Consider the following 144179-nt stretch of genomic DNA (forward strand, 5'->3'; position numbering starts at 1 on the left):
ACAATTGAGATTATACAGATAAGTAAAACAGAAGTACACAGGGATGAGAGTTGAGGGTGCTGCTTTAAGGATGGTTGAAGTGACACACCTTGGTATCTAGGCTGAATATCCTTGTGAAGGAAGTGAAATCTAAACTGGCACCATCCAATATGGAGCCACTAGACATGTGCAGCAATTGAGCACTGAAAAAGTGGCTAGTGAGAATAGAAATGTGCTATAAGTATAAAATACACACAGGATTTTAAAGACTTTGTACCAAGTAAGTAAAATATTCCATTAGTAATTTTATATATTGATTAATGCTGAACTGATATTTTTAATATATTGGGTTAAGTAAAATATATAGCTACTAGGATATTTTAAATTACATATGTAGCTTGTAATATATTTCTATTTCTAGTGCTGGTCTAGAAAGTCATGATGGGGGAAAAGGGAGCATTTGATGAACCAGAGGTCTGAATTAAGTCAAAAAATACATATAGAGAGCCAGGGAGAAAGAAAGCTGGCAGGAGAGTAGGTGTGAAGAGAACGGGACCATAATGTCTAAGATGTCAGAAGAGGAGCAGTTCTTGGTGATGCCATAGTCCATAGTCCATAGAAACCAGTAGCTGAAGGACGAGGCAACGTTCATTGGAATGAGAGCTGAGGGAGTGACAGAGAAGTCCTTAGATGAAATTAACAAGAAGAGGAGGCAGTAATCTAGTTCAGGACTTCTCAACCTCAGCTCTTGTAATGCAGGGTCTCATCTCCTGCTCCCCACACAAGAAAGCAGGGTACTGTGAGGCCAAAAAGGAATACCCACGGAGCCATACATAGGGGAGTCATACCACTATATTCTCAATGGTGGTGATTGAGACACAAAAACAAACATCCACCAGTACCCCAACGAGGGGTCTTCCTGTACGTGACTAGCTGGCGGCCCGGAGAGACACAGGAAGTAGGATCTGCAATCCACCATCTGCTTGCTAAACCCACTTGCTAGCCGCAGTCCGCAGTCTGCTTCTCTGACAACCAACCAACCCCTTGCCAGCGTAGCCACGGCAGTTATATTAGTGGCTAATGGCTAATCGGTTACAGCTGATGGCCACCCAGCCACAGTGGATGGCCATCTGATTATAGCTGATGGCCGTCTAATAACCCAGCCAGCACCTTTTCATGTGAGGCAGAGTCTGTAAACTGCTGTCTGAGACTCTGTCCCCACAGCACTGTTGACAGTTTGGGCTGGGTAAGTTTTCGTTAGGGGAGCAGATTGGGAGTGGCATTGTCCTGTGCTTTACAGGTTCTTTAGTAACGTCTCTGGCCTATCCCTACCCCCTGCCCTCAGTCATGACAACTACATCTGCCTTTAGAAATTAGAAATGTCCCTGGGTGGGGGTGGGAATGGGGAGAGGTGGAGGCAATGCAAAATTGCCCCTGGATGATAACCACCCATCTAGTTGGATACTCTGAGCCTCAAAAGAAGATGGAAAAGTAAGTCTTTAGGTGATAACACAGTAAGCAATTGCAGGCATCACTTCTCAGCTTTGCAGTGTATGGGGTACAATGAGCAGGTAAAAACTGATTACAGAGCCAGATTTCTGTCCTGGTAAACAGTATAGCTACAACAAATACTTTCAAAATGTCAAACTAATAGTGTGATGCCCAAGGAACTTGGAATCTCAAAGTTAATTTTCCTGAGTTCCTAATGAGATAATAGGCTCCAATTCAAGGACTTGTTGATAGAGAAAAAAAAGATTGTCTTAATTTTGGGAGCTCCCTCTATGTATTAAGTGCGTTAGGTCTTAACAGTTTCACTGTAAGCCGTGTATATAGACATGAGGGACGCTATAAGGGCAGATTCAAGCAGGCACGAAACTGCTCTACTTCTGAAACTTTGATGAAAAGGAAGAGAATAAATCAGACCTGAGAACCCATTCCACTTAGCATCAGGTGGGGCAGCTTGAAATCTGGGAGCTGCAATTATCAGAGGTCAACTCAGGTCAGGTCTGCCACTGGGCTGGGAAGACTCAAACAGCTGGGGGCTGGAACAGCTGAGGTTCCTCATGCATGTCTCTGTGTGGTTAACTCCTCCGAAATGAAAACCCCATTGCACCGACCTCCTCATAGTGGTTGGAGTTATATCTTCTATTATTTTTTTTAGTGAGTATCCTTATGTTTAACTGTTGTAAAGTATAATTTACATATAATAAAAAATTCACCCATTTTAAGTGAACACTTCAATAACTTTTGGCAAATGTACAGCCCCATAACCACAATTAAGATATAGAACATTTCCATTACTCCAAAACGTCCCCTCCTCCACATGTGACCCCAGGTAGCTTGTGATCTACTTTGTCAATATAGTTTTACTTTTTCTAGAATTTCACGTAGATGGCATCAGTAATTTTTCCTCTGCCTTCTTTTAATGTTTTTGAGATTCACCATACCGTGTTTATCAGTAGTTTGTTCATTTTCCTTAATTTGTTTCCTTTTGCTTAATTTCCATTATGTGGACACAGCATATGATGTTTTTTCACTTATCAGTTTATGGAGTTTTGTGTTGTTTCCAGTTTGAGGCAAATATGCATAAGACTACTATGAACATCTTTATGTACAATCTTTGTTGGGGTATGTTTTCATTTCTCCTGATACTTAGGAATGGAATTGCTGGGTCTTGTCCTTGCTTTATATTTTAACTTTTTAAAACCCCAAGTACTGAATGAGGTTTAAATGAGATGAGAGTCCATGTTATTTCTGCATCCTGCTCCCAAACATGACAAGCTCATTAGCAAAATTAGCTTTAATTCTGTCTTCAAAACCTCTCCTGTTGAAATCATTGGAGTATTTTCATTTCATGTTTTGTAATCAAACTTTAATACCAGGGGTGCCAAATAATGTATACAAGTGGGCACTATGGTCAGCGTTGCTCAAGCAGCGGTTCGCCATAATCAGAAGTATCTGGACGCTGATGGTAACCACTTTGAGCACCTCTTGTAATTGCAGAAGTCAAACGTGACTTGTATTCATCTTTCGTTATTGGTATACATCGAGTATTACAATTTTAATAGTTTTTTCCTTTTTAAAAATGTGTATACTTTTTTTGGCACCCTCTGTATACCTTGGGCATACAGTTCCAGTTTCACAGTCCATTTCCTCACAGAATTTTGAAGATCTCAGGTAGGGTAACTGGTCTGGCTCCTCAATGTCTTACACAAGTCCTGCTGCCAAGTGTGGCTGAACTCTGTGCTCCACCCTACCCTTCAATGTTCAAGATTCCTTTAAAGAGTCTTGCTCTTTTCCTAAGGAAAAATGTACTTTACATTTCCTAATATACTTAAATTAACTATTTATTCTACCAGGTAATTATTTTTGCAAGTGACGTAGAGATTGGAATTTCTTGTTCTCAAAATGGAAGGCTGACTGACTCATAGCCATTCTTCTCTCTACTGTATTGAATTACAAAATGTACCCTTTACTAAATTCCCAAGTGTCTTAATTAATGTTCCATTGATCTATGTCAATGAAAAGTTCCTTGACTTAGTCAATTAGACAAAAAGCAAGATGCAGAACCATACATGAAGTATGGTGCCATTTATAGCCAACAAAGCAAAATAAAATCCACATACACACGTTTATGTGTGTATTTATGTCTGTGTATGTTACATATATAGAATAAAAATTTGGCAAGTTACCATACAAATGTTAGTTACATTTAAGAACTAAGGGTAGTTAAGAAGGGTAGTGGGATTAGAGCAGAGTGATTTTGCTTTATCTGTATTTGGATTGAACACAAGTGTATTTGGATACACAACTACCCAAATATAGGAAAACCCCAGGCAGGAATGTTTTTCCCTGGGTAGTTACTTCATTGTTCCGTTGACTGGTGACCTTTGCTATCCAACCTTCATACGGTCACCCAGTGCCTCATATTTATATATTTCAGGTCTAACTACATAGAAAAAATTAATTCAGTCCTGATTCCACACACCTATAGTAAAGAATCTGACAGTCCAGCTATTATGATCAGGTGTTCATTTTGGCCAATCAAAATGCAGATAACATGGTACAAAATGATCAGAGGGGATTATTGCCACTTTACCATTCACAAAGATGGGGTTCAACTAAGTAGACTCCATGGTCACATAACTTTTAAGGGAAAGTAGGAGCTGAGATTTTGAATAAAGGACTTCAAAGTTCATGCACCATATATCAATCCTTAGAGGTAGTTAGCTTGGAACAAACCTACGTCAAGACACCTAACTGAAAAGGCATTAGACCTATGTCTATAATTGTTAGCACTAGGACTATTTAGAGAGACAATTTTCCCTCAGTTAAGGGAGGGAAAAACACTCTAGAATTTGTCCAAATATAGAGCTTTATCTCAAGTTCTCTTTCACAGAGGTATTTAAAGCCATGCTGTATGACCAAATGAACCTTATGCTATAAATATTATAAAGCTCAGAAATATAGACCAGCATGAAGTTTATATCAAAGTGGCATATTTTGCGCCGCTCATACAAAATATGAAAAGAACTAAAAAATTGAGGCAAAAATTAGGGTAAAATTTTAGATAAGTACTAGATTGATAAATTTTCAAAAGTAAATAACCATTAAGCACACACTTACTTTAAGTGTTGAAAACCTCAAGTCAAATTCGAAGGCAAGATTCAAATTTATTCACTGTGGTTAAAGTGCATTTCATATTTGTTGAAATAAATGTCATTGAAACATCATGTAGACATTTTTATTGTATTCATAATAGGTATAGTTTAAAATCTAAAAATCCTATTCTCTAGAACACAAGAAGACAATAAATAGAAGACAAGTGCTATACAAATGGAATATATGAGCGTCAGTAGGACTATGTATGTGATTTTCAACCACATTCACATTACGCACAGTTTTAAAAGTAGCTAACCTTACAATGACTTACTTGAAACAGTAGAGCTGGTAGAGGATATATGCCATTTAAGTATAAGTTCAAAGGTAGATAAAGACAATTTTATTGGTGGTACTTATGTGTGTGGGGAGAAGAGAACTGTTTACAATATCTAACTATCATGTTTCAGGGGACATGATTTAACAGTGAAGTTTTTATATTACAAAACAAGTTTAAGTATTGGTTATTTTAGAAATATCACTGAAACTAGAATGGCATTTATTAACGATATTCAAGGAACATAGCAAACTAGTTGATAAAATTTACCTATCTTAGGAAACCTTAGATTATTTAGATAACATAAGATTTAGGTTTCAGACACACAGAAGGCAACACCTGCTATAATGTCAATGTTAGTAAAAGAGCTTACTGCCGTGAATACTTAGATACTTGGCCAACTGCTGACCTAAGAGACATACAAAGTCACAACAAACAAAACAGCCCAGGAATAATAAAAACCTCATTCCTTATCATAGCTTCATTTCTCTTCTTTTGTTTCAGGCTCCATATACATCCGGCACAGGGCTGCATTAGGGCGGCATATAAAAGCATCACTTTCGTCTCCCAACTCTGTTAACTGTTCCAATGAAGATACACAAGGATAATGATCTTTTAACATATCTGGCAATTTAGAAATGTTGTCTTGAAGACGTCGAGAACGTCTAACTGGTGTTAGAAACTTCAGCTCTTTAAATGTAGAATTTATTTCATCAACTTGCATCTTCTTCTTCACACTAAAAGAAAACCCCACAAAATTATTTCCAGAGTTGAAACAACCAAAATGTCCTTCGATAGATGAATGGATAAAGAAGTTGTGGTATATATACACAATGGAATACTATTCGGTGGTAAGAAAAGATGATAGAGGAACATTTGTGACAACATGGATGGATCTTGAGAGTATGATGCTAAGCGAAATAAGTCAGACAGAAAAAGCAGAGAACCCTATGATGTCACTGATATGTGGTATATGAACCAAAACAACAAAAGAACAAGACAAACAAATGAGAAACAAAAACTCATAGATACAGACAATAATTTAGTGGTTACCAGAGGGTAAGAGGGGTGGGGGGAGGGAGATGAGGGTAAGGGGGATCAAATATATGGTGATGGAAGGAGAACTGACTCTGGGTGGTGAACACACAATGGGATTTATAGATGATGTAATACAGAATTGTACACCTGAAATCTACGTAATTTTACTAACAAATGTCACAGCAATAAATTAAAAAAATAAAAAATAAAATAAATTATTTCCAGAGTTAAAAAACATGTTAACGTTTTTACTTTGTATTTTGATGCTATTTATCATACTATAACTTGTATTTTATAACCAGGTGATTTCTTGTCCTATAGAAAGAGAGGTACTGCAAGCTCCTTGAAATAAAACACTTAACTCTTTCTTCTATTTTGATTACAACTTATACACATTAGATACTTGAAAATCTGTAGAACTGGCTAACTGATGAATTCCAAAACCTACTGTTATCAATAACACACAATCAACGATTAAAGAAAGTGATGTTAAAGTTTTCTTTTTCAAAATGGCAATACTTAGAGGAAAGGAAAGCAGATGCAGTATTTAAAAGGTGAAATGTCCAAATGATATTCGATTTGTTCGAAACCTTTCTAATAATACTAGTTCTAATCCGAAGCTATCTTAAGTATTTAAAAGTACCATATTTATTATCCCTAAGCATAAAAACAAATCACAGCATATTACATTTTAAAAACTTACCTTTGTAAGTATGGTGTAGTAGACACATTATATTTAATTAAGCAACTCTCTCTTGTTTCTGTACTGGGAGTTTTAACATCATTGGCTGGATCTTTCGTTTTGTCATTTTGCTCTGGTTCACAGTCTTGAAATACCACATTTCTATGATGTTTAGTTTCCATTTCTGGTTTTCCTGACTCTAGTTTATCACTGGTATCTTCAATGTTGACTTCTTGGATTTGTTCCTTGGTTGCACAAGGCTCTTCAAAAATTTCTCCTATAGAAATATGTATATATATTGAGCTTTTGGTCAAATTGAAAGAACAAAATCAAGCTACATTAAAGTTATTCATAGTGGGCCAGATTTTCAAAATAAAAGTACCAAGCCATCTCCTAACCATTACTTTTCCTAAGCTAATACTGCTGACAACTGTTTAACAAATACTAACTCCTATGTGTCAGGGATTACAGATACAAATATAAGAATGTATCTTTGAAATGTTCACGTTCCATGGAAGAGACATGCTTGACAATAATTAATTATACAATGAGAAAAAGGCTATAATTGAGATAAGAATCCATAAAAAGGAATAACTGAATTTGCTTGTGAGACAGGGCGATGGCTAGGGAAGGCTTCATGAGTGACATTTACGCTGGCTTTTGAAAAATGAGTACTTGACAAGACCAAGGAAGGCAATCTTGGTATGAAGCTTAAAAGAAAATGACCTACTAAGACAACATTAAAGGGCCAGTGTGCTGAGGACATAGGGTGAGGAGCAGGGTCAGAATGTGGGGGAAGGTGATGAGTTCAGATATGTGGTGTGATAAAAGATTACGGTGAATGAATGCCATCCAATGGAAAGGCAGGGATCTGCTGCTGCTGAATGCCATCCAACGGAAAGGCAGGGATCTTCAAGACCGGAAGTGGCTCATCAAACCTTAGTAACAATGTATGACAAGTTTCAACTTATTCGGTGCAGTCATTTGGGTGTGAGCTACAGTTGAGAGAAAGTGTTTCAAAGTGTACCGTAAATCATTCATTATGACAATGTCCCGTTGTCATACATCTTTTCTGGTATGGAACTTTCTGTCAAATAAGAATATTACAGGGTATCCTCATCCACCGTATGCACTGGATCTGGCACCATGCGACTTCTGGCTCTTCCCCAAAGTCAAAATAATTCAGGACATCAAGGCAGCCTCGACAGCATGACTAAAGACACTCATAAAAGAGGACTTCCAGAACTGCTTCAGAAAGTGGCAAGAACGGTGGGATACGTGTGTTCGAAGCGAGAGGGAGTATTTTGAAGGAGATTAATAAAAATGTGTCTTTTACTGTAATAAATTTTTTTTATTTAATCATCCACCGTTTTTGTTTTTTTTTTTATCAGACCTCAAAAAGGTAGGAAGGGATTAGAGGGTAATTATCTTTATTTGCAAGAAGTTTGGTAAAAAAAAAAAATCTGTTGGAGAGACAGAGATACAAGTAGATTTGGACACTATAAAGGATGGTTTGGAATAGCAGGAATGAAAATTAATAATCTGTGATGGTAAGAAGACAAAGCTGTTGTAACAGTCTAAGCAAGGTGGCAGAGGTAGGTGGTGAGAAGGAAGAGCCTGATGTAAGAGTTACTTCTGAGTTCATAAATAAATGAATGCATGTGTATTTCTGAATGAGTGTATGTATTAGGGGCAACTCTAGAAAAATTTCTTGCTTAGGAGTCTTTAATCATAGAGGAGGATTTTTTTTTTCTTTCTTTTTCCTTTTATTTTTTGGAAGACATGGTATGGGGAAGCAGTGAGGGAAGAGTTCAAAATAAAACGTGAAATACTTGTGAGACATATGGTAAATCCACCAAGCTGATAAGACCTCTGGATTTGATTATTAGAAAATTATTAGAGATTTTTACTAAGAGATGTTTCAGTTACATGATAAAGTGAATGCGGTTCTTTTAGTGAGAAGTTAAAGTAGGAATATGGATTCTTTAATTCAACAAATATTTAACATATGCCTAATATATGCCAGTCATTGCATTAACACTGGGAAACAATGGTGAGATCAGATATTGTCCTTGTCAATCAAGTGTATAGTTTAAAAGACAAGACATACAATCAAGTGCACAGAGAGAAAAAACATGGAGCAAAACAGGTGCATCTAATCTGGTTGGGTGAAGGAGGAAAGGTGGCTTTCAGGGAAGTACCCCAAAAGAATGACGTCTAAATCCAGGTCTAAAGGATAGAGAGGAATTAGGTTAAAAGTAGAAGACTGGCTTGGACAGACCCAGAGGCAAGACAGTATAGCCCCTTCTAGGAAATAAAAAAAAAAGTAAAGAAAGTAATTCAGGGCTGTGAAGGAGTGGAAAAGTGAGGAGAGGAGGCTGGACTAAGGAACGTAAGCAGGTAAGTGATGGGGCATTTCGGTTGCAGTGTTGAGAATGGACTGGAGCTGGAATAGAGAAGCACGCGAGTTAGGAGACGAGTGTTGTAGTCCAGGCAAGGGCTGTAGGTGATCTTGATTACAGTAATGAGAGTAAGGATGAAGAGGAGTGGATGGGTTTTAAGAGATGCTTATGAAGTTACAATGAATTCGACTGGCTGAGAACAGGGTGATGTGGGAAAGAGGGAGTGAAACATAATCCCAAGATTTCTGGCTTGGAGAACTGGAGTGTCAGTTATTGAGATAGGTAACCAAAAGAAGGATAAGATTTAGGGGAAAATGATGTGTTTAAGTTTGGATATGTGGGATTGAGGTATCTGAAACACACACAAGTGTTGCTTGTCTCTCTTATTATTTGTCTTCTATTTCCCAATGTACCTACAAATAATCTTATTTTGAAAAATTGACTTTGTATCTATGACTTATAATTACATACTATAAGCCAAGTTTATTGATAGCATTTCTTTTTCCATCTAAAGACAAATATTCCACGTGCTAAAAAGATTCCACTAACTAGTATTACTCTATTAAGGAAAAATAAGATAGTAAACAGAACGAGAATTAAATACTGTTTTCTCTTTCCACATATCTCTCGAGCGAGTGAGAATTATGAAGAAGCCTTTTTAAATGAAATTCTTATTTCCACTTTACTGTGATTAGCATATAAGACACAAGATTGGGTTATTCTTCTTTTTAACTTTTAAAAATTCAGGTATAATTGATATATAACATTATATTAGTTTCAGGTGTAAAACATTGATTCGTGATTTTTGTATATTGTAAAATGATCACAATACATCTAGTTAATGTCTGACTCATGCATAATTACAAAATTATGTTTTTCTTGTAATGAAAACTTTTGAGATCTATTCTCTTAGCAACTTTCAAATATACAAATACAGTATTATTAACTATAGTCACCATGCTGTGTGTTACATCCCCATGGCTTATTTATTTTACAACCAGAAGCTTATACCTTTGGACCCCCTTCACCCATTTCACTGGGTTGGGTTATTTTTAAACTTTTTTCCTCCTTGTCTGTGGTATTCTACTCTTTCCTGATTTTTCCTCCTACTTCCCTGACCATTCCTACTAAAGCTCCTTCATTAAATATAACTAGTAAGATCAGATCATATACATCTTCTGTATTTTCTCTTGGGGGTATATTAACAGTGACCATATATTGAAATAGTCATTGTTGAACTAAACCAATAAAAGATGACCCCCCCATTGCACATAGATAAGCTTTTAGCATATTAACCTCATTGAACAGTTTTTATTTTTTGTAACATGTAACCAAAACGTGTATAATGCACTTAGAATTTCAGTATGATCTTTGATTTTATTTAAAGTTTAGCCCTTGACCTATATCTTTATATTTTAAATTTATTTTGTGTACTGAAAATAAGGATACTTAAAACTAATCTGGAAAGCAATTTAGCAGCACATATGAGCAGCCTTAAAAAGTTTAAGGTATTTGACTTTTTAAAATTAATCAAAAGGAAATAAACAGGTGGAATGAATGATGGTATATGATAGGTGCTCAAATATTTGTGACTGGGTGATTTAGTTCCACTAAAAAATTGGAAATAAATCTAAACAAAGAAACAAATTAGCTTACACTTATACTCGTGATTTCTCCTCTCATCTAAGCTAATTAATATTAATAGTGGCTAAAGATTAATAAACTTACTATGTGCCACAGAATTTGATACTTACATTATTTCATTCAATGGTTCCAACAATTTTGAGGAAGATATTAGCATTGTCTCATTTTATAAGTAAAGAAGGGGTTAAATTTCTTGCAAAAGTTCACAGTAATTGGTACAACCCAGATCTGAATCTAGAAAATGTTTACATTTTATATACCTGACAGTTAATGAATCTCTTATCTCCTCTCAATCTATTATTCCTAGCAAAGAAAATTCCTAAATGAGCGTCTCTACAGCATGGAACAGATGACAGAATCTCATATGTAAAAAGCCTATAAAGATCATCTAGTCAAACTGCCTCATCTTTAAGACAGGAAATAAAGGCCTAGATAGGTAACTTTCATAGATACTCAATGACAAATTTAGGTTTTGAACGAGACCTCCTAATTAAAAATTCTTCATATTACACAAAGCTACTGAATCTGAGAGGTACGTCAACAAAAGTATGAGGAAACATCAATCTACATATTTAAAAAATTAAAAGTGATGAAAGAAAAATAATTCAGCAAAGAATTTAATAAAATCACAATTCACTTGAAAGAAACAAAAGAAACTTACCAAAAGTAACTTTTTCTTGACTCTTCATTGTTAGAATATCTACAATTGCATGTCGCATCTCTTCGATAGGCTTGAATTTTTTAAATGAAGAAAGCAGACCTATATTACTATGATATCCTCAGACACTATGTTGTCCAAGTTGGAAATGTTAAAACCAGTGATTAAATTTCATATTTTGAAACAAGACAATGGCTCTTAGACACTTATTTGCCACTCAAATTGAAAAAAATGGCTTCCTTTTCCAAATTATAAAACAAAAATGAACTTAAGGGATAGCATTTCATCAGTTTAAAAATTTTCCCCATAATTTCTCTTAAGCCTTTGGTAACTATTATTGCTGGCCTACTTTGAACAAAATTAGTGAACAAGTAACAATTTAACATTATTAATATCTATCACAAGGCTGATTTTATTTAAATTTATTTTATATTAAGTTGACTCCTTTTCTCCTACATTCAAGCACATGGTTGTATTTTTGTTTCGCATGGTATTAAATACATCTTTGAACAGCTCAAGGTTCAAAAATTCAACAGTTCACTAAGTGTCCATTATGTGCTAGATATTATGAGCACTTCCTGGGTTCCTCTGAACTAACCATACCTGCTAATGCAACATATTCAAGACATTACATAAAAGGAATGCTCTGGTTCGTATTCTTCGTTCTTAGAACTTAGTCCTGAACTATTCACTCACCCATCCTGCTTTCAATTTTCTTGGCTAATTTTGATCCTTGTTTTCCAAATTCAGCTCTAGTGTCACGTCTTTCTCTTTACACTACTGCTTTCTGTGTGATGCATGCTACTTATACTGCCCTAAGCCGCCTTAAGTAATCCGCCTTCTGGTTTGGTTCAGTGTAGAAGGGACTTAATACTCCCTTTCAGGTGGGATTCTGTCAAATACAATTCTTCTTCAAAAAGTTTTATACATAATAGCCGTTGTGAGACTATCTACTGAATATTTGATTTGATACAGGTGAAAGGTCAAATAGCGTTTGTTGGTTTTGCTGAGACTATTGCAAGTAGACCTCTGATTAGCCTTTTCACTGCATTGATTTCAAGCTTGTTCTCCAAAATGTGTCTAAAATCCACAGACAATAATTATAGTATTTATATCTTTAAGTAAATACAGTTAAGGTAGTACATTTTATTAAAATAAATGATTCAAGTACAAAAATCTCCTATTGTTATTCATTCTTGAAAAACACAAAAATATAGAAAAATGTACATCTGCTTTCCTAAACTTCCTTTCTGGAAAACTAAGCTCATGGGGTAAAGTCGAGTGCTGCAGTCAGTGGCATGGTAATGCCTTGTTTTCCCGAAAAGACCTAGCCCAACAATCAGCTCTAATGCGTCTTTTGAAGCAAAAATTATATAAGACTGGTCTTATTTTACTATAAGACCGGGTCTGTAACGTAACGTAACGTAACGTAACGTAACGTAACGTAAATATATTATATAATAAATATAACAACATAACATAATATTAATTTTATAATATTTAAAAGAGGTGAGAGGTATGGTATCAAACCACTATGGTGTTAAAAATGTCCGAAAAACTAGTTTATTGCCATTTTCTATATGTGAGCAGGACCTAACATACAGCACATAAATGTGAGCACATTAAGATACATTCCTAAAGTGAAAGAGTTCTCTTACAAAGCCATCAGAGCTGCTAATATTTAAAAAGTTAATTTAATTCCATTTGCTTATATTCAATAAATAAATTTTAATATTAAAAATTCAATTTCCCAGTAGATTTCTCAACTAGGAAATGTGCAAAATGACATGTTGTGCTACTCTATTTCTCCCAGGAAGTTTCATTAAATGCACATTTCATCTTACAGTATATCCATTTTCTAACATCCGATTATCCCTAGTTTTAGGTTGAGAAACAGTCTTTATAATACGTAATCCTTGTCACCTTTAAACATTCATTATGACATATGTGTATATTTCCACAATTTTATTCAGTTATTTTGTGAATAATTCCAAATAATTCTGAATCATTTACACTGTAATTAATAAAAATCAGTAAGTTGTAATCTCACCTGAGCTCCTGCCAGAATCGCCTTCTCATAGATCGCGATAATATTTTCAATAGGACTTGTGAGTGGTTCAATTCGTGCAAGGCATATCCAATATTTAACAAGTTTTTTGGCATCTGGAATATTTTTAATCAGGTCATTCAGTGTGTCCAATATTTCTTCTTTTGGGCAGCCCTAAAATATCAAGAAATAAACTGATATCTTTTAGCCTAGAAAGTATGAATAATTAAGTAAGCTTACTATAATCAAGATCAGTGACAGAGAGGTGCAACCCGGTAGCTCAATTGGTTAGAGCGCAGTGCTCTTAACAACAAGGTTGCTGGTTCGATCCCCGCATGGGCCGCTATGAGCTGTGCCCTCCACAACTAGATTGAAACTATGTGACTTGGAGCTGATGGGTCCTGGAAAAGCACACTTAAATAAATAAAAGTATAAAAAGAAAAAAAAAGATCAGTGACAGAGAAAAAGTTAACAGAAAATTATGCAGAAACATATTCACTATTATCTTCCTTACTCTAAACTTATTCTGAATGGCTAGCAAGCAGCATACCAGCCGTAAGTACAAGGAACACACACACACACAAAATACTAGCTGAGAAAAATATTGGTAAAAACAAAAGACTCAGAGTAACACTCTACCTGGCTTTGATGTTTATCCTCTTACATATTGTGGGATTCCATTTGTTAATACTTTAATTAGAATTTTTGTAACTACCAAATATTTATTAATGAAAATAACTTGCAGGTTTGTTTAAATTGCTTTGTCAAGTTTTGATAGTAAGGGTAAAATGAATCTGTAATGGTTTGTATAAATAAGAGCTACACATAGTTAAGCAGTAGGGCAGAAAAATTCCATGGTATCAATAAAAAAAACCTCAGCTGAGCAGAAGTAAGAATCAGCATTCCCCTGACTGTAATTTCACTGGTCCTCAGAACTTCAAAGAGTTTAAAGATGCTCACGGGACTAGAGTAAGGTTTGAAATCATATTCTGTATTGCTCTGGATCTTCGACAGTAGGGTGAAACCAAAGCAAAATTGAATAATGAAGAAATAAAGAACATTCTGGATTTAATTATTATAGCCTGTTGGATTCTGCTCCAAATAGTAGAATATGTTAAAGACCATGATGATATTGTTGGAGATTAATGGGGTTTTTGTTTGCAAATATTTTAATTAACTTGAATTTAGTCTATGATAATAATGATTCACTAATTTGTATTGCTAGTCTTTGGTAAGTTATTAACATCTTAGAGGAATACAATATTTATAACTCAAGTAAAAATTCTATCTCTTTGATATATTTACATAAACTCAATGAAATACAGTCCATTAAAGGAAAGGCTACAGAGAAATAATCTCACCATTAACATTAAGTCTATGTAACACCACTGACACATTACTTGGTCAAAAAAGATTAGCAATGTAATTTAATTAGATATTTATGAAGGTGATTTGCAAACTATAATCTATTAAACAAATAGAAGATAAACACTCTACCTCATTGATTAGGTTAAGGCATTCAGAAACTGTCTTGTTTACTTTTTCAGTAAATAATCTTTGTTCATCTTCTTCTGCCATGGTAGTCCAAAAGGACCCAACTGGTTTTTCATTTTGTCCTTCAGGTTCAGGGTGGGTAACTACTGAGCTAGGAGGCCTTTTCAGCACTCTTCCTTTGCCAGCTTTCCACTCACTCAGACGAGCTCTACAGGTAGAAACAGTATATAAACATTACTGTGATATTGCTGATAGCATTGTCAAATGAGAGGAAAAGTTTTAAAATATCTCAGGTCTTTAAGTAGTTCCATGCTAGTGGCACATACACAGTTCACAAATTTGAAGAAAAAATATTAAACATATCAATCTTAATTTTATGCTTAAAGACCCAAGAGTGAATTTTTAAATAGAGAGGTTACAAAACATTTCCCAATTTTATTAAGCATTTTAACTTATATTACCTAAAACAAGCTAAATTAAAATGCACTCCAGCACAATAAGCTAGGTCATACTATTCCACCATATAAATGTGCATAAATTTGTGTGCATATGACAGAAGAGAATCCTCACAAAAAACTTCTAATATATTCAAGAAAATTATAAACCACGTTTACAAATGGTACGGTATCAAAAATTCAGGTAATTAGATTACATCTACTTACTTTCTCTCTTCTGCAGTTTCTTTGGGCTGAGCAGATCTGCTATTGATAGCTGCTTTTGCGATAGTATGTCTCCGCGGGTCAATGGGTTTTGACTTTTCTGTCAGTTTAGTATTAGAAGATGAAGCAGGCTTGGCTATAATTTCCGATGTGATGCTTCTTGATAGTGCCTTATTTCTTCTTACTTCCTGAGAAGAACTGGTTTTGACATTAGATGAAACTGAATTTAATTGCAGTAATTCTTTCTCAGGAGGCCCTTTCCGAATTGTAACGTTGGCAGAGGTTCTACTGATGCCTCGGTTCATGGAGTCCTGGGTATTATTGTAGTGACTCCTAATAGGAGGACGCAAAAGTTGTCTGTTCTGAGATGTAGTGCTCACAAATTTAGTGGTAGTCTTCATATTTGGTGCTCTCTCACTTTTCACTGTTATACTGCTGGTGTTTATAGGCTGAGGCTTTGTGGCTTTAGAGACAGTAGTTGAAAGTTTCTTCGTTGTTGCAGAATTCTCCTCTTTGACTTGTACAGGTTTCCTAAATGAATTAACCTTAGACTGAACAATTTGGCCACGGTAAGATCCAAGCACAGGTTTCTTGAGCATGTAAGCGTCTTGCTTTGGTTTTTCTGTAGTCATTTGTTTCTTTTTAATATTGTTTTTAATGTGAAATGCTTGGCTTAATGTCATACGTTGATTTGGGGGCTTATCTTTATTTGGTAACTGCAGCGTTTGATTATTAGTCTCCAAATTATGTGTGTCAATTGCTATAGTTGAATTGGTTAATTCATTAGAAGGTTTTAAAGGAATACAATTTTTTTCAATTGTTATATTATTTTTGCTCCTTGGAGGTCTACTGATATTTTCTTTATCAGCCTAAAAGAGTTAAGACAAATCAGTATTTCAGAAAGAGTTTAGGAAAGGGAAAAAAGGACAGTTTATAAGACCATGTCCATATCTTACCATTTTTGTCTTAAGTTTCAGAACTTTTGTTTCTTCTTGGACTTGACCCTCAGATGTCATCACTCTCTGGTCTCTACTACTTAAAAAAAAAAAAAAAAAAAAAATTAACCCCATGCCAGTTTCCTTTTGGCGGGAAGAGATAGAAGAATAATAAGTTACCTGACTTCATAATTTTAAATGGAGGCAATAACTTGAGAGATTTATTTGTCCTAACCAAAACTTCTCTTAATATAGGGTGATCAAATGTTATAAACAAGATGGCTGAGAAATTTAAATATATTTTCTTAAAAGTCTTAACACTCTACCCCCACAGAATATGTAAACTCTTGATAATCTCATTCTAAACCATTTTGTTCTAGTCATTCAAACAAGTCTTCAAAAACCTTTATTAAGCAACACTTTCTTTGGTTAGTTTTAGTTTTACTCAGTAACGGACTTACACTGAAAATAATTTTAAAATAGTCTTCTCAAAAGACTATTTTAAATCCAAAAATTTCCACACACACTTATAGCTTAATCTATTAATATGGACTTTAGTTTCTAGATGGCATTGCATTTAGAATATATATCCAAAGAAAATCCCTTCTCAAGAATTTGACTTAAACTCCTTTTCACAGACATAGACTGGTTAGTACAGGCTGTGAGAATCTCTCAGCAAGTGAAGAAAGGAAAACACAGGGTCAATTAGATGCCATTGATTCTAAGATAGATCCCTCGTTCAGAGATGTTCAAATGTGAAAAAAGTGTACATTTAGTCCACAAAATAATTTTGGTTATATTGCCTTTCACATCTACTCGCTCAGTCTGCTGGCAGAATGGACATAGCTTGTACCACACATTTTGATCAATGGCAGCAAAGGGTTAAAATGTGCCACTGAACAGGGTATCTTGGTAGCTATCTAATGAGTGTTGATGCTTCCTATTCCTCCCAGGCATGCCCATCACCCAGAGCATTGCAATGTCTCCCCAGTTTAAGCTTCTGCATTCACTACCTAACGGCAAATACTCCTCTTGTTATTCCCTGGCCTGATGTCTGGTGGGGTGGGAGGAGATGATGCTCAGGGTCAACCTGCCAGGTTGCTCCCAATGTGGTTCCTTCACAAATCAGGTCCCTTATTGATCTCAGCCTCTAATACTTCTGTGCTTACAGTACACTGTGATATTGTCTCACTGAGAAAATTAGAAGCAATCTTAACAAGAATTAGCTTATATTGCCTCCACCAAAGACTACCAGCCTATCTGCCTCTGCACCCATATACTCTGCCTTCCCTCCTGTCTAATGTATGAACTGACACATGCTGATCTAGGGTCAAACTCTCCATTCCCTCTTGCCTACTTAGGGGCTTTGCTCTTGTGATCATTTGCTCATTCTTCAGCATCATTAATTTGTCCCTCTACTAGGTCATTTCCATCAGCATATAAACACTACATATTATATCTCATCTTAAAGTCTTAAATCTCACATTCCCTTTCAGCTACTCATTTCTTTCCTTTATAGCAAAACTCCTCAAAAGGAGATATCTATATGCACTGCATATGTTATCACATTTTATCCTCTTCTCAGCCACGCCTATCAGAAATTTGTCTCCACCACTTTACTGAAATTCCTAATGTCATCTACTTCAACGGTTTCTACATTCAACTCATGGTCAATTCTGTCTTTGTCTTAATTTTTCAACAGCACATGATACAGATAGTCATTCTTTCTTTAAAACATTTTCTTCACTTAGCTACTGGATTTCAGTTCTTCTACTTTCCCTCCTACCTCAGTAGTCCACTTCTTTTTTATAAGTCTCTTTTCTTTCTAACCTCGCTGGGGCTCAAGGCCACATTCAAATTTTAAATTTTTCTTCTGCCTTTTCAGTTTTGTACTTCTGAGGGACTCCTCTTTTTCTGTCAGTGCTGACATAATTCTAGTGCTTAGTCTTGAAATTGCTGGCCTTCCTAACTGCTAGCTAAAAAATTCTCAGGATGAACAGAAACAGACTCTCAGATACAGAGAACAAACTGGTGGTTGCCAGAGGGGAGGAGCGTGGGGAGAAAGGCGAAATTGGTGAAGGGGATTAAGAGGCACAAACTTCAAGTCATAAAATAAGTCACAGGGATTTAATGTACATCATAGCTAGTATAATCAATAATATTGTAGTAACTTTGTATGGTGACAGATGATAACTAGACTTATTGCGGTGATCATTTCATAATGTATAAAAATATCATATCACTATGTTGTACAACTAAAACTAATATAATATTGTATGTCAACTATAACTCATTTTTTTTAAAAAAAGGAAAAAAATAAATGATTAAACTAAAAAAACAAACAAAAACAACAACAAAAAAACTAAGGATAATAAGGGAACCCACCTTATTCACCTGTCCAGTATGGAGACTTAAATTAAAATACATAATCCTATTCTATCTTGTTATGATAAAATTGCCCTAAGAAGAGTTATTTGAACAAAAGAGTCTTAAAATACCCACACTAAAGTTCGTAAAATAGAACTGTTTAATTTTGAAAAGGTGCAACTCTTATTGGTTGTCTATTTAATAATTTGTAGCTCAAGTAATAGTATTTAAATTGACATCTGTTTCCTGAAAGGAGTAAAAATAGCACTTGTGAGGTTTCTTGGTAAAGCCAAGTGTTTTAGAATTTTCCTTTCTTTCAATTGTGTATAAATTATATACCGCATGACCCCAATGGATTCCTTATTTAAGTAGTTGAGAGTCACTGTCTTATTTGAATTAATAGTCTCTACTTATTCTCTAATAATCTCATTTCACTCCTAGGTGTTAAATAAATATCATCCACACACTGACAATTCCCAAGTTTATATCTCCAGGGCCAATCCAAACCCTGAACTTCAGACACATAACTATTGGGCATCTCTACTTGGATGCTTTATTGATACCTCTGACTCAACATGGTCATGGTCAAAACAGAACTCCTAATTCCCCCACTCCTAGTTCAGTATTCCCCATCTTAATATACGGTATCACTAGCCATTCCGTTATTCAAATCAAAAGTCCAAGACCATTTTTTTGGTTTGTGTTAAGTGAATTAGTGTGGGATTTATGAAAATGTTTATTCCAAAGTAAAACAATTTATTCAAGCCAAAACTTAAAAAGGAAGTTTGTTTGGAAATAATGACAAACTTATAAAGTGGCAAAAGTATAAATAGTTCAAAGACTGTTCATGTACTCTTTACCCGAAGATTGTTAACATTTATCCTACTTGTACTATCATTTGCACTCTTTCTGAGCATGTGTATATGTGGAGTATATATAATTTTTTACCTGACATTTTTATGTTAAGTTATATACACGATGGCCTTTTATTCCTAAATACTTCAGTGTTTATTTCCTAAAAATAGGGAGGTTTTTTTCCTTACATAACCACAGTATCAAATTCACACATTTACCTTGATATACCACTTTAATCTACTGTTCATATTCTAGTTGAAAACTGACCCAATAATGTCCTTTACAGCATTTCCCCTTCCGCTACAGGGTCAGGTACTGAATTTAGTTGTCATATCTCTTTAGTCTCCTTTAATCTGGAACGTTAAGGATCATCTTTAACTCCACTCTTTTTTATTAGGTTGGTACAAAAGTAATTGCAGTTTTTGCAATTATTTTTAGCCTTTAAAACCACAATTACTTTTGCACCAACCTAATCTATCATACCATACCTAATCTATCACCAAGTCCTCCTAAATATAAGCAGAATCTGACCACTTTCCACAAGAAAGGGTATGAAGCATGCATACGGACAAAATACAATAGTAAGTAAAGTACCTAATGCAAAGAACTAAAAATTAAAATGAGACTTCTTTTTTTAAACTCATGAGGATGGCAATGACGTTGGGAGAAAATTAGGGAAACGAGGACAATAAAGTATTTCAAGAACCAATCCACTGTGTGTAAAGCCAGATCATGAAATTATCTATCACTTATTGGGCTCTCACTATATTCCAGGCATAGCACAAGGCATTCCCTATCTCATTTAATCTCCAAGAAAAACACCTATTACTACCCCATTTTCATTTAAGTAAATACATTCAGAGGCCGTGTAACTCTCCTGAATTTACACAGCTGTAGCGGCAGACTTACATATTCCAGCCCAGGTCTCTATTACTTTAAAGCCCAAGCTCTTAGATTGCACAGAAAGAGCCTGGAAGGATGTTAAGTAGCAGTTACTGTGAGAGAGTGAGGGGACCTTTTGATTTTCTGCTTTAATACTTTCATGGGTTTTTGTTTTAGTCACAACCATGTACTATTTTTAAATTTTTAACAAAACAATACAAATATATTCTTATGGAAGGTTGAGACTAACACAAACGATTTCCAAACATTTAGGAAGGTCACCTCCCAAAGAACAACTCCCCTCCAACACACACACACACACACACTCACTCACTCCGACTAAAACCTTGCAGAATTATAGAAAGACTGGCCTTTGTAGCACTGTATAAGCCATAAGTCAGTATTTTAGTAAATATACACAACTTTGGATTAAAATGAACTGTTTCCTCTTAAGAGTGTAAATTAATTTACATAGAAAATCATACAGCTATTGAGCACTTAAAATGTGGCTAGGTTCAAATTGAGATGTGCTGAAAATGTAAACTACACATCAGATTTTGAAAACTTAGTGCCAAAAAAGAATGTAAATAATTTTTTTAAGTATTACATGTTGAAATGATAATGGGATATGTTAAAAATTATGTTATTCAAATTCATTTCATCTTAAAAAAAACCTTTCTAAAATTGTAGCTACTAGAAAATTTTAAATTATACATGTAGCTCATAAGACATTTTTTATTGGACAGTTCTGATATAATTTTACAGATCTGAAATTTTAAAATAATTGACCTCACCTGGATAATATCTGATTTTCCTGTTTGTACGCAAAAATAGTTTTTCTTTTGAACAGATGTTCCTTGAGGTTTTGTTTTCTTTGTTCTAAATAACAAAAGAGCTACAAGTCAACATTAGTTACAACAATATCAAATATTGACTACATGAAGATTTTCCTTCAAAAAACGTTCTACTTATGATCACATCTTGTATATAACAAAAAATTTCCCAATTCAGTATCGCCTTTGAGAAATAATCCCATGTTTAAGAGACTGTTACCATAAAAGGCCCCCACAAAAACTTTGCACAAGAATCACATCATCTAAAGTGAAGCATGTTGAATCATTTTCAACATACAGTTACTGAAAGCCAAGCTTCAGGAAACCCAATCGATGGTCAAGATGAAAACTAGATTCCAAGTTGTCTAATTTACCAGAACCGGGGTTGGGTGAGAATTTCTTTGTTCTGTTTTCCCATATGAGGCCAAAGAAATAACAACGTTACTTCTGATCACCTAGCCAACCCTAGATTTCTATAACGTCCAGGGCGTTACACTGGGAGCATCAGCTGAGACAATACCTCCGCTCCAGAAATTCGCTCCCGACTCCGGAGGTGGGACTGCCCCGCGCAGGCGCAATCGGTTCTCAGCGTGGACGCAGCCCGGCCCCCGCGGGTCGGGTCCCGAGCCCCACACGCGGCCCCGGTGCTAAACGGAATCCCTGCAGGTAGGCCTGTCTCCATCACCCATGGGCCAAACCCGGCCAGTAACAACCGCACGCGAAGCGCTCCACCTGCACCCTACCACCGCGGATCGGGCACCACTCTATCAAGAAGGCAGCTAGGCAAAGCCAAGTGACTGGCGAAGGCTCTCCACCAACTGGTCAGCGTTGAAACTGGTCTGCAGACCCAAGGCGCTGACGGCTAAGCCGGAGTCACCCCTCCCGCCCCCCCAAGCCTCCCTCAGTCCCGGTGTCCCCAGGCAGACCAGCCACCCGCCGCCTCGCGCCGATCGAGCGATCCCGCCACCGCCGCCCTCACCTCTGAACGTGGGATGGGCCCTCTGACTCGGGGGAAGCAGCAGGTCTTGTGGCACGGCGTGGGCACAGCTCATTGCAGTGCGGGGTAAGGAGTTACGCCTCGGACTCAACCGCTCCGCAATCCCTCTGCGTCCCGCAGCGCCGCGCGGGCCGCCAGGGGCTCGGATTTTAGACCGCGCGGCTGCCGCCTCTGTCCATTGGCGCCGGCGTGAATTGAATGGGCCAATGGGCGCAGGGGGCGGAGCCTGAGCTACGGTTACCGGGGCGGGTGTTGCATCTGACGGTTTCAGCTGGTCTGGTCTGAGTCCTAGGGTTTCAAACCAAAACAAGGCTCTTCGCCCTGGACTTGTAAGTTGGTAGGAGATGGCCTGCAAAGTCGCTGCCCTGTAACAGATAGGACTTGACTTTAGACGCTCACACTCCATTGAGGAAGACAGACGGGAAAAGTGTTGTTTGGCTGCGCTTCTTATTAACCATGGGCGTGTTCACTGAGGAGGCGGTAGAAGCACTATCATACCGAGAGCATCAGTATTTCCCCTTCTTTGCCACATCAGAGCTCTGCAGTGAGACATTATCATCTCCTGTTTCACAGATAAAGGGACAGACTTAGAAGTTATTTGTCCACGTTTGCACAGCTTGCAAGAGGGAGCTGAAATTAGGGTATAATTTCTTTTGTACTGCACAATTACCAGATGCAAAAAACAGGAGAAAGGCATAAAATGAGGATAGACCTTTCTCTTATAGTCGTTCTGTGAAGATTAAAATAGCATTTGTTGTAGACATTTTGTGTGTTTGTGCGTTTCAAAGACAAAACAAAATAATTCAGAACTAGAAAGGGGTGGGAGTGGCAGGGAGCTAGGGAGAATTCTGGACTGTGTTTTTCTGGTTTTAAGCACTGGGCTCATAGCATTTCTCCACCTTGCTTCATCATTGCATTAAGACTGCTCTGGACTGTTGCAGCCAGGTATTATGCGTGGAGACAGAGATGGGAGAATGTAATTTCTACCTCCCCTGCCCAGGAGTGAGGGCCTCCACAGCTGACTCTCACACGTGGCTAGTTTTTCTTGTCTTTCTCTGCTTTTTTCTTTCTTTCTTTTAAAAAGATTTTTATGAAAGTATATCTAACATACAATATTATATTATCAGGTATACACAATAGTTATTCAACATTTATATATACTTTAGGAAGTGATCCCCGTAAGTCCAGCAATGATCCGACACTGTACCATGCTATCAAAATATTATTGACAGTATTCCCTATGCTGTACATTACATCCCCATGACTGGAAATTTGAAACTCTTCTTCACTTTCACCTTTAACCCCCTTTTCAAATGTTTCAATTACAGTTGTTATTCAATATTATTTTATATTAATTTCAGGTATACAGCATAGTGGTTATATAATTTAGAATATAATTTAAGAAGTGATCCCCCTAACTAGTCTAGTACCCACCTGGCACTATACATAGTTATTATCATATTATTGACGGTATTCCTTATGCTTTACTTTACATCCCCATGATTATTTTGTAACTACCAATTTGTACTTCTTAATGCCTTCACCTTTTGTATCCTGCCCCCCAATTCCCCTCCCATCTATCACCTCAATAAATCTAGTACCCCTCTGACTCTATACATAGTTATTACAATATTATTGACTATAGTCCTTATACTATAACCTACATCCACATGACTACTGTGTAACAATCAATTTTTACTTCTTAATCCCTTCCCATTTTACACCCACCCTCAATACCCCTCCCATCTGGCAACCATCAAATGTTCTCTGTATCTATGAGTTTGTTTCTGTTTTGTTTCTTTTGTTCTTTAGATCCACATATAAACGAAATCACATTGCATCTGTCTTTCTCTGTCTGACTTACTTCAGTCAGCACAATACCCTCCAGGTCCATCCATGCTGCCGTAGACGGTAAGAACCCATTCCCTTCCCTGGCCAAGCAATGTTCCTTTTTTATATGTACAACCTGCTCTTTATCCGCTCATCCCCTGAACACCAGGCTGCCACCACGTCTTGGCCATTATAAACAATGCTGCAAAGAACATATGGTTGCAAATGTCCCATAGAAGTAACATTTAGGGTTTCTTCAGATAAATACCCAGAAGTGGGATTACTGGGTTCTTGTCTTTTGTTATAGCCTTTGTTTTAAAGTTTATTTTGTCTGGTATAAATATTGCTACCCCAGATATTTTTGTTTGTTTCCATTTTCTTTTTCCCATCCCTTTACTTTCAGTCTGTTAGTGCCTTTTGATCTGAAGTGAGTTTCTTGTAGGCAGCATATGTAAGGATCTTGTTTTCTTATCCATTCAGCCACCCTATCTTTTGACTGGAGCATTCAATCCGTTTACATTTAAAGTAATTATTGATAGATATGTAGTTTTTGCCATTTTATTCATATTTTTATCTTTTTTTGTGACATTATGTGACAGAACAGTTTAACAAAATAGAACAGTTAAAAAGTGACTCAAGAACCTCCAAAGCATTATTCTATGTGAAAGAAGGCAGCCACAATAGTCACACATATGGTATGACTCCATTTATATCAAACATCCAGAATTGATATATCCACAGAGACTTAACAGATTGGTATTTGCCAGAGGCTGAGGTAGAGGGAAGTGGGGAGAGACCACTTAATAGGTAAGGGGTTTTATTTTGGAGTGATGGAAATGGTTTGGACCTAGGTAGAGGTGGTAGTTGTACAACATTGTGAATGTATTAATGCCACTGAGCTGTTCATTTTAAAATGGTTAATTTTATGTTATGTGAATTTCAGTATTTAAGTGGGCATAGTGACAGAAAGAAGTGACTGAAAGAAAACTGTGGAGATCTCAATAGGCTGAGATGGTGAGTAGGAAAACCTACAATACTGCTAGGTTTTCCAACATGGCAATTCTCCTCTAATCTCCAGGTTCACCCACTCCAAGAATGGTATCTTTTTAAGACACTCTTTAAATACCATTATCCCACACTTGTTGGAAAGAAGGGAGACCATTTTCCAAAAGGTCCAAAGAGAGGACTTCCTTCCAGAACAGCTCTTCACCAACACAGTTGACCAGGAAAATGCAGCCACCTGGAGTGTGGATGATCAGCTTCAGTTGTTCTTCCTGCGGTCATGTGAAACAGGTAAAGCACTTGTAAGAGAATAGGGTGGGGCAAAGGGACAGAAAGAAGACAAGGACCAGAAGAGGTCACAAATTCCAGGGAGGAGGGAGCCTCAAGAAAGAGGGAAAGGTCTAGTATTGAGCACTGAAGAGGTCAGATAGGTCAGGGACTGAAAGGAAACATTGGGTTCAGGGCTAGGAGGTTCTGGCAAAAAACATTCTGTGGCAAAGTACAAAATATTGCTGAGGGAAATAAAAGAAACCCCTTTATTTAGAGGGATAGAATATGCTTATGGATCAGAAGACCCTATATTAAGATGTTCATTCTCTCTAAGTTGATCGCAATCCCATCCAAAACAAAATCCTAGAAGGCTTATCTATTGAAATTGACAGTTGGATTCTAAAATTTAAATGGAAATGCAAAGGATCTAGAGAGACAAAACAATTTTGAAACAGAACAAAGTTGGAGGACTAATACTACCTGACTTCAAGATGTATTATAAAGCCACAGTAATAAAGGACAGTGTGGTATTGGTGTAAAGAAAGACAAATCGATGCAATAAAATGGAGATCCAGTGATATACTCAAGCCTATATGGCCAATAGATTTTCTACAAAGTTTCTAAGACAATCCAATGGAAGAGAAGGATAGTCTTTCCAAATAGTGGTGCTGGGACAACTGGCTATGCACATACAAAATATTAACTGTGACCCTTACCTCAACCCTTGTACAAACAAGGAAACAAACAAACAGTACCCTCTTTCCCCCCAAAAAACCACCTTAAAATGAATGTAGATGTAAATGTAAAAACCCAAACTATAAAACTTCTAGAAGAAAACATAGGAGAAAAATCTTAGTGACTTTGTGTTAGGCAAAATTTCTTATACAGGAAACAACCTGAACTATAAAGGAAAAAATACATTAGATTTCACCAAAATTAAAACCTTTTGCTTTTTGAAAGACACTTTAGAAAATGACAAGGCAAGCTACAAAGTAGGAGAAAATATTTGCAAAACATATTTGATAAATGACTTTAATCCAGAATATATAAGAACACTTACAACTCAGTTTTTAAAATGTGCAAAAAAATTGCACTTCCCCAAAGAAGATAGAGTAACTGAAAGTAAGCGTATAGAAAGATTTCTAACATCATTAGTCATTAGGTAAATGCAATTAAAATCACAGTGAAATACCACTCACTATGCACCCACTAAAATGGTTAATATTTGAAAGATAGACAATACCAAGGTTTGGTGGAGAGCTGGAATTCTCTTACACTGTTGGTAGTAATACAAATATATAGCTAATTAAGAAAACAGTTTGGCAGTTTCCTTAAAGTTAAACATGTACTTACCATGTGATCCAGCAATTATACTTTTAGGTATTTACCCAAGAGAAATGAAAATATATGTACATGAATGTTTATAGCAGTTTTATTTATAATAGCCTTAAGCAGAAAATAACAAAAACTCCATCACCTGATGAATGGATAAACAAATTGTGATAGAACCATGTAATTGACCACTATGAGCAATAAAAAGGGACAAAATACTGATAAATGCAAAAACATAGATAAGTCATAATAAGATGGCATTACATTTAAGAAGCCAGATACAAAGGACTATATAATACCTTATGATTCTATTTACATGAAATTCTGGGAAATGCAAAACTATAGTGATGGAAAACAAGACCAGTGGTTCTTAGAAGCTAGGAAGTTGGAAGAGGAATTGAATGCAGAGGAGCCTAAGGAAATTTTTAGGGTGATGAAAATATTCTATATATAATGACTGTGATTATGTGATTGTAGTCAAAACTCATCAAATTGCACATCAAAAAATTGGTAATTTTTATTGTATGTAACTTATACCTAAATAAATAAAGGAACTCAAAAGAGGGAAGAAAGGAAGGAAGAAAGAAAATTGCTATTTAGTGTCCAAAAGAGTTTTTGGACAAGTTTTCTTAATATGTCAAAGTATTCATCTATCCCTAAGAATTCGTTTTTTCAATTAGGGATTTTGAATTATGTCAAATGTCTTTTTACTATTCTTTGATGATCATTTTATTTTTTATTTTTTGAGCTATTAATTAATTTTTGATAACAGATTTCCTAATGTTGAATTGTATTTGCACTCCTTGAATAAACTCCACTTGGATTACCATTCTTTTAATAGTCTGTTTATTTATTTTTGCAAATATTTTATATAATATTTTACATTCGTATTTATGTGTGACCCTTTTCTACATACTCTGTTATAGTATTTTTGTTGGGTTTTTGGAATCAGTTTTTCTGGCTTCGTCAAAAGAATTTTGAAACTTTCTTTGTGCTCTGGAAAAGTTTTCGTGGTGAAATAATTATTTGTTCTCTCAAGGTTTAAAATAATTCACTTGTGAAATTGGTCCCGACATGGTTTTTTGTTAGTTTGTTTTGATTTTTTGTAACCCTTTGATAACATTCAATTTTAGATTTTAAAATATATTTTTTTAGGTTAATTTCATATTAACCTAAGTTAATATTCATATTCTCCAAACATCCATTTCAGTCAACTTTTCATATTCATTTGCACAGGGCTTTGCAAAATGTCTCTCATGGGAACCACAAACGGAACCCTACACCATTTTCCCCACATGTGGTGGGAAGCTCAGATCAGAGAGCCCACCCACTTACACTTTTATTATCTCTCTTCTCTTTAAGAATTTGACTGTGGTGCACAGTCTTAATCTTGATCACTGCGTCTTGAGGAAAGAGGGTCTTTTTCTTGTTTCTACTGGCTTCTCAGCGTCCCCTCTCCATTGCTCTCACCTGCAGACACTGCTCCCAAGTTAGGGATCTGAGGACTGACCCATGGGAATCCTGACAGCCCTGCCTATTGGATTTCAACATCTTCCTGCTTTCAATTAAATGCTATGATAGTTAATTTTCTGTCAACTTGGCTGGGCCACAGAGTACCCAAATAGTTGGTCAAATATTATTCTGGGATTAACACCCAAAATTGGTAGACTCATGATATAAATTGAAAAATTTGAAATACAGATGAGAAAAGTCAGAAATAGACCAGAATATGCACAGGATTTTGGAACATGATAAAGGTGGCAATTTAATTCACTGGACAAAAGATGGTTTCTGTTTATTGGAAAGAGTCTTGGCTTTCTCATAATGCCTGAGCTGCACACCACTGATTATATGACTGGGGGAGACAATGGAACCCTGGTGGCAGAGGGGGTGACTGCCCTCCACCCCTCTGCCCACATGGGCAGGCAGCTATGGGGACTCGAAAGCCTGGGACTAGGGTGAGGCAAGTGGCCTCCCTTGCACGGCTTGGCCTCACTCTCCTTGCCTTAATCCTGGCCTGGTGGGTCTCGCCTTTATTTAAAATGGATAATCTGTTGATCATGGATTTTTTAAATTAATATTTATTTTTTAAAAAATATTGCTTTAAAACAGGGGTGTCAAAACTACGGCCCGCAATCCATTGTTAATTGGCCCACAGCAAATTCCAAAAATATATTTAGTTTACTTAAATAAACGAGGTGAGGCAATACGTACTTCACCTCGAGTGAGTTTGTGTATTTATCTGTTTGTGTATTTTATCGCCTATGGCCCTTGGTAAAAAACGTTGAAAAAAGTTTGGACACCCCTGCTTTAAAATATCATTTATCATTATCACTGAGTCTTTTGGCACCCCTTTAAATTTTGCATCTGAGGGGGGTGCCTCACTCCCCTCACCCTAATCCCAGCCCTGCCCAACATGAGAGTAACCAGCTACTTGTCTTGCTAGCAGCATTGGAAAGAAGTTGAAATGCCTAGAACAGTGCCTGAAACACAATACGTGCTCAATAAATGTTTTCAAAATATTTGTTGAATGAGTGAGTAGGTTGAGGACTGAGAGGCCTGTCTTAAAGTGATTCAGAAGAGAAGTTCTCAACTTACTGACCTACCTGCCTCTGGTCCCCTGGGGAAAAAACCACCTGTCAGTCCATTCCATGTGAGACCCTAATAGGCTGCCCTGCATAGGTGTTGGGGAATCCCACGTACACTGATAAACACAAAAGTGATCATAAGCCACTTACAGGAATAGTAGTGTGTGGAAAGGGAAACATTCCCCCTTCTCCTGGTTCTTTTGGCCTGTTGAATGATCAAATCAACATAAGACACAATGACAAATGAAAATCTAACTTCATGCACAGGAATCCCACATACATGAGAGGTTCAGAGGCCGTAAGGGAAATTGAGGTATATACGACATTTTGAGCTACAGATGAGGTACGGCACGTTGGGTTTCAGCCATTGCAGGGACAACACATGTTCAGTAATTAGTGGTTTGCCCTAACATATAGGTAGGTCAAAAAGGTTATCTCTTATTATGCGCAAGGCTTCAAAATTCAAATTCCACTAGATAGTTAAGGGTGGGATGGCAAAAGTTTCTCTTGAGCCCACAAGTTTCTCTTGGACTGGATGCTTTTAGCCCCAAATAATCCATATACCATACCACAGAGGCACATCTTGGGGTGACTCATTGTGAACCCTATTAATCTAAAAACAAAAGGTCTTTCAAAGTGAAAGGCAACAAGCCTCTCTTTGAGATCACTAATATCTATCTGGTATGCACTGATTCAGGCAGAAGCCAAAATGGTATTCCGAGCAGGAGACAAAGACAACGAGTATGAGAAAGGGAAAAGGAACAATTATGTCAATAGAAGGAAGGCATTTCTATTGGTGCAGGTAACATAACATAGTGATGTTAATTCTAAATAATGCTTTTAATTTTTAGTCTGATAGTCATCAGTTCAGTAGTCATAATATCTGCTTTCTTGTTATCCTTGCAAACAGTGTTTTGGGACACAATGTATCTTTAGGCCTAGTCCAAAACTAATTTTGCCCTGTTTTAACATTCCAAAGATTTGAGGCTTAAGATGTCCAAGGCAATTCCTCTGGCATTGCAGCTCTGGCTCCATTTTAAAGTGGCTGTGTTTATATTATTTTTAACAACCCATACAATTGCTTAAAGGGGAAGGAACAGAGGAATTAGAATAGGAGGCTACTGCAGAATGCAGAACTCAGGGATGTAATAAAAGAAAACCTCATTAAAAATATATAATGATAACTCTCAGTAGATAGAATACTCACTCAAGTGTTTCTGGAACTTAATACTATTCTAGCACTTAAAAAAATTCCTAATTGAAAAATTCAGGAGGAGAATTGGAAAAGTTAATGGTCACTGGTTTTTGTTTTGTTTTGTTTTTTTCTTTCTTTCCTTCCCTGGGGCCCCAAGCGCAGACACCACTGAGCCTCCCTCCCTCCCAGCCGGCGGGACCCTTTCCCGGCTGGGGAACAGCAACCCAGCTGCAGCGGCAGGAAGCGAAGCCCTGGTTGCTGCTGTTCCACCGCGCGCCTCCCCGCCCTCCGGCGGCAGCCCCCGCTCGTCCCCGCTTTGGGGCGCCCCCTCCGCGCCTGCGCATTGCCCCGCGGGGGGCGGGGCTCAGATTTCTGTCCGCGGCGGCGGTGGTGGCGGTGACCGTCAGTTTTCGCTGAGAAGCACGGAACGGACCGGATGCGTCTCCCCACTCCCTTTCCCCGCCCTGAACCCCGCCCTGAACCCCCTCCTGGCTCTCCGCGATTTAGTCCCTGCGGAGTGTCCCCTTCACCCCGCCGCCGTGGAGGGGTTCCTCTCATTCATCTCAAGTCCGGAGGGGTTCGCCGGCCTTCATCTCATTGCTCAGCGCGGACCTAGACCTGGAGTCGCCCAAGTCCCTGTGCTCGCGAGGTGAGTCAGGCTGGGGGCTGGGGCGTGGGGGCGGGGGCGTGGGGGCGGGGAGGCAGGGCCCCGGCGAGTCGGAGGGTCCCCGTCGTGGGCGACTGCCGAGCCGGGGCCGGGATGGCGCGTCCTGGGCGTGGGGAGAGGCCGACGGGGGTGGGTGACGGTGGAGGGGCCGGGAGGAGTGGCGGCCCCTCCCGCGCGGAGCCCAAATGCCGTGGGCCTCCGGGTCTCTGCGGCCCGAGTCGCTCTCACTGTTCAACACACAAATTGAGCCCCCAAATATATACACATTTAAACCAGACACTAACCCGACACCAATCATGTTTCTTTTCCTTGGCTTTGTGCATCTAGGTGAACATACTTTTGAAATGCCTCTGTTTCAGACCCCTCCTTCAAAGGCATGACCACCCTCAAGAGAGCACCTGATTTTATTAATTATCCTATAATCACGTCACAGACATTTTACCGCCTTCTCTCAAGTTCGTATAAGCTTCCTTATGTTCCCTCCTTCGTTTCAAATGTGTAAATGACACTGTCACTCTGGGAAGCATTTTCCCCAGTCTGTTGAGGTCTTTCTTGCTTCCAGGTGTGTTCTCTGTTGGCCTCAAATAACCTCTTGTACTTTTTCCCTACAGGTTTGGATGTTCTTCTGTAGTCTTTCTACCAACAGACTTAGACCTCTCCTGTCCAATCAGAACTGCACGACTTAGATAACTCATTTACATAAATGGGACCTAATTGGGAACCTGGGCGGGAACTTTCACTATAATAGATGGCCTCCCCTTTGTCTCCGTGGAACACAATGTAAGTTGCTGCCTGAATCTGTGTCTCCTGAGAGCTGCCAATGCTTTTTATTCTTTATGACAGTCTAAAATTAGTTTTGTTTTACATTCCCTAGTGCCCTTATACTTTTTTTCTATCTCCCAGCCAGGCTTCCTCTTCTGAGAAAACTGAAACAATTCAGAGATTTTTTTGCAGATTTACGTTACAAAATCTAGCCACTTCTCAGGATCTGCACCCACCTGCTCAGGTCTCCTCTGATATTAGAAATAGCTCTGATCCTCTCTTGTGCCTTCTCTCTCACTTAAGGATATCACTCGAGCAAGTCTCTCTCCCATACCTTATCAACTATTTTTTTACCTTCAGTCACTGCTTTTCCTATTCAAATGTATTATTTCTTCCACCTTAAAAACATAAACAAACAAAAACAAACTAAACACCCTCTTAATCTCACTTCCCCTTCCTGTTAGCAACCCATTTCTTTGCAGCAAAACTCCTTCGAGTTGTCTATCTTTCCTGCCTACAGTTCATCTCGTTTTTCTTTTAAAACCGCTCCATTAAGACTCTTGCTTCCTCCATACCATTGGACCTACTCCTGTCAAGGGACCCACTCTTGTGAAGGTCGCCAATAACTCCACAGAGTAAAAGCAGTCATCAGTCCGCAGTCCCCATAGCACTTGGCCATCAGCAGAATTGTATACAGTCCACCTTTTCTTCTCCCTGATACGGTCTCCTCACTTCTGGGACATTACACTCTGCTGGTTGTCTTCCTATCTCACTAGCTTGTGAAAGATCAAAACCATAGGCCCCAAATGGCATCACTTGTGCTAAAAGCCCGTGATATCAAACCTAGATTTAATGCCTGATCTATTTGCAGTTTCAACCTCTCCCAGAAAAATAAGCAGTACGGAATTTTCTCTTCAAGCACCAGTAAGGTAATCCCTCACATAGGCGCTCTCCGTCCCCCATAGAAAGAAGAGGCAATCTACATAATAAAAACCCTTCAACCCTTCCCCCAAAGAAGTCGGAACCCCAAAATAATCTTCCCCCCTTTTTTTAACCTAATAGCTCCCTTACCTTACCCTTCTTCCTACAAAATCCTTCCATTTCATACAACCCCTTGCAGCACTCTCTTAGTTGCTAGATGGGATGCTGCCCGATTCATGAATTAATAAAGCCATTTCTATCTTTAAATTTACTCAGTTGAATTTTGTTTTTTAACAAGCTGCTTCCCCATCTGCTTTTCTGTGCCTCTTCTCCTGACCTGTGTTAATTTGGTCTAAATTAATATTCTTATGCTTTTAAGTGGAGACTGTTCAACTTCACAGTTAGCCATTCTGAAGGACAATTTTCTGTTGATTAAAAGGTATTGAGAAATAGCCTCATAAGCAAATGAAAAAAGAAAGAACACAAGAATAAAGTAACTATAAAATTGCAAAAACTAATAACTTGGTCTGGGAAAAGACCCATTTGCTGGTGACATTGCACTGGTTAAATAAGTCTTCAGTAGGTAGCAGGCACTCTAAAATGTGTTCAAACTCTTTAAAGCAGTAATTCTATTTTGGGAAGACACTCTAAAATAATCCTAGAGAAAAAAAATATCAGTTGTAGAAGTATAAACATAGGTGTTCCATTTATAATGCAAAATATATAAATAAAATGAAAGGGGCAGTGGAAGAGGCCCAGGCGGTGGGAGTAGCCGCTGTGGACCGGTTTGGGGGGACCAAGCCACAGGTAAATGTTGAAATGTTGTCTAGAGTAAACTCATGAGGTCTGTGTAAATATAGGAAATGCCTTCATGGGGAGGGAAAAAGGAGCACAAAATAGTACTTACGTACTGACTATTACTGGCCGGAAAGAGTTCCACCACCGCCCCTAGCAGAGCCAAACACTAAACCCTGAGAAGTGCAGTGGGGAAAAATTGGCTATTTTATTATGAATGGCGCCACCCAGGAGAACTGCAAGCTAATGCTTAAAGGCCCGGACTCCTGTGTGGTTTCCAGACGAGGGGTTTTACAGAGCAAAATCAAGTCCTCGTGAGGAAGGGTTTTGGGGTCATGGGTCTTGCCGATTGCTCAAGAGTGAGGTAAGAGCAGTAAGTCCTTTCCGGTGTTGAGGCCAACTTCAGGTGTCTCAGTCTGGCTTCATGAGGAGGTGGCCCCGGGGTCTTTCCATTTTAGGGCTCAAGAGCTGAAGCACGACTTAGGCCATGATGGTATCTTTAGCTTAACTGAAACCCATCCTTTGTGACCCTTAGTCAAGGCATGGCCATTTTTCCCGGCTGCTTCAGGGGGGGCTAATGGCTCCTAAAGCTCATAGAGCTGTTGTGAAGAAACTGAAGAGTGCTGGGGCTACATATTAAATAAAAATCCCACATTAAATCAGGACCCTCTGTTTCAACTGCAGCTGTGTAAAAACAATTCAGGCCATAAATATTCATTTGGAAAATATTTACAGCTTTTAATGAACATGGCAACATGTTGGGCACTGACAAGAAAACGGCACAGTCCGAACTGTGGCCTGGGCTCCATCCAAGTCCCTTGTAAGCCCTGGGTTTGTGCCCCCGTTGGGCAAAAGATGGGGTAGACGTCCTGTCTGGGGCCCGCCAGGGGGCGCTTCAAGCACGTCCTCCCGTCCCTGGGCTCCCGGGCGCCCTGCGCGCTCCCTGAGGAGCCCTCGGCCCTCTGTTCGCCGCTCCCTCCCCGCCCGCCGCCAGGGGGCGCCGCAGGCCGCTCGGCGCTCTGTCGCCGCCAAAGAGCACCGGCGCCGGCGAGCGGCTGGGGTCGGCTTGGCGGCGACCATGGACCGCTTCGTGTGGACCAGCGGCCTCCTGGAGATCAACGAGACCCTCGTGATCCAGCAGCGCGGGGTGCGCATCTACGACGGCGAGGAGAAGGTAGGGCGGTGGCGCGCAGCCCGGCCCCTCCTGGCTCTCCCGGCCCTCGGCGCGCAGTCGGGCCGGCCTTCCGGGCCTCCCCCGCGCCGTGGGCGCCCGCCCAGCGCTGCGCACCGGCTCCAACTTCGGACTGGTGCCCGGCGGGCGCGGACGGCGGCAGCTCCCCTCCGCCCCCCAAGCCCTCCTGAGGATGGAACGGCCGTGGGGGCCACGGCTGCACGCGTTCAGGGCGGCGATGACGACGGCCCCGCCCTGGGGGTGGTCTGCGAACCCCTCCGACGCGGGTCGGGCGGGACCCCGGCGCAGGCCAGCGCGCCGTTGTTGGGAGACTGGTGTCCCCTGGCCCGGGGCCCCGGGCCGCCGTCCTCGCGGGCGCCGCGGGGATTCTGCCCGTGGCCAGAGCGGCGGACAGATTGCTTTGGGAGGGTTTCTGAACAGAAGTGTCCGTGTCTCCGTGGGGACGGCTTTGCTAAAGGCTTTTACAAAATTCCTTTAGAAAGGAGTTCTCAGCATGTATTTTATAAAGGGAGGGATGTCATAGGCCGTGCCTTGTAATCCTCGCATACCCCTCAGGAGATGCGTTGTTTGCAAATTGAGAGGAAGCATATTACCTGTAAGCCTTCTGGGGAGACTTCCATCAAACTATTCAGCTAACATCCCGTGCTGGATGAAATGTATAAGCTGGAAATCGAAAACAAAAATTAAAAACCCATCGATCGTTTCCAGCAGCGTTACTTGCTATCTCTCCTTCCGCGTTCTGCCAATGAAACTTCCTTCTGTACCTTCGCGTACGTTGCTTGCCCCACGCGTAGCTTTTCCTGGTGGGTGCTTACTGAAGCCCGGGGCTTCCTTCCGCCCGGAGAAGGGGGGCCCGCTTCCAGGGGACCGCGAGGCGCCGCTGACCCAGGTGCTCCCCCTCCCGTTCGCGCAGTTCCCGTGTGCTGTGTTGTCTCCATTATTGAACCAAGGTCCTTTCTTAAATAATTTGCTTGGACTTCATGCCATTTTACTGCCTCAGCGCTTTAATTAACTTGATCTCAAATTGGGTTTGCATCTTTTGGTTGGAGTGACAGCTTCATGTTTTTGTGTTTTAAACCCAAGCTATACCTTTGGAACGGTTTTAAATGGGAAGCATGATCAACCCCACCCCACCCCCCCCCCACCCCCGCTTCGGCGGGTGTGGTGACGCCCCCACTCTCAGAACTGAATGCCGACAACGGTGGGTTGGTCTTCAGAGACGCCTCCAAAGCCACTCCCTTCTGAAAATCAGAGCACCGCACTCTTGTTCTATGCAATTCCAATATGCAAATTAGGAACACCGTGGCTGACACAAACTGTAATGTTACATATTTAAAACAGAAAAAATTAAAACCATTAGTATCTATATGAAAAACGACTAAACCAGCAAATTCTGTTGTTGTTTTTTTTAATTTTTTGCTTCTTGTTTTAGCAGACAAGTAGATACAGGTATCAGAAGATTAAGGAAAACTTAGTTGAGACCCTTTGATCTAGTCAAGAATTCTTAACTGTTCTAAACACTTGGAGTGGTGAAGGAGGGATGTAGGTATCTTGGAATTGAAACAGCTCTAAGATGGGCCTTTTCACCACTGGACCCTGGGCTGGATCTGCTCAGTCACTTGCTGAGCTGCTGTTCCTGGTGTGATTGAGGGTCAGACTGATTCCTGGGGGAAAGTCCTGTGTCCTGGCTTCCAGACCTTAACAAGGGCTGAAGACTCTAGGAAGCTGCACATCAGTCTCCAGATCTGATCAAGTTCCCTTTGGAAATCTCTCACTGACTCCCTTGATCTAGGCCCTGCAGCCCAGATGGCTTAGCCTTCCTAGCTTTGCACCCCAACTCATTCCCCAGGCAGGCGTGCACATGGCAGCCTAATAGGCCAGTTGGACACCTGGAGGGCAGGAAGTGTGCCTTATGCATCCGTGTATCTGCTGGCTCATTTTTGGTATAAAATACGTTTTAAAAAACCTGAATAATTAAGAGCACCTACTGTGTGCCAATAACTTTATATATAATCTCATTTACTCCTCGCCATGGGCCTGCAGTATTTTATGAATGAGAAAATAACTTTCAGGAGGTGACTTGCCAAAGATCACAGTTATCTGGAGAGACAGGAGTTAAATCTCTCTTGATGAGACTCCCAAAGCCTGTGCTTTGTTCACTGTAATGCCATGCTTCAAAAATACAGCAGTCACCAGTGCCAGACTCTTTGTGTAGTGTTTAATATGAGTAATTCTCCCCAAAATGAGGACACCAAAACCCTCAGCTGATAGTTGAGAAAACTGACCTGTCCAAGGTTACACAATTAATAATTGGTGGAACTGGAGTGGACTATGCTCTTCCCCCTGGCCAAGTGCCTCTTGGGAATAAACGCCAGCTTGCTTGTTTATACAGGCATGGTTTTCATGGGCCCATTATGACCGGATAATGTGTTGTTTTCATAAGCAGTATAGACAGGCCATTTGTTTTAATTTACCGAAGCGTCTATAGCCTCGGCTAATTTAAAAAATAATGTGAGAAGGTTAGTAGCATATAAAGTGGCAAGTTGGTAGCATATGGTAGAAGATTTGGGAAATACTTCTTTTCTTTCATCTAATCAGCATGAGGAATTGCTAATGACAGGCTGCTGAAGGAAAAAAGTAAGTTAGAGTACTATAAATATCATGACCTCATTTTATTTAAAGATCATACACACACACACTATATATATATATGTATATATATATACACATACACATGTATACTCACATATGTGTATATGTGTGTGTATACACACTGGTATGATTGAGAGATTTCATTTTCTTTTTTAGACTTTTAAAAAATATTTTCCAGATTTTCAACAATATGTTACTTTTTTAAATTAAATTTATTGGGGTGACAATGGTTAGTAAAATTACATAGATTTCCAGTGTACAATTATATAATCTGTCATCTATATATCACATTGTGTGTTCACTACCCAGAGTCAGTTCTCCTTCCATCACCATATATTTGACCCCTTTTACCCTCTTCTACCATCCCCCTCCCCTCTTATCCTCTGAATATATTACTTTTATAACAGAAAAAAATACTAAATGAAAAAGAAAACAGGATAAGAGCTTATTCATTGAATGCCTAAGTTAGATCAACTTTTAAGTAGTTAAAATTATTCTAGCTCTGAGTGGTAGAAGCAAACCAGCCTAAACTTGTCTGAGGTTTAGCTCATAATCCCTTGGAATTCCTGAAGGGAACTATTACACAATTTCTTGATTTAGAGCAGCAACATTTTACGTTTGCGTTGTTAATTGACATTGCAACAGAACATACTGCTGGCTTCAGCTTTAAATTCACATCCTTATGTGTGGATTTCAGAAAGATTAATTGCAGTTCCTTATTCAGAACTATTGTGTTCTATTGTAGCATCATGTACTCGCAAATTGATGAAATATTTGCTGTTGGAAAAGGGAAATCCTGTTGGCAAAAAAGATTTTTAAAATATCTTAAACTCAATTATTTGGTTTTACATACATGAAATTACTGAAACATTTGAAGCCAAACTGAATTAAGTGCCAGGAGTATGTATGTTTTACTTCTGATTCAGAGGAAAACATGGAATTCGTAAAGTCTTTTCTCTGAGGTGTTGAAAGTCTTTTCTCTGAGAAAAGAAAGTCTTTTCTCTGAGGTGTTGAGGTTATTCAACACCTCACAGAGTGTATTTAACCAGAGTGTATTTAATACACCCTCACAGAGTGTATTTAACCTAGATGGTTCAGTAGGTCTCTTACCATTAAAGTTTATTAACCATATTACTTAAAACTTACTAATATTGAGATATCTTACTCTTAGAAAATATGTGGGTTTTTTTTAAATTCATGTCAAACGTGTTGGTTTTTTACTAAAGGACTTTTTTGACAAAAGTGTTTCTGCATATGTTTAACAAAAATAATTTATATACATATCAGAGTTAACTGAAATTACATATGGCTGTAACAAATTTCTTTATCTTTTTTTGTTAGACAGGTAATAAAGTTGTTAAACATGGGTAGGCCAAAAGAAGAAACTTGAAATAATCAGTAATCCTACTAGCAATAAACCATTACTTTTGGCATACTCTGTGTGTGGTTGCACGCTTGTTATGTGCTGTGAGTGTGTAATCATACTATGTATACTATTTTGACACCTACTTTTTTCTACATAATATGAGTATCTTGTAATATATTGTGTCAACTACATACATCATTAAATCTATGGTTATTTTTACTTAAGGATGATATATAATAAAGTTATAATTGGTTATTTACTTGGCAAACATTTTAACCACATTATTTTAAACTCAGAAGGATTAATATTTGTAATAAAGTGGACACTCACTAAAATGCTTTGAGTTTGTGTTGTAAGACAACCTTATAAATTGGATCAACCTTGTAACTTTTGAAATAACAAATTATTCCTCAAAAGGATATAAGCAAGCCCCTACCTGAGGGCAATTTCTACTTTCTAGTAATTAGAGTTAATAGAAGCTTTCAATGTATGTCTTGCTTTTAACAGAAATGAAGTGGTTTGATTTGTTAATCTCTTGGGTTCCAACTCTAAAATTTGCTTATTTATATCATTTTCCATGCATAGTACCAAATGAGGACTAAAGGTTTGATCCTAAACACCCAGCTGGCTTTTTTTTTTTTTTTTGTATTACAGTTTTTAAAAAAAACCAGTTTTACATTTATATTTTCAGTAGGTGATATAATCCCATGATAAAAATTCAAAACCCACAAAAAGTTTAAAGTTAAAAGTCTCCCTCCTTCCATTTCTTCGTCACCCAGTTCCCCATTGGAGGCTACCAGTGCATCATTCTAGAGAACTGTGCATATGTAGATATTTGTATAAAATATATTTTTTTCCTTTGTAAAATATAAATTTGTAATGTACTTTGCATACAAAGCTCTTATTCTTGTTTTTTTCAATTAATGTGGAGAATTTATCATATTTCATCAATGTTAAATGCACATTTTCCCCCCACAGTTTAACAACTCTGAAATCAGGATGTATCTTAAAATCAATGGCACCTTAGATTTTATCAAATACAATAAGTACATAAAGGGTATCCTCATTCTTTTTAGTGACTGAGTAGTCCATTGTGTGGATGTACATTTCCCTTTTGGTGAGCATTTGAATTGTTTCCTGTTTTTTGCTTTTAACAAACAGCCGTGAATTACATAGTAGGATATCATTGTGCACACGTGTGAATTCATCTGTGGGTTAAATCCTTAGAAGTGCAATTATTGGATCAAAGGATATGTGTATTTGTATTTTGAGAGGTATTAATACACAACCCTCCATAGAAGTTGGCTCTCCAGCAATGTGTACAAATCTTATTTCCCCAACACTTCACTTGCATAAAGTTATCAAACTTTTGGACTGCTGCCAATCTCTTGGATGAAAGGGGTATCGTGATGGTCCCTTAATTTGCCTTTTTCTTATTATGGTATCCATGAGGGTGGTCATCTGTTAATATGTTTGAGTCACTTGTTCCTTTTCTGTGAACTTTCTAATTGTCTGCTATTTCTCTAATGGATTATAGGGTATTTTCTTATTGATTTGTAAGAGTATTTTATATATAAAGGAAATCAGCCCTTTGTGATATGAGTTACAGTTATTTTTCCCAGTCTGCTATCTTTGCCCTTGGTGGGTTTTGCCACAAAGAATTTGTGTGCAAGCATGTATGTGGAGTTGAATTTATTAATCCTTTTCTCTAATGCTAATTGATTTAACGTTTTTGTTAGAAAGAAATTATTTTTTAAATTCTCTCATTTTTTTCTAGTGCTTTTATAATTTTTTCCTTTTTTAAACTCAGATGTTTGATCCATCTAGAATTTATTTTGGTGCTATATGTTAGGTATAAATCCAACTTTATGTTTATTGTTTTTTCCTAGTGGGCAACCCATTTGTCACAGTGCCATCGGTTGAATCTCCATTCACACTTATTCTTGTATGTGTTTGTGTCTATTTATGAATTTGCTTACTATATAAAAATTATATGAGTGTTATACACGAATTCAGTCTCATGGTAAAAACATTCAATCAATAGTGAAGTTTTTAAAAAGGGTTCTTTGCTTCTCTTCTTCCTATTCCCTCACGCTTTTTGTGAGATAATCATTGTTAACAGATTATCAAGTATTCCATTTAGAACTCTTTCTATTACTACGTGTGTGTATGTGTGTGTATACGTATATATATCTCACGTGTAGTTTTGGGGATATGGAGATTCTATATCTATTTATCTGTCATGTGTAATATACTGTAAGTTGCTTTTTTCCCCCACTCTATGTCTTAGAATTCCATGATAGTCTGTGCAGCTGTACCTCATTATCCTTTTTACCCTCGATATGGATCCCATAGTATGAATGTATTGTACTTGATTTAACCACTATCTTATTGTTACACATCTAGGTTTGCAATTTCCCCTAATTTTAGCAAGGCTTTATATAAAACCTATGAAGTGTGCAGCATTGCTTCTCTTTAATTTGTGATAAGCCTAATTCTAAAATGTTTATTTATGATTAACTTAGTATTGTGTAATTTGTGAGGAAGAAAAACTGGACTACATTGAGTGGTATGTTATTAATATTTGTGATCTCTTTCTAGATAAAATTTGATGCTGGGACCCTCCTTCTTAGTACACATCGACTAATTTGGAGAGATCAGAAAAATCATGTAAGATACAGTTTTTTTATACCTGTTCTAAGTCTTAAATCACTGAAGTTTTTCTTTTTCCTTTCGGGCCAAGCTATAAATAGATGCCTCAAATTTTTGTTTTCAGAATGTCAGCAGAGTATGTCCCATATGATCTTTCTGAATGGAATACAGATAGAGGGGTTGGAGTGTTTTCCCTCATTCAGTTCCAGAAAAGTCTATAGTTTCTAAATAGAGAATCATGGTGACTCCTGTTTTTTAAACACCAGATTCTGCCCCATACCTGAATGTTCATGTGTAACAGGAATAATTCTCCCATCATGTGTAACAGGAATAATTCTCCCATCAGTAGTCAGCGGTCTTCAAAAAAAAACTCATACGTCCTCAAAACAACCCATTCTGCTGATTATTGTTCAGAATCAGGAGGATAGGTCTGCTTGGAAGTGCATGCTTTTACCTGCTAAGAAAGCACCTACGCCACTGAGCAGGAGGAGAAAAGTCCGTTTTTTTCATTTCTCGGAAGAGGAAACGAGTTGTTTATAGAGCTGTCTTTATTCCAAAGAGCTAACTTGAAAGTTTGTGTATATAACTTTTGGTAAAATAAACAATCTCTTCTACATTATTTTAGTAATTGTTGCCCCCCCTCCTTTAAATTTTAATTCCACAGATAAATAATATACTATACTGAGGCTCTTTGAAAGGCCACTAGACATTGTAAAATCTAAGACTTTTTTTTTGCTCCTCAAGAACCAATTTTTGCACCCTTAGTGGTGATATTGCCCTTATTGATAATGCATTGCCTTACAACTGTGAATGTTGTCCATTTTTTAAAAAAGAAATATACACTGAGGAAAGAAATTGTTTTTGGAGGGATTGCTGTCTTTAAACCATATGTTTATAAATTAATCTTAGTAGAATTTTTTTGATTATTATATAAAGAGGTTAATTTAGAAATCCTTAAGCCAGCTATTAAATGCCAGCCATTTATAATAATTTAAAAAATGAAATGTACTAATAAGAGGAAGCTACATTAGTATTTTCTGTTAAAAATTATTTGTGGGCGGGTGAGTGAAGTATAAAAAATTATAAAGAAGAAAAATCGGTAAAACACTCCATAAAGTTGTTTCGATTTACCTGTTCTATTTTTTTGTTTTCCATGTAAGAATATATTATGTATAAAAAATTTCATATAAATTTCATATGTTACTTTCTTTAATTTTTTTCATATATTACTTTTTAAAAGATGTACCTACTGTAAAAACGCAGGTAGTTATAGCTGCTTTTAAACCTCTTATGTTCTTCCATGCAGTAAAATGCATTATTATTTTTTATTAAGTGCCTTAAAGGTATTTGGCACTCTATTAAATGCTATAAAACAAAGATTTCTGACTAGTCTTATGAATCATGTTTTCTTTTGATTTCCTCCCAGGAATGCTGCATGGCCATTCCTCTTTCCCAAATTGTGTTCATTGAAGAACAGTCGGCTGGAATTGGGAAAAGGTAAGGTCTGTATATTACAGTCTTTATTCACTAAAACATTTTCATTCAAGCTATTATCATTAATTTAGTTGAGTTATTGCTGTGCCATGACTGCATATGTAGAAATGAATCTAATGATTCATAACAATAATTTTAAAAAATGCTTTTTTTTAAATTAAAGTTTGTTGGGGTGACATGCAAAGAAAAACTTTAAGCATGTTCTAGGTCATTTGAATTTTCCTGTGTTGTGTCTTCTAAGGAGATCTAAACTCTATAAAAAAAATACTTAAAATAGTTACCTTCACAATAGTGTCTTATTTTTAAACATCTCCAGTGAAGAGGAATTCAGTTATATGCCAGTTTAACTTTTCTCAGGTATTCTCTTTAGTTCCCAGTTCTTCCCCTCCACCCCCAACAATTACCATATCTCATTGATTCAAAGATATATATACATTTTCACCCTTAAACATCTCTGAACCCAAGATACTTTTTTTAAAAATTTTTATTGGGGAATATTGGGGAACAGTATGTTTTTCCAGGACTCATCAGCTCCAAGTTAAGTCGTTTTTTTCAAATCTAGTTGTGGAGGGCGCAGCTCAGCTCCAAGTTGAGTGGTTGTTTTCAATCTAGTTGTGGAGGGCGCAGCTCACTGGCCCATGTGGGAATCGAACTGCAACCTGGGTGTTATGAGCACTGCGCTCTAACCAACTGAGCCAACAGGTCGCCCCCAAGATACTTCTTTGATTTGATAGATTTTAAACTTGATGAAATACGGTATTGAATGATCCAAGAAATGAATATGTGAAAAGATTGGCATGGATCTTTTATGCTGACTTTGGGATTTTTAAACTTCATTTTGTGTCGTAATCTCTTAGCTTTTCATTGGGTTTCCTTTGACAAAAGCTGATAGCAAAGCTCAGGTTTTTCACTTTTAAAGATTTTTTAATGCTTACACCCATCCTATTTGTCATAGTTTCTTTGTTCTACTTGGCAGTTCATTTCAAACAGTTGATTCTTCTTGCACAGTTTATTTGCTCACCTCACCTAAAGATGTTTACCACAAAGGAATAGATGAAAAGTCCTTACAAATCTGTCCCCAGTTCACTAAACAAAACGTTTGTTACATTGAATAGGCCCCACACATGGTGTTTCAATTTGATGGTGATATTTAGGCAACCATATGGGCCTAAACAAAGTAAAATTGAGTAGTAGGTGAATCTGTAATGTGATCATAAAGAAAGCTTTAGGCTAGATATCCAAGATATTTTGGCGAAGATTTTTGGTTTTGCTGATCTTTATAGAAGATTGTTTATTGAGCAGGTTGGGGGGAATAAAGAGGAAAAGAGACATAAAACTGAACAATTATAGTGGTATTTTTGATAGCATAGAAGATAATGGTAGTCATAAAGATTATGGTAATTTGTGTTCCTAGAGCAGCAGCATTTTGAGAATTGTTTTTGCTATTGGATATCTTTCTAAATCATGCTGTTGATTGAGTGGCATTTTCCAAAAATGACATCGTAGCATGTTAGCTTTGGATGGAGTTTTAATAAAATGTCAGCTGGCCAGTTTTACACAGATAAGTTTTCACATTGTGTTTTCAAATGGGTAAGGTAGTGTGGCTTGGCAGAAATTATAAGCTCCTGGTAACCTCTGGGGATGACTCTGTAAATGGAAAACCCTCATCATAAATGAAAATCATAAACCATCCTAAATTTTACAAATTTATTTTGAACTTATTTTCTAAAACCACATTTTTATTTCGTCCATAGACCTAGTAACTCGAACTTTTTTGTTCATAGCTTGTAAGTTTTTGGTAGAGATATTTTTGAAAGGTTCATCAATACTGAATTAACACAGACTATCAAAGGATTCCTTTCAGGATGTTCTTTGTTTCTACATGAATTTTAAATAAGACCTGAAATATATTAAAAGCTATGAAAATAGAATTGATGATTTTAAAAGGCAATTTTATATGTTACGTTTGCTTTTTCTTTAGTGCCAAAATAGTGGTTCATCTTCACCCAGCTCCTCCTAACAAAGAGCTCGGTCCATTCCAGAGCTGTAAGAACTCCTACATCAAACTCTCCTTCAAAGAACATGGCCAGATTGAGGTAAGTTTCTGTAAGAATTAAATTGGACTAGAAAGCTGTGCTTTATTCTATATGAATAAAATTGGACTAGAAATTTTTGTTGTTTGTTAATATGATGGAAGGCAATATTGTTAATATGATAAAGGCAGCATGCCAGGTATCACCATATTTTTACAATAAAATTTTTGATATCTTAACCCTTATCAGTGGAGAATATGAAGTGTAGGTTTCAGTAGGAACAGGAAGCAGGAGGGTGTGGTCACAAGGAAAGTGCGGACGCTAGAAATATGCCACTAGGAAAGTTTTCAGTGGTATACGTAGTCTGGTTAAAGGGACAGAGTGTAATGCAGTGACATGTTAAACTACCTCAGTATCTGAAAGCTCACCAGCCTTAGATCAGCAGTGTATCTTTACCTTTATTAACTCCATACAAATATAATCACTTGCATACTTTTTTCATAATATAGTAGTTTAAATGTTCTGATGAATAAGTTGCTGTATATGTATTCTTTAAACATTTATAAGTCTGTGTGTTGATTGCCCCACTGGTGTCATAAATGACCTATGTTCTTTTTTTCTGCAGTACCTCACCCGGTGCTCTTCACACAGTAGGCACTAAGCAAATATTAGTCACTAACTGAAGTCACTCTCACTGTAGGTGAAAAATACAATTGATTTTTTGTGAACAGAGGCATGTTTTGGCCCTAATTTCTCAAATTAAGGCTCCCTACACATTTTAAGACAAATAATTCTCTGCTTCCTTCATGGATAATGGTTGCATATTTTTCTTGGCACTGTGTATAGATTGAAAACAATCCACATAGGCAGGATTGTTTAAAGTAAGTGTATTTATTTCATTGTCACTCATCTCTTTGTTGAGAATAGCTCACTTTATATAGAAGGTCAGTTCCTTCTTTTTTTTTCCTCTTTGTTCTTTCTGAAGTTGATCCAAGAAAAGAACTTCCTTTGATTTTCTTTGATGTCTCTGAGAATTCTAGGCTTGTTGCAAATGACTGAACAGACCTTTCAACTAAAGAAATGTTAAGTAATGATTTGTAGGAGGATGCCACAATTTGACTGACTCATTTCAAGTGTATCTGTGTGTATAACAGTTTTACAGGCGTTTATCAGAGGAAATGATACAGAGAAGATGGGAGAACATGCCAGTTTCCCAGTCATTTCAAACAAATAGAGGACCCCAGGTATTTTTAACACTGTTTCTTAATCCAGTGTTTTCAGCTCTGTACTTATCTTCATTAAGAAAAAATATTTCTGTGATTATAGAACTTTTCAGAAGTAAAATAATGATATTTTATTAAAAATTTATTCTCATAGAATCTCATTTAGTGCTCTAGAGACAGGAGCCACTTAGTAAAAATAAATGACTACAGAGTAATTCTTGGGATGGTGGAAGTTAGATTCCACTTGCTTCATTCTGTTCTTCATAATCAGTGTGACATCTGAGAGAACAGACAATACCACTGAGTAACATTTTCCAGGCCAGTTTTAAATTAACTACCAACTATGGACAGATACTCAAATGTGTAAAAGTAGTTTGTATAATAACTGTCAAGTACCAAAACTTTTAACGATAATTTTTTGCACATTTGAGACCCTATTAAAGATCAGATACATAACAGGTTGCCAAAGAACAAAAATGGATAGGAAATCTAATTTATAGGTAAAATGAAGAGTCAAATATGCTATTTATTGTATGTTGAATGCTTCTTTATGATGATTTGAAGATTGTTATGTATGCAAGAAACTGACAAATGTTTTGAAAGGAAACTAGATGTAATTGTGTGCTGTTTTCTTTGTTTTTTTGTGGGTCCTTTCCCACCATTGAAAACACAATATGGTGGGTTACAAAAGATTGTGTCCTTCCTATTTTGTATGTTTTATTTTCTACTTTTGTTTTTTCAGCCAGGAAGAATAAGGGCTGTAGGAATTGTAGGCATCGAAAGGAAACTGGAAGAAAAAAGAAAAGAAACTGACAAAAACATTTCTGAGGTAACTCTTACACAAGTTCCGGTCAGCTGTCTTTTTCAGCCATTTGTGTTTATTCTTTTGGATACAGTTATGACTAATTCCGTTCTGTATATTGGAACATACTTAGTTTGCGTGAAGCTATGCAGTATCTTATTCCATGTAACAGCCCTACTTCAGGTTTGCATGGTTTAGCCAAAATGTGTTTCAAAAAGTTTTTCCAAAAAGGAATAAAACAAGAATGCAAATTTGTTTTCTGTGATTTAGAAAATATCTTGATTGTTGTATATAAATTTAAAAATGTAGATGGAATTTTTTGGAGGATACTCCTAATGAATTCAAGGTCTTCTATATAATTGCTTTGGACATTTGGTTAATTTAGAAGAGGGAAAAATGCTATTCTGTGGCCCTTAACCCTGGTCAGACACCACACAATCTTATGCTGATGACCTCTCAGGGACCAGACACAGATACAATAAGAATGGCTCAAACTAACCCATCAGCTAGGAGAACAACCCTAAGCATGTACATTTCAGTGTTTTTGAAATTTCATCATATATGAGGAAATTCAAGCAAAGGGGAAAGAACTCTAGTTAAGAAAACCTGTTATGCATTAGATTCTGCAACTAGTTAATACATCTAAACATATCATTGGTTTTCCCACATTTATATAATAATGGCCATGGATTTTTATGAAATGATTCTATGAAGTAACTGTTTAGTTTTTATAATAATTTGTAAATAAAATTTCATTGAAGAGTGCTGTTCATAGAGTTTCAAAGATGTATATTAATCAAATAAAGTCTTAACTATAAATAGTTATTGAATACTTGTGTTAGTCAAGGTTCTTCAAAGAAACAGAACCAATAGGAGATATATAGATATTGACATATAGATATATTAATATCTATGTCTCTGTACATAGAGTTATAGATCTGTTTCTATCCATATCTTTTTATATATACACAGTGGGTTTATTATAAGGAATTGGCTCATGTGATAGTGAGGACTGAGAAGTCCCACAGCCTGAGAAGTCCCAAGCTGGTGACCCAGGAAAGCTGGTGATATAAATTCTAATCTGAATCCAAAGTGCTGATGGTGATAAGTTCCAGTCCAAGGGCAGGAGAAGACTGATGTCTTTGCTCAGCAGTGAGGCAGAGGAGTAAGTTCTCGCTTCCTCCAACTTTTTGTTCCTTCACACCCTCAGTGGACTGGATAATGCCTACCCACACTGAGGAGGGCAATCTGCGTTACTCAGTGTACCACTCAAATGCTAACCTCATGTGGCAACACCCTCACAGACATACACAGAATAATGTTCAATCAAATACCTGGGTATCCCATGATCTAGTCAAATGGACACATCAAATTAATCATATGATAGTACCTATTCTGGGCCTACTAATTAAAATACAGATCATTGTTGAGGAACCAGGGTATTTGTCCTATTAAGTGCCCGTGATACAGGTTTTGTTGATCGCATGTTAATGGTAAAGTTGTACCTGTTCCTCAGCCCTACGAGTTTCCCGCAAATTGGTAGCTAGATCCAGAGGCTTGATCAGACTCCTGTTTGATCCCTTTAGTAAGACTAGAAGTGTGTGCTTTCATCAAGAGGTACATCATGTCTCTTTTTATGACGTTAGTAGCTGTTAATGTTCAGTGCATAGGTCTGTTGATTCATTGTTGGTTGCAAATGATATTTTATGATTTATTTTTCACTTATTAGTTGGAATACTTTTTAAAGAGATGTTTGCCTTCATCTACTATTTGGCTACTCAGTGATAGGGAAGGTAGGAAAAGTACCTTTTCCTTTATCATCATGATAATAAATTGGTTGTTTACCTCCAAAGGTGACTAATTAGGTTTTTTTTAACATACTATTAATGAATTTATAAATTTTAACATTTTTGATGTTTCAATCATTTGCAATTATTATTCTATTTAAAGCTCAAATTGTCCCATCTTTGGCCAGTGTGAACCTCTTCTTAGCTTTTGATGTGACCTGGTGGATTTAAATAGCTTCCTTACAGTCTGGTGTGAAAAAATGTTGAGGACCGTTTTGTACATTTCCTGCCCCATTTTGTACATTTCCCGCCCCAGATCTGGAATCAACCATACCTGAGAAACGAGTTTCTTTTAGTGGGAAATAGTACTTCAAAACCACAGTCTCCCTCTCAGGAATATTCATCTCTATTGGATTGATCTTTATTTCTAGGCCTTTTCAGTGGAAAAAGCTACAATTTTTTTTTGTTTTGGAAAAAAGTGCCTCATGAGGTCATACTGATAACTTCCTATTCAAATTCAGGAGTATGCTAACAAATAATTACTAAACCAGTTAAAAAGAATTTTTTTGTGTGTGTTCTCCTTATTCCCGCATTTACTGTTTCCCCTCTAGCTCTCATTTAGTCTCAGTTTTATAAGTAACTATACGTGTAATACCACCAGTCCTTTTGTTGATCTTCCTTTATTCATTTTGGTTGTCTGAAGTTCATCCTCTAGTAGATTTTTCAGAAAGTATTCATGGGAACAATATCCCTTGAGTTCTGGCATACTTGTATTCCTTATATGTGAAAGTCAGTTTTGGTGGTTTTAAAATCCTTGGCTCACATTTCCTTTCCTTGAGTGCCTTCAATATGTTACTTTCAATTTTTTGTCTGGCATGAAGTGTTGCTGCCAAAGAGTGATGAGAATCCAAATTTTTTCTTCCTTTGAAAGCCACTTGCTGTTTTTCCTAGGTCCCCAAAGGATTTATTTATGTATGTATGTGTTTATTTATTTAAATAAAGTCCAGTAATTTTACCAGAACGTGTCTGTGTGTTTACTAGAATGTGTTAGTCATTCTGGGTTGTTAATATGCTTTCAGTGTATGGTTTCAGAAGGTTTTTCTTTTAATGTCGGGAAAGTTTTTCTATATTACAATTTTCAATAATTGTTTTGAGTTTTTTTATTCTGAGATGTCTGTGAGCTGTGTGTTGTAGCTTTACTGCCTGTCTTCACTATTTGTGACTTTCTTTCAAATCCTTTTGCTCTCTTTCTTTCTTTCTTTTTTATTGAGAAAATTTTCCTCTTTTCACCTGTTGTTTCTCTTAAGATATTAACTATTGTGTTTATTCAATCTTGTGTTCTGTCTAGTGTAGTCTTTATTTCAGAAATAATTTTTAAAAAATCCTTTCCTGAATGTTGTCACTTCAGTTCTGATTCATGTTGTCCTTTCTCAGCATGTATCATTTTTAAAACATATTTTAGCTCATTTTGAAGTATAAGGTTATATTTTGATCTGATCTATGAACATGTCTTTCTGGCATGCTTCATTGTGTGTAATGTTATTCTCATTTTTTAAAAAAAATTTTCTTGGAGAATGTTGGGGAACTATGTTTTTCGAGGGCCTATCAACTCCAAGTGTTTATCCTTCAATCTAGTTGTGGAGGGCGCAGCTCAGCTCCAAGTCCAGTTGCCATTTTCAATCTTTAGTTGCAGGGGTCACAGCCCACCATCCCACGCGGGAATTGAACCAGCAACCTTGTTGAGAGCCCACGCTCTAACCAACTGAGCCATCCGGCCGCCCCTCCAGAAGTTCAGTGGCTGCTCATTGTCTTCAATCCAGTTGTAGAGGGTGCAGTTCACTGGCCCATGTAGGAATCGAACTGGCAACCCTGTTGTTGAGAGCTTGCGCTTTAACCAGCTGAACCATCCGGCCGCCCCTCATTTTTTTCTTATAATAATTTTGAGTGGGATTTGACCTTGATACTTGCTGTTGCTAATTTTCATATGAAATTAGTTTTCCTGAACTTTTATAGGAAGATGTAGTTCAAGGTAACTTTTCTTACTGCACAGAGGTCTCTTCTGCTGTGTTCATACAGGGTTAAAAAGGTGGTGGCTTGCTTTCTGTGATTTCCTACCCGTTTCCATCCCATTTTTATCAGAACCTTTTTTTCTCTTCCTCTCTGTTATCTCTACCTTGCTCCGTTATTTATTCCTCTCTCAGTAGTTTCTCCCCAGTGTGGGATTCTGTCCTGGAAGAGAAGGCTAAAGGGCCAGTTTCATGAGTTCATAGACTACTACAGCCCTTCCTGAGGACCCTTTGTACCTACCCAGTATTGAAGTGGGCAAACCCTCCCAGTTTGAGTTACTGTCCTCAAGTTGGCCCATCTCACTTTTCCAGTAACTACCTATTGGGCTTTTGGGGGTTGTCTTATTCCAGACCTATAAGTTCCCCTGGTGCCTCCCTTTTCTTTCTCCTGCCTACATGCTGATATTATGCAGATCTTGTGGCTCTTGGGGTTTGTCCACACCTGCTTGTATCTTGGGGTTTTTGTGAATCTTGTCACTTAGTTTTGTAGTATAAGCTGTCTGTGGGTTTTGGTTTTGAGATCTAGTTGCCCTGTTTGTTTTTATGTTGGGAATTGGAGAGATTTAAAAACTGTGCTGCCATAGCCACCAACTTCCCAGAATCCTTTATTCCCATAAAATTCCAGCACTTTAGCATTAGAGACCCCTCTTACCATCCAGAGAAGTGATTGTCTCAGAGCTAGTGACTAGATTTGGAACCGGGATGATGAGAACTCAGGTCTCCTGATTTGCAGGCAAGTGTAGTCTAATATATCATGGCCATTCTTTTTGCCACCAAGAAGGTGCTATCACGGTCCTCTTTCAGTGACATTTGTTGTCTTCCTTTTTGTGTGACACTTTTGGAGATGGCATCAGACAGTGAACTAATTTTGCATTATTAGTGTTCCTTTTTCTGAATGCTGCCATACTAATTTAGTGTTCACAGTATTGTTTTTCTGACTTTATGGAATGTTATTCTGTTTCAGTTTAATTTCCCAGAGTTACATGCTCAAAGGGTGCTACACAAGCATTGTGCTCTCTTGTGCAGGTCACAGTCCTTGCTCTCTACTTTGTGGGAGCCCTGTATCATGTTTGAGATGTGGTGATATGCCAGGTAGGCAGGCACGCAGGCAGACAAATAGACTTTCTCTGCAGTGTGAGAAATTCCATGTTAGGAGAAAACAGTGGCAGCAACAGGAACAAGGCCTGTTACTTCAGTTGGGGCCAGGGAAGACTTGTTAGCAGATGGAATTCAAGGCCTGGAAGTTGAGCAGGCGCTAGCAGATGACCAGTAGGGATAAGAGGATCTATGTGGAGAGAATGCAATATGCAAAGGTATGGAATCAAGATTATTGAAACAGAAAATTCAAGAATGTATTAACAGTTACTGAAGCTAATAACCAAAGTAATGACTGAAAGTAAGAAATAATGCTACAGATCAGCTTAAGACAGTATTCCCTGGTTAATTTTAAGGCAGATGCCACTTTTTTCAAAATCGGAGTGGAAATTTATGGATATGGAAGAGAGAGAAGGTTCTGTAAACTGGCAGTTGAAATAATAGAATGGGCACGTGCATCAATTTTGCATTTGTACGTATGTTACTTCAATTTTACTGTAGATAGTTTCTCCACCCATTTTTTGGATAGTTGTCTAATTCCAAATTTTAGAATAATAGAAATAGAAGTGAGGAAGCTTTTGTTTGTGTTTTATAATTATTCAAAATATTTTATAGGAAATTCTTCTAAGGCACTAAAATATTTATATTCATTTTTATGAACCATAAGGAATAATGACTAATTTATGTGAACTGTTACTTTTAGCATATTTTTAATGAAAATATAATAGTGATTTACCATATAAAATTTAAAAGTATTGTCTTCCTAGTTTTCCTTAAACTTCTTTTTGTCTTTTCAAACTAAAAATCTAAGTGTATAAAGTGTTGTGTGTGTTTCATTTTTGAAAACTAGGTTGTTGGGTAATTTGCCCTCCATTTAAACGGTAGAATTGACTTTGTTTCAGAGCTAGTGCCCAGAGTTTCCCACAAAAGGTTTCCTGCATCTGCTGGCTGTTGCTGATAAGAATCCAGTGTTTAAGCCTTTTGTTTATCTGAGGAAATTCCTGTTAGGTGTGTGCACATTCCCCTTTGTTTTCAGTATTAGCCTTAGTGAGTCGGCCATAAGAATCCTACACAACACTCTATTCTTTAGCAAAGTCCATTTGCAGGTGGGGGGTACTTTCCTGCATGTAATTAAGATGGGCATGAGCTCATTAGAAGCTATTGATCACAATTCTATATGGACGAAAGATTTTCAATTAATGATAAATTGCTTAATCGGTTTAAAAAAATAACATCTGTGCACATCAATTACACAGCAGGTATTCTGCACAGGAAGTATATTTTTGGTAATTTGAAACAAATTTATATAAATTTGTCAGATTAAATTTGAAGAGGCCTTGGAAGTGGATGTTCATTATAGCAAATTAAACAGTTGATGGGTTTATTTAGATATGTTTTGGTGGTATTTGAATGTTTTCCTTTTGTCATAGTGACTGTATCCAAAGCCACAGGTGTAATCTGTTCAGTATTGAAGAGGCTGAGACATACTGGTTTCAGTTAAATTATACGTGGTATTGAAGCTAACATTGTCCTGCGCAAAGAAGTATTTCTGCAACTGCATGTTGCCATTTCCAACCAGGAAAGCTTTCCAATGCCTTTGATTCTTGACCTCCCGTCAGGAAATGATTTGGGGAAAAGCCAGTGACAAATTTTCTTACTTATGTCAAAGAACAGTGAATAATGTTTTCTGAACTATTACATATATCACTTTTTGTTTGTTAAATCAATAGTAATTATTTTCTATTTGAAAACTTGTTTTTTGCAGTTTGTTTTGGAAAATTTATGCTTTCTTAGCTAAATTCTTAGAATAAGAATTTAGTAATAGATTTATTACTTGTATAAATATTTGTATAAACTGACATCTGTAAGAAAATTTTGTAAATTTTTATCGTAGGGAAGAAAATAAGAGTGCTTCATTGTTGTAAAACATTTTAGTTCTTTAGACACATTCCAACAAAAACTCATTTCTCATTTCAGGCCTTCGAAGACCTCAGCAAGTTAATGGTCAAGGTATGTATCATTTACACCTCGTAATGCCATACCAGTTATGATACAGTTTTGAAAATACCTTGATAGCAGATACTTCGGGGACATTATTTTTTTTCAGTCTTTCACTATTGTGTTGACAGGCTAAGGAAATGGTGGAGTTATCAAAATCAATTGCTAATAAGATTAAAGACAAGCAAGGTGACATCACGGAAGATGAGGTAAATAGGTTGCTTTTTAAGGCATTAGAAACCACAGGTAATGCATTGATGTATGGGGGATTTACTCATTTGCTTTTTTAATGTAGTGTTTCTGTTAGGATTTGAGGATATATGAAAGTGCTAAAGAAAAAGTTAGCCATAAAAGCTTTGTTGATTCTAGTAGGATTAAAGGATATTTCACTAACTTTTCTTGGAATGTAGAAAACAGATATTGAAATATGTAAGGAGTGACTGTCTTATACATATCCCTGTTTGACATCTGTTTCATTAAATTTGTCTACAATCTTGTCACAACTATTTTTCTGAGTTTTTGGTTGTATCATTGGGTTGACATTAAATATAGCATAGTTGTTATCTAAATCTCACACCAAACTTGTGAGGTAAATGGAGTATGAGATACCAAGATAGAAGGAAGAATAATTAGATTTATGCATGGAACTACTAGAAAAAGAGTAGAATTGAATTTATAACGGAAGGATTTTAAATGTCAGGATGGAGGGACTAATTCTGAATTCTCTTTTTGTACATTTTCTCCTCATTATAGACCATCAGGTTTAAATCCTATTTGCTGAGCATGGGAATAGCTAACCCAGTTACCAGGGAAACCTATGGCTCAGGCACACAGTACCACATGCAGCTGGCCAAACAGCTGGCTGGAATACTGCAGGCACCTTTAGAGGTAAAAATAAGACTTAAATGGTCTTTTTAAATTGTCTTAAATTACTTCCATACCATCAGAAATCTTAATAAGAGCGTAACTCCTTTTGTGATGTGGTTACTATTCAAATGACATGTTATTTTTTCTTTCAGTAATATTAAATTAGTTCAGTGTACTTGTGAATAGAGTCTTTGTCAGTAATCTTCTAAATTGTTTTCAGTTTTCATTTTAGAAATCTGTAACTTTGTAAATCTAAGTGATATGTTTTTCTTATCTCTTATTTTCAAAAGGGAATATATGATCTCTATTTAGATATATTTCCATATAAGTCTTAAAATATGTACTATTAATAATTTCATAAGATTCATCTTCAATTCTAACCTTAGTTTGGCAATCAAAGCTTTCTTTATTAAAGCACTTGTATTAAGAAATATTTCAAACATGACGAAGTAGGATAGTGTAATGAATCCCTAAGTGCCCATCATCTAGCTTTTTCTACAGGCCAACCTCCACACAGAATTATTGTAAAGCAAATCCCAGATCACATCACTTTATCTGTAAATATTTCAGTATGTAATTATAATAATAAAGATATCTTTAAATGTAATTTATAATCCCATTCTACAACTAAAAAGTTAAAAATAATTTTTTAATATTATCAAATATCTAGTTAGTGTTTTCATTTTCTCTTACAGTTGGTATGTTCAAATCAAGATCCATTGCAATTCGTTGATTTGTCTCTCAAGTTCTTGGGGTGTTTTTTTTTTAATTCCATGGGTTTTTCCCTTCTCCCATCTTCCTCCCCACCACACACAATTTATTTATTGCAGAAACTAGTAGTTTATCTGATAGTGTCTCAGACTCTGGATTTTGTTGACTTGTACGTTAACATGCTTCCCTATCCTGTGTATTCCCTGCAAATGGGTAGTTATATCTAGAAAGTTCTTTTTTTCTTGACAATATTTGATAGAGGTCTTGTGTATTTTCATCAGGAGGTACATAATGTCTGATTGTGATGTTAGCAGCCATCGACAGTTGTTACCTAGATTATTAATTCATTAGGGTTTGAAAAATGGTGATATTCTTAATTGGTTGTATAATTTCATCTTAATTTCTTAGCTGGAATAACTTAAAACATTTAAATACACCTTTAAAACATGGTAGAGAGCCCCTCTTTTCATTTAGTGAATGTTAAAAAAGTGATAATGACTTTAAAGTTCAAATATTGAATTTGAAATACCTTATGATATCTGAGTTCTCCTGTGTAGTGTTTTTAAAAGTTTCTTAAGACATTTTATAATTTCTGATTTCACTGTGATTATGATTTCTAAGAAATGCTAACTGGTGCTGGTTATAACAACACTTCTAAAAATTTCATGTTTTAACAGGAACGAGGGGGGATTATGTCACTTACGGAGGTATACTGTTTAGTAAACCGAGCCCGAGGAATGGAAGTAAGCATAGAATATTTAGATATTATTTTTTTAAATTAAATATAGACTTTATACAAATTCCGCTACAGTGAATATAATGTGAGGAAGGGTTGTGAATATCAAAACTATTTTGAGAAGAATTACAGTGCAGGGAAGAGAACACTGCTCTGGGATCCATGAGGTGGGTTCTGATCCTGGCTTTGCCAAGTGACCTTGAATAGCTTACTTAACCTCTCAGACTCAGTTTTCCTACATTGAAAATCAGGGTTTAAACTGACTGATACCTTTCCGCTTGTACAGTCTGTTTGTATGGTGATTAATAAGATTGTACGTGATGCCCCGTCTCTGTGATAGTTAGTGTTTTGACTTAACTGGGTGGGATACAGAGTGCCTGCAGATAATACTGAGGGAAAGCTGCCCCGCTCCTTTGCTGTGACTCAGCGGCTGTCCTTCAACTCTCATTGCCGCTTCACGCCCAGATATCCTTAGCCTGCAAGGTTCTGTCCCTGAACTCTTTGTGCCCTCGGAGGCAAACACAGTTTTGTGGTGTCAGCAGTTACCTCCATGCAAATGACTCACACACCAGTGCTCACCCCAGTACCCCGAATTGAGCCTGTGCTTGGGGTTTTTATTTGTGTAGTCATCATAACTGCCATGGGTGGACACTTACTGTCCACCAGGCACTCTGCACGTATTACCTCATTTGTCCTGGTAACTCAGTGAGGCAGCTGCTGTTTTTACTCTCCCCATCTGGGGGGAATTGGGATGAGGAAATTGAGGCTTAGAAAGAGAAAATAATTTGACCTACTGTGTACCTGTAGACAATGGTTTGACAGGGACTTGGGCTTAAGCCGGGCTGGCTCCAGAACCATTTTATGTGACTGGAAGCTGTGCTCGTCATCCATCACACCGAATGGATCCTTTAAGGCTGCATGGTCCAGAAGGGGAGGCAGTAACTAGCTCATGTGACAGTTGTGAACTTGAAATGTAGTTGACCCAACTTGATACGTGTTGTAAATGGAAATTACACACCAGATTTAGAAGACTTAGTACAGAACAAAGAAATGTTAACTATCTCATTAATAGTTTTTCATATCAATACTATGTTGCATTTTTTGGGTGTGTGTGTCTGTGTGTGTATTTATATATATAAATTAATTTCACCTGTTTTAATTTTTTTTAATATGGCTACAAGAAAACTTTAAATTACATATATGACTTACATTCTGTTTCTATTGGCTAGCACTGCTTTAATGAATAGAGAAGTCTTTGCTTCTTTGTTAATCTTTCTGCCTTCTAGTGATTAAGCCACCTAAAATCCTTGATAAATGATAATTTTTTAATTTCCTCTTCTGTTTTAGTGATCATTATAATTACATAGCATCACTCTATTAATTTGCAGTGTAAACTGGATTTTTTTCCCCATTAGTTGCTCTCACCGGAAGATTTAGTGAATGCATGCAAGATGCTGGAAGCTCTGAAATTGCCTCTCAGGTAAAAGAACCTGTATAGGAAGTTTGCCATCTGTAACTACTGCACAGAGTGGACAGGAAAGCCCTGCCAGGTCTGCCATCCTGTGTGGCGAGCCTGCGTTTTGCCATTACATTATACGTGAACAGAATTCACGTGGCACCACAAGCACCTCTGTCATTCTGGCTTCCATGCTGTGTGTGGCCTGAGTGATTCGGCCTTGTTTGAGTGATTTGGGGCCGTGAGATAGGAATATGGGCTCCTCCGATGAAGTCCCTCTTCCCTGAGACTTTGTGTTTATCTCTGGGAACTCAGAAGTATAAATGTTCAGCTGTGAATTACATTTTCCTCATCCTCAGGTTAGAAACAGTAGCCATATTTTATTCAGCATGTGGATTATAGTTCATATTTTTTAAAACTATTTATTCATGAGCTTTTTAGTGATGCCATAGTTGCTTATAGTCTTTAGGTTTTAAATGTTGTTTTGTGTTAATATTGCCCTCATACCTGGGCATCAAAGAAAGTGAAAAATATTTGTGCCTTCTTAGTGGTTGAAGACCCTATATATTCATGGCATTATTCTCTCATCTACGTTTTTTTAGGCTCCGAGTTTTTGACAGTGGCGTCATGGTGATTGAGCTTCAGTCCCACAAGGAAGAGGAAATGGTGGCCTCAGCCTTGGAGACAGTATGTGAACTTGGTTTCCTCCAGTCATTAGGGCTTGCCGTGAGGACCTGAATGCCTAGCAACTTGAGAAACAGGATTTCCTTTTGAATTTAACTTTACTAAAAAGTAACGTTTGCAGACCAGTTAAAAAATGGTTTATCATTAACAATGAATAAGTCTTAATCAAAATTATACTTTGAAAGCTTTTGGAAGCTTGCTGACACTCAAACATCTTCATAAAGAATTAGAATTAGTGAGGTGCTCTCTTTTGGTTTGAAGCTTAGTCTTGAGAATGTTTTTAACTTTGTTAATCAGAATGTTACTGATGATTGAACTTTTCCTTTCAGCAACACTTACATAAAACAGCCTTACAAAACATCACAAGCTGTTTTATGAAATTTTTGCTTCAAAAAATAAGAAAAGTAACGGTAGTCTAGATGGATTTTTATGGCCAAACTGCTATTACTCATTAGGATACTTGAAGTATTACTGCTTTCATAGCTGCTACAATGAGCCTTACAATTTTGAATAACTCACATTTATACTTTTTATTTTCAACTAGATGAAAAACCCAAGACTATAGATATTTCAAACACACTTTTAAAACTTACCCTATTCATAACGGTCCTTCACTGGAGCATATAATGTGCAGTCAATTAGAATTTGTTATATGTTCCTTTTCAGAATATTGAAGTTTTTTTGTTTTTTAGGATTTAGTACAGTGCCTTTGTTACATTACAAAGTGTTTCATAGTATGTTTTCATCTACTTTATTTGGTCTGGGTCCTTCAGCTTTTATAGAATTAAACATTAGTGAAGAAGACTTACTTCTATAATGAATATTCTTTGTATTTAAGTAGAAAATTCAGTAAATTATTTCCCGAGTATACCGGTAGACATTCTCTCTAGGTACCTGAGTGGTGTAAATTGTGACATATTTTTCTGCTGTGTGTTTGTGTTAGGTTTCTGAAAAAGGATCCCTGACATCAGAAGAGTTTGCCAAGCTTGTGGGAATGTCTGTCCTCCTGGCTAAAGAAAGGTAAGTAAGGTCCTTGCTCTTCATTACAGCTTGTGATTCTGAATGGACAGATGATTGTGATTTTCTCCCCTTGATTCCTAGGTTGCTTCTTGCAGAGAAGATGGGCCATCTTTGCCGAGACGACTCAGTGGAAGGCTTGCGGTTTTACCCAAATTTATTTATGACACAGAGCTAAGGGTTTTGTATTTAAAATACTTTTTATCCATATACTTGTGTCATATGGAAGTTGTATGACATTGAGCAAAGACTAAACCCTGAGAATAAATTGAGAATTTACTGGAACTTCACAGTATAAACCCTTTTAATTTTTCCCTAAATATTATTGTCCAGGAATTTTACTGAGGATAAAATATTGGAAAATACAGAGAAATGAATACAAATGTGAATTTGAAATCTTGCTACAGTTATCTAGAACCCTCAGAGTTTAACTTGAAATATGGTGGATTTTTAACTTGATCTTTAAAACTAACCATTTTTTTGAAGAAAGGAATTTAGTTCCTGGGGGAAAAAAAGAGAAGTCGCGTGTTTTGACAGGTTAGGTCATTATTTTAATGTGACTAAAATTCACTGAATTACAAATAAGGAAAGTTTTTTTCTGTTTCTAATGTGCCCATTTTGGGGATTTTCATGAAGCAAGGTCATACATACAGTGTAGTTTAAGAACCTGACAACACTGGAACAAAGTATCAAACCGCGGAATGCTATGGGCAGCTCCTCTTAAGGGCTTTTCTTTAGAAGCAGTCATAAGCATTTCTTAAAGACCAAATAAAACATCTTACAAAAGGAGAGAATTTTATTTGACTTACATACATGTTATCTGACTAGTTTCTTTTTCTTTTTTTTTTTTAGTGATGATTTCATGGCTGGCATTTAAGGAATGCAATTATGTCATTTTGTTTAAAAAATGCTGTGGATTTTGAAACTAAATTAAAGAGCTGTATAGACATGCCCAGAGATACGATTACTAATTTGGGAAGTAGATGGCTCAGGAATTCCCTAGGATTGTGTGTGGGTGAGGGGCTGAGAGAACCTTTAACGAGCTTAGGGACCTTGGTGCTTTTTACCTCAAATCCACGGGAACATAGACATGAAAACGTAATACATCTCCTTTTTCTTCCCCCAAGGAGTTTGAACACTGAACTTTTAAAAATGTTTTCTGTCATATTTTAGCAATTTTTTCTTCTTTTCCCCACCCTTTGTAAGTTGTGTGGAGAGACTTTCCTGCTGAAAATTATTACTGAGGTCACAACAACCAGCTAATACTGAACTTAGATTGCTTGAATGTTAAAGTAGGCTCTCTGACTTCATGTGTTCCTGCTGTACAGCATACAGTATGTTGACATTACCTCAAACTCAGGGACCCCATAGGCACAGAGGAGACCCTTATTCTGAGACTGAATTAGAAGTGGAAGGTAGTGATGGGTTTTGGCCAAGCTTCCGTAAGTGGTAGTATCTGTATGGAGAGAACCGTTGCGATCAGGAGGCTGCCATGCCCAGGTTCACTCTCTAGGGTCCCTCAGGCATTCTCACCTAGAGGTGGAGTGCCATGCCGGAGGCTGCTACAGGTGCCCTTTGGGAAAGGTACAGGGATCCTCAGCTGCAGACCCAGGAATCTCTCCAAATGCAGCCAGAGTCAGTCCCTGAGCCCTGCCCGAAAAGTGGCTGGCACTGCTCTGCATCCTCCAGTGTCTGGAGAATGTCCCTGTGGCATTCTGCCTTAGTCTTCGTTTTCCAAACCTGTCACTGATCCCACGTTGTGATGACAGGTCCCCTAATTCCCTCATTGCTCAGCCCCAGGTTTGTTTGGGGGTAAGCTGAGTGTCTGGCTGCCCAAGTCTTTTGGGCCATTGTGTAACCTTGTTTATAACGTGTTTCCCTAGAAATAAGACCTAGCCAGACAATCAGCTAATGCGTCTTTTGGAGCAAAAATTAATATAACCCGGTATTATATTATATATTATACTATACTATACTGTATTATACTATACTATATTATATAAGACTTGGTCTTATAGTAAAATAAGACCGGGTCTTATATTAATTTCTGCTCCAAAAGACACATTACAGCTGATTGTCTGGCTAGGTCTTTTTTTCAGGGAAACACAGTATGTCACTGCTCTCTCTGGGCTGCACTCATTTTCTCATAGTGCTGTGGCAAACTTGTATATGCACGTGTGCACACATGTGTACTTACACAATATCTCATCTGCCTAAGGTTTTTAAAAATTACAAAAATAAATAATTTGTTTCACCAGTTGGAATGAATTGCAGCTAAGATGGTTTGAGATACTGGGATGTAGCTCTAATGTTTGGATTCATTACAGCAAACTCCCATAAATCAACGTATTTATTTATATTAATGTGACAACACATTAACAAAAAAGGAGCAATCTGAATTGTATAACGTGAACTAAAGAAGCAGTAAAGTGACATATGAATATATTTTGCAAACATCACATTCATTAAAAACAAGTATGATTGCTTTTATTGTTTTATTTTTAAAGTGGACGTTCTTCATTGTTTCCAGACCTCTGGATGTATATTTTTATCTTTCTTTTATTTTTTTCTTCTTTTTTTCAAATAAGGTGTTATTTTGGTCCTCTATTGGTAGAGGTTATGTTTAAATACAACCAACCAGGCCATAAGTGCAAAAAAGTTCTGTCTTGGTGCTTATCATTGGTATAATTATTATTTTTGCTTTCCTAACGTTGCTCTTAAGAGCATAAATCTGTTTGTAGCTTTATTAATGGAATATTTCTAGTCATATACTGTCAAAATTTTTTACATTGTACAAGTGAACATTGTTTTCAGGGTTAAATGCTCGGTATTAATGTACATAAAGTTATGGGAAAATTTAAAAATGATTTTTCTTAACTTGGTGTCCTTTTAAATACTCTGAAAAGTAATGAAAATGACAAACATTTAGACTAAGCCAGTATGTTACAATTTATTCTTTTAGATTTTATAATCAAGGTTTGATTATAAATATTTATGACCTCAAGCTCGTAATATGTTAGTTGTTTTTAAAAGAATGGCAAATGGCTCATGACCTGTTTTTTGTGTTTCTTTTTTAAATTTTTGATGTGAATTCCACTGTTGATTGACCATGAATATTCATGTGAATGTACTATCTCTTGTTCTCTGTTACCAGACTAATGTAACTAGATGTGGATTCATCATATCAAATACTTAAATGGTTCTCCTTTGCCCAACAATCTCAAAGTCTTCATTTTGATACAGTAGAGTCACAGCTTACAAGGTGGTTAGGTTTTAAAGACTGTGCCTAAGGTTGAAATGGAGCATGCTCAAAATGATGCTTGAAAATCTCTTAAATTGCCAATAAAGTTCTACATATAGTCTTTCAATTAGAATCCCTGTAGAGTGATACATGGGTGTGAATATTTTATGAATATAGTAAGTACAATGTATAATAAAAACTACATGTCAACAGTAGACTTTTATTGCACCAATAATTAAACTATTTAAATGTGTCTTTTTTTCCCCCCAACAGATATGGTTGAATTGAAGTAAATCTATTGCTAATCCCATCCCTTATGATAGATCTAGAGTGTAAGCTCTACAAGGGCAGAGATTTTTATCTGGTTTGTTCATGGATATGTCCTCAGAGCCTAGAACAGGGCCTGGCACATAGGAAGCACTCAATAAACATTTACTGAATAAATGAACTCTGATATATATACCTATTTATAATTTGGCTCAACTTTATCCTGCTTTATCTCACATTCACTTCAGTTTAAAAAAACATTTTTTTGAATACACACCAACTTAGTGTGAAGAACTTTTTGGGCAACTGGTGGGTGGGCATACCAAAGTGAGTAAGACATAGCCCTTGCCCTTAAGAAGGTGGCATAGTTGGGGAAATGGACATGTGAGCAACCTTAACTGAGGGTGGAATGAAGCGTTTGCCACGGAAGGGGTACAAGTACCATGCTGTGGAAGACAGGGAAGAGCCCTTAGTTCTGATGGAGGGATCTAGAAACGCTTGTGGGAGCTGAAGAGCTTAATAAACTAGGCTCACAAGGACCATGAGGTCAGCATACATGGCAGAAGGCGCTGGGGTCAAAGGAACTGCACAAGGTGTGCTTTCTGGGACACACTTCCCTTATCTGTCCTGACTTTTGTTACTTCCTCCCACTCATTTCCCACCTGCTCTAGAAAAATTTTGTTTCCAGTGCACAACTCGTCTCCGTAAGACGAGTTACTGAGAGTAACTCGTTACTCGTTAAGAGTTACTGTCTGCCCAATATACTTGACTATATTTTGTATTGTTCTCCAATTGGTGTCTTGATGCCTTAAGAAAGTGAATAAGTTATGTTTCTTTAAGTTTAAGGACTGTTCATATAACACTTCGTTTGAATTCCCACTGGCCTAGGTCAATGATTGCACATGGCAGATTCCTAGAAGTATTAACTGAATTGAGTGATTTTTGGATTACAATGTGTTGTGAGTTAACCTGCTAATCTAAATCGGTGTCCTTGACCCTCTTTCTAGGAAGCTTCTCAACCAGACTTGTCAGGGCTCAACCGGTCTGAGATACACTCTGTCTTATCCAAATTCCATGACATATCCATGATGTGGGAAGCACCCCAGGAAAGTCAGTTAACACACATGTAAGATCTTATTACAGTGTGAAAATTGGGTCATTCATGTTCTTCCTTGTGTTATGACAATCATGAGTCAGTTAAAACTTTTCTCTCTGAGTATTATTTAGGGAAATAAAAGATCTCACCATTTGTATAAAGGATGTTACTGAGACTGAATACATTTTACACAATTTGCGCAAGATCATTAGAGCAGCTGCTGACCCAGAAAGAATTGAAGATCTTAACAGCCAGTTTGTTTTAGTTCAATACTGACAAGACCATACTACTGTTCTTTTGAAAGCTTTTTTTTCTCTTCATGTCTGTTGCCTTGTTTTAGAAAAGCTTAAACTATTTTACCTGTATAACAAAGACTGTAATAATACAGTTTGGCAAAAATTGTAATTAAGGCAAAAATGACCAAGCACATTGATTCAACCATTTGTACCTAGATTTAGGTCTTTCTACAACCCCTCCCAAGAGTGGGTCTCAAAGGCAGCATGTGTGTCTGAAAGATTAATGCAGAGCGCGTCGTTTTCTATAAGTTTCACTCAGTCACCAAGAAACTTCAATATAATTAATACTATATGCCTTTTACAGTGGAAGAAAAGAGGGATTAAGTCATTTGCCCAAGGTTACAGAGACAGGACTGGAATTAATCTCAGCTTTATGTAACTAAAGCCCACAATTTACATTGAGCTTTTGCTTTCAGAACTGAAAATGCCAGGGACTGTGGCATGTATTTGAAAAGGAATCCCAATTTGAGTTGATGATTGGATGGATATTGGACTAGGTAATTCCACTGGCAGTGAAATTAGATGATGGCCTTAAAGCCTTTTTTGAAACTTTGGGTGGATTTAATTTGTACTGCCAGAATTACTTATTTGACAAGGTTTGGTACCTCTGACATCCTCTTGATAACTGATCATTGAATAATTGTGCTACCTTTTAAAAGATTAAGTGACTCAATATGCTATATTTTTTAAGGATTTTAAAAATTGAAGTAAAATTTACAAACAGCGAAATGCACAGATCTTAAATTGGATGAGTTTTGACAAATGCATAATCTGTGTAACTCACACCCCAACCAATAAAATTTACTTATCCCTCCAAGTTCCCGATGCTTCTTTCTAATCACCTGCTCCCCAGAGGCCATCACTGTGCTGTGATTTCTATTACCACACATTAGTTTTGTCTGGTAAATGGCATGTTTTGTGTACTCAAAGTACAGCTGTTAAACTAAGTGGAACTCTATCCTCTCTATTCTCATAAAAAGAACTTTGACACCTGCGGGTTATATTTTTTAAAATGTCACTTTAAAATTAATTAACCATTTTGGCTCCTGAGAAACACGAATACACTTTACCTGAACTGTTTTCTTTTGAAACTCTTCAATAACATTTGGGAAACCAAATTTGGGGGGAAACCATGTTTAACAGCCCACCAGTTATGTCACTTCAGTGACTTACTTTGTTTTCCCGCAGAAGAAAGTGACAAGAGGGAGAAGTGATCGTATTTGAAATGTCAGGAGATTGCTGGCTCTCCCTTAAAATCCGTGACCCGCCTGCCGGGTTTCCTGTCCCCAGCCGGGGAGCAGGAAGGGATGCGCTGCCCAGAGCGGGTGGGGGCGGGTGGGGGCGGCCCCGCCGGCTGACCCCGCCGGCTCGCGCAGGTCCCCCGCCCTCCGGGTGCCGCCTACCCCGCGCAGTCGGGGGCGGGCCCGGGTGGGGCTGCGGGAGCGGAGCGCTGCCGGCCGGGCGCTCTTCCCGGGACGCGGGATGCTCCGCGCGCTGCCTCGTAGGCCCTGAGGCCTCTCGCCCGCCGCCCTCCTCGCCACCACTCGCCCTGGTCCTGACCGTTGCTCCCGCCGGTCCCGAGAGGTAAGAGGAGCCTTCGTCACCCGATGGGCGCTCTTGTCCGCGGGGTCCTCGGTGGCTCCGCTGGGGTCGGGCAGTGCCTCCAAGACCCTGCCGTGCCCTCTCCCCGCAGCCTGAAAGCACAGGTGGACGGTGTCAGTGCCTCGACGCACCCAGTCCCCTTTCCTGGCTCCCCAGGCGACAAGCCCTGAACGCGGGCGTCTCCGCCTCTCCGAGTCCCGGTTTTCACCTGAACCCGGCTCTCCCCGGACGCAGGTGTTGCCAAGAGACCGAGGCTGACTGTGGACGGGTTTGTTAAGTCCAAATAGTTGAGACCCTCGAGGAACAGCGTCTTGGAATACTAAGCGTTCCGGAACAAATTTGCTTCTTTTCAAAAAGAAATCCTTTCTGGGATATAGAGTATGAGATAGAAGTATTTCAGAATGGGCCACATTTTAAGAGAGCTCTGCGTGATGACAGCGGCAGGGCTACATTTCCAAGCATGAGCTTGAGTTGGGAGCCTTTGGAGACTGAGCAGATTGGGCGTGCACACAGCTTTGCAGGGAAGCTGCACCCCACCCGTGGGACCAGGGCAGAGACCACTGGACTGCGTGTAAAAGGAAAGCCAGTTTACACGAGCTGCTTTGGAATTAGGGATTTCCTCCTAATAAATATTATTATTAGGTTTGTACACACACAAGCGTGTGCAGGTTTGTCAGAAGGGACAGATCACTTTGTGTTTCTTTTCCCTTTTATTTTTTAATATGCCATTGGTTTCATGGACTTGAGCGTAATGCATTGTCTTTTTCTGCAGCTATGAAGACACTGTAGGGGGTTATCTTAGCTGGTGTCACCAAAAACATGGGACCTGAGCTTGACATAATGCCATTATCTATTGAGAATATTCACAACTTCGGCCTACCCTTTAGCTGATACATTTAGAATTTGTAAACCGTTATGACTATGAATGCTATGTAGAAGTATTTTTAAATGTGTAGAAAATATACCTAGGGTCTTATTTTCTCAAAATGATTCTCAAGTCAAACATTTTAAGTAGCCAGTACTGTATTGTGAACAACACGCTGGGATAAATTAAGCAAGCAAGGTTACAGATGAAAGCATGCTGTCCTCTTCTTCTTCTTCTTTTTTTTTTAAATAGTGATTTTTACCCAGCATTCAGTTCCATTCTGGGATGCTCTGTTAAAGTCTTCAAGTTAATGCTTGAGCTAGTAAAAATTCAGTATTTATTTTCAAAGCTTGAGAACATTAAAAAAATCCATATGATGATGTCAGATATGCTGGTTTATTTTATAATTCCAGTCCCACTCAGTTCAAAATATAGATTATCACGTATTCTAGGTTTTACTGGTCATTTTCTTCAGAAGGAAAATGTGTTATCATCATAAAATCAGCTGCAATGAGGAGCTTCTTGGAAAAATGTTTATTGCAGGGAAGCAAGCAATTTGGGAGAAGCCAGTTAACCTTTTGGGAACTAGGGATGGCTAGTTCCTTCTTACTCTGGTTACTGAGTATCAGTGACTTAAAGGACGGGTTTTAATTGCCCTAAGCACCACGCTTGCCTGGGAGACACATGATGCGTACCTGCTGTTTTAGGCCAAGTTTCCCAGTCCATGTTCAAAGTTCAAAGAAAGGATTTAAGTCAAATCTGTGCCTAATTCCAGCAAAACTGAACTTTCTTTTTTTGTTGGGGAGGGAAGGGAGCCCTAATCATCTACATAATTACGCTTCAGATTTCTGCTTCCCTTGGAGGAAGTACAGTATTTCCTTTGTTCAACCAACTCCTACTGAAAGAAAGCTAATAGTTACACATCGTTTTTCTTTCCATTGAATTTTTTTATTGTTTCAGTCAGTCCTTTTAATTCCATTAACTTCTATCTTAATGGATATAAAAATACATATTTTTGGAATATAATATACTTATTAAAAATTATTAACTGGATAATGGGAATGTAAACATTAAGAAAATATACTTGGTGATGTTTAGTAGCCCACAGTTTACTAGACTCTAGTATGAAAAAAAAAGGGGCACTTAAATGCCCTCCATCTTATTCTGTGGTCTAACAGCTGTTTGTATCAAAGTGAGTGCCTCCTCCCACAAAGCATTCTGAAGCACAGGCCAACAAGCTCTTTCCTGCCCTCCCAGGTGGTCTGGGAAGATTGCTGCATGAAATCATCTATCTCCTGATGCATGCCAGCAGCAAGTATTAAAAGACTGACAGACGATGATAATTGTGATTTCTCTGTTTTCTCTTTAGAGTACCCTAAATAAGGAAAGTCAGGGCCACATGGTGTTCACATTTAACTGCAATACGCTGGGTATCTTTTTTAAAGGTTTGATAGTTGGGCTATAGCTCCTAGACATCAAGAAATGAAGCAATCCAGATAACACAACAACTGTGTACGAAAGATAGTAGGTCCCCTTGTGGAAGCAAGGCAAGGTCTACACAGCACAATGTGCGATGCAAGTTTGGCAAAAATTTAGTAAATTCACTGAAGTTTAGTAAATTAGTGTGAAATGCCAGGCAGATAAACATGTGAAGAGGTATTACCCAGATTGGCTATTCGTTTTGATGAATTTTGGCAAATAACAAACTCTCCACTTAAGGATGTGCTACAAAAATGAGCCTTGGTGTTCTGCAAAGATAATCTTGGTGTTGGGCATCCTGAATGTTCTTAACAGGTGAGCTCTAATGGAACAAAAGAGACGTGTACAATTACAGGTCGTTTCCCCAGTGAAAATTATTAGGTTGGTGCAAAAGTAATTGCAGTTTTTGCAATTGTTTTTAACCTTTTAAACCGCAATTACTTTTGCACCAACCTAACAGTGTCCTTTCTATTTTCCGTATCACCTAGGAAGTTTGACTTCTTACAATATGTTTTGTCATTTCACGATTACTATTTTAAGAATCACATGGAACAGAGCCATCATTTTTTTGAGGTTCTAATTTCAGGTGTTTTTGGGGAAAAAAATTCACAATTTGGATGTGAGAAAGGACATGAGGAGACCAAAGACTTGGGATTTTGCTGATCAGAATGAAACAAATGTTGAAAGACTTTTCAAATCTATTGTTGGTGGTGCTCTGTGACTATGGTGAGTATTGTAAGTATACTTAGTGCTATAGGGATCAATGAAGAAACGTAATTGTGAGGTTTATAAATGCATAAACGCTGGTGATCCTGTATGAAGGAGGCAGGGCAGGGTTTACAGCGCAGTCTCTTTTCAACTGTGATCCTTGCACCCTTCTGAACTATGGATTCAAATTTCACTTTAAATATATTTTTAAGTCTTTAAAAAGAAAAACAACAACTCACTTCAGTTTAATTGAAGATAATCATATATACACAAAACAATGTTTTACACATTGGGGTTTAGAGTAACATTTCTCTTGACAGGACAGTTTTGCTGTTAGAATATCTTTGGAACTAATCCAAATTTCAGTCCTTGCCAGTTGTGTGCCTTAGATAAATTTCTTAATCCCTTTCAACCTTGGCAATCAGATTGATTTCACAGGGTTGTTGGGATGCTAAAATAAAATCGAGAACATGAAACCTTGAATGTCTGAGCATACAATATGTGTTTAATCTTAGGTTTTTCATTCAGTTAGTTTCTAAAAATTGAGTTCATTTCTCAGGCGTGCAACTACTGAACCAATAGATTCAATAATTTAATACTAGTTTTGACGATTTCCAAATATTTCACAAACATCTAAGGCAGTTGATGGGTGTGATGGTGGAAACTGTTTTCATTTTGATGAAAAAGTTACAAACTTTGGCTCCTGTAATATTGGTGGCACAGTCAGTTAAATGGACCAGAGTATTCATTTGAGTCCTGTGAATGTCCTTTCTCAGCCATTTCTTTTTTAAGAAGCTTAAACAAGAGACACTCAGTTTACGGAAAACCAATCTGGGATTCATTTCTTTTAAAGTCATTTATCCCTACTTAAAAACCGATTACATGTAACAACCTCATACAAAAAATTATAAAAGTATCCTTGGTTTCATAGTGATAAAGACATCAAAATCTTACATTTAAACAAAGTCTGCAAGGATGTTTGTTGAGCACAAAATACCTTACTGGAATATAAAAATAAAAATTAAATGAGCTTAAAATAGAGGATAGAGCATAAAAGTTGAGTGCACAGGCTACTCATGGAAGTACTGTATAATTCTGGGTTGTTTTTTCCCCTACTCGTTTGATGTTGATCAAAATATACCATTACGATTTCATTTTTTTTTAAAAGCAGCATGCTTATATTGAGACAGCAGTTCCTTTAAATATGATAAAGTAATAGGGAGAGAGGAAACAAAAGAATAGAGAAAACTGTACTGTTGTAGTCAGGATGGCGTCCAACCAAATTGTAGTTTTCTAAATGAGATGGTGTTCTTGCCTGTAAAAACAAGAGTTGTAAAGTAGCAAGCTTTCTCTTTATTACACACATGCTGCTGCTGCTGCTGGAATCCATTGTATCTTTTTTCTCCATTTCCAGCTGGGCTTTGTGTCTCTTCATTGATTGGCTGTCCAAATCAGAATCTGATCTGTCTCATTGACAATTCCTGTCATTGACAATAGGCTTTCATTAGTTAACTAAGAGGCTTCTTAATCCAGTGAGCACTGGAGTCTCTTTAGCCACCTGTTCACAAAAAGGTACCAGGTCAGCTCTGAACCAGCACACAAGCTGTGCCAGAATCAGCCACCGTCTTCAACTTTGGAATGTCTCCATCCAAAAGGAAGTATCCCTCAACTTCTGTTTTGACTAAATAAATATATATAAAAAAGAACTTTATCTTATTAGGTTTTTCAAGCAAGTAGTGATCAAGCATTCAGGTCTATCCAAGTTTTATATCTTTGATTTCACCTCATCTTAAGTAAGAAATGGATGCTGAGCTAATTAAAAGAAAACCCCAGACTCTCTATGTGCCAATATATTCATTCATGTGCTGATTCTAATAATCATTGATTGAATACATGTAAGGGTCTGTTTAAAAGAGTACCAGCCCAAACGACACATTGAGGTCCTTTGGACATATATATGGTAAGATATGTACATGTCATATACATATGAGGTATATGCAATAAGAATAATAAATTCATACTTACACATGTTGTTTTTCAAACCAAAAGGGCATTGCAGTCTTTTAAATCTACAATTGTTTCTTATCCTATCTATGTGCCAGCTGATAGTTGCATTGCCAAATTCTGTCTCCTTTGATATGTATTTGGATAGGGTTCAAAATAGAAACAAGAATTCTGTGTGTCTGTTTTTTCCACTGTTTACTTCAGCTGCTCTGATGGGTCTCTTTTTCAAAAGATATGACTGATTCTAATGGAGTGATATTTGTGGGCTAGTAGTCATCTATCTGCCAGTAGCAGTTGCTGTGATATCATTAAAATTGCCAAGGACAAGCCAGCTATTTCATAAATGTTCACTCTATCTCTTGGATGATCCATGCAGAATAGTGTCAACATTTCTTATTCATATGAATATTTCTGCCTCATACAAACCAAGGGCAATGGTTTCTTTACAGTGAAAATGCCCAAGTACTTGTCTTGATTATCAGAAAAGTAATAATTTTGATGTATAGGGTCTTACATTTTCAGTAACCTAGAGCAGTTTGTTATTATGTCATTTAAACCAAGCTTTCTCTCACTTCACTGTAAATCCATTTCCCCCAAATACCTAAACACCAGAATATGGTTAAAATGAGAAAAGTGATGTATTGACTTTTTAATCTTAAGAACTCTCAATTTTTATTCTGGCTTTATAGATTTCCATTGCAGATATATTACATCGTTGAATGTTGTGAATTCAGAGTATTTATCACTAATTTGTTATTTTAAACGTAACCATAAAAGATGAAGAAAAAGGAACAAAGCCGCTGTAGGATGGAAACAGTGCGGCGCCCGGCCCCCAGAATCAGTCATTTTACATCATCCTTGGCTCAGTGCAGACTTCTCTTGTGACCGTCATGAGTTTTTTTCTTCGATGTCTCCAGTAGTGCTGCTCAAATTTACAACTTTTGTAAAACCCACTCTGATCATTTCATTTCAGTTCTTGGAGAAGCTGAGTATCTCCTCGTGAGAGAGCCAGGACATGTAGCACTAAGCAACACCACCGTGTCTGTGGATTTCCAGTATTTTGATGGTGCTAATGGGACGCTGAGGAATGTATCTGTGCTGTTGCTCGAGGCCAACACCAATCAGACCTTGACCACCAAATACCTCCTGACCAACGAGTCCCAGGGGACAGTCGAGTTTGAGTGCTTCTACTTCAAGGCGGCTGGTGACTACTGGTTCACAATGAGTCTGGAAGCCACAGACAGCAGCACTCCCGTCCCCTGGTGGGAAAAAGGTGCATTGCTGAAGGTGGAATGGCCCGTTTTTCATGTTGACCTGAATAGGACATCCGGGACAGCAGAAGGCACCTTCCAGGTGGGCCTCTTCACCAATCAGCCACTGTGTCTGTTCCCTGGGGACAAGCCCAGCGTCTTGGTGGATGTCATCTTCACCAAGAGTCTTCCTGATGCACGAACAAGGCAGGGACAGCCCCTGGAAATAAGAACTAGTAAGAAGACAGAACTCGCTCAAGGTCAGTGGGTTGAGTTTGGCTGTGCAACTGTGGGGCCAGAAGCTTATGTCACTGTGGTGCTGAAACTGCTGGGCCCAGACTCAGTCATTACCTCTACAGGACCCATTGACCTGGCCCAGAAATTTGGATACAAATTGGTGATGGTGCCAGAACTCACATGTGAGTCTGAGGTGGAGGTGAGGGTGCTGCCACCGCCATGCGTCTTTGTCCAAGGAGCGATTGCCGTCTTCAAGGAGGCCCCCAGACGCATCGGGGAAAGGACCATTCGGCTGGCTGAAAACAGCCTGACCTTGGGACAGAGGAGAACAGTGTTCAACTGCACTTTGTTTGACATGGGGAGGAATAAATACTGCTTTGACTTCGGCATTTCAAGCAAAAGCCAGTTTTCTGCAAAGGAGCAGGAATGCATGCTCATTCAGAGAAATATAGGTTGGTATTGAGATTTAATTTTTATCAAACTGATGCCTTTATGTCGTCAAAATCATTATTTTAAATTTAGATGAACTTGCTTTTCTGTGAAATATACTGTCATTTTTTATGGTTCACTCCTCACAATGTCTCAAATGGCATTATCCTCCTTATCTGAAAAATGAAGAATGCTGGTAAGCATCCATGGCTCACTGCTGACTTAACCTCTCTCAGTTTCAGTTTCTCCATCAGTAAAGTGAGGATAATAAGAGTATGTACCTCAGAGAGTTGTGAGAATTGAATGAAACAAACATGTACAATTCTTAGCATAGTGCCACGCGTATGGGAAGAACCAATAAACATTAGTCGTTACATCAGATGGCCCGTCCATGGCTGGTATGATCAGAATTTAAAGCTAAATCCCAAGCTGTATTCAGTAACTTCTGGATTGCTCTTGCTGAGCACGTCTCTTTCCTTTTACGTCCTTCATTATAAGAATGAAGCCTCTTTAGTGAGATTTCAAAGCAAGATTTCTAAAAACTTTCAAATTCTGAATTCTTTGCGACATGCCCTCTCTAATCACAAAGAACTGGGGTTATTATAATTCCATCCATACCCCATGCCCCTCTTTGCATTTCTTTCCCTTTTCTTGGGTGCGAGCCTGGTCTTGGCAAGAGCTTAACCTGGCAGTGATTGTGTGGTTCATCTAAATGCTTCTGTCTTCATCCCCACCCAGCCCCATGCCCCTTGACAGCCCAAACCGCCAACCATCTTTGTAACTCCAAGTGTTTCTTGCTCCAAATTCACGCTTCATCTCCTAGAGGAAGTCCGTTTCCTTTGACTGTCTCCCCTCTGCCCTGCTTGCACATGCCTCTCTCTGCAGCCTAGATTCCACAGGTCATCCCATCAGTCTCTCTCCTACCGACACCCTAAACTCTGCCCTGTTGTCCTTCTGATGCGCCGGCTGGGCCACACCCCTCTGCCTGGGTCCAGCCATGTGCTGGCCACCCACTCCACCCAAACTGCATGAGAAGGTAGCACCCAGCCAGACTGGGGCCTGTATGGCTAGGTGATGCCTCCACCCTCACCTGCGCCCACCACGCTACCCAGGGAGGCTCTCTGGCCGGCTCTGCTTTTGTTTTCCACAGCCACTTGTTTCACCTCCTTTGCTCGCTTCCCTCAAACCTCCCTTCTGCCCCCTGGTTAAGTCTCAGAGCTGACTTGCCCCCTGCCACACCAAGCAGCTCCCTCACGGTCCCACCAGAATCTCCAAGCCTACAGGCATTCGTCCCCTCCTCTTCACCTCCTTTGCTGTCAGGGCGGCGGGAAGAAGTGTCATTCCTCCAGGACAAAATGAACCCTCCGCTCCACTGCGGAGCCCAGCCTCTCTGCCCATTTCAGGAACCGTCTCATCCCCTCTCTCTTCTCTGTCTCTACCTGTCCCTTCTTCACTGGCTTATTCCCATCAGCTTTGAAATGTACTTAACTTGCTTATCTAAAAAGAAAACAGAATCAGCCCTCATTGCCTGCGTCTCCCTCAGAAATCACCCTCTTAATCTCTTCTTCCTTTTGTATAGCCCAGGTTCTTGAAAAAGTCTCCTATATTTTGGGGTTCATTTATTCCCCTCCCCTGAAAATGCTCTCCCTAAAGCAGCCCGTGGATGACTTTCAGGTCCCAAAATCCTGGGACGCTTTTCAGTTCGTATCTTCATTGATCTTGAGTCTGTGACGTCACTCCTTGTTTACCTCCAGCCACCGGCTGTTCCTTCGTGGTCTCCTTTGCATGCTGCTTCCACCGCCTGGCCTCATCCCCTTAAGTGCTGGACTTCTACATCTTGTCCTAGAGTCTGCATTTTTTACTCTTCACACACTATGCTACGTGCTCACTCTCCTGACTGGCATCTCTCCCCGACATCTAAGTGTTGTTGAATAGCTTGTCGGCCCTCAGGTGTCTTCCAGGCACCTTAAAAGCAGCATACCTGGAATTGCCTCATCATCCTGCCCTCTAAACCTACTCCTCAGTATAGGACTCCACCGTCTGTCCATTGTTCAAACCCAAAACCCAGGCGTCTTCCTCTTCTTCACCTCCTGTAAATAATTCACTAAGTCCTGTGGATTTTGTCTCCTCATAAACAAAATTTCTGAATGTCTGAATCCATGTCTACCTAGTTTCACTGACACCACTTGGTTCAAGCCTCCACCATCCCTTACTTGGACTCGTGCAACAGATTCCTAATTGGGCCCCTCCATTCACATCATTTGCTCTCTGTAGCCAGAAGGGTTGTTGAAAATTGAGGTCAGCTGAGGCTGTCCCCCTGCTTAAAGCCTGTCAGTCACCTCGCTTGACAGGAGGGTGAGAATCCACAGGGTGCTCCGTGGCCAGGCTGCCCACCCCACAGTCACTGTAGGGGAGAGCCTTGAACCCCCTCCCCCCACCTTCACTGGTTAGCATTAACCTGTCCCCCAAGTCTCCACTTGGGTTACTCTTCCTCAATCCAGACTAGTTAAGTTGCCTTGCTGTCAGCTGGCACATTTCCTCTTTCATGGCATTTATCACCAAGGGTCATTGCTTGTTCAGTGTCTTTCTTCCCCCACCACCACTCCCCCACCACCACCCCCAGATTGGAGAAGCTCGTTTGGTGGCGAAGCCAATCTGTGCTTCCAGAAGCTGTTCATGGTCTTCATTTGGCTCACCAGTATGCCTGGCACATTAACAGGTGTTCACTATGTGTTCCTTAAAGTGAAAACTGAACTCAGGTGTGGCTAATCTCAGCTAAGTACTGGTAGAAAAACAATTATATTAAACTAATCATTCAAGGTGTGCTTGCCTTTTCAAAAGGAGTTACTTTTGTTAAGAGAAAAAAATTCTAATTGACTGAATTTAATGAAACAAACCAGGGGGAGTAGAGACATTTGGACCATTTGATGAGAAGACATTGGAAACAGGAAGTCTACCTTGTTGATTGTCGGCTTTGCCCAGATACTTACTCAATGTCTAAAGACTGTGATTTTCCCCACAAACGTAGGGGGAAGACACTAGAGAGGGCCGGAACAGGGAGTGGTTCTCTGTGTCCAGTCTCCCTGTGGGGCTGCAGCAACCAGACAGCCCTAGCAGCAGGGCTGGAAGCAGTATCTGGAGGAACTCAATGCCCCTGGAGACCGCAGAGTCTCTGTGTGGCTGCCCAGCAATGGCCCTGACCCTGGCTGATCTGTGAAATGTATGCTGCTGATAGGAACCTTGGTGCCTTCCTGCGTTTTTAGTATAAAAAATTTTGACTGAATCAAGTTCTCTTCTTTTAATTTTCCAATTAAATTGACAGCTCTCCAGTAAAGTCCCTGAATGATGCCATTCACTGAACCCACCACGTCTTGTGTGAGCCACTGACTCCGCTAAATTTCTTACTAGTTCCTTTTGAAAATGGAATAATGTGTTTGATATGTTTGTCTCTCTTCCCAAATATGTCTTAGAACCACAAGATAGTATGTAAATAACAATTTACAGCAAACATATAATAGATGTTACCAAAAATGATTATTTATGATCTTCATTTATCCTACTTAGTCTGAATGTTTATATTTTTCTCTGCATAGATGTTAATGTGTGGGGAGTATTAGTAATATATGGCACAGGCACTGTAATAACTTACAAAAATTGAAATTGAGAAACCCTATATTCTGAACACACCTGCCCAAGGGTTTCATCCAGAGAGTGTGGTTTCTGTATGTATCTCAAGGCAAAATATATATTTATATATATTTTGAGGCTCAATTGAGAATTAATGATAGAGGGTATAAATTCATATTCATGTAGTTTTTTTTGGGGGGAAGTAAATAAAAATCATGTGCAGTTAACATACTTTTCTTGATAATTTAATTTTTTTGGTTATCTTGTTTTTCTGATGAGGTGGTCTTGCTTTTCCTTCATAATGACTGAACAAGAATACTTTTTACCAAGAATACTGTCACCTCTGTCATTTTGTTCTTATTTGCATGTGCTTGTAATAATTTTATTACATTTAATTCTTTGCCAGAATCTTCTTAAGCCACTTGTCTACCTTGTGAGTTAGTTTGCCTAAAACTAGAAAAATATTGTAAAAATTCATATGAACAAATCCTTGGATGCTTTAATCCTCCACAATTCTCTGAAAGTGAATGAACCAGTAAACCTTTCCACCTAGTGGAACTCCTGCTCCTCCTTAGGGATTCCTTTAGGACATGTGACGTACTGTATGCGACCATCTGACATAATAAAGCTCACATTTACATAGTGATTACTTTGCTCAGGCACTGTTGTAGGTGCTGTATGAATATTAACCTATTTAATTCAGATAACAATGCTATGAGTTAGGTTTATTATATTGTCTATTTTATGGGTGAAGAAATGGAAGCACAGAAAGGTTAGGTAATTTGCCTAAGGTCAGTGGTGGCTAAGTGGCTCAACCACCACTGGTGGTTAGACTGGCTTGAGACTTTGTTTTTATAATTACTATACTGCCTTCCATACGTCACCTGTCAATCCATGTATTGAACAATATAAGCTTTTAGATTTATTGTTAGAAAAAAAGTTCTGATATTTTCCTCCTCATCTCACTGGTTCAGCTTGTGCTGCCCACCTCTCTTAAAGGGCATGTAACTCACTTTGGAGTCCACTGGCCCAGGCATAAGCTGATGAGGCCAATACGAGTGAGCCTTGTTCTGTTTACAGAAAGTCTGAACTGCGTATCCAGGTGCCCTTTCTCCTACCGCTGCTTTTAGCTCTTCACTCACGTCTATAAAATTTTCTCATAGCATGCTTTGTTTAGTTACCTGAGTCTCTTAAGAAAAATGCCTTGCAGATGTGAATATTTCAGAGGCTGTATTCCTACAGATAGTTTGGGCAGTGGAAACATATCTCCCTTTCCCTATTCCAGACAAATTTTGCTCATTTAGAATTAATATCCTCTAGAATGGCTAGAAAGACATTTTTCCTGGCCAAACAGGTTTGTTATGTAGTGTGAGTGCATGTATGGACATCTAAACAGGGCAAAACAAAACAACCTTTCATTCAGGAAGTAAGACTATGGAATATTGGTCATCTTGCTTTTCATTTCTAATACATGAACTACAGTTATCTAATGAGTTCCCATTTTGCCAAGTAGTTTCCTTAAAGTTATTAGCAAAAATCTTTAGGGAATACCTTGTTTCCCTGAAAATAAGCCCTAGCCGGACCATCATCTCTAATGCATCTTTTGGAGCAAAAATTAATGTAAGACCCGGTCTGATATTATATAGGACCTGGTCTTACAGTAAAATAAGACCGGGTCTTACATTAATTTTTGCTCCAAGAGATGCATTAGAGCTGATGATCTGGCTAAATCTTACTTTGGGGGAAACACGGTAGGTAGAGTTACTTAAAGCATTTTTTAAAAATTTGCCTGATTAAATTTGTTCATTGCTTTATTTGAGTGATTTCCTGTTTCCTGTTTGATTAGTTTGGTTTAGAAATAGAAAGACATAAAACTTAGCTTAAATGTTTATTTTTTATTGTTGATTATCCTGCAAACCATGATTTTACTTTCAAGGGGAAAAGACAAAACGTTTCAAAATGAGATTTTTGACGTTAAGATTCATGCCTGTATCAAAACTTTGATTTTTTTCTCGCCCCCCATTAATAAAATTTTTGTTGTCAATTTGACAAATGACTATATATTTAAATAAATTATATTTATGTAAAGTAAAGAAGAGTTAAGAAAGAATAACAAAAGGATTCTTAGCTTTTGTATTTCTACCTCTTGTGGTCTCAAATATGAGCTCAAGAGAAGGATAAGCTATACATTGACTTAATTGTCAATTTACATTTCACAGTAATCGAATTCTCAACAGATTTTTCAAAAATAAATCACAACACATTAACTCAGAGAGACTTTAGTATCAGATTCCCAAAGCTTTGCAAGCGCTGGGGGCTTAGTGTCTGAACAACTCTGAAGCTTTAGGACAAAGCTGGCTCATTGTTCTGCCATTTGAAGAGCTGCACTGTGATCCTTTAGGCACAAAACCAATATTGTGTTCAGTTGAACCTCTGGATGGAACATAATTACCACACCTCAGTTGATGTTGGTCCAGGATACTGGTTTGTAATACTCCCACTCTTGTGTAAATCCCAGAGATTTTAATTGCTCTAAAGAACTCATATTCCATGACTCACTCCAAAGATTACACCACTTGGCTCACCTGAGAATGTATTTGCCTTACACGTTCTCCTTGTTTTTGTTGTGCTTTGTGTACCTTTGACTGCGTTGTGAGTTTTTGCTAGTAGAGGATGACCTTTATGCAGAAGATATTTTGATGCCTAGTATTGCCATGACTAGTTGGCTAGACCTAGTGTTGGGTCTTGGGGTTGGATGGGTGCTGATAGAGAAGGGGCTTAGGATAATTCTTTATAGGAGACTATTCACTTACTCTATCTGGCAGTGATTGCATATATGCTTGGAAGAGAAGTTTGCATTTTCAGTCACTAACTGCCCTAGGAGTGTTTTGTATGTATTTTGAAGCTCGGGTGTTAGGTACATCCCCATTTAGGGTTGTTAAGGCTCCTTGCTTGAGTTGACACTCTCTCTCTCTTTTTTTTTTTGTATATAATTATTTCCTAGAAGGTTGTTTTAACTGTGCCTTACATTCTTTTTTCAATTGCAATTGACATTAAATATTTGTTTCAGGTGTACAGCATAGTAGTTAGACATTTATATAACTTATGAAGTGATTCCCCCCGATAAGCCTAGTACACACCTGGCACTACACGTAGTTATACACAACGGAATACTATTCTGTCATAAGAAAAGATGAAATAGGACCATTTGTGACAACATGGATGGATCTTGAGATTATAATGCTAAGTGAAATAAGTCAGACAGAAAAAGTCGAGAACCATATGGTTTCACTGATATGTGGTATTTAAAACTGAAAACAAAAGAACAAGACAAACAAATGAAGTAACAAAAACTCATAGACATAGACAATAGTTTAGGGGTTACCAGAGGGTAAGGAGGGGCTCTAGTAGAGGGTAAACGGGGTCTAATATATGGTGATGGAAAGAGAACTGACTTTAGGTAGTGAACACAATGTGAGATATAGATAATGTATTACAGAATTGTACATCTGAAATCTATGTAACTTTACTAACAATTGTCACCCCAATAAACTTTAATTAAAAAAATACAAATTGGCAGTTACAAAATAGTCATGGGAATGTAAAGTACAGTATAGGGAATATAGTCATAATAACTGTATAGAGTTGACTCTTATCATTATATAATGTCCCTCTTTTTCACTGGTAATTTCCTTGCTCTGCAATCCACTTTGTCTGATATTAATATAGCCACTCCAGTCTTCTTTTGATTAATGTTTTCAAGGTATAACCTTCTTCCATCCTTTTACTTTTAACCTCTTTATGTATTTATAGTTAAAGTGAGTTTCTTTTAAACAGCATATAATTGGGTCCTGCTTTTTTATCCAATCTCACATTCTCTGTCTTTTAACTGGTATATTTTGATTATTTATATTTAGTGTAAACATTAAGTGGTTGGATTAAGATCTCCATCTTGCTAGTTTTATATTTGTTCCATCTTGGTTTTTTTCTTCTACTTTTTCTTCTTTTGGATTAATTGAATATGTTTTATGATTTACTTAAACTATTCTAATTTTTATTGTTTATGCATTAAGATTTTTTAGTGATTTTCCTAGAGTTTATAATACACATCAAATTACTCTCAGTCTATCTTCAAATAATATTATTTTGTTTCACGTGTAGTGTAAGGACCTTATAACAATACATTCCCAATTCATTCCTCCCATTCTTTGTGTGATTGTTGTCATACACTTTATATAAGCTATAAACACATAATACATTATTACAACTTTGCTGTAAACCATCAATTATATTTAGAGTATATAAAAATAAGAAAAAAATGAATCTTATCTTTACCTTTATAAATGTCATTTTCATCACACTTCATTTCTTTATATAGATGTGAGTTTTTGTCTGGTATTACATACCTTCTGCCAGAAGGATTTTCTTTTAGTATTTCTTGTAGTGAAGCTTTGCTGGTAACAAATTCTATTAGTTTTTGTTTGTCTGAAAAATTCTTTATTTCTCCTTTACTTTTGAAAGATATTTTCATTGGATATGGAATTCTGTGTTGGTCAGTTTTTCTTTTAGTACTTTAGAAATATCACTACATTACCTCTACCTTGCATAATGAGAAGTCTGCTGTAATTCTCAGCTTTATTCTTCTAATGTGTGATATATTGCTACCTTTTCCCCTCCCTCTTGTCACAAAGTTTTCTGTTTGTTTTTATTTTTCAGCAGTTTGAAATAGCAGTGTGCCTAAGTTTTTTGTTTATTTGCTCTTTTTAAAAAATCTGCTTGGTGTTTTCTGAGCATCTTGGATATAGTTTGGTGTCTTTAATGAATTTTTCAGAATTCTTGGACACTATTTTCTTTTTATCTTCTGGTATTCTAATTAGATGTGTAAGAGACTATTTGACATCGTCCCATAGCTCTTGAGTATTCTATTTTATTCACTCTGTTTTTCTCTTTGTGTTTCAGTTTGAGTGATTTCTATTGATCTATATTCAGTCATTGTTTCTTTCTTCAGCTGTGTTAAATCTACTGATGAGCATCTAGGATGCATTCTTCATCTATTACCAGGCTATTTATTTCTAGCACTCTATTTGACTCTTCAGTTTACAGCTCTCTGATGAAATTTTCCATCTGTTCATATATCTTGTTCACCTTTTCCACTGAAGTCTTTAACATATTAGAGTTATTTTAACTTCTCTCTCTCTCTGATAGTTCCAATATCTGGGTCACATCTGAGTTTGGTTCTCTTCATTACTTTGTCTCTTGTTACTTTGTTTTATCCTTCTCTGTGTGTTTCATAATTTTTGTTTGAAAGCTGGACATTTTATTTAGAACTGTAGACACCGATAAATAGTATTTACCTGGAAATGGGCATACCTTGTTTTTGCAAGTCTTTAACATAGTAAGGGATTGAACTGTGTTTGGGTTTTTGTTGTTGCCATGGCTACCTTCAATGCATAACAGAGTTCAGAATTTTCTAATGTTGCTTTTATTTAGGGTAGGATTTGGGTTGCCAGAGGGGTTTTCTCCATGCTTCTATTGCACCCTCTGCTTTAGGCTTGAACCTGCACATCAGAGAGGTTTTCACCTGTCATTCTTGACCCTGCCCCAGCAATAGGCTGTTGTTATTTGATACTTGGTAATTGCTAACATACTGCAGGGTTGGGGTTGGGCAGTTGAGGTGAGAGAACATACTCTTTGCCAGGTCAGCCTTAGTCTTTGGCAAATGCTGAGCCCTTGAGTCTCAAGGATGGAGCCCTCTTGATGATCCTGCCCCTCCCCAGTGGTAGAAGCTCTCTAAGAATCTGGGCCCAGAATATTTTCTGCTCTTCTCCAGGGATGAAGGACTTTCTTCTTTTTTCATTCCCTAGTAGCACTAGATCCCAACTGGTGCTCTTAGAGGGACAGAGTTTTCTGCCTTGTCCCCAGTGGTTGAAGCGTTTGTTGATAGGGCAGATGAGGAGGAGGATCTGGGTTGGGTTTGAGTCTTGCCCACAGTGCTTCTTCCCTCCACAGGTCTCCACCAACAGGAAGGCGTTGTTTGGTCTTGTGCCTCCCTTCATCCTTGCTGTGAGCATGTGGTGAGATCTGCAGAAAAGAGCCTGAAAGTGGGTACAAATGCCCCTTGGGTATATGGCTCTTGGTGGTTCTATGTTCTCATGCTAGCTCACACTATGCTTCTGGTGGTTCAGTACATTTTTGGATGACCTCTCATCAGCTTGTATGATGCCTGGCACCTGCCGCAGGAAGTGATGTTTGCATCGTGTCTGTCCTTGGAGGAGCCTGTCTTTCCTTATATTTAAGGCCATTTGGCTGCCCTGTGACCTTAGTTTTTTGATGGGTTCTAGAAAGGTTAACATTTTGTAGTTTCTACAGCTTTCCTGTTTTAAGGGTAGGAGCAACACTCTTTCTACCTTTCTACATCTTTGGAAATGCTTTTATTTACTGACTTTTCAAGGCTCGAGATTTGAGTTTTCTGCTTCATTTGGGTGCAAATAGATTCTGATTCTCAAATGAACTAGTATTAAAAGCATGGCTAATGTCCTTGCAGAAACTTGGGGACTGTGGCAGCCTTGGAGCCAGTGTAGTGCCACGTGTGGGGACGGTGTCAGAGAGCGTCGCCGTGTGTGCCTGACTTCCTTCTCCTCCAGACCTGGCTGCCCTGGAAAGTCCTCAGAGACCTCCCCATGTTCCCTGGAGGAGTGCGCTGGTAGGTATTCTTCTTTCTTCAGGAGTTTCTCGCCAGACAGACTATTGAACCCAGACCTGCCTGAAAATCACCAGTTGAGTTCAGGAGTGGACTCATTAAAACCCTGTTGCCCCTGGCAGTACTAACTCTGTACTCATTAGTGTGTCATTAACTAGAAGTGGCTTGTCAGTGAGATGCAAGGGGATTTATCACTATAGAAGAGAGGGACTGACAAGGAAATCTATCTAAATTACAGGTTCAGATATATTAAATCATTTTTAAATTTACAAAAATGAGAGAAATTATCATTTCTTCCCAGGATTTTTTTGTTTTGTTTTTGCTTTTGTTTTAGTTCTCCCTCCTTTACTGTTCCCCACCAAAACTGTGGGAAAACATTTAAAATTTTTTATTTTCTCCCATCAGCCTAGAAAAACTCCATAGACCATTATTTGTCAAAATGAGGCAACACACCCTGTCTTATCTCCTGGATGGCCTTATATCTATTCTTTACCAGCCCTACCCAGGAGGAGAAGGTGGGGAGAGTTCTTGATATCACCTAGAGACTGCTCTTTCCTTCATCCTCTAAGCATCTTGAAGGCACACGCTAGTAGGTGTTCAATGAGAATTTGATGTGAATTGTCTATAGATGGGATGTTTACAGGGCTCAGTTAGGTTTGCTTTAGTTTATGGAACTGAATCCCATTCATTTGTCACAGGTTACAGCTCTAAAGAATCCTTGTTCTTCCCACACACCATCCCACCTTCTGATATACAACCAGTCCTCCATTTAATTGGCTGGCCTTTGCTGTGTTCCTGACCCTTAGATAAAGTCCTTCTGTCAAGTCCTGACTTTTTCTGCTTTCCAATTGCAGGTTAAAAAACCATCCCCACTTCCTTGTCCCATTCTGATCTGGAGGAGTTAGATGTTTTTCTGTGTTTGGATCTCAGAGCACCTTTTAGCCAAAAACACAGGCACCTGGCCACACCTTGGTCAGCGTCAGTGCCTGTGACCTTAGGAAATCGTTCTTGTTGTCATTCCACCCAGTGCTGCATACCTTCTTCCCTTTGTTCCAGTATCCTAAGGACATTCTTTCCTCTGTGTTTTTCCTATTACAGCTTCAGACTCAATTCTCTTCTCCTAGCCCTCAGCCTGCCCCTCTTTTTTCATAAGCCCAGGCCATACCCCAAATCTATTCTTTCTCCAGTTATATGTCATACTGTTTTCTAAGGCTCTCTTCTCTGTCTACTCTTTTCTTTATAAGTCTCCTTCACTTTTCATAGTTCCTTTGTCGTGTATAACTTCCTTCAAATACACCCATTCCTCTGAATTCTGAGATGGCATGTTGTGTTGACATATCCCTAATACTCAAATGAATTTAAAATCAACTGCCACTGGCTTTTACTGCACCTTTAGAAGTGTCGGCAATATCAACCATTTATTGACCATTTGCTATTTGCCAGCACTTTAAATATACCATCTCACTTAAAGCTCCCAATAACTCTGCAAGGTAAGGATTGTTATGCTGGGCTCAGGTCTTGCGAGCTTGCTGCCTACGAGGCATTTTCCTAAGTGCCTTGTACATGTGAAGTAGGTACATCACTATCTCCACGTACAGATGAGGACTCTGCAGCATGTATGTGGGTACGTGACCTGCCCAAGACCATAAAACGCTAGAGAGCAGGGCCTTCAACCTGACCCTATGCTAAGCTACCGATCTCAAATACTTTGCCTTTAGAGATGGACCAGTCTAGCTTTCTAGAAGCATCAACAACCTGAAATGAGCAATCGTTTTTGAGGATATGTGGTGTTATTTCATGTTCTGGCATCTTATCTCTTTAATCCTGGGTGGGAGCCAGAAATTCATACCTTACAGATGAGCACAAAGGGTAGTAGGTGCTACAGGCACCTCTACTTTTATGGTAAGTGGTCCTCAGATAAATGCTTATGTGGATAAATACAATCATTTCTTCCAAGTGTTCTCTTTTTTTCTTCAACCTATTTTCCACTCTTTGGAAATAGGGAGATCTGTTTGCAGGCTGACTAGCATCAGGAAAGCTCCTTCATTGCAGGTGAAAGAGGGAAGACTAGATGAGGCAGAGACGGGCGAGGCCAGCAGCTTAGGGGCTTTTCTCCAGCTACGGTTTTAAAGAGAGCCAGCCAAGTGAAGAGGCCCACAATGTGCAACAGAATGCTGCTACGCCCTGACATCAGCAACCATGCAGATGAAAGGAGTGATAAATCAGGAAACAGTTCTTTCAGCATTCAACTATTTTCACTTGGTTGCGAGTTTAGAGTTTTGTTTGGCCTTGAAAGGACATTTTTATGCCAAGGTCTGGTTGTAGTCCTACGTTAATTTGGTCCATCTTGTTGAATGCGGGAGGGGGAAGATCCAATTGCTGTTGCACCCACGTTCTGTCTGGTGGGATATTGATCGTTTTGCTATTGCTTTGTTAATAATGAATTGATCAATTAATTAATCTACCATTTATTGAGTAACAGCTACGTGCAAGGTACTGTGACTGGCATTGGGAATATATAGATAAGACGTGCCTGTCTGGAAGGGGCTTATGACACAGTTGCTCAGCAGACATACAACCAGGCATAATCTATAGTACAATATAGAGCCTGCACTGATAAAGGTATCCACAGCTTGCTATGGAAGCTTTCAGGGATGATAATCCATGCTGGGAATACCTCCGTTCTTGGAAGATGTGATATTTGAGCTGAAGTTTGAGAGCTGAGCAGGACTCACCCAGGTGAACTCGGTGAGAAAGGGAATTTTAGCAAAGGGATGGAAGCATGGCAGAAGATGGCACCTCGAGACCCAGAGAACTTAAAATAGTTTAGTGTGGCCACAGCATAGTGTGCCAAGAGAGACTGATAAAAACGAGGCTGGATAGACACGCAGGGGCCAGATCCTGAGGGGCCTTGAAAGTTTGGACTTGTGTCTTAGAGGGATGTCTCAGCTGTCGTGTGGAGTACAAATCAGGATGGGTAGGAGTGGCAGCAGTGAGGCCTGTTAGGAGTTTTTCAGTAACCCAGGTGAAAAATGAAACACCGGCAGAGGGAATGCAGAGGAGAGAAGGATTCAGAGACTCTGGGTGTGGAAAGAGATGGAGATGGAAGCATCAGGATAAAACCCAGGGTGCTGGCATTGGCCACCCCATGGACAGTGGTGCCATTCCTTTGAGACCGGGTATAGCTGAGGAGGCACAGGTTCTGGGAGGACGGTGGTGACCTTGGGTATGTGGAGATGTTGGTGGGACATTGATGGGGAGAGCAGAGCCAGTGCAGCCAGGATGGGATCTGAATCCCCTTGGCTCCAAAGCTCATGTCCTTCTCTCCAAATTAGATAGTGAATGTTATTACCAGGAAGAGAAAAAGCCACAGGAAGTATTTATTGCACAGTAGCCAATGCTGCAGAGGTCAAGGAATATCAGGACGGAATGCCTTTGAATTGGCTATTAGGTCATTAATGACCTTGACAGAAGCTATTTCATTGGAATCCTAGGGGCAGGTTGCAGGAGCCAGAGGTGACGATGTGCAAGCAGTAAGTCAGCAAAGGTGGACTCCTCTTTCTTTAAGCTTGGCTGGGAAGACAAGGGGTGAGATAGGGCTGTGGCAGTCGTGAGAGGGGACTGGAAAGGTCTTTTTAAAGTGAGAAGAGCTGGAGCATGTTTCTGTGCAGCTGCATAGAGGAGAAACTGGGGATAATTGGTACCAAGGGATGATGACTCAGGAGAAGGGTGGCCTAGAGAGCACTGAGTGGACTTGTCTTTACAGGAAGTCACTTCTCCCACTAATTCTGTAGAGAAAGAGGTAAATAGAGGTACAGCTGCTGCTAAGTTTATGGAGGAGAGGATGGCAGAAGCAGCTCGGGTGCACTTGCCTGATAGCTTCTATTTTTTGTGACCTAGCAGACTGCTGAGGAAGAGGATTAGGTGGGGCTTGAGGAAAGTGGTAAGACTTTGGAAGAGCAAGTTGCCTAGGAACCCATGGAAGGATTTGAGTGCAGCTGAGGTTGGGTGGTATGAGCACACAGAGGCACTGGCCTGTGTGGGTGAGTTATTTTCTTCACCAGGGGTAGGCTGGAGCAGCTAAGAAGTCACATGTCTGGGTTTACGAGTATCTGGTGATGGACTTCTGCTGCAGAGCAGGGAGAAGGGTACAGCTCAGTGTTAGAGGTTAGAGAGTTCAGGTTATTGGCAGGAGAATGGTTTTAGTGATGGATCGTGGCTGTAGGAAGAGAAATGACGCCAGGAGATGGATGGCAGATTGGGAGAAAATAGAGGGGTTGGAGAATGAGAAGTTTCAGTGAGGTTGGATAACCAGTGTAGCAACAGAGTGCGTGAGAGGGCCACAGCCACACAGCGGGCTACGAAGTTTAAGATTTCAGAAGAGGAGCAGCTGCAGATAATGGGAAGGTATGATATGATATAACACTGAAGTCGCTCAGATGGTCCTACCTATAGGATGGTGAGGAAGACAGGGACCCAGCTGCTCGTGACTGATGGCTGCCATGGGGCTGGGAGATGGCAGTGCTGAGGAGGAGTGGGGAGTCTGGTGGATGGCTTGGACATCACACTTGATCTTAGCCCAAAGGTCAAGAAGCAATGGCTTGGGCATCCAAAGAGAAGTTTTATATGGAGGTGAAAGATGGTTGAAAGTGGCAGTCAGAAATGAGGAGACTGAGAACACACCTGCTGTGGGCCCTCTTTGCTTATAAATAGTGTACGTGTCAAGCTTGCCCCCCTAAGAAGGTGGGGGAGAAGCTGTGCCCTGCAGGACATCCAGCCCTCAGGGAAGGCGAGGAGGTGAAGGGAGTGTTTTGTGGAAAGGTTCTGGATGTCGAGGAGTTTGGTTGTCAGATGTCCCATAGGGTATGGAAGAAAGGTGAGAGGGGAGCAGTGGAAGGAAGGATGGGCCCAGGACTAGTGTCGATAACACGGTGGGGAATGAAAAAGATCAGGCAGGTGACTAGAAGGACTTGAATGGTGGACAGTGACCAAGGAGAAAAGAGACGTGAGGCCTCGTGGCATAAGTTGGTCTCGGGTCCCCAGATATTTCAGTGGCAGTACAGGCTGTGGCCTCAGGTAGCATCTGAGTCTTGGTGAAACATTTTGGTGACTGTGGGATAAACCTGTTTGAGAGAGCGGGGAAGAAGAAGGAGAAAAATCCATGCCACGTGGAAGGTAGGAAGGGGAGTGGATTGCTGAAAACAGAAGAGTGAGAAAGCGGAGACTTCAAATTTAGGAAAGACAGTTTCTGTATATTGGAGAGAAAGGTGAATTACATTGTCAAAAGTCTTATTTTCACGTATTAGTTTCTCTTGACACGGGCTAATTTAGGTATGATCTACCTAAATTATTTTGCATTTCGAGTTTTATACTTGTAGAAATTTCCTGATGTGCCTCTCAAAGGTACACTTAAGTGCAGAGATCCCATGTGTACCTTAAGCGAAAACCTTGATTTCACCTTGATGCTTCCCTCGTAAATTTCTATGTAGAAAATTTGCGGCAAGTGTCAGTAGGAGCTAGCAAGCCCCAGATCACCTTATCGTGGCTTATCTGGTCACCTCACTTCCATGCGTCTCTGTTTTTCAGTTTGGCTTAAGCTGCCAGCAGAGATACATATGTAAGACCACAAATCCTAGTCCTTGTTCCTTTTACTTTCTTTAACTGCTAGATAACCCGACTAGGCCACTCAGAGACCTTAAAACCAGGCAGAAAAAAACAACACTAGAGAATACATTTATTATTCTTGTTTTTTTTTTTTTTTATAGCTTTCCAACCACCCAGTTCGTCTCCTCTTCAGCCCCAGGGTCCCGTGAAGTCCAACAACATTGTGACGGTCACTGGGATATCCCTCTGCTTGATCATCATCGTGGCCACGGTTCTCATCACGCTGTGGAGGAAGTTCGGCCGCCCGCCGAAATGCGCCGCCCCTGCCCGGCACCCCTCCATGCACTCCCCCAGCTTCCGGAAGAACTCCGACGAGGAGAGCATCTGTGAGCTGAGCGAGCAGCGGGGCAGCTTCTCGGATGCAGGCGACGGGCCTGGCGGGAGCCCGGGGGACCCCGGCATCCCGCTGACCTACCGGCGCAGTGTGCCGGTGACCCCGGAGGACGAGGCGTCGGGCAGTGAGAGCTTCCAGTCCAACGCCCAGAAGATAATCCCCCCCCTGTTCAGCTACCGCCTGGCCCAGCAGCAGTTGAAGGAGATGAAGAAGAAAGGCCTGACGGAAACCACCAAGGTGTACCACGTGTCTCAGAGTCCCCTGACCGACACCGCCATCGACGCGGCCGCAGCGCCGCCCGTGGACCGGGAGAGCCCCGAGGACGCCGCCGCCGCCACCAAGTTCCGGATCAAGTCCCCGTTTCTGGACCAGCCTGCGGGCGGCGCTGGCGAGAAGCCTCCGTCCCGGCTGGATGGCGCCGCCTCCCAGGCCACTTGTGCGGTCAGCCCCAGCCAGACCCTGATCCGCAAGTCCCAGGTGCGGCACGTGGGCAGCCGCGGGGGGCTGTCGGAGAGGAGCCACGCGAGGAGCTCCCACTTCAGGAGGACGGCCAGTTTCCACGAAACCAAGCAGGCCCGGCCGTTCCGGGAGAGAAGCATGTCCACGCTGACTCCGCGGCAGGCGCCGGCCTACAGTGCGAGGGCGCGGCCGTGGGACCAGGCCCAGGACAGGGTGAGGCCTCAGAGTCGGTGCGCCCTCGTCTTTCCTGAGAAGGTGGACGCTTTTCAAGGGACAGGTGGAACCAGTGGTCTACTAAGCCCTCTCCCGAAGTCCTACCCTTTGGGGCAGCCCACAAGGAAACCAGACCTGGGGGATCGCCAGGCAGGATGCATGGCAGGAGGTGAGAGAACAGAGCCTCCCAGAGCTCGGAGGGGACCGTCCCCCAGTCACAGGAATGCCTCAAGGAAGCAGCCTTCACCCACGGCCCCCAAAGATAGCTACCAGAGGGTCAGCCCCCTGAGCCCCTCGCAGTGTAGAAAAGACAGGTGTCAGAGCTTCCCAGCCCACCCCGAGTTCGCCTTCTACGACAATACATCATTCCGCCTCACCGAGGCTGAGCAAAGGATGCTGGATCTTCCGGGATATTTTGGGTCAAACGAAGAGGATGAAACCACAAGTACACTCAGTGTGGAGAAGCTGGTTATCTAGACCGAGGTCAGTGAGCTGTCACACAACTGGGGACCTTTGCCCAGGTCATGGTATCAGCTGCTCACATCGTCCTGTGGACTGTTTTGTTAAACTGTTTGTACAGTGGGACAGAAGTGGGAAGGAACTCGTGTGTGTACGCATGCCTTTTAATACATAAGAGATTCTTTATCCTGAACATTTTCCGTTTGTTATCCTATTTCTGTTGGTTTGTTACTACTAACTACGATAATAAAATTTAAACGAGTAAAATAGGGTTTGGTCTCATGTGGGTAAGAAAGATGACAAGATGTGACTTGTGAGTATGAAATGCTTTGAACACTTCATGGGCAGTTTCCCACTTGAAATAGATTCAGGAGTCTCAACTCTGATAAGGGCTGGAACAAAATGAAATTGTTAACACAACTCTGAATTGTAATTTATTAAGTACTAAGAATTTGATGCCTACAGGGGCAGTATTGAACAAGTTTCATGTTTGGCTAATTAAGTCAATTAGGACTATTACGGACTAGGCTACCTAGACATGGTGATACCACAAGATATTCCGGAAGAACATTCAGGCCAGATTGGGTGATATCTTAACTTTTTTATGCAACAAAGAGTCCTGGTGGCTTGACACAAATTTATGTGAGTTAATTCCGCTTTGGAGAAATAACATAAGAAAGCTGATTGTTCAGGTAGTGAGTCAAATGAAGACCTAACCACACATGCATCATTGTTTTGAGCAAAAAGTAAACATTTTGGAAAGGAAAGTGTTGTCTCCTGAGAGAGCATCAGCTGGAACGTAGGCAGTGGATGGTGGCTGGGCCACTGCCTGGCATAGGATGCTGACTGAAGTCCTGGACCAGAATGGCAGCCAAGACCCCAGGGGGTGTCCTTCTGAACTGGGGACACGTGAGTTTCTGAAGATAACTTTATCATCTTAGAAAGTACATGAATTAATCTCAGGTATATGGAAAGCAGGAGGACTTTGCTATGATCTTACAGCTTAAGCTTTTTTTATTGGAAGAAAGGGAAAGAGAGAAGATTTTTAGAAATTTAGAATTACTTCTGTTTTCGGATTCAGTCTGCCCACCACATTTTACAAAGGAAGAATTTGATACTCAGGGAGGGGAATTAATTCCTGCAGGGTTGGATGGACATGGAGTCATTTCACCATATTCTTTGCATACTGCCATCACAGCCTTTGCAAGACTTCTCTAACAGCAGCAACTTCAGGAGAAAGCTGTCCCTTTGCAATAAGAGGGCACAGAGAGCTGCCTTTACTGGCTTTTCTCAAAGGAAGCTTCCTGCTGCTTGATGTTAAGACTGGTCTTGCAACTTGCTTTGTTTGGAAGTGAAGGCTACACAAAAGAACCTGAAGGTTTGGCTCCCTTATTGGAAGTCTGCCACCAGGTACCATGTGGGTACTCTGCAATTTGGTGTACTTCCTTTCAGCCCTTGAACCTAAAGCCTTACACTTAAATAGCTGTACTTTCTTGTTCCCCATGACCTCTCCAGCTGCCACACCCATCCTGCCTTTTCAACTGTTTTCCTTCTTCCTTTTAGAGTTTATCAGGATGTCAGCCTGCTGGTGAGATTTTGGGGACTATTGGAGAGAATTAGATGGAACAAAAAAATCACAAATGCAAATACTGTACTTTTAAAAGTTTCTCTTATATTTGTTGCGTTAGCACTTCATTTGTGCCATTATTATTGAAAATTGAAACATACTTCCTTTTGGAAATGCTTCAATAATAACTACCTTTCAGGAACAGGAGGAGTAGATTATTCAGTGGTGTCTGACAACTGGTATGTGCTAATGCAAAGAAGAGAAAACCAGACCTTTTAATCTCCATTTTCTTTGTTTATCATACTAGAAAGCTTTGTTTTCTTTCCAAGTTCACAAGCTTGTGTGCCATCCTTTGAGGACAGAGGGTACATGCTCACTTATTTCAAACTTCACAGTGAATTTCCCTACAATGTCAGACTGAGACCAAAACAGCCACAGGGAAGGTGAAAATTCAAGAAAAACACTATAAACAGAAGGGTTTTCTGTTAAATTATGCTTCTCCAGTATTTATGCATCTAAATGAATATCACAATGACCTAATACCAGCGTATAACACATTCACCATCTGTCTACTCTGGTTTTTTTGTGGCTCTTACAAAGAGTCAATCTCTACATTTCGAAGTTAAGCTAATTTGGCCCCTGCCTCTGTGAAATGGAAAAGTAGATGCTTCAGCATTGTCTTTAGTGGATAAGTGTTAAACTACATTAGAAATAATCTATCTGCACTATTATGTTCCTAGGTCAGAGCCCCAGTGGCTGCCATTAAGTAGTTCAGTAAAGATTTGTTGAATACCTAGCTATTCAAAAGCCCTCAAACTATATTTGTAGTTGAACTAGAATAAATCTAGCACTTTGAATCTTAAACCTTTGTGAATAGGATGTGTTCCTATGAGCTGTTATGGGGTTTTAATTTCTAGAAGTCTCCAAAAACAGAGATCCTCATCTTTTGGAGATATTACCCTGGCTGAAGGGCAAAGTATCTCTTGCATTGCAGTGTCTGCACAGCAATTAATAAGTATTTAGTGTATATGAGACAGTGGCTTGCAAGTGGATGGGGTGCCCTGCCTTTCATTCACCCCACTGCTCTGGAGTCTGCAGCACCTCTTTGGGGCAATTGCTCCCCAGTTGTGACTTCTAAAATGGATTTGATAGAGCCTAGAATATTCAGTGTGCCAAGCCCTTGTCCCACTACCCTAATGATAAACTAGCCCTCCCACCAATTTTCTTTCCTCATGCTGTATTCCACTCCAACCTAACCCATAAAATACAAAACTACTGTTTTAAGACTTTGATGATTTCTCATTTTATTCTAGATATGTATTGTAAAAATAGCCTGCACAGTTTTTAGTCTGGTCAGTTTGTGAGTCATTTTTACACACAAATGACAGTGCCTTTAAAACTCATAGGATTATTTAGGGCCTTGTTTCTTCGGGTCATACCAGCTGAGTCATAGATTGGACAAAAAGAAGTAATTTGGCACAGTTAAAAGCATACAAGTTTAATCCTGGCCCTTTCCTAACTAGCTGTGCTATCTTAGACAAGTCACTTAATCACACGAATCTGTTTTCCAAATGTAAAATGGAATCATAATCCCCCCCACCCCCCCGCTACTGGTTTAGGATGGGGACTTGAGCACACATACTTATTTCCTCTCCCTCGTAGGACTCAATTAAAAGAACAGTAAAGAAACAGAAAAGGTACAAGACCTTAAACATTTTAGAAAACAAAAGAAGTGATTTTAATGAATTTCTGTAAGACAAAGTGCATGGACGGACATTAAGTGAAAGAAGCTGTAGCCCAGGATATGCTTGGAAGTTCTTACAGAAGATGAGGTAGCCTCCCTGTGTGGTAGAACCTTGCAGAGGTTGGGGATTCACAGAAGTTGCTAGAGTGAACAGAAGGTGGAAGACAGTAAAGATCTATATATGAAAGGGTTATCCTGTGTCACTATTCCTCAAGTCCGGTACTAAGAACACTTAGCAACTGGGTTCAACCACAGACAAAAACAAAACCAACCAACCAACCACCAAATGACCAGAAGGGACTTTTTAAAAGACACTGAAGGATCTTTCTGAGAAAACTTGGGCAGTTGGAGTTGTCATTGGCACTCTAGCACAAAGCCACCTACATTCTGGCATTTGAGAGGCCTTAACACAATGATCAGATATCTGACTATTCACCCTAAATGGGAGCCTGCCAGTCAACAAGTTCTGCTCATGTGCTTAGAATTCCCAGTCAGCCTTTCTCCTGGCTCATTTTGAAGAAAGCCTGACAGCTGAGAATAACCAAACATTTAAGAAAGCCTACAGTATGACGAAGAAAGAGAAAAACCCCAGAGAAAACATATAACTCAGGAAATACAAGGAGAGTCAAATAAAAACCCTACAAAACTAATCACTAAAAAAATATGAAATGATGTTACATTTATTAAACAAGAACATGATGCTATAAAAAAGAAGAATCAGAAAGTGGGAATCAACCCTTGGAAATGAAATATTGAATAGAAGATTGTAAGCTAAATTAGATGAAATCTCCCAAAACCTGGAGTAAAAAATATAAAATATGAGAGGAGTAAATACGCACACATGCATACACACACACACGATCAATCAAAATGGAATCCAATAAGGGAGTAAAAGGAATTCTAGAAAAAGCAGAGAAAACCGAGGGGGAAAAGACACCAAAGAAAAAAAAAATAAAAGAAAGAAAATTTCCAGAACTAAAGATGTGGGCTTTCAATTAAAAAGGGCCTTCTGAGTTTTGTTTAGAGACAATGGAAAAGGTCCCAGACCACTTGGAAGTTTTAGAACAATAACCAACACAGAGAAAATTCTAAGAGCTTTCCTGGGGTGGGGGAACACCCATTCCTACAAGAAACAAGAATCATGCTGGCATTAGGTTAGCTACACTAGAAGCAGGGGTATAAAAGCTTCAAAATTCAGGGAGAAAATTATTTTTAACCTGGGAAACCTATGCCTACTCAAATTAGTTCTGAGAGCAAAATAAAGACATTGTTAGACATGCAAAGACTCAGCTTACTTGCCACATACCTTTTCTTGAGGAGTTATTTGAGCATTTACCCCATCAGTAGAACAATAAAGTAACACGAAAAAGACAGGATTTAGTGACCAAGAATGTCAGCTGTGTGGATGACTTAGCCACCAGTTCACATTCAAACAAGAAGAGGACTCCAAGAAAGAAAGGAATGTCATAGAACATGGAATTAGAGGAAAACACACTATAGGCAAAAAAAAAAAAAAAAAAAAAAAAAAGAAGAAAAACAAGTAGAAATTTAATAAAAGACTCTATAAGAAAGTCCCAATACAAATACAAATCAAGCTAGAATAGGACGTCAACATGCTTCAATAAGAAAAAAATAAGGCGGTATTCCAAGCAATAGATAGAATGGTCAAGATGGCAAAGGTTCCTCTTTCAACAAGAAAAGGCTAACAAACAAACAAACAAAGAAAAGCTAAAAACAAGAACCATGATTTTGAGCAGTTGAGCAGCACAGGGTTGTGACAGAGAAGGAAAAACACTTCTTGGTTCTGTTGTGAAACAGTTTTCATAAACATGATAGGTGAATGCTGTTTATTGGTTACTGTCAGACTAACCTAAGGACAAACTATAGAAGACTTAATTATGGTTACAGAATGGAATGTAAATATTCTCAGTCATGGAAATCTAAGAATTAGAGTACAGTTGGCCCTCCATATCCATGGGTTCTGCATCCATGGATTCAACCAACCATGGATCAAAAACAGTATTTTGTTTTTTTAAAAAACATTTTTATTTAAAATACAGCCAACACACAATATTATATTAGTTTCAGGTGTACACATTTATATACCTAAAGTTTTTCAACATTTATATACCTAAAGAAGTGATCCCCATGATAAGTCCAGCAACCGTCTCACCCCATACCATACTATCACAATATTATTGACTATATTTCCTATGCTGTACATTACAGCCCCATGACTTATTGGTTTTATACCTGGAAATTTGGACCTCTATTCCCCTTCATCTTTTCCCCCATTTTAAAATTTTTCAATTACAGTTGACATTCAATATTATTTTGTATTAATTTCACGTGTACAGCATAGTGGTTAGGCATTTATATAATTTAAGAAATGATCCCCCTGACTAGTCTAGTACCCATCTGGTACTATACATAGTTATTTCCATACTATTGACTATATTCCCTATGCTTTACTTTATATCCCCATGATTATTTTGTAACTATCAATTTGTACTTCTCAATCCCTTCACTGTTTTCACTCTGTCCCCCAAGCCCTCTTCCATCTATCACCCTGATAAATCCAACTCATCGGACACCATACATAGTTATTACAATATTATTGACTATAATCTTTATGCTATACCCTACAGCCCCATGACTACTTTATGACAACCAGTTTGTACTTCTTAATCCCTTCCCATTTTTCACCCACCATTCCAAACCCCCTTCCATCTGGTAACCATTAAAATATTCTCTGTATCTATGAGTCTGGTTCTGTTTTGTTTGTTTTGTTCTTTAGATGCCACATATAAATGAAATCACATTGCATCTGTCTTTCACTGTCTGATATACTCCACTCAGTACAACACCTTCCACGTCCATACCTGCCACTACAGGTGGCAAGAACCCATTCCCTTCCATGGCCGAGCAATAGTCCATTGTATACATGTACCACCTCCTCTTTGTCCATTCTTCCATCAACATACACCCAGGGTGCCTCCACATCTTGGCTATTGTCAACAATGCTCTAATGAACATATGGATACACACGTCCCCTCTAATTAACATTTTGGGTTTCTTCAAAGAAATACTTAGAGTGGGATTACTGGGTAGTTGTCTCTTGTTATAGACTTCGTTTTAAAGTCCATTTTGTCTGGTATAAGTATTGCTACACCAGATTTTAAAATTTTTTCATTTGTTTTCATTTTCATTAAATAACTTTTTCCCATCCCTTTACTTTCAATCTGCGTGTGTCTTTCAATCCGAAGTGAGTCTCTTTCAGGCAGCATATGTAAGGGTTTTGTTTTTTCATCGGTTCAGCCACCCCATGTTTTTTATTAGTGTTTAATCCACTTACATTGAAAGCAATTGTTGATAGATGTGTAATTATTGCCATTTTATTATTCATATTTTTTATGGGTTTTTTTTTTCCTTCTTAAAGAAGCCCCTCTAACATTCCTTGTAATACTGGTTTGGGAGTGATGAATTCCTTTAGCTTTTTCTTGTCTGTGAAGCTCTTTGTCCTTCACTTTTAAATGATAGCCTTGCTGGGTGTTGGTTGTAGGTACTTACTTTTCATCACTTTGAATATTTAGTGCCAATCCCTTCTGGCCTGCAAAGTTTCTGCTGAGAAATCACCTGCTAGTTTTATGGAACCTCCCTTGACGGTAACTAACTGCTTTTCTCTTCCTGTCTTTAGGATTCTCTCTTTGTCTTTAACTTCGGCACTTTAATTATAATATGTCTTGGTGTGGGCCTCTTTAGGTTTATTTTCTTGGGACTCTGAATTTCCTGGACTTGTATGTCTATTTCCCAGGTTAGGAAAGTTTTCAGTCATTATTTCTTCAAATAGATTCTCAATCCTTCGCTTTATTTCTTCTCCTTCTTTTATCCCTGTGATATGAATGTTGTTACACTTGATGTTGTCCCAGAGGTCTTTTAAACTACGTTCATTTTTTTGGATTCTTTTTTCTTTTTGCTTCTCACTTGGGTGTTTTCTGCTACCTTATCTTCCAAACTGCTGATTCAATCCTGTTTCATCTAGTCTGCTGGTGATTCTCTCTAGTGTATTCTTCATTTCACTTATTGTATTATTCACTTCTGATTGGGTTTTTTTTATGGTTTCTGTGTCCTTTTTTATGTTTGTTATCTCTTTGTTGAAATTCTCACTAAGTTCCTTGAGCATCCTTATAACCATTGTTTTGAACTCTGTCTCTAGTTCATTGCTTGCCTCCATTTTGTTTAGTTCTTTTTCTGGAGTTTTCTCTTGTTCTTTCATTTGGGATGTGTTTCTCTGTTTCCTCATTTCGGCTGCCTCTCTGTGTTTGTTTCAATATATTATGTAGGGCTGCTATGTCTCCCAGTCTTGCCATGTGGCCTTATGTAGTAGGGGGTGTCCTCTGGGGCCCAGTGGCACATTCTCTCTGGTCACCTGAGCCAGGTGCTCCAGGAGTGCCCGTTGTGTGGGTTGTGTGTGCTTTCCTGTTATAGTTGAGACTTGATTGCTGTTGGCACATCAGTATGTGGTATTGAACCCCAGTCTGACTGCCTATTGGGTTTGGCCACACCCATAGCTTATGAGCTGCTGTGAGGGAGGCTTACCCTATGGAGCAGGATTCGCCCCAGCTGGCTCTGCTGCCTGTTGAGACCGCCCTTTGTGTGTGCTGCTTGTGGAGCTAATTGGGTGGTGCTCTGCTGTGGCCTGAATCCAACCTCCAAGTATGTTGGTTCTGGGGCCTTTTGGGAGGAGCTCCCGTGCAGGCCCAGGTCAGCCACTGCCTTTGATTGGCTGGGAGGTATGTGGTAGGAGCTACAAAGCTATCCATGGTTGGTTGCTGCCCGTGCTATACCTGGAGGTTCATGGGAAAGGCCATGCTACAAACCCAGGAGAGCTGCCCCCAGTCCTGGGCCTAGGGTAGCTCTGCAAAAAGCCAGGACATCTGAGGGCTGTTGCCACCTGCCAGCTCCCGTAAGGTTCAGAGGCTGATAAAGTCTCCTGTGGTACACAAGTTGGGTGAAGCAGGGTTTCAGTGAGTCAGCAGGGTGCAGCAGCAGAGCTCACCAGGCCAATCAAATTCAGATTTGGCCTGTGAGGGCGGGCTCAACACAGGAAAGATGGTGCCCAACTGCCGGCTGCATGAGAGGAGGGCTCCACAGGTAAAATGGGGACTGTCCTCGCCTCAAAGTTACACAACACAGTCTCTCCCCACACGTCTCCGATGCCCCAGAGTCACCATCTCCGCAGGAGTCCAGGGTGAGTGCCTGCGCGGGCCCTTTAAGAGGAGGTCTGGGTTTCCCACAGCCTTCCATCCCAACCGACAAGTCAGAATCCCAACTGTTTTTCTCAGTCAGATATTGTGGGGGCTTCTAATCATGGCACCAGTACTCTGAGCTGGGGAGCCTGGTGTGGGGGTTGGGGTCCCTCGCTCATTCATGGGGAGTCTCTGTGGCCAAGATATTTTTCCCGTTTTAAACTGCCACACATGGTTGTGGGACTGGCCTGTTTCCCCTCTCTACACCTCCTACCAGTCTCACTGTGGCTTCTTTATAGCCTTAGTTATAAAACTTCTGTTCAGCTAGTCTTCAGGTGGTTCTCCAAGTTAATTGTTCTATAATTTAGTTGTAATTTTGATGTGTTCGTGGGATGAGACAAGCATAGCGTTTATCAATCTGCCATCTTGGATCTCCTCCCAAAACAGCATTTTTGGTGGGCGATTGGCAATCTGCAGATACAGAGGGTCAGCTGTGTGCATTGTTCTACATTTTATATAAGGAACTTGAGAGTCCACGGTTTTTGGTATCTGAAGGATGTCCTGGAACCAGTTTCCCATGGATACTGAGGGATGACTTATACCTTTACAAAAAGTTTGGAGGTAGAAGTGGAGGTGGCTAGTCCAGGAGAAGTAAGAGTTCAAATATCCTCCTCTCACAAAATGAAAAACCAAGAGCTGCTGTCTGTATTAAGGAAATAAGTTGCAAAAGTGAACAACAGAACTAAAAATAATAGTGTAACGATTGTGTGTGTGTGTGTGTGTGTGTGTGTGTGTAGGTTGATAATTAAGTAAGCTGAAACTTTATCTGTCATTGCAGAGTCAATCAGTAATGTTATAAATGACAGCTCTATCAAATTTATAACAGCTGAGAGCATCAGGAGGAGAATTAAAAGCCAGGAAGGTTAAGAGTGGTTGCACTTGCAAAGTAGGCTGGGGAGTAAAAAGCTAAGAATCATTGCTTTTTGTTGTAAATCTTTCTGTACTGTTTGCCTATTTGCTTGTTTATTACTCTAACAAAACAAAATCAAACATAACAATCCTATGTACAGGGTTATGGTGAGGGTCAGGTATAGTCAATTACTAATTCCTGGAAATTTAATCAGTAAGCCATTTTGTGGCTGTTACTAATAGAATTTGCTTTTGGTATTGTTACTGGACCACCCAAACTCCCCACCCTGTTTGGTTTTTCTTCATCAGGGATCCTAGATGACTCATACCCCAAGCTGCCCTGTCATGTCGACTATCTACTGTTTCTCCCCGCATTCAAATGGCGAGCCTTGTCTCTCCTCCAGATACCACATCTGCTCTGGTGTGGGTGCCCCAATCCTGCGGTGTTGCTGCTGTCATTTTCTCATTCAACTACTGCCAAAACACATCAAACTGCACTTTATTGCTATAAATCGATTGATATAAATTTATTTTATCTGTTCAAATGCATGCACTTAGAAACTTAATTTTAGCTCGTAATCATATAATTACTCCATTAAAAATATAGTTCATCATACATGAAATCTAGAATCAGTTTTTGTTATTTCTGAGTTTTACACCATAGAACTGCTTTAAAATTTTTTTCTTTAAAAATAAAGCAATATGTGCTCATTATAAAACATTTGAAAAACAGACGTAATTGCTCTATTCCTCTTCATACGCTTGGGGTACACAAAGAAATCCCATTTTGTTAAAATTAGACAACACTGATGCCCATACCACTTCTAAAGAGAAGGTCTCTCTTTCCTCTTTGAATCTTTTGTCCTGAAATACCTCCCACCCTGGATGCTTACATTTCCTCTGCCTTAGGTGTCACTTCAGCCAGAAATCTGGAAGTCATCCTAAACTGCTCTTTCCCCTTCATTCTTCAGATCTACTCAATAATAAATCCTCAGAGCAGTTTAAGTACCTCGCCCAGGTCACATAGCATCTGGTTGGGTGGGACTTAAGAGCCAAAATCGAGTAAACACTCGAGGTTTGTGCTAAAGCACACTATTTTTAGGTAGTGTTATATCTATTGGGGTGGATGTTCCATGGAGAAGTGCATAGAATCAAGCCTCCTCCAGTTCCCCTCCCCTTCCCAAGAACCTTCTCTTGGCGTCATTGCTGTCCCATAGCTACTAAGTGGCAAAGGCAGGATTTATTTCCTCAGTGAGTTTTTATTTCAAACTATTACATTTTTTCTTATTTTGCTTTTTTTCCAAAATTTATTAATAACATTTTTAAATAATCAGAAAAGTTCAAGGAATAGTACAATAACACATATATCCACCACCAGACTTCAACAATTGTTAACATTTGCTATACTTGTTTTATTTGTCTATTTATTAGGTTGAGCCATATGAAATTATAATAGAAAATGGTTGAATTAGAAACAATTTCCTGTAGCTCAATCTAATGAGTGCGTGTGTGTGTGTCTGGCATCGTTGCTTCTGGCCCTTTCAAAGGATATCACTAAAAAACACATTTTAAAAAAGCATGAGCTCATAGTACTATTTTGAGTCAGATTTTTAAAAATTGTGGTAAAATACCTATAACATAAAATTTACCATCTTAGCCATTTTTATTTGTACAGTTCAGTAGTGTTAAGTATATTCACATTGTTGTGCAACCAATTTCCAGAACTTTTCATCTTGCAAAACTGAAACTCTATACCTGTTAAACAACAACTCCTCATGCCCCTACCCCCAGTCCCTAGCAACTGGCATTCTATTTTTTTGTCTCTGTGAATTTACCTACTCTAGGTACCTCATATAAGTGGAATCATACAGTATTTGTCTTTTTGTGACTGGCTTATTTTACTTAACGTAATGTCTTCAGGTTGCATCCATATTGTAGCATGTGTCAGAATTTCCTTCCTTTTTAAGGCTGAATAATATTCCACTGTCTGTATGCATATATCACATTTTGTTTATCCATTCATCCGTTGATGGACATTTGGATTGCTTTCATCTCTTGGCTATTGTAAACAATGCTTCTATAAACATAGGTGTACAAATATTTCTTCAAGACCCTGCTTTCAATTCTTTTGAGTATATACCCAGAGTGAAATTGCTAGATTATATGGTAATTCTGTATTTAATTATTTTATGAACCACCACAGTGTTTTTTCATAGCAGCTGCACCATTTTATATTTCCACCAACAGTGTGCACAAGGTTTCCAATTTCTTCACATCCTCGCCAACACTTATTTTCTGTGGTTTTTTTTTATAGTAGCTATCCTAATGGGCGTGACATAGTATCTCAATATAGTTTTGATTTACATTTAGCTAATGATTAGTGATGTTGAACATCTTTTCATATGCTTGTTGGCCATTTGTATATCTTCTTTGCAGAAGTATCTGTTTAAGTCTTTTACCCATTTTTAAATCAGGTTATCTGTTTTTTTTGTTGTTGTTGAGTTGTAGGTTTTTTTTATATATTCTGGAGAGTAATCCCTTATCAGATACATAGTTTACAAAAATTTTCTTCCATTCTATAAATTGCCTTTTCAAGCCTGTTGATTGTGTTCTTGGATGCACATATCAATTCAGATTTTAACATTACTTTGTTTCTTAATTTCTACAATTTGATTTTGTACACTTTTTTCTTACACTAAACCTCTTGGTTTCTTAAACATCAAAGTATTTATTTGCTTTATCCTATAATATACACAAAATAGTCTCAAAAATGCTATAATTGCAACTCAAAATAAAAGTACAATATGAAGTTTGAGATGTCTTCAAAATTCTTTTGTCCTTAGAATACATAAGAAGTATAATCAAAGCATTGTGTTAAAAAATTCATTCAAAATTCTTGTCTCTGTGTGGTTATATGACCAATTTCATATGCAGTTGGATTAATTTGTTTCAGTGTGTGCTTAATTTTAGGGTTTGCTTTTTTTAATATGTAAAACATTTACATGGATCACAAATAAAAACTCTGTAAAAAGATATACTCAGAATAGTCTCCCTTCCACCACTGTCTTTTCTAATCCATTTCCCACACCCCTACCTGAGAGGTTTCTGATTTGTCCTTCTATTGTTTCTTTATGCAAAATACAATACTTATGTATATCTATATATTCATATTTCTCTCATTCCTTACACAAAATGTGAACGTTTTGATATGTTGAAGTACTTCACTTTAAATGTATGAGTCTTAAACTCTCTACTTTTAAAATCTGCAAATAAGGCTCATGATAACCAACTACATATAAATGTAACAAATTGCTTCTCTAAATGATAAATTTTGGATACATATTTTAAAATAAAGTGGCAGTGAAGGATACTGGTATCATCATGAGCATTTATTAATATTTTGCCTTTGTCATTCCTGTTTTCCCTCCTTGCTGACCATAAATATACAGCAGCCTGGGAGAATTTACAAGCCTGCATTCCCACAGTACTTTGCTCATAAACCAGTTTCATATTCATCTCATTATTTTATAGTTATTTATATACTTTTGTTCCCAATAGCGAGTAAGAGCTGAGAGTAGGGATCATATATCCTATACCTCTTTGTATCTCAAGCAGCACGTTGTAGGGGAAAGCTCACTGTCTGTGGAATCTTGGCTCTCCTATCTCCCAGCTGCATGAGCTCATGCATAGCACTTCACTGCTATGGACTTCAGTTTTCTCATCCACAAAGTAAAATAATCTCTTTCTGCCAGACTGTTGATAATATTAAGTGAGATGATATGAGTGAAGGGCACAATGTGTGGCCCAACCATCCTCCAGGCTCTCAGTACCATTTGGCCACCATTTTCTTTGTCCCTAGGTTCAACTTCCATTTCCGTTTCTGCCATCAGCTGTTTTAATAAATTTTACATATTTATTTTTTTATTATCTCTGTCTCAACCAGTCGAAATACCTCATGATATCCCTGTGCTCTCTCTATTGACAATGAATATTCTTGCTTCCTAATTCATAGCAAAAATGGAGTTAATGGAGGGAGTGAGTTGGGCACACCCTGTTTCACAATTCCCGGGAGCAACATGTCCACAGACTACAAGTGAACAGTGTCCTCTGGAGTTGTGCAACTTTGCAGCTGTACTTCCTGGCCTCCAACCTTCAAACTGTTTCCAAACTCTTCTTAGTGTACTTTTTCCCCTGTCCCTTCTACCTGTACTTAGGACCCCATCTCTTCCCTTTAGCATCAGGCTTTTTGGAGGATTTATGTAATCCATTTCCTTCTCTCTTATCAGCTCTTTTCTTCTTCCCCCACCCCCCATTCACTCATCAATTCATTGCAATCTGGCTTTTAACTTCACTAGATTTAAATTGATAGCAGTAAAAACCACTAATTCCAAAGCCTTTGCGCTTCCTCACTACAATGTTTGTTTGTTTTTTTTATTAATTTATTTATTGGGGAGACAATTGTTAATGAAATTACATAATTTCAAGTGTATAATTCCGTATTACATCATCAATAAATCCCATTGTGTGTTCACCACCCAGAGTCAGTTCTCCTTCCATCACCATATATTTCATCCCCCTTACCCTCATCTCCCTCCCCCCACCCCCTTACCCTCTGGTAACCACTAAACTATTGTCTGTGTCTATGAGTTCTTGTTTCTCATTTGTTTGTCTTGTTTTTGGTTTATATACCACATATCAGTGAAATCATAGGGTTCTCTGGTTTTTCTGTCTGACTTATTTCGCTTAGCATTATATTCTCAAGATCCATCCATGTTGTCACAAATGTTCCTATATCATCTTTTCTTACCGCCGAATAGTATTCTATTGTGTATATATACCACAACTTCTTTATCCATTCATTTATTGAAGGACATTTTGGTTGTTTCCATGTCTTGGCCACCGTAAACAAAGCTGCAATGAACATTGGAGTACACGTGTCTCTATAGAGGAATGCTTTCAGATTTTTTGGGTAGATACCCAGGAGAGCCATTGCTGGGTCATATGGTAATTCTATTCGTAATTTCTTGAGAAACCTCCACACTGCCTTCCATAGCGGCTGCACCAGTCTGCATTCCCACCAACAGTGTATGAGGGTTCCTTTTTCTCCACAGCCTCTCCAACACTTGTTGCTATTTGTCTTGTTGATGATAGCCATTCTGACTGGGGTGAGGTGATATCTCATTGTGGTTTTTATTTGCATTTCTCTGATGATTCTCACTACAATGTTTTAATCACTCTATTTTACATTGTATCAACACCTTTCCCGAGGTACTCCAACTCCGTACCTCTCATTACCTGTTTTATTTTTTCTCCATAGTATTTATCCAATAAATTAAAATTTCACATATTTATTTGTTTGTGACCTATGTCTCCCACTAGAATATAAACATAGAGGGCAGGGATCTTTATTTTTCTATTTTGTTCATTGATTTATCCCCAGTGCATTGAACAGTATATGAACTTGATAGGTGCTTAATGCATATTCACTGACATGAACAAATAAATGACTTTCTGGTTTCCAAATTCATTGTCTCCTTTGCAGACTGTGTCCTACGGTGGCCTCTCAGTGACATCTGACCCTCTCTTCCCTGCGCTTCTTTGATCACATTCTCTCCTGAGTTTCCTCCTATTTTCAGACCACTTCTTACTTCCCTTTGTCAGCTTTCCGTCTTACTTTTAAATATTGGCCATCCTGGTATTGTTCTTATTACTTTTCTATTTTTACTCTCCACACTTTTCCAGGCAAGCTTATCCACACTCAAGTTTCAACTAACATCCACAACATGAAAATTCTCACACATGGATTTCCAGCTCTTGACTCTGCTCCTTCTGTCTTCAAAGTAGTCATTTCATCCTGGATCCCAACACATCCTTCCCCCCCCCCAAACTGCTCTATCTTCTGGGAGTACCACGACACAGCTGACCCTTTTCCACCCCCCAATTAGAAACTCAGGAGTCACTTTGAATTTCCCTTTTCTTTCATCAGCTCCTTGCGTTTAGTAAGTCACCAAAAACTGTGTCATTGTTATCCATGCTTGTCCTAGCTCCATTGCACTGCCTTATCATATCTTGCTTGTACTGTTTCATTAATTTTCTAAAATTCTCCTGACTCTATCTTGCCTTCCTCTAATTCATTCCACAAATTCTTTTTCAGATACAAATCTGACCATGCCACTCCTCTAGGGAGTCCCCTTTAGTGACTCCCAACTGTCTGCAAAAATCTACCCAACTTCTTAGCATGGTACAGAAGTCCCTCCAAGATCTGGCAATTTCTACATTGATACAAATATCCTGCATACTATGTCCAGTTCCTTAAAGAAGCCACATTCTTTCTCATCTCCTAGACTTTGCACATTGTATTCCTGATACACAGATGACCTTCATGCTTTATCCATGTGGTGAACTACTTAGGTCCTCCCCGATATCCCTGGGCACAGACAAGGAGCTTCTTCTGTGTCTCCTTCTACTATGATACGAGTATACCCCCCTTACTGCACTGATTACATTGCAGTAATATGTTTTTCACATATTTGTCTTCCTCAAAATCATTTTTGTTACCTAAGGGCTCAAGCGAATGACTGGCATAGTTTTCATTCAATCAAATTTATTAAATTGAACAACAAAAAACCCCTAATAATCATCACCATCATCATCATCTCACATTTAGCATGATATATTCTAATTTAATGTGTTCCTAAAACACTCTCTGTATAGCCCAGTGTTGGGCAATTGTTAGTTTATGGAGAAAAGGAGAAGCCATCTGTATGCACTGCAGAGCAGGGCCTGCCAAATTGGGAGCTGGAGTTCTTGTCTCTTTGCCTGTGTGTGGATTTCTTGAGCATTTGACAGGTCAGGCTTCAGTTTCCTCAACTGTAAAATGAGAAGAACAACCTGAGTTCTGAGGGCAAACAAAAAATATAAGTGGAGCTAAAGTAACAGCCACGACTATGCTACCACAACCATCTATAAGCTTTTCCATTCCAAAATCAGCTCTATCTTTTGTCTATTTTTGTAGTGCAATTACAATTCTGTTTATCTATTTTATGTTTACCAGAGTCACAGGTGGTCATTTTAGATGGCAAACTCCAGAGGGGCAAAAAAGTCTTATAACCCTTGGCGTGGGGTTGAGCAGAGTATCTGGGCTTTGTCTGTACTGGCCGAGGCGACTTGAACAGAGCTCAGAACAACTTTTGAGCAAAGTCAGAAATGGCAAGATTAGAAGCAGATTTGCTGTGATTTTACTTATAAGTAACAAGTAGAAACTGTTCTGCTCCTGATTAAGTGGAAAGCATCAGTTTATCTAAAGGAATAAGAAAGGAAACGGATGACCTGATCTGTTAACCCAAATCCTTTTAGTGAAATAGGTGCTGAAAAATGAAAAAACCTGTCTAGATGCCTTTGTGATGTCTGGTTATACTCAGAGTAGGCTCTGTCTAAATACCTGCTGAATGGATACTGAATGACTCTAGTTACTACACTGGATGTCGCTTTAAGGAGCCCCTGGGAGCAACTAGCCATATCCCTTAACAGGGCCTTACTGCCGACAGCTGCAAGATGTGGACAGGGTCGCATCATTGCTAGGTTATGGAGGAGGAGAAAGGCCAATAAGCATCTAAGAATTCAGTAAGAGTAGCTTAGCAAAGAACTGCATACAACTGCACACAAAAACACTACATATCTATTAGTGTTAACCTCATTCAGTTAGGTATACTAGTATTAAAACAAAAACTAAAGCTGATGTCCGGTTGCCTGATGATAGACTTTGGCCTACAGATGACTTTTGGACAAAAAGTTTTAATTTGAATCCTTTTTTGGCCGGGCCTATACAATCCAGTTTCCCACAGTTCTAAAAAATCCCTATTATCTTGTTTTGTGCATTTACATAACCCATGAGATCCATGAAGGCAGGAAGCCCTGGCTTGGAGGCAGCAGAAACCAGAGCAAGACCTTTGGGTGCCAAACTGGACTAAAATTAGAATTTAGTCTTCAAAATTGGCTTAACCTAGCTTTCAAAACAGATGGGCCTTGTTTCTTCATCTGATTTACACACACACACACACACACACACACACACACACGGTGCCAAAAAAATGTATACACATTTTAAGAAAGGAAAAAACTGTATTAATTGTAATAACATATACCGTAACAAAAGATGAATACAAGTCACGCCTGACTTCTGCAATTATAAGAGGTGCTTTATATTTCTGGTATAAAGACAATAATGTATTCTTTATTGATATTTTGATTGACATTCAACGTTTTATTATTAAATAGGTGCAAAAGTAATTGCGGTTTTTGCAATTATTTTTAACCTTTTAAATCGTAATTACTTTTGCACCAACCTAATGCTATGGCATCCTGTCGTACAAATGTACGATTTCTTCGGAGACTTCTAGAACTATAAAATATTTTTGAAGCTAATTAGAAACACACATCCAAACAATTTCTTTGTTTTCCTAGTTGTTTATTATTATTAGGAAAACAAGAAAAAAACATGGGACAAGCAGCTCTCTGCAGAAGAGCCACAGCTCTTTTTTTCATGTAGACACCATCTGTTTCTACTCTAAGATTGCTGAGTCCAGATGTTGTTATCCTCGTAGCACAATCCCCACAGTGAATGTCTCCAACTGGAACTTCATGTTCAAGCAAATCAAAGCAGAGCAATGTTTTCTGCAGGTTGGACTTCGGCTGTTCTGAGCTATCCATTATTAAAAAGACAATTCTGTTGATTTTGCGCTGTCTCGATCAGTGACACGGTCCCTCATTCATTCCATTCAACTTTGGGTTTTGCATGTCAGAAAAAATTATTTTAATTTCAAGTCTGAGCTGCCATAGGAAAAATGCTTTCTCAAACATGAATGGTAGCAGGAATTTCTTATGAGTTCCTTGCTCAGAGTTGTAAAAAAATAACATTATGACAAGGATGTTTGCTTGACTTAACTTTTTAAAAACTGATTGATTCTGAGGATTCATAAAGTGATATTCATAAATAATGATTGTTTGAAAGTTATATGAATCAAAAGAACAAAGTCATGAATGAGTAATTTTAACTTAGTTTCCATATATTTTAAAACCTGGTTTAAGACTAAAGGAAGCTTTTGAAGAAGTAAAGATATCCCAGATCCCTAATGTCACTTTTTATTTTGGGGTGTTCCTTTCCAGCCTTTGACATAGGTGAGTAATTAATGGATATGATACAGGATACATTTATTCTGCTCGGGTAAACTATCCAAAGTTCTATTACTTAAAGTTTTATGATTCATCCCATAAGGCACAACTCAAGTGAAAGAGGAGGCTTTATTTTTTCCCCATTTAAAAACAATTTTTAAATACAAAATTCACTTTCAGGGAATTTGTTTTCTAGAGTTTGAGAGGGTATGGCAAATGTAAAAACCAACAGCTGTTTGTTGACTTTGTGCAGAAGTTGTACAGGCTTGGCAAAGCAGAATGTCTGGAAGTATTTAAAAAAGTCAATCTGATAAGGCATCGCGGCAGCAGGACTAGGGAATGACTGAGGTTGGGATGGGCTAGAAGCCGTGCGGAGGCAGGATCTCTGCGGTTGGCACTGATGGGCCAACGACAGGAGAGGAGAACAGAGGATGAGAAGGAGGGACTAGGTCCAGTTGGAATAAACTAGGCCCTGAAATTAACATGTAGAATTACATTTTTGTGAAGAAGCAGCTGTGAGACCATATACTATTTATACTTAAACTGTTACACGATGCTAAAGAAATAATTTGCCAATGTTTTTACCAAAAGCCAGGACCACTGTTTGTATTTCTAAATACTAGACCTGAATGGGTGTCATTTGGATATTAAAAGGTTAAGTCCAAAGAGGCTGGTCTACCTGCATTAGCTTCCAGGGCATCACTGTATGTAATCTTGCCTAATATTTGTTGAGAGCTTCTATGTACAAGGCACTGGTAAAAGCATTTGGCATGTATTAAATCATTTAATCTTTATACCAGCTTGGTGTGCTAGATGTCCCCAGACAAGGACATTGAGACCCAAGGCAATTAAAGAGCTTGTCCAAGTCACACTGAGTAAATGATGGAGTCAAGATCATACGGTAGGCAATTTCCTCCAGAGCTCACACTGTGTTGTAGTGGCCTCTCTGATGTGTGGCTTCTAGAATGGTGTCTAGAGAATGCTCACCCCCAAAAGGACTCACAGCAAATTTATTCATGATATTTCCTTCTAACAGATTCACAACTAATGTAAGTATGATGAGTGATCTGGTTCGTTCACTGAGGTGTCCGCTTCAGCCTGAGTTTATTTGGGCACAGTCTGATTTCTACCTGCTCAGTCCTCAGGTGCTGTCTCCTAGCTCCCTGGGAGGTCCAGCCGTCGGGATCAGTGCAAACATTTGGCTTATCATTTGGATTTGTTTTCAAGTACTTTCTGGTCCTCTTATTATTTGCCCTGTTTTTATCCTAGTCAGTCTAGCCTTTAAACCGTGCTTTTTGTAGCAGCATATTTAGATATTTTTGTAGTAGCATTTTTAGATATTCTCTATTGGGAAAAGTGACTGAATATTTACTTCTCAACATTTCCCCTCAATTACCTGAGATACTTTTTTCTAATATTACTGAACACCAGCTCGGACTTCTCAAGACCGACCTAACTCACCCAACAGTAAAACGATTTCAGGTGAGTGAGGAGTGGTACGTGCTACTTCTTTGGAGAGGCATATATTAACTAGAGCAATGCTTCTCCAAATGTCTGGGAACCATAATCTTCTGGGGAATTAGATTAAAATGCAAACCCAATCCCTAACCTCCTGGAGAATGAGATTTAGTAGGTCTGGGGTAGAACCAGCCACATTTAAAACAATCACCCCTGAACTGCTTCTCATATCACTGGACAGCTGATCTACTTTGAAAAGCACATACCTAGAAGAAGGTTGGGAGAAGCATAGTAATCTGGAGAGAGGGCTATAAAAATTGTACTCATGGACTATGAGAGATGCTTGCTCTTGGGGAGGCAAGAGCATGGAGTTTGAAACCAGACCACTGGATTTGAACTTTGTTCCCTACTAATTACCTATCCAACCTTGAACAACAGTTGTAAACATATTTGTACCTCAGTTTCCTTATGTTAGATGGAGCTAATAATGCCTTTCACATTACATTGGTGGAAGGATTAAATGTGATAACAGAATAAAGCATCTTGTAGACTTTTGGCTAACCATAGCTTTTAAACACATGCATTTATTTTCATACATGCTGAAATCCCAAGAAAATGATAGGGAGTTCAAAAAGGCATGCACATCTAAGGACAGGAGAATGGGAAAGGAGAAAACAGTAAACAAGAAATGTTACCAAAGTTTTGGAGAAAATAAATTGGATGGAGGCAAAGCAGATATTTAATTGGTAGTGACCAGTGTCCATTAGTGAGTGTCCACACTCACATGACCCTACTGGTTATTTATGGAGGCAGTGTCCATTCAGTGCCCACGGTCTCCTTGTAGTTAAGTATTTTCATGGTTACTCTGGGATGGAGAAATGGTAATTGACTTAGCAAGCTGAAACCTAAATCTAAGAAAGCTGCAGTAAGTGCCTGAGGAAAGGAACATCAATGAGGAAAAGCTGACATTCTCTAGAGAACACCGGGAAAGCTCAGGATTTGGCAGCACCAAACCAGAGAATAAGAGCTCAAAACAGGGAAACTGGCAAAAAAAAAAAAAAAAAAAAAAAGTGTTAGAGCAGATTTAAACTCAGAACCAGATTTCTTAACTGCAGCTCTGAAGTCAATAAAACAATGAAACAATTCTTTCAAAATGTAGAGGTAAATGTTTTTCGATGAAGTATTCTATACCAAATCAAACAATGAAGACATTTTCAGACACAAGGTCTAAAAATTTTTACTTTCTCTGTTTTCTTTCTCAAGAAGTTACTGGATAATGTCTTTATGAAAATGGATGAGTAAAGGAACATAAAGGAAGACACAAAGGGCAGGAAAGGATGAGGAATTCCTAATAGATGGAAAAGGGAAGTGGCAGGACAATTATGCACAAAACCTTGACTGGAGGACAATGTGCAGCTCCAGGAAAGCCCCCTCAAAAGAAAAATGGAATTGATAGATGTCCCCCCAAAAGAAAAATGGAATTGACAGATAATCCCGGGCAGTACCTTCCCAGGGCAGGAGATGGAGAGACTGTGGAGTTTGCTGTGGAGGGAGAAGCGGATGCAGGGAGAAGCACATGCCACAGGCCCTGGTGGAGTTCCAGTGTGAGGCAGGAAATATGCAGCGGTGGTACCCATGATACACGCTGTCCACGTCATGGCGGTCCTGCACACGATTACCAGCAGAATTACCGGAAGAGTGAGAGTGGGAAAAGAATGAGGCACCGGAGAGTGCTCCCTCCCCAAGGCCAGGCCCATTTCCCACCTTACTACCTGCAGGGACCGTATGGGCCTCACTCACGTATTGCAACCTTCCTGTGCAGGGAGAAGCGATGGGTGAGCTGACAACCAAGGTACAGGAGCACAAGGTAGCCCAGTGAGACAGAGTATGTATCGGGTATAGAGCACGATTCTGCAGGGGCCCTGGCCACCAAAGGCAGCCTAGAGAGGAAAGCAATGAAGAAGATAAGGAAAGTCAAGGAGATGAGACCCAAGGTCAGCAGCCACCTCAATGTTGGTACTATGGCAACTTCAATTACTGACGCAGTGCCCAGAAGATGGCAAAGAGACAAAAGCAGCGGGTCCACCAGCTGAGAATTCTTCCCTCCCGAGGCTGAGCAGGGTGGGGCTGAGTAAATGCCATCTTACCATCTCCACCATCATCCAGTCTAGTCAGCCAACCAGAAGAAATGAATATGAAATTCCAGCAATAAGAGATGAACAAAAGGTTGGAGCTGATGACCCCAAGTGCTTGCTCTTTGCCGGGTGAGCGGATAACTAGAACTATCTGCATTATCTGTGCAGCATGGGATTTTTAGTATTTTTCCCTAAAGACGTCTCTTTTTGGTAATGGCAAATGTGTCATTAATAAATAATAAATACTTTATTTATTTTGACATTCAATATTATTTTATATTAATTTCAGGTGTACAGCATAGTGGTTAGATATTTATATAATTTAAGAAGTGGTCCCTCTGAGGATTGTGGAAGGACTAGTCTAGTACCAACTTGGCACTATACAGTTATTGCAATATTATTGACTATATTTTCTATGCTATACCCTACATCCCCATGACTACTTTGTAACAACCATTTTTCGCTCACCCCTACCTCCCTCCCATCTGGCAACCATCAAAATGTTCTCTGTATCTATGAGTTTGCTTCTGTTTTGTTTGTTTATTTTGTTCTTTAGATTCTATATATAAGTGAAATGGCATTGCATCTGTCTTTCTCCGTCTGACATACTCTACTCAGTACAATGCTCTTCAGGACCATCCATGCTGCTGCAGGTGGCAAGAACCCATTGCCTTCCCTGGCCGAGCAATATTCCATTGTATATATGTACCACCTACTCCTCATCCATTCATTCATTGACAGACACCCAGGCTGCCTCCACATCTTGGGTATTGTAAACAATGCTGCAATAAATATATGTATGCACACGTCCCTCAAAGTTGTGTTTTGGGTTTCTTTGGATAAATATCTAGAAGTGGGGTTACTGGGTCCTTCTTGTCTCTTGTTATAGCCTTTGTTTTAAAGTCTATTTTGTCTGGTATAAGTATTGCTACCTCAGCTTTTTGTTTGTTTTTGTTTGTTTGTTTCCATTTTCATGAAATATCTTTTCCCCATCCCTTTACTCTCAGTCAGTTTGTGCCTTTCGATCTGAAGTAAGTCTCTTGTAGGCAGCATATGTAAGGGTTTTGTTTTCTTATACATTCAGCCACCCTATCTTTTGATTGGAGCATTTAATCCATTTACTTTACGTGTAAAGTAATTGTTGATAGATATGTAGTTATTGCCATTTTATTATTCATATTTTTGATCTTTTTTTCTCTTTTTGTCTAAAAGAAGTTTTGTTAAGTTACCGTGTAACACTGGTTTGGTGGTGATGAACTCCTTTAGCTTTTTCCTGTCTTGGAAGCTCTTTATGTGTCCCTTGATTCCAAATGATAGCTTTGCTGGGTAGAGTTATCTTGGTTGTAGGTCCTTGCTTTTCATCACTTTTCATATCTCCTGCCATTTGCTTCTGGCCTGCAAAGTTTCTGTTAATAAATCAGCACATACTCCTCTGGGAGCTCCCTTGTAGATAACTAACTGCTTTTCTCTTGTTGCTTTTAAGATTCTCTCTTTGTATTTAACCTTTGGCATTTTAATTGTGATGTGTCTTGATGTGGGCCTGTTTAGGTTCATCTTGTTTGGGACTCTCCATGCTTCTGGGCTTGTATGTCTATTCCCTTCACCAGGTTAGGGAAGTTTTCAGTCATTTTTTTCAAATATATTTTCAATTCGTTGTTCTGTCTCTTCTCCTTCTGGTACCCCTATGATGAGACTGTTTGCACTGTCGGTGTTATCCCAGAGGCACCTTAAACTCTCCTCATTTTTTTGGATTCTTTTTCTTTTTGCTCTTCTGATTGGGTATTTTCTGCTACTTTATCTTCTAAATTGCTGTTTCCATCCTCTGCTTCATCTAACCTACTGTCGATTCCCTCTAAGGTATTCTTTATTTCCGTTATTGTATTCTTTATTTCTGATTTTTTAAAAAAATGTTTGCTATCTCCATTTTTATGTATCCTATCTCTTCATTCTCCCTGAGATCACTGAGCATCCTTTTAACCAGTGTCTGGAACTCTGCATCTGGCAGACTGCTTGTCTTCATTTCTTTTAGTTCTTTTTTCTGGAGCTTTGTTCTATTCTTTTATTTGGGACATATTTCTTTGTCTCCTGATTTTGGCTGCCTCCCTGTGTATGTTTCTATGTAGGGCTGCTATGCCTTCTGGTCTTAGTAGAGTGGCCTTATGTAGCAGGTGTCCTGTGGGGCCCAGTGGTGCAGTCTCCCTGGTCACCAGGCTGGGTGCTCCAAGGGTGTTGCCTGTGTGTTGAGCTGTGGTTGCTCTTTGCACATCAGTGAGAGGGATTGACCCTCATGCTGATTGGTTGTGAGGACTGGCTGTTATTACTACAGTGGAGGAGCTGTGGTGCAGGGGCTGACCCTATGGAGCAGGTTTCACTTTCACAGGGCTGTGGTGTCTGCCCAGTCTGCCCTGTGCGTGTGTCATCCTTTATTGTGGCCAAGTGATGCTCCAGGCCAGTCTGAAGCTGGCCACTGGGGCTGCCAGCCTCAGGGCCTCCTGGGAGAAGACCCACTGCAGGCCAAGTTTAACTGCTGTCTGTGCCCTGCCTGCGGCCATCTAGCATGAGCCACAAAGCAATCCAGAGATGGCCACCACCCACGTTGTGCTTGGAGGTGCCTTGAGAGGCAAAACCATGGACCAATGTGGCTGTTGCTAGTGCCAAGCTTGAGGGCTGCTCAGTCAGAGGTATGGAACGCACTGAAGCCAGATGCCTCTTGTTTGGGTTTTGTGAAACTTTGAGAGATTTTAGGAAAGTCTGCAGCATGAGCCAAGGCAGGCAGTTTGTATGAAAGAGCCACTGGAAGCTTTGGGTGTGCCAGAAAGTTGGGTGGGGCATGGTCTCAGAGAATCGCTAGGGTGGAGCAGATGAACTGTGATAGGCAGTTCCATGGAGACTCAGATATAGTGTCTACATGCATCTGCATGCTGGGAAGAGGAGAGCTTAACAAAGAAACAATGGCTTCCACCAGCTCCTCTGTGTGGAAGAAAGCTGCCCCTCCAGCTTTCACCCTAAAGCTAGACAATTCAGTCCCTCCCTATATGTCTCTGGAACCTTTCAAGCTGCTTCCCCAGTGCTGGAGCTCAAAGCAAGTGAGTCTATCAGCAAGTAAGTTCATGCGAAGTCCCTGTAAGAGGCACATCTGGGAGTACAGCCGCCCTCCATCTCACTCAGCTACAATCTCCGCTGGTTCTCACAGCCAGAACTTATGGGGACTTTTCTCTCTGGCACTGGAGCCATAAACTGGGGAGAGGCTGGGATCCCTCGCTCCCAAAACCGTATCGATTGACTGAAGCCTCCTTACACTGTCTCTTAGTATTGCTACTGACTAGATCACAAATTGGATGAGTCCAGTGAAATAAATATGTTTTATTTTTTCCAGCTTTATTGAAATATAATTGACATATAATGTTGTATAAGTTGAAAGTATACAACATGTTGCTTTGATACATTTATATATTGCAAAATGATAACTACCACAGTGTTAGCTAACACCTGCATCTCGTCATGTCATTACCATTTCTCTTTTCGTGGTGAGAACATTTAAGATTTATTCTCTTAGCAACTTTCAAGAATATAATACAGTATTGTTAACTATAATCACTATGCTGTTCACTAGATCCCCAGAACTTATTCATCTTACTTGGAAGTTTGTACTCTTTGACAAATACCCTCTCTTTTCCCCTCCCCTCAGCCCCTGGTTATCAGCATTCTAGTCTGTTTCTATGAGTACAGTTTTTTTTTAGATTTCACATATAAGTGATACCATTCAATATTTATCGTTCTCTGATTGACTTATTATACTGAAATAACGTTTTCTTTTCCTTTCTTTTTTTTTTTAAGGGGGACACAGCTCACTGTGGCTCATGCGGGGATTGAACTGGCAACTTTGGTGTTATTAGCACCACTCTCTCACCAAATGAGCTAACTGGCCATCCCTGAAATAAATGGTTTTAAAGTGATTTCAGATGCATACATTCATGTTATGGAATGTGTTTTTGGGAACAACAGCATTTCTACACCACTGTTTGCCTATTTCATCAAAGAGGCAGATATGAAATCAAGAGAAGAAATAGGTCTCCAAGCTTAATGAGACGAGGCTGCGATAAGGCATCGTTCGTTGATATTCTACTTCTTTTTTTGAACTGGCTTCTTGATACTCTAAATTAGGTGAGTAATCTCTTTTTCTGTTCCATTCTTTGCTTTTTTATTTACCTTTTCTCCTTAGTGTCATTTATCTCAGCTGTCTTGGAAATACCTTTTAATGACTCACAGAAAGTCAGCCCACACCAAAAAGATGATAAATTTAGATTTCAAAAATAATGCCTGGATAGTTACTTACCATTTTGCCCAATTTTTTTCCATTTTATTTATTTATTCTTTAAATTTTTTTGTCTCACACAGAAATTCATTTGATAGATGTCATGAGCTCAACTCCTACTTCCAAACTGTATCTTAAATATGCCCATGCTCTCCATCTCTAGCCTAAGTCCACTCCCACCTCTCTAAAGCTTTACTGCAGGAGCTCTGTCTGCTTGTCTCTTTTTACTCCCATCTTTTCCTTGGAGAACAATACTACTCAGTTTCCTAAAACCATTCATTGGATGCACTTCAGATAAAATCTAGCCTGCTTAATGCAGCCTACTAGGTTCTGCATCTTCTGACCCCACCATCCTCACCAGTTTCACCTCCTACCACTATTTTCTTCAAACATCACGCTTCAGCCACATGGCCTTCACTCAGATCCTCAAATTCTTCAAATGTTTTTTTCATTGGGGCCTTTGCATGTACTGTTCTTTTTACCTACTGCTCTTTTCTCCACTCTTTTTCCTTTTCTGTAGCTATAGTTACATTTCACTTTCTTTATCTGTAGGTTAATTCTAAAAATTGTTAAAATGCTATTTAACAAATGATTATGTATATGTAAGTCATTATAAAAACAAGTAGTAAGATTGAACCTATTAAAAAAAATTCCACTCTTGGGTATTTACTTAAGAGAAATAATAACATATGTCTGCAAAAGACACACATAAATAATCATAGGGCTTTACTTCTAATAACACCAAGCTGGAAACAACCCAAATTCCAACAACAGAAGAATGAGTAGACAAATTGTGCCATATTTGTACCTTGGACTAGTACTCAACAATAAAAAAGAATGAATCACTAATACACATAACAAGTTGAAACTTCCAAACATTATATTGAACAAAAGGAGCCAGACATAAAAAATTACATGTTGTATGATTCCATTTATGTAAAGTTCAAGGGCAGGCAAATGAATCTGTAGCAATAGAAATCAGAACAGCTGTTGTGTCTGTATGGTGGTGAGAAATGGAAGCGTTGTCTTGAAATGACACAAGGGAACTTCCAGGGGTGATGGAAATGCTCTATATCTTGTTTGGGGTAATGGTTACACAGGTATTTACATTTGTCAAAACTTTTTAAATTGTACACTGAAGGTCTGTGCATTTTGTTGTGCATGAAATTTACCTTAAAGAACAATATAATCTTTTGTTTCTGTAACTCGGCTGCTCAAAGGCGACTTTTTCAAGAGAGAGCCCAATGAGTCACTTTTTTTTCTAGCTTCCTTCATTTCTTCTGGATCATACCCAAAGCTCATGTATGTTAATAATGTGAGAGGTTATCAGGCCTCCCTCTGGATCTATAGACATGTATTTTACATGTAGTGGTATGATTCCCAGATGTCTCATTCCCAAGCCTACATCAGGTTAGAAGTAGCTGAAAAGTACACACTCAGGCACATTGGTCACATTTGTAATCATGAGTAGGCTAACGTGAAGGAGAAAAAGAAAATTAAAAGTATGACCTAAGAATTCAAAAAAATGTGGGCCTAGACTAATTGAAATAAAATCAGAAATAAACTCTAGCCACAGGGCATCATATGCTATAAGGGGTCCATCCAGAAATGTTAAATTATATCCAGTATACTCTATTTTAATACAAGGGAGGGTAAATGTATTAACATTCCCTAGAGGCCAGTTTAAATAATGCATTTGCTTTGGGCTTGAAGTGATAAAACTTCAGATAGCTGGATGAATCTAATCAGGGATTAAAGCCACTCCCAGGTAGAACGAGGACTGGTGGCAAAGGAGACACCATTGAGTAGATGGCTACCGTGAAACGACTGAATAGAGCTCCAGGCAACTGACAGGGGTCATGTAATCCCAAGTACTGACCTAACACCAGTACCACCAACCTGTAATTTCCTCACTGCTGTAACACGCTGAGTAATGCTGCAAGCATGGGCTCTATTTGGGGCACATGTGAGCACTCCATAGGGTCAGGTCCATGAAAAGGTCTTGCTAGCTTTTCTGAAAGAAAATCATTCTAAATGAGCTTTTAGAGAGTTTTCTGGGTGATTTCTATTCTACAGAGATTTGATTGTAGAAATTTTCCAGTAAACTTAACAAAAACAAGCAAAACGTAACTTTCTGTAACACTTAGAAAGTGTGTCTAGTGGGGCGAAGTATTAAAAACATTTGTTTGTTGCCTCAAAGGATAACCTTAATGAGTAGAACTTCAACATGAGTGGGAAAGGTAGAATGCTAAAGAGGCTAAAACTTTGTCAGTGACTAAAGAAAACCTTGCTGGGCTTGGAAAAGATAATGAAACAGGGATCCCATCTAGTTTGAGGCATTTGTAGTCTTGAACTCAGATTCATGACTGAATTAGATGCAGTGTATCTGCAGGGGTGAAGGGGGCCACAGGATAATGAGAACAGGGAGGTGGACACTGTTGGAAGGAGAAAGTATGGAATGTCCATAGTGGTCAAAGAAATGCATATGTGGGTGTGTGGGAGGGTAGCAAGATAAACGAACACTGCCAAGCTGATTTGTTTTCTAACTGTTGAAGCATTCCTGGGACATGCTCTCTATCTGCTAGGATTAGAGAGGTGGTGAGTTTCAAAAAATATGCTTATCTATTAGAAGTACAAGCATTTTAAATTTATTTGGCAGATTTGTTTATTTTTAATAAATTTATTAATACAATTAATAAATTGTAATTAATAAATACAAATTTATTAATTTATTAATACAATTATTATCTTTAGAATTTATTTTTAATTCTAAAGAGACAATAATAACATTAATTTAACTTGGAAAAACATGACTCCTCATAATTCTACTACTCTTTAACTGGTAATGTTTTGTTTTCATGTTTTCTTCTAGGCTAAAATTCTCTTTCTTTAGCTATACTTCTCTTTCCTCTTGGCATAACATTTATTAAAGCAGTTTCTGACCCCTAGTAAACTGGGAACAATTCTCTAGTCCTGTGTTATTCTGCCCGAAACTGGAAACTTGAACTGCTGAGATGAATTACCTGCAAATGTAATTTCATGACTGTTTTTAAGATTTCCCCTTTCAACAGCTGCTAATCCATGATTATTTGGCCTGCTGAAGTAAAAGGAGGGAAACATTGTAGGTATGTATACAAAGCAAGCCTGTAGTTCTCTAGAATGGGCTTAGGGATTATCCATCCTTATTTCCTCTTTAATAAGGAAAATGAAGCCCAGAAAAATCACAGAACTACCAAATGATAGAACTGAGACTTGAACCAAGCACTTACAAATTAAAATTTTTAACTTTGAATAATTTTAGATTTATAGAAAAGGTTTAAAAAATAGTACCTAGGGTTCCAGTACGCCCTTCATCCAGCTTCCCCTAATGTTAACAATTACACAACCACAGTTTGATTATCAAAACCAGAAAGTTAACGCTGAGACAATACTAATTAAACTACAGACCTTATTTGAATGTCATTAGGTTTCCCTCCTGTGTCTTTTTTTTCCTTTCTGTCATTCCAGGATCCAATCCAGAACGTCACATTTAGTTATTATGTCTCCTTAGTTTCTTCCAGTCTGGGAGAGCTTCTTAGTCTTTGTTTTTCATGACCTTGACACCTTGAAGAGTACTGGTCAGGTATTCTGTAGAATACCTCTACATTTTGTCTGATATTTTCCCACAATTAGGTTGAGGTTAGGTATTTTGGGTGAGAATACCATAGAGGGGAAGTGTCCTCAGTGTATCATATCAGGAAGTACACAATGTTGGTATGTCCTATTACTGGTGATGTTAATCTTGATCACTCAGTTAAGATGGTATCTTTCAGGTTTCTTCACTGTCAACTTACTGTTTTTCCTTTTATAATTGATAAATATCTTGGAGGAGATACATTGAGACTGTGCTAATATCCTATTTTTTCTCAAACTTTCACTCATGGATTTTAGTACCTATCAGTGCATCTTGCCTGCAACAATCATTATTGTACTGTTTGCCTAGTAGTGATTTTGTAATTTATTTATACTTACATGTATGGACTCGTGCATATTTATTTTATTCTATGGATTATAATCCAATACTGTCATTATTTATTTTGTTGCTCAAACTGTTTCTAACTTTGGCCATGGGAATTCCTGGAAGTTGACTCCTGTATCTTTCTGTCATGTCTCGTCATGGTGGAGTTGTTGTTTTAGGACTTCTTCATTTCCTGACACTAGATTTTTCAGGCTCAATTAGATTTTCCCTGCCTAGCCCTAGAATCAACCACTTCCCCCAAAGAACCCTATGAATCAAGATCATTATTTTTTAAGTGTGAGAAATTTATTTATTTATGTTTCTGTTTGTCTATTTAATTAATTTATTTATTCTAAGAGCTTTTGATATAAACCTCTCATACTCCTTCCACCAGTTCATGTTACATCTTAAATGATTTTTGACTTGAACACTTGATAAACTTTCTCAGAAATATACTATAAAAGTAGGTGGGGTTTGTACTTGTTGCGTTTGTTCTAGTCATCCAACATTGCCTGGCAGTTCCTCCCAATACCCCTCGGTCCATTCTATTTGTCCCACTCAGATGATCCAAGCATGAGGTGGCAGGAAGGTGAGAAGTTACAGAAGTGAATTTGAGTGTAGATAAGGGTACAGATGCAGAAAGACATGATGTGATACAGGTATGATTAGGGAGGCTGGGAGAATCCCTGGATGGGTCTCAAATATACACATGTAAATCCTTTCTGCTTTACCACTGTGCAAATCCAAAAAACACAAAGCTTCAAAAGCAAGTCAGAATTTTTGAAGTTTAATTTTTTTTCCCCCTGGCACTTGATCCACTCTGCCTGTAGGGAAGGTGCTCTTTGTGACTTCAGCTTCTTTTTTTCTCTTTCAAGTTGCCACCTGCAGCTGTCTGGGCTGATTTATGGGGGTCGTGGCAAGTCTGCTTCTCTCTGAGTCTCAGATAATCATTGGGTATATATTATTATGCTCTCTGTGTTAGGGATGGAGAACATCCAGCGTATGGACGTTAAATGAAAACATGGTTAATTCACAGTGGAAATTAAAAGGAAGACTGAAAACAGAAACTTTAAACGTCTAGATTTCTTATCTTTTGCATAAAATAGTAGAACTTAAAAGCAACTTAGAAAGCTATTCCAAATAGATGAGTATGTATCATGGTTTAAGTGCCTGCTGTTAGGCCAATATTCCATTCCAAGATTCAAGAATGCTTAAGATAGTAGCAATTGCTATTTCTTGGTGTTCGTTATAAGTGTAAGATTATTTTTCTGTAATATGTATTGTCATTCCATATCTTTTTATTCTTAATTTTCTACAATGACACTACACTTTTTCCTATGTACTTGTCCCTGGTGCGTGTGTGTGTGTGTGTGTGAGAGAGAGAGAGAGAGAGAGAGAGAGAGAGAGAGAGAGAGAGAGAGAGAGAGAGAGAGAGAGAGAGATGACATACTAGTTTCTTACTTTTACAGGAAATTTAATACATGTCAGCACAAATCTAACTGAGACTGACTCATTTGGCGGGGAGAACAAGTTCACATGCCAGAGTAAATAGGGAATGGGGTGAGATCTCAAGAAGAGGGAAAGGGTGGGGAAGCAGTTTACAATTTAAACTATGAGTAGAGGTGCTTTATTAAAATTATTTTTAATTTCTCATGTTGAGTTTTTATCCTGACCTCCACAATATCTTAGACTATCGAGGACATTTCTTCCTCCCCTCTGATCCCCACAATCATTTAGCCATGAAGTCTAACCTGTTCTGACTCCTCCATATCTTGTATGTTTTTCTTCTTCTTTCTATCCCCACAGGTGCTCACTTGGTTCAGACGTTTACCAAGTTTTGTATGTGCTGTTGCTATAGTCTTTGTCCTGTCCTTGGCTGTCTCTGAATTACTCATCCTTTAAAACTCATCCCAGGCATTTGTTCCTACTCAATGAGAGCTAGCCATTTCTTTCTCGCTGCCACCACCGAACCTTGTGCTAACCCATTCAATAGTCCTGCCCTAAATGTATTCTAGCTGATAGTTTATATTCTTGTTTCCACTAGTTGACTGAGGCTATGCGTTCCCTGAAAATTTTGTCTTCCTTGTTTCTATATACCCAATGCCTAGCAATGCTGGGCACACTAAGTGCTTGATGAATACTTGATCAATGAATGAACAAATGAGTGGGCAAATAAATGAAGAAGGCCACTCCGTTCACTGATGAACTGTTATTAACTAGTAAACTACACACTGTCAATCCCCAGCAAACTTTTCTCTCTGGAATTGACAATTCATTACATGGGTGATTATAACCTTTAAGATGACATCTTATAAGGGATAGTTTCTCTCTCACAAATAATTATTTTCTCAAAATATCAAGATTTTTTCCCTTTTTCAAGGCAATTATAATTATTGTGCCTCATATCTCCACCTAGTGAAACAAATTGGTAATACAGCAATTAAGATATCTATGTGTGACTATAAGAAACACAATTATAAGATTTCCTTGCCAAAATAACCTATTTATACATATCTGGACAGTCTCATGCCATTGGAAAATAATGTGGATATATGAAAAACTTACAATTAGCTTAATCTTTCACCACTTTTAAAAAAGAGCCACACATATTTATTAACACAGACTATTATACAGATATTTTATAGAATAACAGTTTTGTAAACTATGCAAACAATCCCAGCAATTTATGTTAATATTTATTGAGTGATTTTTAGTGATTAAAATGTGCTTCAAGGCAAATATCATTTCAACACGATGTCCATTTCTAAAAAATTATTTTTTTCAGTTACAGTTGATATTCAATATTATTTTATATTAGTTTCAGGTATACAGCATAGTAGTTAGACATTTATATAATTTATGCAGTGATGTTCCCAATTAGTCTACTATTCACCTGGCACCATATGTAGTTATTACTATATTACTGACTACATTCTCTATGCTGTACTTTACATCCCCATAACTATTTTGAAACTACCAATTTGTACTTCTTAATCCCTTCACCTTTTTCACTCAGCTGCACAACCCTCACTTTCCTCTGGCAACCATCATTTCAGATAAACACACTTTATCTATGAGTGTGTTTCTGTCTGTCTGGGCATTTTTTGTCCTTTAGATTCCACGTGTAAATGAGATCATATAATATTTGTTGTTCTCAGTCTGACTTATTTCACTTATCATAATACCCTTTAGGTCCATCCATGTTGTCATAAATGATAAGATTTCATTCTTTTTCATGGCTGAGTAGCATTCCAGTGTAGTTATATACCACCTCTTCTTTATCCAATTGCCTATTGATGGGCACTTGGGTTGCTTCTACAACTTGGGTATTGTAAATAGTGCTTAAATGAACATAGGGGTGCATATATCTTTTCAAATTAGTGTTTTAGATTTCTTTGGATAAATACCCAGGAGTGGAATTGCTGGATCATAAGGTAGTTCTATTTTTAATTTTGAGGAACTTCCAAACCATTTTTCATAGTGGCTGCGCCAATTTGCAATCCCACCAATAGTGCACAAGGGTTCCCTTTTCTCCACATCTGCACCATCAGTTGTTGTTTGTTGATTTATTGATGATAGCCCTCCTAACAGGTGATATCTCATTGTGGTTGGAATTTGCACTTCTCTGATGATTAGTGACTTTGAGCATATGTCTATTGACCATATGTATGTTCTCATTGGAGAACTGTGCATGTCCTCTGCCCATGTTTTAATTGGATTGGTTTTATTTTTTGGTGTTGGGTTGTGTGAGTTCTTTATAAATTTTGGATAATAACCCCTTATCAGATGTATCATTAGATGAATGTCTTCTCCCATTCAGTAGCATGTCTTTTTGTTTTGTTGATGCTTTCCTTTGGTGCCACAAACTTTTTAGTTTGATGTAGTCTCATTTTTTGTTTCCCGTGCCAAGGAGATATATCAGAAGAAATATCACTCAGAGCCATGTCAGAATTTACTGCCTCTATTTTCTTCTAGGAGTTTTATGGTTTTAGGTCTTACATTTAAGTCTTTAATCCATTTTGAGTTTATTCGTCTATATGGACTAAAAAGGGGTGTAGTTTCATTTTTTTGCATGTATCTGTCGTTTTCCCAACACCATTTTTTGAATAGACTGTCTTTATCCAACTGTATGTTCTTGCCTCTTTTTGTTCATAGATTATGGCATAGATTTGGCATAGATTAAATGACCAAATAGGCATTTATTTCTGGACTCTCTGTTCTGTTCGATTGATCTATGTGTCTGTTTTTATGCCAGTACCATGCTGTTTTGATTACGATAGCCTTGTTGTATAGTTTCATAGCAGGTAGTGTGATACCTGCAATTTTGTTCTTCTTTCTCAAGATTGCTGCAGCTCTTTGGGGTCTTTTGTGGTTCTATATAAACTTTATTAAGATTTGTTATAATTCTGTGAAAAATGTCATTGGTGTTTTGCTAGGGATTGCATTGAATCTATAGGTTGCTTTGGGTAGTATGAACATTTTAATGATGTTATATGCTTTCATGTCCATAAGCATGTTATAGCTTCCATTTATTTGTATCTTCTTCAATGTCTTATAATTTTCTGACTATAGGTCTTTCACCTCCTTGGTTAAATTTATTCCTAGGTATTTTATGCTTTTTGAAGCAATTGTAAATGGGATTTTTTTTCTTAATTTCTCTTTCTGACAGTTCATTATTGGTTTATAAAAATGCAACTGATTTCTGAACATTAATTGTGTATCCTGCTACTTTACTGAATTCATTTATCAGTTCTAATTGATTTTTGGTGAAATCTTTGGGTTTCTCTCTATATAGTATCATATCATCTACAAATAATTACCAGCTTTACTTCTCTCTTTCCAAGTGGATAATTTATTTCTTGTCTGATTGCTGTGGCTAGTACTTCCAGAACTATGTTGAATAAAAGTGGTGAAAGTGGACATCCTTGTCTTGTTCCTGATCTTAAGAAGAATGCTTTTAGCTTTTTCCTGTTGAGTCTGACATTGGCTGTGGGTTCATCATTTATGGCCTTTATTGTGTTGAGATACGTTCCCTCTATTCTCACTTTTCTGAAAGTTTTTATCATAAATGGATATTGGATTTTGTCAAATGCTTTTTCTGCATCTATTGATATAACCATATGATTTTTATCTTTCATTTTGTTTATGTGGTGATGATGCCCATTTTTATAAAGCTTAAAATAAATATAACAGAATAATATATTATTTAGGTAAATATCTATCTGGCAATCATCTATGTACACTATAAAGAAAAGCAAGAGGGTTATGAACATAACATTCAGAAGAGTGGCCACCACTATGGATCAGGAAGAATGGATCAGAGAGAAACCTCCAATAGTTTCCACGAGATTAGAAATGTTTTCATTCAGTGTGAAGTCATGGGTACAAGGGTGTTTATTTTGTTGTTATGCTTTATAATTTAGATGTACATATTCTTTGATCCAGTAATCCCACTTTTGAGAACAGATCCTACAGAGTCCAAGCATCAGTATATAAGGATATACACAAAAAAGGGAGAAGAAAAGAGAAAAAAATAAAGAAGTGAATACAGTTACTACATAACTTCCATGTGTGCTCTACTTTTGTGCTCTTATCTAAGTGTGATACGTATGGTTTTTCATGAAGGCAAAGTTTAATGATAAATATTATGAATATTATCATGATATGCTTCAATAAAAATTATTCATGTGTTAAAACTGTTTTTTAAAAACTTTAAGCAATATTATACCAAACATGTTATTTGGTATAAATAGATACATATGCATAAATATAATAAGGTATATTATGCTGATTAAAGAACATTGAAAATAAGAGTGGAGAAAGACTGGTAGCATAAAAACAGAGGTAAGTGAATTACAATGCTTTCATATGGGGATTTAAGAAAGTCAAAGTTTAAGATCCCAGTTACTGTATGTTATAGGAACATAACAGCCTATATTTTCTTAAGCCTATAATTTTAGTATGAATTAGGAGTTGTGTCCCCAAAAATATTTTATATAAAGAGTGAATACCCCAAACCTAATGTGAATATTGCTATTTTTCAGTACTTTGGATTCATTTTGTATTAATAGATAACACAAATAAATCAATGTTATTATTGCTATGAGTCCAGTATTTGCAGCTAGAAGGATAATTGTATGACTCATAAAGTTATAAAAGAAAATCAACTGCATTTCTATATGCTAGCAAGAAACTATTTTTTTTCAAGTAAGCAGTGGATTTATTAAAGGAAAAGACAACAAGAAACTACTGAGAAATAAAATAAAAATTACCATTTGCAATAGGATCTAATACATAAACCTATTTATTAAAAAAAATAAGTCTATATGAATGGAGAGATATATCGTTTTGATGGCTTGGAAGTCTGAAGTTCATTGGTCTCTCCAAATTGATCTATAGATTGAACACAATCCCAATAACAATCCCAGCAGTACTTTTGGTAGCTGGTTCTAAAATTAATATGGAAATGCAAAATACTATGAATAACCAAGCCACTCTCAAAAAATAAGAAAAGTACTAGAGGATTATACTATTTGATTTAAGACTTGCTGTAGAGCTAGAGTAATCAAGACAGTGTAGTACTGGCATAATAATAGACAAAGAAGCCAATGGAACAGAATAGAATCCATAGAGAGACCCACCTATATATAGTCAATTAAATATGGTCAATTTGACTATATATCATCAAAGTTTATTGGGGTGACAATTGTTAGTAAAGTTACATAGATTTCAAGTGCACAATTCTGTAATACATCATCTATATATCACCCTGTGCGTTCACCACCCAGAGTCAGTTCTCCTTTCATCACTTTATATTTGATCCCCTGTACCCTCATCTACTGCCCCCCTCCTCCTTTACCCTCTGGTAACCACTAAATTGTTTTCTGTGTCTATGAGTTTTTGTTTCATTTGTTTGTGGTATATAAAACTGAACACAACAAAGGAACAGGGTAGTCATTTATTTTTGCCAATGGTGTTAAGGTAATTCAATGGGGGGAAAACGTCTTTTCAAAAAATGGTGCTGTAGAAACTGGATAAACATGTACAAAAGAAAAAAAAATGGAAGCCTACCTTACACTATAGACAAAAATAAATTTGAGATAACTCATATATCTAAACCAGTGTTTCTCAACCCTTTTTTCATTATCACCTTAGGAGCCTTTTAAGACATATTTTCTCCCTAGTTACTCCCTGTGCTCCACACCTGCCACCCACAGTGGCAGAAATGAAAAAAGAATAGCCTGTCTTCATTTGGATTCTCACAGAAGTGGGCCCTGAGACAGGGATTTAAGACACCAGTAAGGCAGTGGAAAAGTGATTCAGAGAAGGCAAAGCAAGACAACAGATAAAGGATACATGACCAAGCAAGTTGTCACTGTTGCAACTTTTCAACAACAAAAAATTAAGAGACATGAGAAAAAAATAAGAGCTGTGACGCAGGAAGACTAAATGGGGACTAGGCTTATGGTCCTTCTCCTAGGTCAGATGAGGCTCTGGTAAAGTAGTTTCTCTTTAGGGGAGGGCTTCTCACAGAATAGAATTCTCTGGCGTATTTTTAAATGGTCTGGCCTTGAAGTAAACAACCTGACACTGAAGTCAGTGACTATGTTTTATTCATTTTTGTATCTTGCGAAGTGCTTTACAGAAATACTAAATAATTATGACTTTAGTATCTTTTTTTTCATGTCTTCAGCTGTGACCATTTATTCAGCATCAGAACATGCACCAACAGAGACTGTCAAACTGATCTTTATTTATTCTTCTTTTTTGTGGTAATTTCTATATTGTAATTTCCATACAAAAATTTCTAATGTTTTATCTATGTTTTTAAAACATTTTTTCCCCACATGTTTTTATTTGATTGGCATCTTTTTCCACATTTCAGATTTACTCCAGAAGGAATATGGGTGTATTTTTAATTTACAATTATAGGCATACCTCAGTTTTTTTGTGTCTTGCTTTATTGCACTTCACAGACACTGTTTTTTACAAATTGAAGATGTGTGGCAACGCTACATCAAGCAAGTCTTTTGGTACCATTTTTCCAACAGAATTTGTTTACTTCATGTCTCTGTGTCACATTTTGGTAATTCTGACGATATTTCAATTTTTCTCACATTATTATTATATTTGTTATGTTGTTCTATTATCAGTGACCTTTGATGTTACTATTGATTTGTGATCACTGGCCTTTGATGTAACTGTTTTGGGTACTCCACGAACTGCACCCTAATCAATATATATGTGTGTTCTGACAGCTCTACCCACCATTCCCTTTTTCTCCCATGCCTTGGGCCTCTCTATTCTCTGAAACACAACAATATTGAAATTAGGCAAACTAATAACTTTACAGTGGCCACTAAGTTTTCAAGTGAAAGGAAGAGTCAGATGTCTCTCACTTTAAACCAAAATCTGGAAATAATTAAGCTTAGTGAGGAAGGCATATCGAAATCTGAGACAGGCCAAAAGCTAGGACTCCTGTGCCAAACAGTTAGCCAAGTTATGATTGTGAAGGAAAAGTTCTCAAAAGAAATGAAAAGTGCTAGTCCAGTGAACACATGAATGATAAGAAAGTGAAGCAGGGCGTGTTGCAGAGATGGAGAAAGTTTTAGTGGTCTGAATAGAAGATCAAACCAGCCCCAACATTCCCATAAGCCAAAATCTAATCCAAAGCAAGACTCTAACTTTCTTCAATTTTTTGAAGTCTGAGAGAGGTGAACAAAGTGCAGAAGAAAATTCTGAAGCTAGCAAAGGTTGGTTCATGAGGCTGAAGGAAAGAAGCCATCCCCATAACATAAAAGTGTAGGTGAAGCAGCAAATGCTGATGGAGAAGTCGCAGCAAGTTACCCAGAAGATCCAGCTGAGATAATTCATGCAGGTGGATGCACTAAATATATTTTTAATGTAGATGAAATAGGCTTAAATTGGAAGAAGATGTCATCTAGGACTGTCATAGCTAGAGAGGCGAAGTCAATGCCTGGCTTCCAAGCTTCAAAAGCTGAATCTCTTGTTAGGGGCTAATGCAGCTGGTGACCGAGTTGAAGGCAATGCCTATTTGCCATTTAAAAAATCCTAGGGCCCTTAAGAATTGTGCTAAATCTACTCTGCCTGTGCTCTGTAAATGCAACAACAGAGCCTGGATGACAGCACAGCTGTTTACGACACGGACTGAGGATTTCAAGCTCGCTGTTGAGACCTACTGTTTAGAAAAAAAAAAAGATTCATTTCAAAATAGGACTGCTCATTGACCATGTCCCTGCTCACCCAACAGCTCTGATGGAGAGGTACGATGAAATGAATGTTGTCTTCCTGCCTGCTAACACAGCATCCATTCTGCAGCCCAGGGATCAAGGAGTCATTTTGACTTCTAAGTCTTACTATTTGAGAAATACATTTCATAAGGCTAAAGCTGCTGTAGATAATGACTTCTCTGATGGATCTGGGCAAAGTAGGTTGGAAAACCTCCTGGAAAAGATTTCCCCTTCCAGATGCCATTAAGAACATACATGATTCATAGGAACAGGTCAAAATACCAACATTAACAGGAGTTTGGAAAGCTTGTTTCCAACCCTCATGGATGGCTTTCAGGGTATCAAGACTTTAGTGGAGGTAGTAACTGCAGATATGGTGGAAACAGCAAGAGAACTAGAATTAGAAGTGAAGCCTGGAGACATGACCGAATTGCTGCAGTCTCATGATAAAATTTCAGCAAATGAGCAGTTGCTTCTTACGGATGAGCAAAGAAAATGGTTTCTTGAGAGGGAAAGTACTCCTGGTAAAGATGCTGTGAAGATTGTTGAAATGACACACAGGATTTAGAATATTTAAACTTATTTGATAAAGCAGCTGCAGGTTAAGAGGATTGACTCCAATTTTGAAAGAAGTTCTACTGTGGGTAAAATGCTGTCAAACAGCATCGCATGTTACAGAGAAATAGTTTATGAAAGGAAAAGTTGATCATTGCAGTAAACTTCATTGTCTTATTTTAAGAAATTGTCACAGACACCTCAACCTTTAGTAGCCACCAGCTTGATCAGCGAGCAGCCATCAACATCAAGGCAAGACCCTCCACCAGCAAAAATATTACAATTCTCTGAAGCCTCAGATGATGGCCAGCATTTTTAGCAATAATGTATTTGTAATTAAAGTATGTACATTGTTTTTTAGACATAATGCTATTGCACACTTAATAGCCTATAGTGGGGGTATAAACATCACTTTTATATGCACTGGGAAACCAAAAAATTCATGTAACTCACTTTTTTGCAATATGTGATATTGTGGTGATCTGGAACTGAACCCACAATATTTGTGAGGTATGCCTGTAATATTTGATTGCTTCCTATAAGTCCTATGAAATGATAATTTAAGTAAATGAAATCTTTTTTTCCTGAATCCTGTATCAACCTTACCTATTTTGACTAAATTTAACATTAGCCAGAAAACATTCAGCCTTCTGGTCATTCTTTCCAACATGTAGGGAAGCCTAAAGCTCATTGTAACCTTCTTTGAAATCAGAATATGTAAGAAGCATTCCTCCATTAAAGGCAACAGAAAAAATAACAAGTGATACAGTCTGCTCTGAGATTATTATCCTGGGATCTCTGATCTTGATGTCCCTCCACCCCACAATGTCTGTTTTTAAATCCCTATAATCTGAAACTGGTAAAAAGTGACACAGTCTGCTCTGAGATTATTATTTTGGGATCTTTGATCTTGATATCCCTCCACCCCACAATGTTTGTTTTTAAGTCCCTGCCATCTAAAACTAAGGTCATACTCCTCACTCTGCTATAATCTCAGGACCAACTGGAATCTTTTGTTTGGCGTTGCCATGGACACAGGAGTTCTGATTCCAGTACTGGCTTGTTACCAGTTCAAGGGAAGACGTAAGGTAGGAGCTCTCTAGATAAGGGTGTCCCATCTCATCTTCTGACCTCAATGTTGCCCTCTTCCCTCTCATCCTCACAGAGAATATGAAGAGTATAACTTTTTAAGGAACACTGAAGGGTGAGGGAAGAACAATGGTGGGGAGAAGGGACAGGATGGGGGTCTTTGGGGCCTGTAAACAGAAAGATTTGCCTTGTGCTCACCTGTGGGGAGCACTAATTAACATTCCTCTCCCCTCCCAAGCACCTCCCAAAACTCCCACACCCTCAAGGAAGGCAGGGGGGTGGGGTTGGGGGGTGGAGCAGTAGGCCGAAGTTGAACCAAATAGCAGTACCTTGTTGCTTGCCAGGAATTGGGTCAAGATTTGACTTAACAGGCTTGGTTTGGAGAAATTAAAAATTAAAAAGAGAATGAAAAAAAGGAAAAGGTATTATCCTAAAAGGGAGCGGGAGAGAAAACTGCAGGATCTTTAATAACATTCATTTTCACTTAGGAAAAGTTGTACCCAAGCAAGTCACAAGATCTGAGTCTTTTTGTGACCTGCTGCCCCTCTACACCCCAGCCCCTTCCAAGCCTTGCTTGAAGGTAAGCAGTTCTGGGTTTACAGGGAAGGGGGAACACCAGAAATCCCATTTTCTCTTGTTCTGCTCTGATTCTTGGGGCTACCTCTCTGGAACAGACAGTGGTAGCCTCAGAGCTTTGGGATTTCTACTCTCACTCTGTATGAACTGGTATCCCTTGAAGGTACAGAATTCACAGGTAGTTAGGTCCCAAACTCCAAATTCAAAATTTCTGCCCAAATTGATCTGTTTTTGAAAGAAGTTTTTTTAAAATTAGTTTTTATTTTTCTCTCCTTGCCTAGAATTTAGGGGCATGTGGCACATCTCTGGCTGCCTCAGTGCAGACATAATGTCACTACTTGTTAACTTGGCAATGTACTTGGCAATGTCTTTTTTTTTTTTTTTTTTTTTTTTAAGATTTTTTTTTTTTATTTTTTTTTATTGGGTAATGGGTACAGGACTTCATTGGGGAACAGTGTGTACTTCCAGGACTTTTTTTTTTCCAAGTCAAGTTGTTGTCCTTTCAGTCTTAGTTGTGGAGGGCACAGCTCAGCTCCAGGTCCAGTTGCCCTAGTTGCAGGGGGCGCAGCCCACCATCCCTTGAGGGAGTCGAACCGGCAATCTTGTGGTTGAGAGGACGCGCTCCAACCACTGAGCCATTCGGGAGCTCAGCAGCAGCTCAGCTCAAGGTGCCGTGTTCAATCTTAGTTGCAGGGGCCAGAGCCCACCATCCCTTGCGGGACTCGAGGAATTGAACTGGCAACCTTGTGTTTGAGAGCCCACTGGCCCATGTGGGAATCGAACTGGCAGCCTTCGGAGTTAGGAGCACGGAGCTCTAACCGCCTGAGCCACCGGGCCGGCCCCTTGGCAATGTCTTTTTATTCTCCAGTAACTTCCAGTTTTCTTGCATGACATGAATCTGCTCTGTGAAATGTTATGGGGCACATGTCTTTGTTTTCCCACTCCTTTGATTTATTCTACAGAATATTTTAGGATGGAAATGTCATAAATCACTTTGATGATGTAAAATTGGTTTGAAATGGGTTTTGTTTCACTTTTTGGGTTCTGTGTAGCAAGTGGGTAATCTTTAAAGTGTCCTATACTTGAGCTAAGCTTAAATTTTATTGCACATTCAAGAAAACATTTTCTTAGTCTCAATGAATTTAAGAAAATTGAAATCATAGCAAGTATCTTCTCTGACCACAGTGCTATAAAATTAGAAATTAATTACAAGAAAAAAACTGGAAAACACTCAAATACATGGAGGCTGAATAACATGTTACTAAATAATGAATGGATCAACAATGAAATCAAGGAAGAAATCAAAAGATAGCTCGAGACAAATGAAAATGAAAGCACAATGACCCAAAACGTGTGGGATGCAGTGAAAGCAGTCCTTAGAGGGAAATTCATAGCAATGCAGGCCTACCTAAAGAAACAAAAAAAACCTGAAGTCAACAATTTATCCTTACACCTAAGGGAACTGGAGAAAGAATGGCAAAATATGTCCAAGGGGTATACAAGGAAGGAGATAATAAAGATCAGAAACAAATGAAATAGAGACCCCCCAAAAAATTACAAAATGGGGGCGGCCATTTAGCTCAGTTGGTTAGAGCATGGTGCTCTTAACAACAAGGTTGCTGGTTCGATCCCCACATGGGCCATTGTGAGCTGTGCCATCCACAACTAGATTGAAACAACTACTTGACTTGGAGCTGATGGTTCCTGGAAAAACACACTTAAAAAAAAAAAGTTAAAAAAATGCAAAAGATCAATGAAACCAAGAGATGTTTTTTTGAGAAGATAAACAAAATCAACAAATCTTTAGCCAGACTTATTAAAAAAGAGAGAGAGAAGACCCAAATTAATGAAACCAGAAATGAAAGAGGAGAAATGATAACAAGCACCACAGAAACACAAAAATATTTTAAGAAAATACTACGAGAAACTATAGACAATTAGACACATTAGACAATCTGGAAGAACTGGATAATTTTCTAAAAGGTTACAAATTCCAAGGCTAACTCAAGAAGAAATGGAGAATCTAAATAGACTGATTACTACCAGTGAAATTGAGTCAGTAATAAACCAGCTCCCAACAAACAAAGACGGCTTTACAGGTGAATTTTACCAAACATTCAAAAAAGAATTATCACCTATTCTCAAACTGTTCCAAAAAATCCAGAAGGAGGGAAGGCTCCCAAACTCTTTTTGCAAGGCCTCTATTACCCTTATCTCAAAATCAGACAGAGACATTACAAAAAAAGACAACTACAGGCTGATATCCCTAATGAACATAGATCAAAAATCCTCAACAAAATATTAGAAAAGAGAATTCAGCAATATGTTAAGAATATCATACACTATGATCAAATGAGATTCATTCCTGGTAGCCAGGGTCGGTTTAATATCTGCAAATCAATTAATGTGATACACCACATTAACAAAATGAAAAATAAAAATCATGTAGTCATATCAATAGATGCAGAAAAAGCATTTGACATAATCCAGCAGCCATTTATGATAAAAAAAAAACTTTTAGAAAAGTGGGAATAGAGGGATCATATTTCAACATAATAAAGATCATATATGATAAACACACAGCAAACGTCATACTCAATGGGGAAAAGCTAAAACCATTCCCCTTAAGATCAGGAACAAGACAAGGTTGCCCACTTTCTCCACTTTTATTCAACATAGTTGTGGAAGTTCTAGTACATCAATCAGACAAGAAAAAGAAATAAAAGGCATCCAAACTGGTAAGGAGGAAGTAAAATTGTCATTATATGCAAATGACATGGTACTATATAGAGATAACCCCAAAGACTCCACCAAAAAGCTATTAGAACTGATAAATGAATTTAGTAAAGTAGCAGGATACAAAATTAATATTCAGAAATCAGTTGCATTTCTATAAACCAAAAATAAACTATCAGAAAGAGAAATTAAGAAAACAGTCACCTTGACAATTGATCCAAAAACTATGAAGTACTTAGGAATAAATTTAACCAAAGAAGTAAAAGGCCTGTACTCAGAAAATTATAAGACACTGAAGAGAGAAATTAAAGAAGATACAAATAGATGAAAACACATATCATGCTCATGGATAGGAAGAATTAATACAGTTAAAATGTCCATACTACCTAAGGCAATATACATATTCAACGCAATTCCTATCACACTACTAAGTACATTTTTCACAGAAATAGAACATATAATCCTAAAATTTATATAGAGCCATAAAAGACCCTGAATAGTCATGGCAATCTTGAGAAATAAGAACAAAGTGGGAAGTATCATGAGATCTGACATCAAATTATACTACAAGGCTATAGTAATCAAAATAGCATGGTACTAACATAAAAACAGACACATAGATCAATGGAACAGAATAGAGAGCCCAGAAATAAATCCATGCCTAGATGGTCATTTAATTTACAACAATGGAAGCAATAATTTACATTCAGGTAAAGAAAGACAGTCTATTCAATAAATGGTGCTGGGAGATCAGGACACTTGCAAAACAAGAAGCTGGACCACCTCCTTACATCATATACAAAAATAAATTCAAAATGGATTAAAGACTTAAATGTAAGATCTGAAACTGTAAAACACCTAGAAGAAAATATAGGAAGAAAATTTGCAGATATTACCCTTAGTAATATTTTTACTGATGTATCCCCTTGGGCAAGGGAAGTAAGAGAAAAAAATAAACATATGGGATTACATCAAACTAAAAAGTTTTTTTCACAGAAAAGGGAACCATCAATAACACAAAAAGACATCCTACTGAATGGGAGAAGATATTTGTCAATGATACATCTTATAAGGGATTAATATTCAAAAATTTTAAAATACTCATTCAACCCAACACCAAAAAAGAACAACAATCAACCCAATTAAAAAATTTGCAGAAGAGACATTTTTGTAAAGAGGACATACAGATGGCTAACAGACATATGAAAAAATACTCAACCTCACTAATCATTAGAAGAATGCAAATAAAAACCACAATGAGATACCACCTCACTCTGGTCAATATGGCCATCATCAATAAATCAACAAACGACAAATACTAGCGAAGATGTGTAGAAAAGAGTACCCTCATGTACTGTTGGTGGGATTGCAGATTGGTGCAGCCACTATGGAAATCAGTATGGAGTTATCTCAAAAAACTGGAAATGGAATTACCTATAACCTAGCAATTTCACTCTTAGGTACCTATCCAGAGAAATCCAAGATGCTAATTCGAAAAAATTTATGCACCCCTTTGTCTATTGCAATGCTATTCACAATAGCCAAGACATGGAAACAACTGAAATGCCCATTGGTAGATGACTGGATTAAGAAACTGTGGTACATTCATACAATGGAGTATTACTCGACTATAAAGAAGAATGAAATCTTGCCATTTGCAACGATATGGATGGACCTACAGAACATTATGCTAAGTGAAATAAGTCAGATGGAGAAAGACAAATACCATATGATCTCATATGTGGAATCTAAAGAATAGAATAAATGAACAAACTAATCAGAAACAGTCTGAGAGATATAAAGAAAAAACTGAGGTTGCTAGATGGGTGGGGGGTGGGGATGAGGGAGAAGGTGAGGGATTAGAAAGCATAAACTGATAACCACAATATTGCCATGGGGATATGAAAGACATTTTGGAGAATATAATAAATAATGTTGTAAAGATGTTGTAGGGTATCAGATGGGACTTGTCTTATTAGGGAGACCACCTCATGGACAGTGTAGATGCCTGACCACTGCGCTGTGCACATGAAGCTGAAGCTGAAGCATAATAATAATGAATGTCAACTATATATATATATATATATACGTATATATATACATATATATATATACATATATATATGTATATATATACGTATATATATATATATAGTTGTGAATATATGTATATATATTCACAGGGTGTGGAGTACAGCATAGGGAATATAGCCAGTGGAACTGTAACAGCTCTATACGATGTCAGAGGGGTAGTAGTAGATTGGGAGGCGGGGTTATCACTTTGTGAGGGGTATAAATGTCTAACTATTACATTGTTTTGTATACCTGAAACTAATAAAAACAAATCTATTTTCTTCTGTTTCTCCAACTGAAATACTAAGGACAACCACAGAATATTTCACAAGATTGACAAAATTGTACAGTATTGTCGATTTTTATGAGTATGGTCAAGACTGTAGAAATGTTGATTCATACCTAGTAAGTTCTCTGTGTGACTTCCTTTCTAATTGGGGGGCATATTATGTGTTTAAATACATTGAATATATAATTTATATGTGCTTTCCTTTTCTTAGGTTAATTATACATTAAACTCTACCACAAGACAACACCATGAAAAAATTTAAAGAGAAAAATTCTTTATATCTCTGGTTAATGCATCGCAAAAATAAGTAAGTGGTGAGACTAAAATTTACTGAATTTTAAGCATAATTCTCAGTCTTGGTTAATAGAATAGGGAATATACATGTACCTTTTTTCATAATCAATGTAAATTGTTTGTAAGTTAATTTTGGCCAACTCACAATTTAAAGATGTTTTATGCCTGTAATTTCCTTAAAAATACCACAGCTTATGCAATGTGTAAGTAATAATTTGTATGTGCCAGTCACGGTCCCTTTAAACTTCTCTAGGGACAGCTGGTTACCCTAACAGAGTGTATTCGTTCAGGAGTGGTGACCATTTTCCAGAAGAGGCCACTGCAAGGGCTTCATTTGTTGCATTGCAATGAACATCTGAAGCGTTAGTTACCACAGTGAAGGTCACAAATAGATTTTTATTAGTGACATTAGTGGCTTACAAATTAGTGTGATGTATGTTAGAAATATATAAATATTCAAAATCTGTGATATGGTTAAGAAAATAATAGTAACTGTTTCAAAGGTTGTAATGATAAGCAATTGAAAATTATTTGTGAAGCATCAGGTCAATGCTTGGCACGTAGTAAATACCATTTAAATGTTTGTTAGATGAAATATTACTTCTGTGATATTCTTTCTTGAATTCTAGGAAATTTATCCTTATCGTTTAAAAAATATTTCCTCTTTTCCATTTTCTTTTTTTCATTTATTCTTAGGTGTCTTAGATAATCCAGATGTTAGGTGTCTCTTTTATCCTCAGTATCAATTGGCCTTTTTAATTGTACCTCCTCTCTATTCTTTTCTAGTATTTTCTGGGAGAGTTTCTCTAGATCTTTAAGTATATTTCTCATGATTATTTAAAAATCTTGTTCAGTTATGTTCCAATAGTTGAGATTCAGATGGTATATGTCATTGAGTTTGTTGTATTTCTTTTTCAGTAATGATTTTGCTGTGTGAGTTCACGTTCTTTGAGGCTATTGGCCCCTCTGTCTAGTAACTTGTATTAGAGAAATGCTGAAGTTATGCTTGGGGAAATCTCAGTCTGTGGCTATTATCTCTGCATAGTTATTGATAGTGCATTCTTTTCATTGTCAAAAGTGTCCTGGCTTGGGTGAGGTGTTATATAAGTCAACCTCGTTGAAAGCTAGAAACTAAAGTATGTTTTTCTCAGTAAGTTTAAAATAAGAAGAGGTGGTGAGTTGGGGACAGAGAGTCTCAAACCATAAAACATTGTGACTCGGAACTCCTCTGGTTAGAGTATGTCATCTTTAAGCTCCGGGGCAAACAGCATTGCTGGAGGCAGTGTCCCTAGGTTGTCACCTGTGGCTTAGGACACTGGTGGGGTGGAGGGATGAAGGCCCAATGATCTCACTTCAGCCCTTCCCTGTTTTTACCAGCTAACCTAACGCTTCCATGATTTTATTTTGGGTAATTGCCCGTGGTTTCTACTGAGAAAGTCAGTAATTTTCTCCAAGTAACTCAGGGAAAACAAGAGTAGAACTTAAAAATTTTCACCCCACTGAGGCCATCAAGACAGCCCCTGGCAGCCCTTTCCCTCAGTCTGTCCACCAGTTAGATTACGCAGGAAATTATGGGTGTATACGAGTATTACTTTGATGAGAATCTTTGTTTTTTCATTGTTGTTTGTTTAAATTTTTATAAGAGTTTTTTCTGTTTTGTTTTGTTTTCTGAGCCTAAATGATGACACATGACAGGAAGCAAGATCTCAAATGCTCTCTAATCTTTGTGTTTTTAAAATTAAATGTCTATCAGTCTCCATTGTTGTCACATATTAACTTTTTTTTGGTGCTACATTTGGTGAAGAGAACAGGGCACCTAACCACCAATAATATTTGTGAAATAGTGAGTATTCAGCACGATTTTAAGAAGCTGACATATGCAAAGTACATTTAAATGTGTCTCATTTCAAGGACGAGAAAATTAACTTGTAAAGAGAGTATATGACCCAAGCCAGGGATTTGGTGGTGGGAAGTCTTGATTTTGGATAACATAACCAGATATATATTTTGAAATGAATTCAGAGAAAAAGAAAAAGAAATCCTGAACACATGCTCTAGTATCAGTTCAGGAGCATTTTTTTAAACATAATTGAGGCCATCCTTGACCTACCTATGAGCTTCTTCTCTACAAAATGGTGACAAAGTTCATTGTTCTGGCATTTGTTTTCTTTTTTTCCTGCATCCTTTCATTAGCTATTACCTGAATTTACTCTCCCCATCCCTACACTCTCAAATATCTTTCACATTTCCCAAATTTATATTAGTGTGTGTGAATGATTGACAAAATTGGGAAGAATAGAGATTTAATCATGAATGCTATGCCTCTCCTAATTCCTTCCTTCTTTCCAGTGGGTACACGCACACTAACACAGAAATGCACACATAAGACTGAAGCTGTGTCAGAAGTCCCAGTGCTATATACCGGCACTGTTTCTTTAGTTTCTTTCATGTTTCTTCATGACTTTATTTTTCATGTCCTGAGATTCTGTCACGAAAAAGAACCTGATTGCATTCCAGAATGTCTGATTTTTATTTATTGTACTTTTAAAAATCTTTTGCAGAGTTGCTGATGAATCTTTAGGTACCTCAGACAACAATGATAGCAAGGGGTGAGTTGATTTGACTGATCTGAGTGGTGAAAGGTACTGGGAGCAACCATGGCAATAAGAAGTTTCTGTAGGAGACTGTAAGCTTCTGTAGGTTACTTCATTTTTCAGTCTCGGTGGATAAAAGAAGGGTAGGTCATAAGAAGGAGATTCTTACTCATAGTCTGTTTGTGACCTTCGGTAACTAGCAGCCAAAACTCTTAGGAAACGATCCAAATATCTGTGTGTGAGACGCTACTAGAGTGAATCAGGAGAGAAGAGAATCTTCTCTGCAGTAAGAAGGAGGTAACGGCATAGGCAGCAGTGGAGGTCTGAACAGAAAAGACTGCAGCTAAGAGACCTCGGCCCAGTCCTTCAAGCTCCAGAGCTTTACCACCATCCAAAGGTGGTGGCCCAAACGTAAACTCACCATCATATTGGAGGGAGCACGTCTCTTGGGCTTGCAGCTTTTTGAACCGAACTGAGGAACAGAAAAGATATGCATGATACATGAAGTGTAAGGTTGTGTTCAAGGGACTCAGGAAATTAGAAGAGGCTAGACCTACGAGTACCTATGAAGTGAAGTTGAATTTTGAAGTAAATTCAGCCTCAATGCAGTTACACATGGAAGCTAGGCTTAGCAGTAATGATTGTACTTGTCCTGATTCATTAGGCATTTTGACCAACCTAAGACCTTCATTATAATGACAGAAAGCCAGATTTCCAGGGAAAACTGAAGTGTTGTTTTCCAAATTACTGATGAACTGTTTTGTAGAGTTCTAGCATTTTATAAATTGAAGACTACTTGTAACAGATTTCAAAGAAAAATGTAATCTGTGAAATCCCTTGGAGTCTGATCATGTTTGTTTTCAATTCTTTAGAGATGACTCAGATGAATCAACAGCAGACATCTGCGATGCAACCAACCGTGAAAGGTGAGGTATATATTGAGAGGGCGTGGGGTAGAGAAATTCAGTCTCAGAGTTATCCAGGGCAATACAGAAATTCTGGACAATGATTTAAAAGTATTTCTAAAAAGTTAGGACTCTCAGTAAGATAAGTCATGTTTACTATATTTTTAAGATTGAAGGAATTCTTGTTGTTCAGGTAAAATGATCACATTGCTATTCCATGTAGGTAATCTCTAATGATATGTTGTTACATGTGTTGGGATTTAAAGTAAAACAGAATAAGTCTCCAGACTCAATGATGGTGATGAAGACATAGACATTTTTCATACATACAAGTCAGTTTGAAGTTTAGAAGGAGGGAAGCGTTCATGTATCTTTTTGTTTTGTTTTGTTTTCTTTTTTTTTTTATTAAATTTATTGGGGTGACAATTGTTAGTAAATTTACATAGATTTCAGGTGTACAATTCTGTATTACATCGTCTATAAATCCCATTGTGTGTTCACCACCCAGAGTCAGTTCTCCTTCCATCACCATATATTTGATCCCCTTTACCCTCATCACCCATCCCCCACCCCCTTACCCTCTGGGAACCACTAAATTATTGTCTGTGTCTATGAGTTTTTCTTTCTCATTTGTTTGTCTTGTTCTTTTTGGTTTATATACCACATATCAGTGAAATCATAGGGTTCTCTGCTTTGTCTGTCTGACTTATTTCACTTAGCATTATACTCTCAAGATTCATCCATGTTGTCACAAATGCTCCTATATCATCTTTCCTTAACGCGGAATAGTATTCCATTGTGTATATATACCACAACTTCTTTATCCATTCATCTATTGAAGGACATTTTGGTTGTTTCCATGTCTTGGCCACCGTAAACAAAGCTGCAAGCGTTCATGTATCTTTTATCTTTGAGAAGATAGGGTTTATTTCTGAGAAAAATGGAAAAGTGGAAAGATAATCAAAATATTTGAGAGGGAATGGTATACAGTAAATCTATCTAACTTAATTTACAGAAAAGTACTATAATTAATTAAAGAAATATCCATTTATCATGATTAAATGTTTTGGTTTCTGAAAATGTGAATATATCTTTAATAGAGAGTAATTTTATTATAGTCTCTTTCTGAACATAGAAACGTAGAATGCTCTTTACTCTTCAATTGTGTTCTTTTCTCATTTTGCCTGGATATATTCTGTTTCTTAGATTTGTTGATTACATCTATGAGCCAATGGACTAATAGCAAAAGTAGACATGTTTTGCTGATTAAATGTTCTGCTCTTTGGAATTTTATTATCAATTAATTAATCAATTAATTAATCAAATCATTTATAGAGAAGAATTAACCATATAAACTGAAAGACTTTCATTACCTAGGACAACAGCTGGCAAACCGATTGTGAAAATAGCCACATATTAAATATTTCTGGCTTTGATGGTTACCCATACAGTCTCTGTCTCAAGTACTCAGCCCTGCCATTGCAGTGTGAGAGCAGTGCAGAGAGTGCATACCCATATAAACTACTGGGTATGTTTCAATCTGATGGGATGTGCAAATATAGCTGGCAGGCTGGTTGTGACTCAGGAGCCATAGTTTACTGTTTCCTTATCTAGAGAATTTACTTGTGGACATCTCCATGTAAACCCTATACCTCCCAGTGCACCTTTTGAAAATTGTAAAGTGATTATTTTGTTTGTTTGTTTTTTTCTTGGCTATTAGTTTTTTCTTTTTTTCCCCATATATTTTTTAAATTTATTGGGGTGATATTTGTTAGTAAAATTACATAGATTTCAGGTGTACAGTTCTATATTACATCATCTATAAATCCCATTGTGTGTTCACCACCCAGAATCAGTTCTCCTTCCATCACCATATATTTGATTCCCCTTACCCTCATCTCCTTCCCCTCACCCCGCTTACCCTCTGGTAACCACTAAACTATTGTCTGTGTCTATGAGTTTTTGTTTCTCATTTAGTTTTTTCTTATAAGAGCTATTTTATTTTTGTAGATTTTTAAAAATTCCTTCCCCATCCATACCACTTCTCTTTGGCAACCATCAGTTTGTTCTCTACATCCATGGGTCTCTTTCTCTTTTGCTATGTTTACCCCGGGGTGTCCAAACTTTTTTCAACGTTTTTCACCAAAGGCCGTATGAGGTAAAATACACAAACAGCCGGACCACTCACTCGAGGTGAAGTACGTATTACCTCACCTGGTTTATTTAAGGAAACTAAATATATTTTTGGAATTTGCTTCGAGCCAATTAACAATGGATCATGGGCCGCAGTTGGCCCTTGGTCCGCAGTTGGCCCGTGGGCCGCAGTTTGGACACCCCTGGCCTTTACGCGTTTCTTTTTTCAGCTTCCCCATGTAGATGATATTATGCGGATTTGTCTTTCTCTTTCTGATTTATGTCACTTAGAAAAGTACCCGCTAGATCCATCCATATTGTCCCAAATGGCAAGATTTTATTCTCTTTTATTGCTGAATAACATTCCACTCTACAAAAACCTGTCAGGATAACAGAAAAATAGGAAAGTATAGATCAATATCTCATATGAATACGAATGCAAATCATTCTAAACAAATAATAGCAAATCAAATACAATAAAACATTAAAAAGATACATCACGGGGCCAGCCCGGTGGCTCAGGCAGTCAATGCTCCATGCTCCTAACTCCGAAGGCTGCCGGTTTGATTCCCACTAGGGCCAGTGGGCTCTCAACCACAAGGTTTCTG

General features: G+C 38.4%; 3 protein-coding genes across 8 annotated transcripts; 2 read left to right on the forward strand and 1 right to left on the reverse strand.

The window, feature by feature from the left end:
* Positions 1-4709: 4709 nt before the first annotated feature.
* On the reverse strand, positions 4710-22526 carry CKAP2 (cytoskeleton associated protein 2). 2 transcript variants are annotated; one of them, XM_081045842.1, is made up of 9 exons: positions 22391-22526; positions 21373-21457; positions 16496-16571; positions 15543-16408; positions 14884-15088; positions 13390-13560; positions 11343-11412; positions 6657-6912; positions 4710-5652 (listed from the first exon to the last, which is right to left on the reverse strand). In XM_081045842.1, the coding sequence occupies exons 1-9, from the start codon at positions 22461-22463 to the stop codon at positions 5397-5399; spliced, it is 2058 nt and encodes a 685-aa protein (XP_080901968.1). In that variant the 5' UTR covers positions 22464-22526; the 3' UTR covers positions 4710-5396. The 2 variants fall into 2 exon arrangements, with proteins under 2 accessions (XP_080901968.1, XP_080901967.1); XM_081045841.1 differs by having other exon boundaries at positions 16496-16574; positions 22391-22514.
* An 8451-nt stretch (positions 22527-30977) lies between these two features.
* Positions 30978-61422, forward strand: VPS36 (vacuolar protein sorting 36 homolog). Of its 2 annotated transcripts, XM_081046367.1 has the most exons (15): positions 30978-31274; positions 31904-32072; positions 41582-41650; positions 43059-43129; positions 45108-45222; positions 46314-46403; positions 47125-47211; positions 54110-54142; positions 54262-54339; positions 54884-55018; positions 56386-56451; positions 57860-57924; positions 58503-58587; positions 59528-59604; positions 59686-61422. In XM_081046367.1, exons 4-15 carry the CDS (start codon positions 43068-43070, stop codon positions 59777-59779), a joined length of 987 nt encoding a protein of 328 aa, XP_080902493.1. In that variant the 5' UTR covers positions 30978-31274; positions 31904-32072; positions 41582-41650; positions 43059-43067; the 3' UTR covers positions 59780-61422. The 2 variants fall into 2 exon arrangements, with proteins under 2 accessions (XP_080902493.1, XP_080902494.1); XM_081046368.1 differs by lacking the exons at positions 30978-31274; positions 31904-32072 and adding an exon at positions 34753-34944.
* A 4487-nt stretch (positions 61423-65909) lies between these two features.
* On the forward strand, positions 65910-92959 carry THSD1 (thrombospondin type 1 domain containing 1). Of its 4 annotated transcripts, XM_081045828.1 has the most exons (5): positions 65922-66085; positions 69034-69173; positions 72133-73098; positions 83247-83405; positions 89168-92959. In XM_081045828.1, exons 2-5 carry the CDS (start codon positions 69116-69118, stop codon positions 90547-90549), a joined length of 2565 nt encoding a protein of 854 aa, XP_080901954.1. In that variant the 5' UTR covers positions 65922-66085; positions 69034-69115; the 3' UTR covers positions 90550-92959. The 4 variants fall into 4 exon arrangements, with proteins under 4 accessions (XP_080901957.1, XP_080901954.1, XP_080901955.1 ...); XM_081045829.1 differs by lacking the exon at positions 83247-83405 and having other exon boundaries at positions 89168-90802; XM_081045830.1 differs by lacking the exon at positions 69034-69173 and having other exon boundaries at positions 65932-66085.
* The last annotated feature ends 51220 nt before the right edge of the window (positions 92960-144179 follow it).

This window comes from Rhinolophus hipposideros (genome assembly GCF_964194185.1).
Source record: "Rhinolophus hipposideros genome assembly, chromosome: 4".
Classification (NCBI taxonomy): domain Eukaryota; kingdom Metazoa; phylum Chordata; class Mammalia; order Chiroptera; family Rhinolophidae; genus Rhinolophus; species Rhinolophus hipposideros.

Bases quoted from the DNA above. Each gene is read 5' to 3' on its own strand.
- THSD1 (XM_081045828.1), top strand. From the start codon at position 69,116: ATGAAACAAATGTTGAAAGACTTTTCAAATCTATTGTTGGTGGTGCTC. The intron at 69,174-72,132 runs GTGAGTATTGTA...ATTTCATTTCAG, and splicing joins GGTGGTGCTCTGTGACTATG to TTCTTGGAGAAGCTGAGTAT. The intron at 83,406-89,167 runs GTAGGTATTCTT...TTTTTTTTATAG, and splicing joins TTCCCTGGAGGAGTGCGCTG to CTTTCCAACCACCCAGTTCG.
- CKAP2 (XM_081045841.1), bottom strand. From the start codon at position 22,463: ATGAGCTGTGCCCACGCCGTGCCACAAGACCTGCTGCTTCCCCCGAGT. The intron at 11,413-13,389 runs GTGAGATTACAA...AAAAAATTCAAG, and splicing joins CGATTCTGGCAGGAGCTCAG to CCTATCGAAGAGATGCGACA. The intron at 6,913-11,342 runs GTAAGTTTCTTT...ATATTTCTATAG, and splicing joins TCAAGAAAAAGTTACTTTTG to GAGAAATTTTTGAAGAGCCT.
- VPS36 (XM_081046368.1), top strand. From the start codon at position 34,849: ATGGACCGCTTCGTGTGGACCAGCGGCCTCCTGGAGATCAACGAGACC. The intron at 58,588-59,527 runs GTATGTGAACTT...TGTTTGTGTTAG, and splicing joins TGGCCTCAGCCTTGGAGACA to GTTTCTGAAAAAGGATCCCT. The intron at 59,605-59,685 runs GTAAGTAAGGTC...CTTGATTCCTAG, and splicing joins GTCCTCCTGGCTAAAGAAAG to GTTGCTTCTTGCAGAGAAGA.